Here is a 119,450-nt window from a genome sequence, read left to right on the forward strand (position 1 = left end):
GGAGCTGCTCTAAGGTCTTCCTGGAGCCTTCTCCAGTCTGAACAAGCCCCACTCTCTCAGCCTGTCCTGTTTTAAGACAAGTTTTGATCAGACTAAGACACAGCACAACCTACCCACTTCTGCAGTGTGTTGTGTCCTGCAGGCCTTACACAAACTCTCAACAAGCAAACTAATCCTAGAACTGGATGATCTGAGTGGTTTGGATGCCAACCCAAACCATTCTATGATCCTGTGATTCTAAACTGTGTTTCTGTTTGGGTGGTGGGGCTGGCTCATTCAAGCGTCACGAGTTAATGAGCTTCAGAGTACCTCTGTGAGGCAGGGAATTGCATTTTATTTTTATGTAGGGCATGAAGAGCAAAGATAACACACTCAAAAGCTTGCTACCAAGCTTTGGTGGGGACCATAGATGGATCCTGATGGTTACTTTCCTGCCGTTACCGGTAAACCATTCCTTAAAAATTTGTGGGTAAAAATAAAGGCTGGCAGCTTGTAACTGCAAAGTGACCTCCCAGCAATCCCTTCTCCTTGTGATCCCCCCAGGAACAGAGGTGCAGATCTAGCAGCTGGTCGTCACCTTTGACTGTTGCCTGTAATGTTTGACTAAAGCTGATTGAAATGGTTTCTGGCTGTCTTCAACAAAGCTTCACTTCCAGCCGCGGTATGTTCCTAGTGCACTTACACAGCTGGCAACAAACACCGCGCCTGCCTAACACCATTCCAGGAAAACTAGCAAACCTGCGTCCAAAACAGCAAAAGAGGGGGTTTTAATGGACAAATACCCCGTTTGACCAGCTGGATGCAGAGGCTCAGCAAAAGGCTCTTGCCTGTTACCATCACTATGTGAAGGGAGATGGTGGTGTTCTAGTTTACCAGGAAGAAGGGAAGCTACTGCTGGGACTTCTGCTTGGAGCGATGAGAAAATGAGTACTGTTTGGTTTGGCAACTAGTGGGGAGGGATTGGCACCGGGGTAGTCTGGTTTGGATTCATGCTTCTGTAGAACAGTGTATGACCAGTGCAATGACTCCCGTATCCAGGCTGGTTTATGCATGTTTAGCAGGTTTGATGTCTTTGCCCAGTTCAGAAGGGCCATGTCAGTATTGCTGCCAAGAACAGCACACACTATTCTATTTCCAAAACAATTTCACCCAAAGACTGCAATTTTAAACGTGACAGTTAGTGCTATTTCATGTTGTATGTTGGAACATCTTGTTCTTCCCCCTTCTGCCAAAACTGCATCTTCCCTGAAGGAGCAGGAGCCTGCATATGCGCTCCAGAGAGGCCATGCTTCGATGACAAGCCCAGCTCCCATCAGAAAAATGTGTCTGCTGGGTTACAACTGTTTCTCCACCATTCAAGTATCCCAAGGCTCTCTCTGCTTTCTGCAATAGTGGCTTTTCTGCTGTTTCAACTACTGGTTGCTCTTGTAGCTTGGCTGGGGGCTTTCATCCGTGCTCAGGAGAGCAGGAGGTTGCCCCTATTTCCTGGAGTCCCCCATACCAGGGTGCACAGCTCCTGCTCCTGTGGCCACCTCTCTTGCTGGAGAGCAGGAGTGTCTGGGCAGCAGGGGAATCACAGAATCACAGGATGGTTTGAGTTGGAACGGACCTTAAAGCTCATCCAATTCCAACCCCCTGCCAGGGGCAGGGACACCTTCACTAGACCAGGTTGCTCCAAGCCCCGTTTGACCTGACCTTGAACACTGCCAGGGATGGGGCAGCCACAGCTTCTCCAGGCAACCTGTGCCAGTGCCTCAGCACCCTCATAGTAAAGAATATCTTCCTAATGTCTAATTTAAATCTACTCACTTTTAGTTAAAGCTGTTCCCCCTTGTCCTGTCACTGTCTGTCTTTGTAAAAGGTAGCTCTCCAGATTTCTTGTCAGCTTCTTTACACAGTGGAAGGCTGCTCAAAGGTCTCCCCAGAGCTTTCCCTCCAGGCTGAGCAAGCCCAACTCGCAGCCTGTCTTCAGAGTAGAGGCGCTCCAACCCTCTGGTTATCTTCATAGTCTTCCTCTGGACCTGCTCAAGCAGGTCCATGTTCCTCTTGTGTTTGTGCCCCAGAGCTGGACGCAGTACTGCAGATGGGTTCTCACTAGAACAAAGCAGAGTGGGAGAATCACTGTTGGCCACTCTCCTTTTGACTGGGAGGTTACAGTTGGCTTTCTGGGCTGCAGGCACACACTGCTGGCTCATGCTGAGCTTCTCCCCAACCAACACATCAAAGTCCTTCTCCTCAGGGCTGCTCTCAATCCGTTTTCCACCCAGCCTGTGTTTGTGCTTGGGATTGCCCCGACCCACGTGCGGGACCTTGCACTTTGCGTTGTTGTACTTCATGAGGTTGGCGTTGGCCCGCCTCTCCAACCTGTCAAGGTCCCTCTGGAGGCATCCCTTCCCTCCAGCGTACCAACCGACCCACACAGCTTAGTGTCATCTGCAGACGTGCTCAGGGCACACTCAATCCCACCGCCCGTGCCGCTGACCAAGATGCTGGGCAGCGCCAGTCCCAATAAATAGAAAACGCGGACTCCGAAATGGAGCAGACGGGCTTTCCCCGGGACTGCCGTTCACGGCGCCACGAGCGGGGTGGTCCCTCCCCGTCCCCGTCCCCGCCTATGGCTCTGCCCGGCCATGGGGCGGGACGGGTTCACATGTGCGTGCGGCGGGGCCGCGGCTCAGTGCGCTCCGCGGGGTGCTCTGCTCCGCACCGCACAGCTCCGCGGGATGGGCCGGGGCGGCTGCGGGCCGCTTCCGGTCCTACGGCTGCTGCTGCCGCTGCTGCCGGTGCTGTGCGGGGCGGCGGGGCTGGGGCGCGGCTGCGCTCCCCGGCTGCTCCGCTTCTCCGGGCAGGTGTCAGAGAACAGCCCGGCAGGGACGCGGGTGCGGGGCTTGCGGGTGCCGCTGCGGCAGCTGCTGGGCCCCGGGGAGCCCGCCGGGGACTGGGCGCTGCAGGGCGGCGGAGCCTCCCGCTTCTTCCTGCAGCGGCGGGCGGGCGGCGGGCGGGGGCTGCTGCTGCTCCGCACGGCCGAGCGCCTGGACCGGGAGGCGCAGCCCGAGTACGCGCTCCGGCTGCGGCGGCGGGCGGGACGGTGCCCGCGGCAGGCGCTGCTGCGGGTCCGGATCCTGGACCGCAACGACCACCGGCCGCGCCTGCCGCCGGCGCGGCCGCGGGAGGTGGAGGAGCTGGCCCCGCTGCGCACGGAGGTGGCCCGGCTCCGCGCCTCCGACGGCGACGAAGGCGCCAACGCGCGTCTCACGTACGGGCCGTGGCCGCCGGGCGCCGGCAGCCGCCGGCTCTTCGTGGTGCCCCGCAGCGGGCAGGTGCTGACCGTGGGCTCGCTGCTGGGGCTGCGCCGCCTGCGCCTTTGCGTCGCGGCTCACGACCACGGCCGCCCGCGGCCGCTGCGCAGCCCCGCGCGGTGCCTGCGCCTCGCCGTGCGCGGCCGGCGGGCGGAGGGCGGCGGCGCGAAGCGGCGGGGGGCGCGTTCGCTGCCTCCGCCCGAGCGGCCGCCGGGACCCGGCTCTCGGCGCTACACGGCCCGGCTGCCCCTCGGGGCGCGGGTGGGCGACACCGTCTTCACCGTCCCGCCGAGCCGCGACCGCGCGGCGGGCGCCTGGTTCGAGCTGGCTTCGCCCGGCGCAACCCCCGTGGCGGTCGACAGGGCGTCGGGGCGGCTCTACCTGCGGCGGGAGCTGCGAGCCGGCGGCAGGGCGGAGGTGCTCGTCAAGGTGCACGGCGGCGGCGGAAGAGGTAGGGGAACCGGGCGGGGCGAGCCGCGCGGCGGGGATGTTACCGCATCTCCCCTGCGTGAAGACGGGTGGGGAAGGAGGATCCCCCCGCGGAAGGGGGACGCTGAGCGGGCATGGCCGTCCGCTTGTCACCCGAGGAGGCGCGGCGGCGGTGGGATGTGGGGAGCCGCGGCGGCTGCGGGAGCTGCCCCCAGGCTGGGCTGGGCGGCGTGGGGATGTGCCGGCTCTCCTCCGGTCCCACCTGCTGATATTCCGCCTCCTGACTTCAGAGGAGCGGGTGAAAACGTGGGTAATGGTGCTTTAGTTACGTTGTCTTGTAAGAATTCTTGTCGCAGCAGGTTTGTAGGACCAGGGAAATTTGCTCATGAGTTAACAAGCAGTTAAAATTTGTTGAAGAAGGAGGCACAGCACAACAGGCAGCTTGTCTTACCTCAGGGGGAGTTACCAGAGAGCCTCTTCTCCTTACTGTGGTCCTCCATGACCTGGTCAGGGAGAGGTGCCACTGCCCTAAGAGTGGGCGCTTACAGGTCTTCAGAGACAGCTCATGGTGCTTGGGCACCCCGCTGTGACTGGAATGATGCTGGAGGTCAGATACAGCATTGGCAAAGCCATGCGCAGGAAGGAAAAGAAGAGGTTGCAAAAGAGATGCCAATGAGTTTAGAACAAACAAAACCTAAGAGCTATGTGACTCTGGAATCCTAGGAGTTGGTGTATGCTTGATGCAAAGCCTCAATACTACAATAGCTTGTGTACCATACGTGGCTCTCCTAATGACACAGCCAAGAGAATGGCTGGACTTGTTAAACTTCTTACACCGTGTTAAGCCTGAAGTGCTTTACAGCTACAAGTGCCATCCGTTCCGTTTGTTACTTGTATCTTACTCAGAGCAGTTTTATTGTGCTTGTAGCTGTAGCTCAGGTCTCTGACAATGATACTGGTTATCATGCTGCTTCTTGGGGTTTCTTTGATTTTTTTCCTTATATGTTTGCAACTTCGCTACAGAGGGAATGTTTACAGGTTCCTGCAGATGGCTTTTACAGTCTAATGCTCAGGAAATGCGAAACAGAGCTGGGAGGAAAGCAAATGTGTGGAAGCATGCTGGGGGCTGTGATCTTTGTCACTGTGCACTGTGTGCAGTCTGAGAATCCCAGAACGGCCTGCTGAGAAACATATTCTCGCAGGAATGGGCTGTGTTGTACAAGTGAGGAACATTAAACATAATAAAACCGCCACACAGTATTTCTAGGTACCAACTTTAAACTCATCACCTGAGGTTGAAAGCAGAACTTCTCATTCAAGGTAAAGATGAAGATGGAAAGGTGATGTGTTGCTTGACCATCTTGCTTATTTATAATACAAGCAAATAACCTTGTGAGCAGTGTTGTCCAGATGATCAGTCTGTTGTCCTCTCCAGTCTGGTGCTGTACAGCATGTTTTTACCACTGCCTATGCACTGATAATGTATTGACAAGAGATGAGCCCCAGGGAGAAAGGAATTCGATGATCAAGTGGGACAAGGTCATTTAGACACGCCTTTAAACTACTTTGAAAATCAAAACCAGCTCATAACTTTGTACAGTAATGAGCTTGGGATCTTTTTCTGGCTGCTTACTTTACAGGAAGGTGATGAAATGGTGGGAAGCCTTGAGCATCCATTTTTTTAACTGAAGAAAACCAGTGAACAGTCTAAACCCAAACAGAATTCACTTTAGTCTGCTCCTCATTCCTCATCATGCCTCTTACTGAATATAATTAACAGTGGGGCACATAGTAATCAATATCGTGGAACATGTGCCAAACTTAATCTTCTCATTAACTGAAAAACAGAACTACTGGACCCTTATTAATTGCCATCTCTTATGTAAGTTTGTGATTGGAGGTTTCGCAGATGCTGCTTCTCCAGTGAAGTGTGTGTCTTCTTCTCGTGTTATTTTTCAAGAAAAGCAAAGCTTTTGTGGCACTTCAAACTAAAAAAGTATATATAGAAAAGAAGGAGGTTGGATAGTAACTTAGAGCGCTGTTTCTTGCAGCAGTAGTCCTAGGAAGACAAGGTATTAATGTGCATGGTTGAAATAATGAAATAAACTGAGTGTAGGATATGACAACCTCATGCATCTTACCTGTCACACAGTGGTACTCTCAGCAGTGATGTGTATGGGGCTGTGCCTGTTCTGTGGGGACACTGTAGCTGGTACTGTGAATATACAGTTCTTCTCCCATTGAATATACTTGATTCATTGACAGCGCATAGCAAAGGGGTTTGAACAACTTCTGTTGTCTTGTTTCCCTGCACAGGGCAGTTAACATCTTCCTTAGAAATCTGGCAGATTGCCTCCATGTCTGAAAGCTTTGCTGTTCTGGGTTCTGTATTAGTCTTGGGATTGGGACCTGGAGCTCAGACAAGAATCTTATGCAAAGATAAGATCACACACCTGCCATTTTCTCATCCAAATTTCATTTTTGGGACATTTTACGTTCTGGAAACACTGACCACACCATCAGAACAGCATGAGCCTGAGCATGGAAGGGCTGGGGGTGGTGGGGAAGGGTTGAAAGGCTGTAGCTGCCTTTCCCTTCCAAGCCTGCCTACAAGCACCTATGTAGGTTCTCATGCTTGTTACTGACTTACGCAGGGTGGGACATGTACAGTTGCAGGACTCAGAACAGTCCTTTCTGGTGCTGGCAATACATATTGGTGCCCACTGTAGGAGCTTTACGTTTAGGGCTTCATCTACCATGTTTCAGAAAGTGAAGGAACACAATTTCTTACCTCTGGTCTTTGATTCAAGCAGACCTTCAGCTCTGTTTTGTTATTTTTTTAATCTTAGAAGCCTGCCACAAAGGGCTTATACAGCACACACTGCGTTGGTTTGAAATAGTGGGACCTGCTCAGTGGTTTCCATGGTCCTGCACACACCAACACTGCAGGTACAGCCCACATGCTATTAAACTGAAAACATCCATAGTAGGAAGTCATTCACAGAATCACAGAATCCCAAGGGTTGGAAGGGACCTAAAAAGATCATCTAGTCCAACCCCCCTGCAAGAGCAGGGTAACCTACAGTACATCACACAGGAACTTGTCCAGGCGGGCCTTGAATATCTCCAGTGTAGGAGACTCCACAACCCCCCTGGACAACCTGTTCCAGTGCTCTGTCACTCTTACAGTAAAGAAGTTCTTCCTGATGTTAACGTGGAACTTCCTATGCTCCAGTTTACACCCATTGCCCCTTGTCCTATCACTGGATATCACTGAAAAAAGCCTAGCTCCATCATCCTGACACCCACCCTTTATTTCCATGATCTACAAAGGTTATTTTTCTTTAACAACAAGAGAGACTCAATAAAGCACAGCAAGACAAATCGCTTTTCCTCCTGCATGTTTGAAGTGCTCTGAAGAGTAAGCTTGAGGCCAGCAACCCTTAAATCTGGGATGCCTCAAGCTGTCACAGTGAGGTGAACTCCAGCAGTTACTTTGACTTAAATGAATAAAATGGTTGCAAGGCTGTTTAGTATTTTCATGTTTTGGAAGTGAGAGGGATCTCTCATCCCCTGTTCTCTTTCAAGTAGGATAAGAGCTACTTACCACTGTAATTGAATTCCAAGGAGATAGATCTTAAATCTGACTGGGGCAGCTGTAGTGTAACACTGTTCCTCGGCTGTAGTGTCTTCTGGTAGAATATGATCAGTATCGAACCCTTATGACTCACTGGAAGCAAACTGTATTTTAAAGAGGCATCTGCCAAGTCTGAAATTCCTGAAAATACAGTCCAGACTGCGCACAAAAAGTCGTTGGAAATGTGACGCTCCGGGACAGCCTTGGATGCAGCGATCACGAGATGGTCGAATTTGAGATCCCCAGGACAGTGAGAAGAGCGTGCAGCAAGCTCACTGCCCTGGACTTCAAGAGAGCAGACTGGCCTCTTCAGGAGCCTGCTTAGTAAGGTTCCATGGGATATAGCCCTGGAGGGCAGGGGGGCCTAAGACTGTTGGTTTATATTCAAGGATCACCTGCTGCAAGCTCAGGAGTGCTGCATCCCAACTAGAAGGAAGTGCAGCAGGAGGGCCAGGAGACCTCCTTGGATGGATAAGGAGCTGCTGAGGAAAATTCAAAGGAAAAAAGAGGGTTATAAAAAATGGAAGCAAGGACAGGCGGCCTGGGTAGAGTACAGGGATGTTGTCCGGGAAGCTAGGGACCAGGTTAGGAAGGCTAAGGCCCAGTTGGCTAAGGATGTTAAAGATAACAGGAAGGGATTCTACAGATACATAGCGAATAAAAGACTAGGGACAACATAGGCCCCCTGAGAACTGGCTACACAGGATTTGGAGAAGGCTGAGGTTCTGAATGACTTCTTTGCTCAGTCTTCACTGGCAAAGGTTCTGACCACACCACCCAAGTCTTAGAAGGTAGACGCAGGGAGTGTGAGAATGAAGACCTTGGGCCCACTGTAGGAGAGGATCTGGTTCAAGACCGTCTTAAGAACCTGAATGTGCACAAGTCCATGGGACTTGATGAAATCCATCTGCGGGTCCTGAAGGAGCTGGCAAATGAAGTTGCTAAGCCACTGGCCATCCTATTTGAAAAATCATGGCAGTCAGGTGAAGTTCCCGACGACTGGAAAAAGGGAAATATAACCCCCATTTTCAAGAAGGGGAAAATGGAAGACCGGGGAATTACAGACCAGTCAGTCTCACCTCTGTGCCTGGTAAAATCTTGGAGCACGTTCTCCTGGACAGCATGCTAAGGCACATGAAAAACAACAAGGTGCTTGGTGACAGCCAGCATGGCTTCACTAAGGGGAAATCCTGCCTGACCAATTTGGTGGCCTTCTATGATGGGGCTACAGAACTGATGGACAGGGGTAGAGCAGTTGATGTCATCTACCTGGACTTGTGCAAAGCGTTTGACACTGTCCCACACGACATCCTTCTCTCTAAATTGGAGAGACATCAATTTGATGGATGGACCCCTCGGTGGATAAAGAACTGGCTGGATGGCCGCACACAAAGAGTTGTGGTCAATGGCTCAATATCCGGCTGGAGACTGGTAACGAATGGTGTCCTTCAGGGATCGGTGTTGGGACCGCTCTTGTTTAACATTTTCATCGCTGACATGGACAGTGGGATTGAGTGCGCCCTCAGCAAGTTTGCCGATGACACCAAGCTGTGTGGTCCGGTTGATATGCTGGAGGGAAGGGATGCCATCCAGAGGGACCTTGACACGCCTGTGAGGTGGGCTGATGCCAACCTTATGAAGTTCAACCATGCCAAGTGCAAGGTCCTACACCTGGGTCGGAGCAATCCCAGGCACAGCTACAGGTTGGGCAGAGAAGAGATTCAGAGCAGGCCTGCAGAGAAGGACTTGGGGGTGCTGGTTGATGAGAGAATGAACATGAGCCGGCTTCAGTGTGTGCTCGCAGCCCAGAAAGCCAACCGTATCCTGGGCTGCATCAAAAGGAGCGTGACCAGCAGGTCAAAGGAGGTGATCCTGCTCCTCTGCTCTGCTCTTGTGAGACCTCACCTGGAGTATTGTGTGCAGTTCTGGTGTCCTCAACATAAAAAGGACATGGAACTGCTGGAACAAGTCCAGAGGAGGCCACGAGGATGATCAGGGGACTGGAGCACCTCCCGTATGAAGACAGGCTGAGGAAGTTGGGGCTTTTCAGCCTGGAGAAGAGAAGGCTGCGTGGAGACCTCATAGCAGCCTTCCAGTACCTGAAGGGGGCCTATAGGGATGCTGGGGAGGGACTCTTCATTAGGGACTGTAGTGACAGGACAAGGGGTAATGGGTTAAAGCTTAAACAGGGGAAGTTTAGATTGGATATAAGGAGGAAATTCTTTCCTGTTAGGGTGGTGAGGCACTGGAATCGGTTGCCGAGGGAGGTTGTGAGTGCTCCATCCCTGGCAGTGTTCAAGGCCAGGTTGGATGAAGCCTTGTGTTGGATGGTTTAGTGTGAGGTGTCCCTGCCTATGGCAGGGGGTTGGAACTAGATGATCTTGAGGTCCTTTCCAACCCTAACTATTCTATGATTCTGTGATATGATACCCCTGAGCACTGTATCCTGCTTTGGGAGTATTTGTGAGAAACCAAAGCTGTTGACAGAATTTTCACCCTCAGAATCTCTCGTCAGTGCTTGGGGTGGAGCTGAGCCATCAGTCCATGGCAGGGCAGTAGCTGTGGTAAAACTGCTCCCACGCAACTTCTCTTAAGAGATTCGGAAAAAAAAAATAATAAAATGTATGCTTTCATTTTGGAGGGGGCACCTGTGCTGTAAAGGCTCTCCCTGCTGCGAGAGCTCCTCCTCGCCCCACACTTCTCCCAGGAGGGTGTGCAGAGGTGTGGTGCAGAGGCCAGGTGCTTTATCCTGTTGATAGTCTTGTTTCAGAGGCTATAGTGCCTGATTATTTCCTTCCTTTCAGTGGATGATTTGTATTGACAAAATGGGTGAGCAGCAACGCCGCTGGGTGATGTTGCATTTTGATTTAGTGGGATGCTGTGGTTGTGTCAGTGGAACAAAATAAAACACTATTGATTTCAGAGGCTTGATCTGTTAATGCCTTTGCAGTTACGACAGTTGAAAAAACAATGCATTCCTGGCAAAACCCCATACTTTATCAAGACTGGTTTTGTTTCACTGACTTGTTTGAAGTGAATGAAATAATTTTCCACAGTATTTGATTGCCATGTGTCTGTAACACCTTAAAATCCCCGAGTTTCTCATGCCTGGTGTGTGTGTGCAGAGAGGAGCTACCAGAATGGAAAAATGCCTGTACTGAAAGTTCTGAATGATATGGCAAATAAGTGCTGTTTGACTGACCTCCTGTAAGTGTCCAGACAATGTTCAACACTTATTTTATGGGTGTGGGCTTGCTCTAAGATCTGATCTTCTCTTCCATTTACTCACTGCTAGAATTAGAGTTTTGATGTCTGATGCAGACAGCCTGGGCTGTTTGTCGGCATGCTTGCAGACTGCTTTGGTTTAAGTTTTGTTTACTGCCATGGAGAGAGCAGCCTCGAGCCTGAAAAGCTGAAATAAAAGCTGAGGAGCTGAAGGAGTGAGCCGGTTCTCAGTTGCAGAAAGACATTCCACCTGGTAGCTGAAGTTTAGTACCACCTGCTGCTTGTTCTACAGCCCCTCAGGTTTGGCCTCGTCCTATGTCTTTCCTTTCATGTGGTATTGGCTGTTTCTAGAGTGGCATTTACGCTTACCTTTAAGCAAAGAGCAAAGGAAAACGTAAGGACTAAAGGGTGTTTATGCTAGGAATTCCCTCAAGCTGCTGGGAACAAGTGACACGTGAACATGTAAGCCCCAGAAATCAATGAGATGCGAAAGCTGAAGGGCAGGGGGATTAATGTATGATGGAAAAGATTTAACAGTCTTGCTGGTACTGTGCCCCTGCCTAGAGGCAAGCTTTGCTATAACAAAGTAATTGCTGGCAGGTATTTGTCTAGTCAGGTCTTAAAGATCGCATTGATGGATGCTCTCTCACATCTCCAGACACTATCAAGTGCTCCATTATCCTTATAACTAAAAAATTCCTGAGGGATTCTCCCTCATCTCCCAACATCTAACACAAATATTTTCCTTGGGAATGAGAGTTTGCTCCTTTTTGCTTTGTGTGGTAGGAGCAGCTGACTGACTTCACACATCATTCCTGTGGCATCTTTTAGCACTGTCAGCACATCCCTAGCAATCTCCCGAAAATCTCCAGGTCTTTCCACGTTTCTTGACAGGCCACGTTTTGTGGTCGTGCTCTTTGCTCTTCTCTGGACACTTGCCAGCTGGACCACATCTTTCTTGAATTCAAGTCAGCAGAACTTCAGTTCATTGGCACAGGTTGCCTAGGGAGGGGGTGCAGCCCCTGTCCATGGAGGTATTCAAAAGGCATGTGGACATGGTCCTGAGCAACCAGCTCTAGGCAGCCCTGCTTGAGGAAGGACATGGTTCAGTGGTGGACTTGGCAGTGCTGGGTTTGTGATTGGACTAGTGGATCATAAAAGTCTTTTCCAACCTAAATGATTCTATGGTTCCATTTCAATGCACATTTCATAGAGGGAGAGGTGAAGTTTTTGTAAAAATCCAGAAAATTATCATTAATTTGAACACCACAAATATTTCCCCTGATGTGTCCTCAAGTCAGTGACATTTATTCCCTCATCTGGTTTTTTTAAAGCATAAAGCTTTGGTCTGGCTGACATTTGGTGGGTTTTACAATACTTAGCAGGATTAGTACCTTGTTATTAATTGATATTTAACACTTGGGTCACCTACTTGGCACAATATTAATGAATTAGTCATATAATTATAATTCTTTTAAATCATTCTCTAGGTCTCCCTAAATGGGAAAAATACTCAACTAGGTATTCATCTCTGCAGAAACTAAACCTTCCTGAATTAGACCAAAGAATGAACAAAAATATATTTAAATGCAGCATGTCCAGACATTTTCATTCTGTTACTTGGCCCTAGCTGGGTTAACCAAGTTAACTAGTGAACCCTAACTGGGTTAACTACAATGTGTGTTTCTCAGCCCTCCCTCTTGGTGACGGATAAAATACTGACCGCTGCAGCTGCTCTTGTGAGCCACCGGCTCATGCTGAGGGTTGTGCCTTGTGTTACACTGAGCAATACCGATAAAAATATTGTTAGAGGAGCATGTTTAACAAAGGTTCCCATGTATGTAATGTTGGTGCATTAGAAAACCAGAAACCAGGTAATCTATGAATTTCCTCCAGCTAAAGAAAGCATGTCTTAAATTATTTTAAATACTTTAAAAAACCCCACAACTCTTCAGTGAAGCCTTTTCCCTCCTGGGAATGATTAATTCTAGTACATTTGTCCAGCACATGTTTTTACTGTGGGCTAAGGCTGCTCGTAAATACATGGCTTGTGTGTTGGCAGATGTCTCCATCTGTGGGCAGTCTTACTTAGTAATGGGTTTGTCTGGAATTTTTAGCATACTTCTTGCCTTTGGTCCTGGTTTTGTCCATGTGCTGCTGTCCTCTTCCTGGGAATGCCCCTCCTGTATAATAGGTACACCTGGGTGGGTGTTTCTCTTGATGTGGCTCTCAACAGCCCTGCAGTTTGTGCTGTGCTTCCCCTGCCAGTACAGAGGCTTGCTCTCTCCCTTCAGCTGCTGGCTGAGCTGCCCTTTCCCTTGCCTCTCCTACAGAAGCAAAGACCAGGGCTTTGCCTGCGGAGGGTTCCATTTCAAAAGACAGTGTTTCACTCATCTAGGATGCAATCAGATGGACTGTTGGGGGCAAAAGGGGGAAGCATGTCTGCCTTTCGTTCAATATGCAGTGGTTTGAGAAAACTCGACAAATGAGTGTTGGAGCAGGAAGAATTTTAGGGAGTTTTGGTTTCTTAACTACTTCCACCAGTTTTTAAGAGAACTATTTTAATAAACCCTAAATCTGATTTGGTTAAACTGGCAACATTTATGCTGAATTTGTTGAAAATATAAAAGCCAAATTTCACCTGAGTCTGGATAAGTACACACTTAAAACTATGCCATGTGTAACTGACATTGTATTTAATATGCATAACTTATTGCAAGCTATTATTGAAAGCATTTTTAATTTGTTGTTAACTGGACTTAAAGCACAGTAAGCTGCCAAAGCCTGGGCCTGTGCTGAATTTTTGGTGCATGCAATAAGATGAATGTGATGGGCAATTCAGTTTGTTGATAGATACTCATGGAAAAGGTCTTAAACATTCCCAACTGAAGTTTGCGAGCAAGCTGTCTAGAAATCCATGCATCTTTCGCAGATAACGACTGGTACCTCTGCCATGTCACACTCCTTGCCCCAGAAGAGGAACTCCTGTCCTGGGGCATGTACCCATACCCCTACCTGGCACGTGTTGATCCAGATGCCCGGAAAGGCACTCTCATCTACCAGCTTGTCGCATATTACAGTAACAATGAAAACACCAGTGCTGGGATAACTTACACACTCATTGCAGGTAGGTCTGTTCTGAAAAAAGCATTCTCTTAAGTGGCGGATTTTTCTTAACAATTTCCCATTTTATAATTTCATTTGTAGATTTTCTCCCTTGGGGAACCCTTAAACATACAGCAGGAATAGCAAGTAGAAACTGGAACTGTTTCAAGTAAAGCAGTTATGTGGACAGGAAGCTTCATTGCTGCCACTTCCTTTGCTTTACTTCTATTTTCAAATCAATTGCAGCGTTACTGTTAGCTTAATGCTCCATTTTCCACCCATCCTTGTCTCTTTTACACTCCACTGGTCAACAGAGCACGATGTGAGTGAAAGACAAGGTACACAGTTGGGGAGGAGAAAAGAAGTGCATGCAAAGACATAGGTAGATGATTGGAGGATAGCATACCTTAAACTGGTGGAGATGCAAACATTCTTGCTGTGGGGCATTTTCAGACCAGCTTTGTGTATATATCAATAGGTGGTGAAGAACGATTCCAAGTGGATAAGGATACTGGCATCATCATGACGACTGGCTTGCCTTTGACATGGAACAAGGAGTACGTGGTTACTGTGGAAGCCACCGATGAGCACGGCAACAAAAGCCCCTATGCTTCCATTTCCATCCTGGCGGGCTCCCGACCTCCGCAGTTCACTAACATGTCCTACAGTGTGTTTGTCCCTGAAAATACTCCAGCAGGAGAGAAGTAAGTTCTACTCTGTTGGGTGAGCTCCCTCCCTGCAGGCTGAGAGGACCTCCACAGGGCACAGTAAAGTGATCTTTTGTGGTGCTGCTTCTCAGGGCTATGCATATGCGTTTGCTGTTACACTTTAAAAACAACATGTTTTCTAAAAGAAATCATGCCTTTTCTGGTGCTTGAGAGTCTCCAGTGTGACACACAGCATAGTCTGGGGTGTGCAGTTCTAATGAGACTATTTCTTTAATGCTCTTGGGGTTTTATTGCATTGCATCATGAGCGAAGCCAGCCAAAACCCTTGGCTGTGCATCTCCTGAAGCACTTCAGCTATAAATGAGAGTTTGAAAAATACTGTCTTTTCATTAACCAGATTTGGAGTTGTTTGTATCCCGTTTGACTTGCATTTAGATGTTCAGAAAGGCAGGTCATTGCCAGACTCTTGAGATAACAACGCTAGTGTGAAGTGCAAATAGATACAGCTAAATCTCCAAGGAGCTATGAAGACTGGCTTGGCTAAGCCACAGCTGGGAGATGCTGCTGAGCTGGCTCAGGTTTTATTGTCACTGTTCAGTTGCTTGTGAGCAGCATGGGCTTTTAAGGCACCAAGTAGCAGGTGGAGCAGCGCCTTTAAGAAGTAGGAAACCTCAAAATGAGCCAGTGAAGCAGGAAAAATTGCTGGAGATGTGCCACTTACTCCTTAAAAGAGACTGAATGAGGAGGAGGAGGAGGAGGAGGAGGAGAGAAACTTTTTTCCTTCCATGGAGCTTTCACTGGGATAGGCTTAAAGAGTTGTCCAAGACTAGTGTGAGACAGAGCTTCAAAACATAAGTCATGGTAGGGAGGCAGACATTCGTTTCATGTGCTGCCAGGGTGGACAGCAGGATCTGGAAAGGCTCTGTGCTTTTTGGGTTTCTCATCCATCTCCAAACCTGTTCCTTTTCTGAATACACAGCTTAAAAAAAAAATCAAAAGTATAGCGGCTCAGTTATCTCCATAACTGAAGCTAAACCAGTAACTGCTGCCAAGTATTTGGAAGGGTACAATAGGAAAGAAAAAGATGTCTTCATGTTAATGGGGGTTGAAACGGGTTGTTATCCCAGCCCTGCTACGTAAGGGGATCAGTTGGTGAGAGAAGGGAAGGTAGGTGGTGAGAGAAGGTGGGCTCCCTGTAGCCAGGGATTCCCAGTCCGAATACAAAGCTGAGACCAACACTGACAGAGAGTGAGCAATTCAGCTTTCCTCATCCTGAGGGGACAGCTCAGGAGACAGCTTTGTTGGTGTTGTTTTGAAGCAAAGAGTTGTTCTCTCGTTCTTTACAGAGTAGCAGTTGTTGAGGCTGTTTCTTTCCAGAGCCAGCCTCTTTCATACACTCTGCTGACAAACCCCAGCGGGCTCTTCAGGGTGAGGCAGGAGAGCGGAGAGCTTAGCCTGACCCATCCCGTGGATTTTGAGAGTGAGCACCACCTCTACCACCTCTTACTGAAAGCCATGGAAGCTGAGAGCACCCTCAGCAGCGTGACTGAGGTACGTGGATCCCTCCACTTCCTACCCGCTGCCTCTGCAACGTTTGATACTTGTCAGCAGGACACAGCCTAGGAAAGCTAGTGAAGATGCTCGGTAGAGGGGAGGCCTTATGGTACAGGCAGAAAGCTGGGCTCTGAGCTGGGTTCAGGTCTAGGCTCTGCAAAATACCTATGGTTATTCCTCTGGCTTTGTCTCCCGCCTGTTTGGAAATGGAGGCGATAACACTTCTCTGTGTTACAGGAGCAGTATGAGAAAAAGTATAGCATCAGAGGTGTAAGAATGGGGCAGCAGCAAAAGCGATGACTGCACAGGCAGTGTCCAGAATGAGGTGACCATTTTCCCAAGTGTAGAAACTAAAATCCCCTCACAGCATGTCCTTTTGTCTCAGGTCATGGTCCATATCACTGATAAAAACGACTGTTATCCTGAATTCCAGCACTCCATTTACAGCAGAGACAACATTCCTGAAACCATTCCTGTGGGCACATCTCTACTGCAAGGTGAGGACCATCCCAGTACTTTTTGTTTCAGCCTTGCCACTGACCCAGTGGCTGGCTCTTGTTACACACTCCTGTTCTTACTGTGAGGAAGTGCTGTCTCTTCCACAGAGGGCACTGCTCTGTAAGCTTTCCTGGAGGTCTGTGTAGATGGCTTTGTGGTAACCTGGAAGTAGAGTTGAGAGTATCTTCAGTGAATAGCACTGTGCTGTGCCCGGGGGAGGGATCCTGTAGTACCCAAGAGCAGTTAGGCAGCTAACAGACAGTGACTTAGGGGATTGACATAGCTTGTTTCCTTTAAATCTTGTGGCTGTCTTTTAACTCAGCTTGGTTACCTCTTAGTGTCCTGGAAGCAGCTCCAACTAATTTTTCTTAATGTGTTAAGAAAAATAAAGAAATCAGCTTTTTCAAAGGGGCAGCTGGTTTTGTCAAGTATTAATGCTGTATAATTGACTTACAAACTGTTAGAGGAAAAGCCTTTGGAAAGATCGTGAACTTTTATATTTATGATTATGGCTTTCCAGTCCTCATTCCAAGTTTGTTGTGTTTAATGTGGCCACATATCACTTGCTCATGAACCCTGAGTGCACAGATGACATTTTTAGAGGCTGGAATAGTATCCTGTTGAAAGATCAGAGCTGTTGGAAATGATTTTAAGCCACAAACTTCGAGGTCACTCTTGAAATACTGTGGTTGCACAACTAAGGAGTGAACTTGGATGATGCTGCATCTCTTGTCTCAGTCTTCAGAGTCCAGCAGACAAGGAACAGAAGCCTGTTCTCTAACCTGTTTTAAGAGTGTCAATTAAATGTCTTCAAACATGTCTTGAGATCTGACGTAGTCCGTTGTGATGTGATACATACCACAAGTGTGTTCTGCCTAAAACTGGGATAATGCTTACAGGCTCCCTGTCAGTATTCAAGCTGAAAGTAGGGGCAGGTACTGGGGTAGTAACAGGACCATGGGCTGAGACCTCAGCTGGCTGTTATGAACTGTGTGAGAATTTGGGAATGCCAAGGGAAGACTTAGTGCAAATATACATGTCCAAGTTGTGCCTTTTGAAGACAACAGTGTACATTTCCTCAGTCTGAAGCTGAACATGTGCAGTTTGCATGGTGATAAGAAGCTTGGCTTCCCTTGCATAGCCACAAGCTGATAAAAGGGCTGCAGGGACTGCTTTCTCTTACCACTTACCAAGAGAGCACAGAGCTTGCTGTAGTTCATTTTTTGGCCCTTGGAAAGAAACAAGTTGATCAGAATGAGCAATTCTAAAATTCTTAAGCATGTGAATTTCCTTAAAGAGATGCTTTTCTCTTGGAGACTTGTAAAGCTGATCAAAAGTCACCCAATTGTGGGGAAAAACGTATTCCTCATGTCCAAAGCAAGCAGAACGGCAGAATGGCAAAGCTGTGCAATTGCACCAAGTTTGGTTGTCTTGCCATGCAGGAAACATTTCAGGAGAAAAAGCCTTCTTAGAAAAGAAAATGTGAGAGGGGAGTATTGTGACAGTCAGTGGATGAACACTCACTTGGTATTGAAGGGCTGAGCAGCACCTGTAGTGGCTGCAAGGAAGCAGTATGTGCAGTCACCTGTACCCTGCACTGAATGAGTGCTGGGTCACTGACTTACTGCCAAAGAAAGTACCGTCTCAGGGAAAAGGGAAAATATAAAACAGCAGCTCTTACTCTGGCTGTAGCTCCTGAGGGGTGGGTTTGCAAACTCCCACAGGAAAAATGAATGCAAATTCATGACAGGCTTTGCCATTCTGTGGCTGACTGAGTTGCTATCAATGGCAGTGAAATAGACAGTGTGACATATGCCATTTGTTAAAACTGTGGATGATGTAAATGTAGGTTTTAGTTGTCAACCATTTTTATTTTAACACACTCGAAGTCTGGCTTGTGTCCTGTTTGCAGTGCTGAAGCGACACTAGCTGGGTTGATCTGTCTGCTTAGTCATTTTGGGCAGATTTATGCTCACTGCATGTGCTTTAAGTTGTCTGGTTGCAAACAAGCTATGATCTGAAAAGCAAGGAGGGGTGCTCTCAGCAGGGCTTAACATTCTCCTTCAGCTGCACCACCGTGCCAGAGGAGTGGTAGCTGGCAGCTTTGTACTAACATATGAGGGTTTTAGTTGGAGTTAGCTGACACTGAGCTAGCTCGGAGCATGGGCAGAGCCAGCACAGACCTGCTCGTGGTTGCTCTATGTTCCTTGGAATACCTTTTCAATGCAGATCGGTTTGCAAATGGAATCAGATGGAAGGGGAATGGAATCCCCAGTTGCTATTGGGAAGTAAGTCATTTTTTTGTCATGTACAAGCAAGTGTCATGCTCCCTGTTTGCCAGACAACATTTGGGGAAACAAAAAGAGTATAATCCTTAAGCACGTAAAATGTTTTTTGTTTTGGTACAGTGTCTCAGTAATGACTTTGTAGATTAAATTGAAACTTTTCAAATGAAATGTTTGTCACTTTCTGCATGTCTTTCTAAAAACAATACTTAACCACTAAATGAAACAGGCTTAAGTCACTTTCATTTCAATCTTTCTTGAGTTTTTAATGTATTTCATCTTTCAGTACAGCAAGAGGGTGATTAATTCTAAAGCCCTTGCTTTTGTAGTCTGTGACACAGCCAAACATTTATTCACAGCAGGATTTTGAGAGACGTTAACCAAGATGTTACAACCACCCTAAATGCCCTTTTAAACTAAGATTAACAACTTTCCACAGGCACTTGAGGTTTTTTGCAACTAAGCACAGCATTTCGTTGCACTTTTTCAAACCTTTCTCTTCCCCTTGCCGATTTTGAGTTCATATTCTGGTAGTGACGAGTTGTTGTTCCTTCATTTCATTTTTGGATGATGTTTTCTGCCAGGGTGCCTGTGCAACCACTGTTTGGCTTTCAAAAGGCTATGCGCTACCACAATGGCTGCATCTGTATCCTCCTAGTAGAATAAGGAGTTTGCTTAATACCAGCGTGGGTATGATGTGAAGCCTCATTGTTTGACTAGAAAAATGGCAGGGTAATTAAGGAGGAGAGCTCCTGCTCTTAAAGACCACTTTTGATGCTAGGCTGAGAGCTCCGGCTCTTTGTTCTGCTGATTCGCTGCTTCTGAGCAGATGGGACACCCAACATACTGAATAAAGGCTTGCTGGGGAGGAATGTTTAATCACTCTTTGTACCTTGAAGTGTCAGGTAATTAAAAAGTGCTTTAGCTGTAACATAGCTGGGAGCTAATTAAATTTGAACAGCATACCCTGAGAGAGTGAGGACACAGTTTATGACTGATAATGTTCTACAAACGTGCATATTGATTGCGTGGTAATTAGCAGTGTTGACTGCTATTTGTACAAAGCGTGTTGGGATTATGACTTTCTTGCAAACTTACCTTGCTGTGATCCCTTAGGCTGGGTTGGAGTAGGGGGAAGAATTGTTTTGGTTTTTTACTCACAGCCTTCTGCTAAGTTCCTAGACTCTTACCACAAAAATAAGGCTTTTATGGATAAAACAGACTTGGGTGATGTCTGCTCTCAAAAAAGGAAAAGAAAAGAGCATCTGAAGTTGACTTGGTAGGAAATAGCGTAACCAAACCTCTTCTGCAGCATGACTTGTTAAATGCGTTCTCTCATAGTGCTTGCAACAGACTGTGATTCTGGCTCCAACTCTGAGATCGCTTACTTCATCCAGAGCACTGATTTTTCCATCACACGACACGGGGTCATCAATTCTAACCAGAGGCTGAACTTTGAGCGAGCAAACCATATGTATGAGTTTGTGGTGATAGCTGTCGATAAAGGACATCCCCCTCGGACAGGGACAGCATCTGTGCGAATTCGGATGGCTAACGTGAATGACGAGCCTCCTGTGTTCTCCCAGTCCATGTAAGCCAGCTCGAATGCCTGCACTGGTTGTTAAAGATGCAGTTCATATGTGTAACCTTAGTAACACTTGGCTAGATGGTGACTTGTTGGTTTTTGCAACTATAAGTACCGATGAAATCAAAGGGTAATTTGTATGAAGAAAGGCTTTAGAAGTTGGCCTTTCATTTCTAGATGCATAAAAAGCTGCACTAATTTTGATACCAGCACATTGAATTTTTAGAGAGAGAATAGAACGAATGAAGGGCCTAACTCTATATGGAATGATTTTGACTGTGGTGACTTCTAGGTATTAAACTGATTGTCCATGTATATGACAAATAGATGGTAGTTAGCAAAGCATTAAACTTCATTTATCATCAGCAGATTGTATTATAAGACAATTTCATGAGGTCCTGGGTGTTTAAAATGTCTTATTTCCATTCCTGAATGAATACAATTTCTATTTTTTGGTACAAGTTTAAAGTATAATGTTAAGGTCCTTTCCAACCCTAGCTGTTCTATGATTTTATGATTCTATAAACATGTTTTAAATACAAAACATACATACATTTATTTTCAAAATTAAATACTTTCACATTCATCTCTCTGGTACTTTTGCATTCACTTTTACATTAATCTCTGCAGTATCTGATGCTTTCCATCAGTATACAGGGACACAAGAAATGCTGCATGACAGATACTAGTCCTTTTTCCCATCTTCAGGAGATAAGTGATCCTGGTTTGCATTGCAGTGCAGGACGGTGCATATTGATATCTTTCCAAAGATCCTTGGACATTACGTATACCAAAAAATGCAGGGTAGTCCTAAAATACGTACCCTGAACAAAGATGATCAAAGTATCATCTTAAACTGATTAAAGTTTCCATGATTGCATGCCCAAACCTTAAAAAATACATCCATCAGGACAGATTATAAATCCATTAGGAATGTATAACATGGTGGGGGTTATTCTGATACTGAATGTGCTGCCATTGCTCCCTTATGTCTATCAGCTACAGAACTTTCCTTTCGGAAGATGCTGGTCCCAGCACCTTAGTGGCTACTGTTCGGGCAAAGGATCCTGATGGAGATGGGCTGCTCTATCTGATTACAGGAGGCAATGAGGAGGGCAACTTTGAACTAGATAGTCAGAAAGGTAAGGAAAGAGGTTTTAGGACACAGTTATTTACTGTCTAATCTATATTGACTCTGCTTCACCTGTGCATCAAAAACCTTGAGAAAGCACCACATTTATATACGCCGCAAACGGAGATGAATCAGTGAGAATTAGCTCTTTGATATGATGGTGATTCTCTAATTATCAGCCGAAACTTGGGATCTTGGTCCAAGGACTTTGCAGTCTAAGATGACCAAGTCCTATGCTTTGCAACCGAAATACGAACTAAACCAGCAATACAGTGGCAGAGAAATGTGATGCTCACTTGATTTTGTTAGTTTGTTTGCACAGGAAAATGAAATGACGCTCTATGCTTCCAAATTTAGGTATCATTAAACTCCGCAGAAACCCACCTCCCAACCTGAAAGGGCCTCAATACACACTGAACATCACTGCGATAGATGACAATGCCTCGGGGGGACCCACCCGTCTCAGCAGTTTTGCTGAGGTTATTGTAGGAGTTAACGACATTAATAACAACAAGCCTGTCTTCAGAGAGGTAAGATGTCTTTCTGGGGATATTCTTTCCCATCTGTAATTGGGGTAACTCTCCTTGCTACTGGTAATTCCTGGTGGGCTGAAGGGACTGTGTGTGCAGAGCAGAATGAATCTGTAAGTGAACACATAGCCAGGTTTCTTCATTGTTAAGGTGTAAAGTCTTCATTCTCCTTTTTCCTTCCTCTCCCTGAAGGCTTGATTTCTTTGTGAGTATAAGCAACAGAAGTGATTTTCTTCTGAGTTCTTCTCAGGCATGCTGGAAAAACATTTTGACACTGTGCAGCAAATTCACATGTCTCTGTGTAATATATAGGGTTGGCTGTTTCGGTGTATTTCTAGTGCACTTACTACAGCGACAGCACCTGGGTTCTGGAGAATCAGCCTCCAGGCACATTTGTGCTACAGGTAGAAGCCTATGATGCAGACCTTGGTGTCAACGGAGAGCTGAAGTATGGGCTCATGCATCGAGATGGAGCTTCCCTGGTGTTCAGCATTGACCCAGACACAGGTCAGTAGCTTCCAGATTACTGAGATAACATGAAAATGCTGTTGTATTGTAATAAGAATGCTACTCTATCAGTGTGTCCATGTGGGCTCACGTTTTAACTGTGTAACTGCAGGCTTAGTTGTAACAGCATATAAAATAAACACTGGAAAAAGTTCAGAGTATATCGATAGCCATGCACATAGATTAAATTAAGATCATAGTGATTTAAGTGACAAATTAAGTAGGGAAGCAAACCCCAGGTCAATAGAAAGATAAAAACCTATTCTGTATCAGTTATCTTCCTACTGGGTCAAGTGTAGCTATATAAATGCGAAGCAGAAAGTGTGACTAACAGCTTGAGTTTGTTCTCTCCTTCAGTGTGTCCGTGGTTAATTTCTCATCCCATGCACAAATGGTAGGTCCAGTGTAGAGCGTACAGAGGCAAAGCCCTCCTACCAGAACAGGGCAGTGACAGACAGTCTTGGTGCATTTCAGAGGAAGAAGTTATATAAGTTGTTGATGTTTCTACAGCCAAAACAGTAAAATGGGATATTTGCATGTCCAGGACTGAGCAGGAGACTGGAAGGGGCTACAGTAGAGCAGCAGAATCCTGGTCCCTAGCATAGCAGAGACCTATAAGCCTGGAACTGGCCTCAACAGAAACAGTTTAAAGTTACCCATTCAGAAGAAAAGAGCTGAGATAGGGAGAGACTTAATAAAGAGGAAAAACTGAAGATTGGAGAAAATTGTTCTATTTATTAACTGAGCTATGTGATTCTACTCTATTTTAATCTGTTCTATGAGACAGCCTCCAGCTCCTGTAGTAGAGATTACTTTGGTCACATCACTTGTGCCTTCTGTGGTGTGACTCCTCCCAAAGTAATAATCAGCTGTCTTTGAAATAGTCAGTTACTTGGACTGTCACTGGGGTAAACCTAAGAGAGGCCTCTCGGTGAGGAGGAGAAAGGCCTGTGCTACATGAGTGAGATAGCAAAGTTATCAGACTGAAGCTCCTTATCAGGGCAGCAGAAAAGAAAGCTGTTGACTACTGGCAACAGGTGACATGTGAGGAGAGGAGAGACGGGAACTGGAGCTGGTCTTGTCCAAGACCTGCATTGCAGGGTTGGTGTGGACTGAGCCTGACAGTTGTGCTGCATGGTCAGAGGTTCCTGTTGTGCAGGAGATGTGCAGGTCCCTTTCTGCAGATTCGGTCCACAAAACAGGAGGTGTCTGTGTTCCCAGGAGTCATCACGACCATGCAGAGTTTTGACCGGGAGAAGCAGCGGGAACATACACTGTCTGTTACTGCTACCGACCAGGCACAGGAGCCGCTGATCGGCTTGTGCCAGATCACCGTCCTTATTGCTGATGTCAATGACAACGATCCCAAGTTTGAGAACAGTCGCTATCAGTGTGAGTGTTTCTTAACACCTGTCCCAGTGCCACAACATGAACCTGGTTAATAATTACTTGTAACAGTGGTCAGGTTTTTTAGGTGACCAGTCTTCCTTTGCTTCTCACTAAGCCGGTTATTGCTTAATCCATCATTAGTGGAAATATACAGAGTAGATTGGTCCTCTTTACCCATTGCAATACTCTTAGAAACACAGTATTCACTCCTACAAATGAGGCAGATTGTTCCCTTTATGACTTTTCCCTGCCTCATTTTTCTGCACACTGAATTTTTGTTTGATGTCTCAAAGCAAAACACATGACATCCTAACCGGGAATTCATCAGCCCTGACTAGAAGAGCAACTGTCGTCTGTGTCTCTTTAGCACAGCACGTCTGTTCAAATAAGCTGGAGTGGTGTGTATCTCTTGTCAAACAGCCTGAAATCCTTGGCTTCTAGCTTGCATTTGGCTGGGAGCCCTGATGCCTCCTGTAACTGGGCTGCTGAGCTAGCTTTTCCCATTTGCTCTGGTGCAATTCCCGTTTTATGCGCACATGGTGTGCTGTCAGTCTTCCATTTAATGCTTCTCCAATAGTATCCTGCACTTCCACACACCTGGGCCATCTACATTTGATGTCACCCACAAGTGACAAACATACTCCCTAGGTGCTGGATGAGAACAGGCCCTTTCTTGTGTAATTGCCTCAATATGGCAAAAAATAGTTGTTGATGCATGTGACAACAACTCCATTTTGGAGGTGTTTTGGCAGTTCTATGGCAATGTCATGTAGGGCAAAGAGTGACCAATGCCTTGTTAAAATGAAGGTGGCTCATAAGTAAATCATCCTTAGCATCATAGAGGCCAGTACTTAGCAGGATTCAAAAAGAAGCTGGGTGCTCCTATGGCAGGATTTTAACAGGAGGATAAGTAACCTGTTCAGAAATAGTCTAAATATACATCCACCCTTCAGAGTTATGCACAAGGACAGAAAAAAATTGTGTTTCACCTCTGTGTGAGTGTGACAAACTCCCAGCGCCAAATTGGTTAAAATGTTCAGGTTGGGAATAGCCATTTCTGCATTACTACTGGCAGTTTCTGCAAACCTGGCCAAAGCAGTGATCAGAAATCTGGTGGGAGTGATCTCATTGAAGAGGAATACATTTGGACAGAGAAGTCCTTAAGGTGAAGGTAATGTTTGTGCAGGGATGAACTTCTCTACCTTCAGAAATGTTCTTTGTGTGAAACTGCCCAGGATTAATTTTTTTCAGCCGTAGTGTAGCTGAGCAGTGATTTGGTGATTATGGGGACTCCGGCACGTCTGAGGAACAGGCAGATTTTCTTCTCTCTCAATGGACACAGGGTACCAGCAAAGATCTGAAGCAAAGGCAGCCCTTTGGGATGGGGAAATGGCAGATAATGAGGTCACTTTATGCACAGTACTTTCCCAGCATCTATGCATAAGCAATCAATGTTGGTACGTCACAGAATTAAAAATAGCTTCCTCTCTAACAAGATCAAATGCCATTAGTCATAGGTTTCTATTCTTCCTGGAAACTGCCGGTTCTTTATTCCTCTGCACTAGGACGTTGGTCAAATCCCTGATTTAAGCTATGCAGCTTGTCATCTGCCTGCAAAACACACATTAAAGAAATGTGCAACTGCATGCAGCAGGGATGTCATAGTAAGTGTTAAAGTTATGCCAACAGCAAGAGAAATACATAAAATGAAAGAGCATAGCCCTTCCAAGTAATTTTGTGGGGTTTCTTACAATGCAGTTTAACAGATTTTGACTATAAAAGCATAATTTTTCTTAAAAAAATGATATTTTACAGTGTTTCTTAGCAATAAATTCCATTTTCATCAATCTGTTTTAGTGTCAATGAATCTCTTCTGAGAGTAGCTTTTCTGACATCGCAGGGACATGAATCCTACACCAACTAAATATCCTGGGGATGAGGGAAGCTAATTAAAGCTCAAATTGTCATTCATGGAGCAAGCGGTTGTAGTGGTTGAAGGGTTTCACTGCCCTGCTGCCACAGCAGCAGGTACACCTAGGTATTGAGGGAGAAAACATGACCGCTCCAGTTCACAAACAATACACATTTCTGACTGTCCCACTTTAAAAATGCTAAAGGAGACATGTACAAGGAAGATCAAAGGTACAAAAGGGTTTCTGAGCAAGAAGTGATTAAATTGACTGGGTTGTCAAAACCTAACTGTGACAGCCTTCCCACTACCAGGGCTATTTCAATACACTGAGCTGACGGAGTCAGTGCATGGCAATGGCTCAAAAACACAATCAGGCAAGCACCCCTAGCTCCTTGGAGGAAGAATTGGTACTGGTTGCCTGAGGATGGAGGAAAGAGCAGGACCCAAGTCAGATCAGAGCAGTCTAAAGACTTTAGTGTGGAAGAGAGACAGGTATGCAACAGCTTTGTATGAAATTGTGCCTTGCAGAGAACAGGAGCGTAGGAAATGACTGCTCAACTTAAGTGAGTCTCTCTAGGACTACAGGCATAAAGACACAACATTTGCCTCAGGTGGATTGCTGGGAACAGGGAGTGAGAGGTAAGGAAATGCACATTTGTAAAATGATCGTTGCCCTTGCCCTGGGCAGCTTCTCCAAAACACTGGGGAATCTTCACTGACTGGAGTCTTCACGCTTTGCAATAACCTGCTGCCTCCCACTGGCGATGCTGCTGCCACCACTCACATTCAGGATTAATTCAGTTCACTCAGAATTCCTTTTGATGCCAGCCTGCTTTTATCAGTAGCCGAGCCCAGCAGCCTGGGCTGTGATCTGAAGCAGCAGGCACGCGAGCGGCTGTGGCATTTGCCATGCAGGGGCATGAGTGCTGCCAGCAGCATAGTCAGTAAACCTGCTTCACACAGCACAATTAACATCCCAAATGTCAGAGGAGAGGGAAGGGGAAGCTAAAAGAGGGTTATAGGCACTCTGTTAGTGACTCTGCCTCATTACAGACATGTTTAGTCTCTTGTGAAGGTGATTATGAGATTTTACATGAGTATTTCTATTATACACAGCCTGGTAAACCAGAACAAGACCTGATGACAATATCTTTGTCTTTTCGAAGACTTCCTCAGTGAAGACACTGCAGTGGGGACAAGCTTCCTCCGTGTTGCAGCTCATGACAGTGACCAAGGTGTGAATGCTGCTGTCACGTACTCAATGTTAGAAAATGAAGTGGAATACTTCCAGATCAACCCCAGCACAGGCTGGGTCTATGTGAACCGCCTGCTACCCCAGGTAACGCGAATCTGCTTGGAACAGAGCAACCTCCAACCCCTCACATCCATTGCAGAGGGTTAATTGTAACCTCTTGGTTTGTACAAAACCGTTTGCACAGAATGGTTTGCAAATATCCCCAATGTCCTTCATTTCATAGACAACACGCATTAGTAGCTATATTGTAGCAACAGACGGAGGGAACAGAAGCAGCGCTGTGGAACTGACGGTAACTGTCACTAACGCACTCAGCCAGCCACCCCGGTGGGAGCAGAGCAGATACGGGGTAACCATCCCTGAAAACACCATTCGTGACACCAAGATAGTGGTATGTTAAAAGTGCAATTACTTCCCTCCTTCTTCTTTTTGTTTCCGCTTCTCCCTCTGTTGTGGTCTCTGTATCAAAAGCACAAGGATGCCCACCCTGCAACCTTCCTGCATTGTGTTCTTTCCCGTGTACTCCGTTACTGTTTGTCGGAAGTACCTGATGCAGAATAGGTTGGCATTTCAGCTGGCAGCAGTTTCCCAGTGACTTCTTCCACTAGTGGCCATCAGGGGGTGCTCCTGCAGAAGCAAGATCCATGTCCTGCCTGTGTGGGAAATCCTGGAGTGTTCCCATCCCCTCACCCCTCCATCCTCAGTGGACCGTGCTGACTGTCTACATCTTTCCTACAGCTTTTCTTAGTTTAGTACTACAGCATGGCATTGCTGCAGTTTGCTTTGGGCTCTTCTAACCCAAAACAACTCCCTGTTAACCTGCGCAGACTTATTCTTCAAGGATAGTCTCTTCTGCAAACTGCCAGATAATCCCCACCTTCCTCCTCCTACATGTAATATCCAAGCACTTGCAAACAATTTAGGTTTGGTCTGTATCTTGCCTGATAAAATGTACAACTCAGTGAAGAAATGGTATTCTTTTGGATTGCTTTTGTTTTGGAAGGAGAGAGGAAGGATTTCCTTTAGCCAGTGATGCAGTTCTTGTTTGGCACATTTAATGGTAGGTAAATTTACTGTTGATTAAAGATCTGCATCAAACTTGAATGTTGTAAAATGTAACTCTGCTCCGTAAACTGTTTTTGTTTTTTCTGTTATCCAACTCATGCAGGCCTGTATGTTTTGGGGGAACACACATGCGTGTATGTTCTTGCCATCAAACTGAACATGTAACACTTGCAGCCCCTTGCTTCATAAACATATGTGGTGGCTCTTCTCTTCTTCAGACCATCAAAGCCACATCCCCTCTTGGTGATCCCAGAGTTACGTATAATCTGGAGGAGGGTCAAGTTCCAGAGACTAACATGCCAGTTCGTTTCTATCTGAAGCCAAACAGAGCTGATGGATCTGCTTCTCTTCTAGTCGCTGAACCACTTGACTTTGAGACAACTAAGTTTTTCACTCTGACAGTCCGGGCACAAAACGTAGCAATGACTCCTTTAGCTTCCTTTACCACTGTTTGCGTGAACATAACAGGTAAGCTTCGCTGTTAGAGCAGCTCATTCAGAACAATATTATTGTTTTTTTAGTATAACATCACAAATTAAGGTAACAGCCATGAAATGCCAAGCCACTTAAGAATACTTTGTGTGTTTCTATACTGCAAAAGGAAGTTGTGCAGTCATTAAAAAGGTCTATTAGAGATAATTTCTAACTATCAAATGTGAAAATGTGACAGTGCAAATATGGGCTGTCCAAATGTCTATGCAACATTAGTGTCTGCTTTTATAAATGTAATTGGAAATAATTTCTGTGGATAGAAAGAGAAATCTAGTAAATGGCCCCAAGCTATATTGAAAGAAGACTGGTATTACTGGAAATATTCCAGACTATAGAAAGAGAAACAGCCCAGATAGGTTGGCTTTGTGTTTGCTATCTCTTCAGGGGGTTTTGTTATATTCAGTATTTTCTATTGAACACTGAGATTAAAACTCTAGAAATGAAAATGCAAGGGTCCTTACAATAGGTGCAGTTTTCAAAAAATGGGTCCAACCCTCCTTATAGCAGGATCTTTTGTAATGCTCTGCTCCTGCAGAGTAAAACTATAAACCTGATTTTAATCCCTGCTTTTTGAAGCATTAGTGGCGTTACTTTTGATATGTAGGCATGTAGATGAAAATATGAATAAGTGAAGTCTCCAGCAAAAACATTTGTCTCACTTACTACCATTGAAATGAGAGACATAAGTGGTAATTTGAGTGGGGATCCAACTTCCCTACTTCACTTTATCACAGCATTGTCCTCTATTCCACAGTCCATTGATGCAAAACCGCTACAGGTTTGTAGAGGAAGAGTACTTCAAGTCAGGGTCTGAGCCTCATCATGGATTATGGACCCTGCCCCAAAAGATTTTTCCTGTGGTGCAGTTACTGGTAGCAGAATTTGGTAGAAACTCATTTTGGGTTTTTTAATCTTTAAGAGAGAAATAACTGCCAGAAAGTTTCATGCACAGAATTGTCCTTTATTTATGCACAAGCACACAGAAAAGGGAGTCTTTTAGAGCATCTTGTTTTCCTTACCTTGCTCAGTGAATTTGTAGAAACTTGACTTTAACAAGACGTTCTTTTCTATAAAATATGGAAAAACAGCCTGGTCAAAAGAAGTTTTCACAGACAGTGATGCATGTAAGAGAGAAAGAAAATTGGGATTTACAGGAGCCCTCACCCACAACTTTAAAAATACATGTTTAAGACACTGTTTGTGCAAATGGTTGTGTGTCAGAATCAATGGAGTTGTGTGGCAGTAGTAAAACTAAGTATGTGCTTATGGGTTTGTAGAATGAGGTATTAAGAACTTCGTCTGCTCTTCATTGAGACAGATGGATCTGAGGAACTGTCATCACAGCTCCTCTGTCTGGCATTGTGCCATGAGACAGGAAAGTGACTTTCTTAAAATGTGGCTGTTAAACTGTGAAAAGTGCAAAAAGATGTAGGGGACTGCAGCATTTCTGAGTTTAGTCCTCTTACAAAGAGGAACCTGGACTGAGTAGTCATGGGCTGAGCAGGAGGATGTGATCCCAGGGCAGTTTAAATGGATCCAAGTCAGTGCTACCATAGTTCTCCTGCCTGAACCTTGTGCTCACCTGTATTACAGCGCAGTTTTAGGGAGAAAATGTGTCAGAAACTGGCCCTTCAAAGCATGTCTGTAAAATGCCTCCTGACAGCTGTCAGGAAATTGGGAAAACCCAAATCAGAATTGCCTCTTACTATGAACCGTGTGAGTTCTTTCTCCAAGCAAATTTACAACTGTGGGGAAAAAAGAAGTAGTCTTCAAACATTTTCTTACCATGGTCCCTATCACTTCCTTTTGCAGATGTCAATGATAATGTTCCATTCTTTGTGTCTTCTAACTATGAGGTGTCTGTGCCAGAGGGAGCTGATGTTGGCACATCTGTGGTTCAGGTGTTAGCTACGGACTTGGATTCTGGCCTACATGGAGAGGTTTGACCTTACATCCAATCCTTTTTCTCCCAGTAGGTTTTAGTATTAGTGAGAGTACGCAGACAGCAGATGACAGGGTGATGAGCCACAAACACTTCGCACAGCACTTGTCAAGCAGTTGTCTAGCATATGCCCAATGTATGTAATATGGAATGCAGGCAGAGAAGATGCTGTTCACAATCTTGTGATCCTGCATCATAGCAGCTTATCCTAATCAGCAACGATGACAAAGAACTGATGCATGATTCTCAGGGTTGCTCCCACGACAAGGCATGTCAAGAGGTGGTTGCAGGACATGTTTCCAAATTCGTGTCACTTCAACATTCAAGTGACAGTGATTACGGTCAGTTAAACACAGCCACTTAAATATGGTCAATTAAATAACATTTCATTTCACCATCACTGGTCAAATGGTTGGCAAAACCAACATTTGACCGTCATTGTCATAATGACCCAACCCCAGGAAAAAGCTGTGTTACAAAGGAAACTGCTCATTTTCTGTGCATTTTCCTGAGCCTTTTCCAAAAATCCTACTAAGTTCTTTGTGGGGGAGCTCTGGCTAGCAGAGAACTCCTGTCTGTAACTGTTACTTTGCAACTTCTGAAGAGCAACCTGTGTGGTAGAAGTGCCTGGCGGTGCTCTGGGCATGACTTCAGGGTAGGGGTGGAAATGTGTTTTTTTCAGAAGAGGAAACCAGACCTTTGTTAAAGGGATAAATGTGGATATCTTTCATCAGCTTTCATCAATGGAGGTTTTCATTTGTTCAGTCCTGTTGAATAGGACCCAAACTCTGTTAGCCCTGGGTATTTTTTTGAGATCAGAAGCACAGTGGGTTGCTAGAAGCTGAGGAGACACCAGGGAAGATGTTATTCCATACATTCTCTGTCCTTCAGTTATTCGTGATCTTTCTTAACTGCTCTTACTGGCCACTGTTGGAGATTAGATACTGGGGTTGATGGGCTTTGTTATCACTAATACAGATGTTATTCTGCTTGAGAATTCTGTTTTTTATATCAAAAAGGGCAAAACACTTACAAAAATTATGTCCAGATGAATGGTCTTTCCTCAGAGTGTGGCTACTTTGCAGACAGACCCAGAAGGCCACTGGGGAAAGTCACAGCACTTGAATATATAAATGAAAGTGGAAAATGCAGCCACTTTTAACTATTTCATTTTTAGGTTCGCTACTTAATACTGAAAGATGCTAGTGAGGATTACCAGTTCTTCAGCATTGAGCCTGAGACAGGAATTATTTCCACCCATGCATCTTTTGACAGAGAGAAAAGAGCCTCTTACTTGATTGAAGTTCAGTCTCAGGACTCTTCAGAATCTGCCAGACCTGGTGTTCATGGACAGCCCAACACAGGTAAAAGTAGTAAGGAAGTATACATTGGGTAAAAGATATTAGAGATCGGGTTCCTTAACTCTTCTAGACTTAGGGGGTACGTGAGCTGCCTGGAATACAACAAGGTACTCCACCTCCGACATTTCCAGTCTGCATATTCCTCTTGAATTTCCTGTTTCCTTAGACACAGCCTACGTAAGGATTTTTGTCAGTGATGTGAATGACAATGCTCCAGCTTTTCCTCGGTCAGTGTATGAGGTCAGCATAGATGAGGACAGGGATGTTGGAAGTCCTGTCATGACAGCAACCGCATATGACGAAGATGAGGGTGAGTGGATCCTGCATGTCTTTCCAAGTCCTCCTAGTACTACTGTGCGTTGTGTTTAGGGCTACATCCTTCATTGGCAAACAAATCTCTGTATCCAGGAGATGATTAAGCATTTCAAGCATTTGTAAAAGTGAGGAAAGACGTTCTGGGCATATGAGAGATTTCCTTTTGTTAGGTCCTCAGGTTCACAGGGGAAAGCTAGAATCATAGAATCATAGAATGGTTTGGGTTGGAAAGAACCTTAAGATCATCGAGTTCCAACCCCCCTGCCATGGGCAGGGACACCTCACACTAAACCATGTCATGCAAATAAGTTAAGCTAACCTACAATCTCTCTGAGGCAGAAAGAAATCTCCTGGAGGCACAACCCTGCTGTAACTGACTCCTGAGCATGTGCTTGGTTTGTGCTGACTCCTGTGCTTTCCAGATCTCTGTGGGAGTCAGTTTTACATACTGCTATTGCAAGAAACCCAAACCTGTGTGCTTTTTTGTGAGTTAGTGGGTTGAATACGTTTGTGGAAGAATCTGACAACAGTGGAAGATGACATGGCCAGAAATAAAGGCAGGGAGAAGGGAGGAATAAGGCATGAGAAAAACCAAAAAGCTAGACCTTCTTTTTGAGCTCACACTTACATCAGCTCTGATGGTGTAAAACTGCCCCTGCAGTGTGGTGAGACCAGATGGGCTGAGCCAGTCCAAGAGCATGCACCACCAGTCATTTCCTGTCTTTGCTTCTCCGGTGCCTTTTTTGCTCCTTTCGTGAGCTGGTCCAGCTCAACCTGCTGGAGAAAAACAAACCCATTGAAAAAAAGAAGGCAAGCTGATGCAGTGGTGACAGAGCCCAAATGAGCACCAGAGGAACATGTTGCTGGGAGCAGGTAGGAGTTGACCATTTCTTTCAGTGGCCTGTGCCTCTTGGTGTCTACGTTGGGGAAGTAAAGAGGACATTTAAAACTGGCTGCTGCACTTGAGTGCATTGGGAGAAGCGACTAGCAAGTGATGCTCAAACTCACGCTGCAGCCAAGCTCTTCCAAGCACTAATGTTAGGCACAGCCTTTTCACTTTCTTGCCATCCATGTTGCTCTAGTCTTCTCATCCACAGCTGATTCACAACTTAAAATGCTGAACATTCTTTCTACTCCTAGCAGTTCACCTATTTCATTTGGGAAATTACTTTCTATCTTGAAATGCAATGTCATGGGGCTTTTTTTTTTCTCTTTTCAAACATGTAAGCATGGGGTTTTGCTCCTAAAGATTTTGCAGCAATCAAACAACTGCTGTTATACAGGTAAAATGTGCTTCCAAGTTGAATTCTTGCTCAAAATAAGACTTGTTATATTTTAGCACCATCCAGTGGTTAAAAAAATAAAGTTAAGGAATATTGGCATTTGAAATGAAAGGCTTAGGAAATATTGAGCAAAAATAGCTTCTAGTATTTTAATAGCACGTTATTTTACTATTGGCAAATGAATGCACAATAAATTGGAGACACACAATTCCTTCATTGTCAATAAAAAGGCTTATGTGACTGCAAATTATATTTCTATATCTAACTGCAGACCTAACACCCAATTTAGCATACACAGACCCTTCAGATTGCATACATGGACCATTCTGTTTGTGGCTGTGTCTGTGTTTTATCTCCCACACACACTGTAACAGTCTGGGCAAGTACGGTTTCTCTTGGATACATGTCCGCTATGTACAGCTGGACTGAGTATTCAAAGAGTGAACAGGCAGTGATCATTTGCTTTCTATTGTAGGTGCAAATGCCAAACTAAGGTATCAGATCACGTCAGGAAATGTGAAAGGAATTTTTGATGTGGACCCTGAGGTTGGAACTGTCTTCATTGCTCAGTCTCTGGATTATGAACAAGAACAACATCATGAGCTCCAGCTTGTAGCTTCTGATGGAAAATGGGAAAACCACACTCTTATCATCATCAATGTTGTCAATAAGAATGATGAAGCACCAGTCTTCACTCAGAATGAATACCAGGGCAGTGTCTTGGAGGAACTCACAAATCTGCCTGTGTTTGTTCTAAAGGTAAAGCAATATGCATAAAGCAGGGCAAAACCTGACTTTTCATTCAGCTCAATCCCATCCATTCATACAAATCCAAAAAGATAGTTTATTTATGGTCACTGAGCCCTGGTATTAGGATTTAGCTAGCAACATTCTATAAAGAAGAGAATAAAGAAAGCCTGGTTGAATTTACAGGGTGGACCTGCTTCCCTGACCAGCATAAATAATGGTCGGACTGGACGATCTCAAAGGTCTTTTCCAACCTAAATGATTTTATGATTCTAAATGTTGAAAAACGTGATAGCTTTCCTCTGCAAAGCAGAGTCAGCATATTTTGAGTAACGATATGTGGTTATCACCTGTACCTCATGCATGTAAGTTACAGACTTTTTGGCTACACTTATACTACCAAATAAACATTATCAGGGATTGTTCTTTGGCTCAGACTTGATCATCTTCATTATTTTGGTGTTAGAGCAGTCTCTGGCATGAGGACTGCTTTGTTGTCCCAGCTGTCAGTCTCCTAAACAATCCTTGGATGCAAATCGGGAGCTGGGAGTTCTCTCTGGCCTGTGCTGATAATAAGCTTGGCTGTAAGGGCACACTGGTTTTGAAGCTTTCTGTTCACTCAGAGAGAAACAGATGCTGTTTGCCTTTGTATTCCAGCACCAAAGAGTTTCACAAGAACTATTTGCACAGCAGATCAGTACTGATACTGATATCAGCAAGATACTTCCACTTGGTTCTTCTTGAAGCTATCTCATCTTTCCAAAATACACTGGGAAGTAGAATATAGTAATCTGTCTAAATGTCATTCTTTTTGTTTCTCCAGGCTATGCATGATGTTTATTGAAAGAGTACTTGACCTGAATGACTCAGACCAATAGATGTTTGCTGTTAAAATACACGCTCTTTATTTAGCCTGCACAATACCAACTGCCGTCAATAAAAGAACGGTAATTTCCTCTTTTCTTTTACATAAACGCTTACCTGCTTTGGCTTGTTCCAGGTTTCTGCAACAGACCCTGACCAAGTGGCTGATCAAAATGCCATTAACTATTCCCTGCATGGACAGGGAGCCAGCACCGAATTCAGCATCGATGAGAACACAGGCGAGATCAGCGCGAATAAAAGGTTAGACCGTGAGAAGCGATCAACGTGGCGCTTTCTTGTCCTTGCAACGGATGAGAGCGGAGAGGGACTGACTGGCTTTGCAGATGTGATCATTGAAGTGAGGGATGTGAATGACAATGCACCCCTCTTCCTCTGTGTGGTGGATGGTTGTTTCATGGGCCACATCCCTGAGGATTCTCCAGCAGACACTCCTGTCACAGAAATGACAGCAGTGGACCTTGATGACCCAAAGGCCGCTATGAATGCTGTGCTAACATACAGCATCATTCAGAATGTCCAAAATGAAATTAATCTGAACTTGTTCTCAATTGACTCAGTTAGTGGTACCATCTATACAGTGCTTGGGACACTAGATCGGGAGAAGGAAGACAGGTACCTACTTGTGGTTGAGGCCAGAGATGGAGGAGGGCTCACTGGGACAGGCACCGCCACTATTTTGGTGACCGATGTAAATGATCATGCTCCAGTCTTCCTTCAAAGGATCTACACAGCATTTGTCTCTGAGAATGCAAGTATTAACACTGAGGTGGCAGTGGTGTCTGCTGTGGATAGAGATGAGGGAGAAAATGCCATGGTGACATTCAGCATCCTTGATGGGGACAATGATCGCAAGTTCTCCATAGAAACAGATGAAGTGAACAACTGTGGGTTTATCAGGCTACGAAAGCAGATAGACTTTGAGAAGCCCCATGAGAGGGTGTTCAATTTGACTGTGAAAGCAGAGGACATGGATTTCTTCAGCATCGCTCACTGTGTGATCTATGTGGAGGACTCCAATGACCATGCTCCTGTCTTCTACCCCCAGTTCTATGAAGTAGCTGCACTGGGAGAAGATGCACCAGTTGGCACCAAAGTTGTTCAGGTTTCTGCTGTTGACTTGGATTCTGGCCTGAATGGAAAGTTTTCTTTTCACCTACTAAACAAGTCTGATCCAGGTGGCCAGTTCTCTGTGGCTAGTGATGGGTGGGTGATGGTTGCAGGACTACTGGATCATGAGATGGTGACACAGTACCAACTCATTGTCATTGCCACTGATATGGGGCAACCCCTTCTGACTGGCAGTGCCACTGTTTCAGTGACTCTGCAGGACATAAATGACAATGGGCCAGAGTTTGAGGCTCCTTATAATCCAGTGGTCTGGGAAAATACACCTGCTCCACAGGCTGTCCAAATGAACAAAACCTCTACATTGCTGTATGCTACAGACCGAGACACAGCTGCTAATGGAGCACCTTTCTCCTTTCACCTTCTCAGTGATTTCGATAGTCTGACTAACTTCAACTTGCAGGACTTCCACAATGGAAGTGCCTTGCTCACTGCGCTGTGTACCTTTGACAGGGAAGTGCACAAGGTGTTCTACCTGCCCATCCTGATCACGGACAGTGGAATCCCACCAATGAGCTCTACCAACACACTGACCGTGAATATCGGGGACCAAAATGACCACCCACATTCTGCTGGCTACATGGAGTGTCTCATTTACAGCTATGATGGTAAATTACTTCCTGATGCTTGCTTCCAAGTGTGACAGTAAGACCGAAGGAGCAGCTATGAGAGGCACAGGACTCTGTCCTACTCCACATAAGCTAAGATCTTAGAGATGCTATTGAAGTTTCCTTAAGCCCCACTTGAGAGCAGTGGGGGTTGGGGGTGGGGAACAGGACCGTGGGCCATTTGGTTTGTGGAAGAAACTGAGTCAACCTTCATGGAAGTGCATAGCTGGCTGCTATTCCATGCATGTTTATCAAATGAGTAATGGTCTCCGGTTTTCAGATGCAGTTTCAGATGCATTAACATTTCAGGGTGAAAAAAAAAACCCCAAAATTCATAATGTTGCTGACAAGTGATGAGTCTGCTGAGAACCTTCTTCCTCCTCCTTAAACCTTTTTCCTCCTTCAGACTGCAAGTCAGTTTTAGTGAATACACGTAAGCTGAACTTGTGTAAACTGCCTGAGACATTCATATAAGCCTTTTGCTAACAAATGCCCTTATCTGTGCATGTTCCCAAGTGTGAGAGAAGACATCTTTCCCTTCTTGCTTTGGCAATTAGCTAGCAGTTCTCTTGTGATCCAGTGTCCCCACATAATAAGCACAACATGAAGATAAACCGCACAGGTAAAAAGAGTTTGGGATGCTTGCAGCTATATATGCTCAGGTCATTCCTTCTTCTTCTACTCTGCTGCACGTCTTGTGGTTCAATAGCACATGAAATAGATTGTTGTGGGCACACTATAAACTATTTCTGTGTAGATGCTGTTGACATTTATTTGTACTGAAATGTTCTGCCTGTTGTGTGCTCACTCTCAAGTTCAGCTTATGGTAAAACTGAAACCAAGTCTGGTTGCTATTTGCTGAGAAACTCTGCTTGTAGCCTGAGTACTGTCCTTTCTTTAAGCTTAAATTAGCTACCTTCTTAAAGATTAAACTCATCTGTACTGTGAATTTCTGGGAGGGACTGTTCAAGTCTTCAGATATTTGGTTATTTAAAATCTTAAGGAGAGACTGTATGTTACATTTATATAATGTGGGAGTCAAGGGCATCCTGAACTGTTTCCTACAAAATATCCAATGAATGTTGCCGCAGTTGCCAGAGAGGTACAGTTTTCTCTCCTTTTTGCACGAAGCCCCTCAGTTGTCAGGGTTTATGCTGTTCCTTTTTACAAGGTGAAGTCCTGTATTTTTTCTCATCTTTGTGATCCTTGATTCTTTACTCAGTAGATCCATGAATTCAGATACCTGTGGGCCTTTCCTTCAGAAACAGCTTTTGTAAAACAGAAAAATACTCATTTGTGAGCCTTGTTGAGAGAATGCACAACTAGCAGAAAGCATGCTGCTTTTCATTTCATCCCAAAGTCTCATCGTCTACTAAAACCAAGCCTAGTTACTGTAGTTTGGACATTCTCTCTATCTTTCTGTCATTCCCTCCAAATTGCTATTGTTTTTTGCCCTTTAGAACCCAGTCAGTATTTTGGTTGTTTATTCTGCCAAACCCCAATTCATCTCTAAACCACTCTGTAAAATGCTGCAGTCAAAATAGTAAAAATTAATAATTCTGAATACCTCTTACATCTTTCCTCAAAGGTGGCTTTTCCTTTTTCCTTTCCACTGCTTTTCATTGCACTCACCAGTTGAATTAAATCTATGTAGCCATACAGGAAATACACAAGAAGTGACACATCATATGGTATTTGCAAACTGATGCACACCTTCTCTCGGGAACTATCACAACTGGTTTTTGTAGAGGTTTTTGACTTAAGACAAACCAGTGAAACTTGAATGGCCAACCTGTTTGTGTACTCATGAGAGTTCTGATTGTACCACTTACATGCTGTGTTGTTTTAGGTATCCTTCCCACAACAGTACTGGGCCAGGTCAGTGCCCCTGATGAAGATGATTGGGATCACAAAATCTACCAATTTGAAGGGAAAACATCAAGGTATTTGGAGAGAAAAATGGGAGTTGGGTGAAATGTATGGAAAACTTGTCCACACACAAAACCATAAAAAGTATTTAAAGCACCTTTTTTTTGAAAACAAGTGTGCAAAAACATTTTGTTGGTTAGAAGCTTGTGTGTAGCTCTACCGAAGTCCTTCTGAGTATGAGACTGCAGTAAATAATGCTGCATGCCAAACCCATCCACTTCCTATTTCCTGATGGCCTAGATCACTATTATAAATCCCTGTTCACAGTCATATCCATAATGAGTGTCAGAAAGCCACTACAGAAAAAATACCTACTAACTTCCATTCTTCTTCATCCAAGCTCCTGAAGAGCTGGTGTTTTCATGCCACCATTGGTTTTAAGACCTTATCTGTATTGGCTGTATTCACACCAAAGTGTCTGGATTATGAAGAGGGTTGAGATATACATGTGCCATTCTAAGGTTTTGACAGAGGTGTCACTCTCAGTGGGTGTATCTAAACTATGAGTTTGCACTGTTTGCGAAGTTCTGGCTGCAGTAGCCTGACTCTCCCCACGCAGTTAATATGACATAGAATCGGGAAGAAACTTTCGGGATATACTGGCGAAGAGTCATTAGGAGCCACCAGAACGCAATGTAAAAAGTTCTGATTTGCTCTGTCCCTTCATGAGGGAACACATCTGCATTCTCTGATAGCTTTCCCAAAATGAAGTGGATCAGAAAAAACGTCAGTAATGGTAATTACTACTTGGCTTTTGAACTTCTTTCAGCTTGTTCCATGGCTTAACTCTTATTACAGGTACTTTATCCTCAATGATAACTCAGGTTTGCTGACTATTAAAGAAGGAACCCCACCAGGAACATACAACATAAGAGTCAGAGTCATTGACGGAGTCTGGCCAGATGTTGTCTCAACTGTAAAAGTTGTAGTGAAGGAAATCAAGGATGATGCCCTCCATAATGCTGGTTCTATACGAATAAAAGGTAAGCAATATGAAATAAGTTAGCATCATAATACTGAAATCTACCTCTTTACTGTTACTGCTATGTTACTTAGAATTCTAATGCTCTTAGACATGGGCTGAGCATTTTCTAAGCAAGGGTTTGAAAATGCATCTTTGTTTGCATGGTCCTCTGAAACTGCATGTGAAGAATCATCTATGGAGAGAAAAGACAGCAAGAAATGCTTGTCAGAGAGACAAGCAAAACAGACAGATTTCTACACCAACTTTTTAACAAAACAGCAATTCATATAACAGAAAAAAATCTTTATTTGAACAAATGTCTGCCTGAAATTTCCCCAATTGTTTCAACCTCTGTGGAAAAAGAAAGTCTTTTTAAACATTTTTTGATTTAAAAGAATAATAAAAGAAAGGAAACTAAATAAGAGTCAAGAAGCTTCAGAACAAACCCGAAACAAAAAAAAGCTTCAAACCCTGAACAGAAAGCAGCATGGAAAATTTCAGAGTCTAAAAATGAAAATACTCCTGAATTTGTAGTTAAGTCTGTTTTCTGCAACCTAAATCTTTATTCTGTGGTGCTCCTCTCTTTTAGTGCTACAACAGTTGCAAGATATATGTTTGTCAGGCTTTTAACTTCTATTACAGGTATCACTCCAGAGGAGTTCATATCCCAATCCTCTGAAAAACAGAGCAAATACTACCAGATGAAGAAGCTCCTTGCAGAAATTATATCAGTCCAACTGGAAAACCTTCACATTTTCAGTGTATTAAACAGCCCAAGTCAAACCCCAGGGGTTGATGTTTGGTTTGCAGCTTATGGTCCACCTTATTACAAAGCAGAAAAGCTTAATGGCAATGTAGCAGCCTCCAGAGCATGGGTAAGTATTGATACTACATATGAAAACACAGCGCCTTCTCACCGTGTCTATTCAGATAATATCCATTGCCTAGTGCATAGTTAGAATGACTGAGGGGGTAGTGTCTGAGAAAAATGGATAGTTTTAATCAGTAAAGCCAAATAGTCCTTTAGCACTTGTATTACAAGTTTCAAATGTGAATGTTTTAAAAGCCAACCTATAAATACAAATTAAGTCACCCAAATATAATGAGCTTTTAGGAATGTGAACATATTTTTCCTATTGAAAAGACTGTAAAACTCTGTATGAAGTATGTATTTGGCTGTTGCCTTTCTACACGGTGTTTTAATGTTTCAGTTTTTAGTCCTTTACACAGCAGTGTCCTGCAGCTGAAACTCACAAACCAGTCAAAAGTTCCAACTTTCTGAGTGAAGAGAGCAAAGCAGTAAAACAACCACTCTCCTGAGTGGTTTCTCCAGTGGAAAACCAGGGTGGAAATGTGCATTGATGATTTAGTGAAGTTCCTGTCCCTCTTGCAAAAGATGTATTGATAAGAGTTAAATAACTCACTTTGTTGGCAATGTGTCTGTTGGTAAACAGAGGCTGAAATACAAGTTATGCTTAGGAGCAGTGCTGCATTACTAACTCACTAAACTAAACTAAACTAAAAATACAGTTCAGATGCTATGTAAATAATCCATCAGTGTAAATAAACCATCAGTGGTTAATATCAATTAGTTTTGGAGGAATATGATATTTTTGTCCTCTTAAGTGCTTGCTCAAGCTATGATAGACTTGTACCAAGGCTTTGTCCCTAACAGATGCCAGGGTGAACTGCCTTCGTCTGGATAGGGTGAGGTAGATGTTGGAAGGACAACACAGCAACAAGTTTTGAAAATAAATAAGGCTTGGTATTTTCATTGCTGTCATCTGTGAGTTTCCTTTCTGTGGAGAAGTCACATGAATGCAACTGATTGTTCTCCACAGCTGGAAAACATCCTGGATATAAATATCACCCAGATCAGCATTGATGAATGTGTGACTGCGAACTGCACTCATAGCAGCGGATGCATCAGCAAACATGAATGGAGTCATGTGCCAACAATAACCACAGCTGGAGGCATTTCACTGGTGTCTGTGACAGTCCTGAGTCATGCCCTGTGTGGCTGTGCAGCTCGGGAGAGCCCTCATCTCTCCTGCTCCTCATACCAGAAAAACCCTTGTCTCAATGGTGGCACTTGTGTGGATACTGATTTGGGCTACAGGTTGGTAAAGCTCTGTCTGGTGTGCAAACAAAATGCTTCCAGTTCAGCTGTAAGGAGGATGACTGGAAGCTTGAGGAGGCATCACTGCATATCTTCTCACTGTGGCAGATCTGAGCTTTGTTATACTTCATGTGTGGCTCTTGCAAACAAACCTCTGTTTTCAGGTAGATGCCCAGGTTTGTCAGTCTCTGGGAAAACTCTGGGAAGCAGAAACTCCCTGCTCTCCTGCCCATTTCTGATGCTCCTTTGGTTTCTCCCTCACCGGTTTTGTTATTGTTATGCTGTGATTAGTCTTTTCTACAGAATCCCCAGCATATTAAGGAAAGAACCCCAAGCACCTATTTTTGATAGTGTAAAGGAAATAAACCAGCAAGTAGCTTGCAATAAGAGTGGAGATGTCAAGATCTATGACTGTCCCAACTCTTCTCACTTTTTCTGGACTTTAGCTTCCCACAGCTTTCCTGGGGAGATTCCAGCTGGACAATTTTTCACAATGAGAACAATCAGCCATTAGAATAATCTCCCCAGGGAGGTGGTGGATTCCTCAATATTGGACACTTTTAAGATTCAGCTGGGCAGGGTGCTGGGCCATCTTGTCTAGACCGTGCTTTTGCCAGGAAAGGTTGGATGAGATAATCCTTGAGGTCCCTTCCAACCTGGTGTTCTGTGATTCCTCTGATTTCCCTGTAAACTTTATGAAGTCTTTAAACCAGCTGATAACTAAGCCTAGTTAAAAGTGGGTTTCTTTTTAATTCTTTTAAGAAGAGATTAGATGTTTTCATGTGTTTTGTAATGGCTCTGACATTTGTTCACAGAACATACTTGCACAGACGTATTATCATCTACAACTAAAGCTAAATTGTGTTTGTAAAACAGGTCAATAGGTAACATTTTTTGATGGGAGTTTTGCTAGTGCTTAACCCATGCTATGGTCTAAGCAACATAGGCTCCTATGTTTAAAGTGGAGTCTCCTACTGTGGGAAGAGCCTTTTGTGACTTCTGCTTGGATGGAGGATTTTTGCTTTTATTTTTCTTAATAGATGCAAATGTTCTGCAAATTTCCATGGACCAGACTGCCAGCAGACAAAACACAGCTTCAGAGGCCATGGTTATGCCTGGTTCCCTCCTCTTAAGCCTTGCTTTGAGAGCCGCATCTCTTTAGAGTTTATCACCGAAGTCGCTGATGGCCTTCTGTTGTACCACGGACCAGTGGCACAAGGGCAGCCTGGAGAACGGGAAGATTTCCTTGCTTTAGGTTAGCACCTTAGAGAGTATTTGTTCTTTGTGCTTGTGTGAAGGTGAGATTCTACTTACAGTTGATAGGGGTTTTTTTAAGTAAGGTTCAGTAATTTACTTATGGAGAATACGGAGAATGCAGAATAACTTGTCAGTATGCCCAATTTGTATCCTGTGTCACTGTGCTGGAAGTTGGACTTTTTAAGCTGTATAAAGAACTCCTCCAAATAAAATCTAACAGCAACAGTTGTTTCAACAGAGTTGGAGTGCGAACATGGTTAGTGCATACCAAATAAGAGTCTTTCCTTTGCAGAGCTTTCTGGTGGTGTCCCATTGCTGACTGTGAGCCACAGCTCTGGTGAGCTTTTCCTGCAGCTGTCACCAAAAGTTAATGTTGCGGATCGCCGCTGGCACAATATTAAAATTATAAATGATGGAAAGGCAAGTGTAAATATGGGCAATCCTTTGGAAGGAGGAACCTGGTTATTCCTTTCAAATCCTTTCTCCCTTCTGTAGAGCTCTTCTATCAACCAGTCTTTCACCACCTCTGCAATAGCAAGGGTTGAAGCTTGTCAGCTCAGATGTTCCCTTAGTCTTGAAGCAGTGAAGCAGAACAAGGTCTGGAGAAGTCAAATTGGATTTAGAAACTGGCCCTGCTATTCCCTTTGTTTAATGACCCTATCTATCTCACTTCAGAGCTGTGACAATCCAGGGGTTGGTTAAATGATTCCTGGATTGATGGGGTGAAATATCCTTAATTTCTCTGAGCAGGAAATCCCGCCCCACCAAGTGACTTTAGACATGCAGCACTAAGGAGATAGATACGCTTTTGTGTAGCGAGAACATCTTCCTGATATAACACTGGTGAAGCTAGGCTCCCTTTTCCTCTCCTGCATGAAACAAGGTGGGGGGCATGTCAGGATCTGGGCTGGGGAGCCTGGCAGACCATCTACTCTGCTAGATTGTCTTTCTGACTTCTAATCTGGCAGAAAAGTGCAAGAAAATCCCATCTTGCCTCTACTGTGTGAGTGATTTGGCATGGTCCTAGTAGAGTCAGGTCTTTCTTTTGTATGGCTCCTTAGTTATACACCATGCGCAATAGCCTTCCAGATTAGTATATGGAAGTGTTCTATTATCTTCATGGAGTTTCCTGCACCATCATTGCTAGTTACTATTCCCCTCATGCTAAGTGAAAGAAAATGTGTAATTAAAATGTATGCATGTCTCTGGATGCAGTTGTTTTAAATAATGTTTTTCTCTAGAAAGTGAAGCTGATTCTTGACCACTGCACAAATGTCTCCATTAGAGACAACAATAATGTTGTTAAGAAGATCTTCCCAAAGGATCTGTCTGCCTGTGAAGCCTCTGGAGAGATTGTGGGATATCAAAGGTAAAAAAACCCAACCAAACAAAAAACCCAAACAAACCCACCCAAAAAACCCCAACAACAAGAACTGGAAACATAATTACTCAAAAAAGCTAAGGAAAAAGCAGGGAGGAATCAGCCAAGTTGCTGAATTTTGCATGCCACTGGTTCTTTCTTTCTTTCCTTTCCCTTCAGCATGGGTAGGCTCTTCAGTGGCCGTCAGCCCCTGCAACTGGGGGGAGTTAAGAAGACTTTGCCTTACCACAGTTCACAAAGGCACTTCAGAGGGTTTGTTGGCTGCATACGCAACGTCATTGTCGATAGTAAGGTAGGGCTACTAAGAGCAGTTTTGGGTTTACTGCTGTTAACTGTAGACACCTGATGTGATGACACTGTTGGTCCTTTCCCAGGTCTATGATTTAGAGCACCCTGCAGAGTCCTTGAACAGCACTCCCGGCTGCGTCCTCACAGATGAAATGTGTCAGAGTGGTGGGACAGCCTCCTGTGGGGCCCACGGCAAGTGTGTTGGTGGTTGGGATTTCTTTCGCTGTGACTGTTCCCCAGGATATGCCGGACCAGCATGCGAAAAAGGTACTGCAAGTTCTAGGGAGAAATTCATGGTGAGGATCTGTGGGAACAGCAGCAAACATACTGCTTTAAAATTTGCCATGACTTTGAACTGAGTAGTGTCATAAGATCATGCAGTACTCTGGGAATGACTTAGACCAGCAGCAATGTAAGGATCCTTCTAATCCTTGCTGAATAAAGTTAATGTCACAGATGGGGGTCTTGTTGATACCTGTGTTATATTGCAGGAGAGGCGAGTGGTCAAATGGGTTGTTTTGTCCTTTTCATCACAGCATTTTATCTCTCAGTGATGAAAGATGAGACATGTTCATTGTGCCTTCTTCCTCTGATCATACTGATCACAAAATGTAGCCTAATGAACATGGTATTATTTGCCAGCTTGCAGTGGTTATCAGACTGATGAGGTTGCCAGCTCGGTATGTTCCCTCCATGAAACCCTCAAATTACCCTCAGACCCAATTTTCCATCTATAAAATTCTGATAATTGCGTTTGTGTCTGTCACTGGAATGAATTGAAGGTTGTGCAATGCCTCTAGACCACAGCAGTGGGTGCATGTGGGGACATAATATCAGGCTGGCTTCAGCAAATGTGTTACCCTGTACAAAAGCAGCATGAAGTATGTATCAGAGAACAAAAGCATGCAAGGATGGATAATTAAAACCTAAGAGACACAGTAAGAAAGTGCAGAATCTTAGCAGAATTCCAAACTTTAGGAAATAAATTCTTTAACTCCTTCTTTAACATGGCCCACACACAGCCATGCTCAGGTAAAGGCAGAGCGCACCCGAAGTTGGCTCTGTCTTCCCTATCTTAATACCTTCAGCACCGATTTCTGAAGCAGAAATTGGAAGTGAGTTACAGGCATTTACTGGGACTTAACCTGCCCTGTATCTGCCTTCTCCCTCTAGGTACAAGATACAAATTATGAGGTTAATCTAAAATTCTATAATAATCACCAGTTTCCTGTAACTTTGGGGGCTTTGTGTAGTGCTGGAAGAGAATTAGCACTTCAGTCCTGTGGTTTGAATGAGCTACAGGTGAGTATGTGCAGCAGTGAGCAGCTGGAAAGGAGCACATGCAAGATAGCATTGAATCAGTGTGTTGTAATTAATACACAGGACTGGTGGTGTATTACACATATTTCTTCAGCTCAACGCGCTCACTTTTCCTTCCTGTATATGGAACAATAATACCATATGCAGGCAGCCAGACCCTCTATTTCCTTCTCCATCTGCCACACAAGACGTAAAAAAATACTCAGCAGAAGCTCTCTCTGTCCAACAGGGTGGACAGAGAATTATAATAGACACATTCTAGGCCTGAAGCGTTCACTGTTTAAAGCATTTATGATAACCACATAAGTGGTTAATACAGTTCAGTTATTTGTATTAACATTTCACAGAGAGATGGTACTGGGTTATAAACATCTGCCTAGATTTAAGTTTTACTCTGTTTTGCATTATCTTGGGATGCTGGCTCACAAACCCGAGTGCTGTACTGGCTCTTACCCCACACCACTGTGGGACAAACCAAGTGCTCAGAAAGTAATTACTCAAAATCCCTAAGTCATATCCTAGTGTAATAGGAAAACTAAAATTGTTTCCAGCTCCTTCTAATATATTGGGCTGCAAAATGCTGGTGTTCAGCTGGTGTTTTATGAATGGCGGAGCCATGCTCACAGCAAGGAGCAGACAACTGGGGACAGTGTCCCAAGAAAACCTCCTGCTCATCAGCTAGAGTTTGTAGCTGCAGACATAGTGAACAAGAAAGAGCAGTGGGGTAAGAAGAATACTAGGAGGAGAATAAGCTAGAGGAGAAAAGAAAGCACACTTCAAGAAAGAAAAGAGAGGAGAAGGAGTGAGAGGAAAAAAAGAGTGCAGAAATTAAGTCTTTTGATCGTTTCATGTTTCATGTCCTGGGAACCAGATTAAATGCCCCAGGATGAGCTCGGCACTCTTTGGATTTCTACTTGTGTGACCTCAGATTAGCTGTTGATGCCCCAGTGGTCTTCCTGTCTAGTAACTAACTTGGACTATGTCTTTATTTGGTAAGAATAAACTTCTTTTTTCAACAAAGCTGTGCTCAGAACAAGCAGATCTAGGATTGCTGTCAGGTAGTGAGACTGAAACGGGTGCCTGCTGCATAGAGCACCAGGGTCTTGGTGGTTTAGTGGTTTTTGATTTTCACAGAAGTATGAAGTGCAACTTGATCAAACTCTGCTGGGTGACTCTCACATGGATTCCCCAGCTTAACATGAAGATAATTCATTTCAGTGCATTTTCCCTAGTTAAAACATGAAATACTGACATGTCTGTGACACACAGAATGTTAGAGACAGTATCTAATTCATAGAATCATAGAATAGTTAGGGTTGGAAAGAACCTCAAGATCATCTAGTTCCAACCCCCCTGCCATGGGCAGGGACACCTCACACTAAACCATCCCACACAAGGCTTCGTCCAACCTGGCCTTGAACACTGCCAGGGATGGAGCACTCACAACCTCCCTGGGCAACCCATTCCAGTGCCTCACCACCCTAACAGGAAAGAATTTCCTCCTTATATCCAATCTAAACTTCCCCTGTTTAAGTTTTAACCCATTACCCCTTGTCCTGTCACTACAGTCCCTGGTGAAGAGTCCCTCCCCAGCATCCCTATAGGCCCCCTTCAGGTACTGGAAGGCTGCTATGAGGTCTCCACGCAGCCTTCTCTTCTCCAGGCTGAACAGCCCCTTTCCTGCCTAAATTCTGTATCTCTGTTTTGTTCTTTTTGTCTTAGAAGTGTGAGGGATGTTTTCCATGATGCTTCATTACTTTGCCAAAGTTTCTTAAGAATTAAAATTCTCTCATTCAGAACTAGCTAATGCTCAAGCAGTAGAATTCTGAGGGAGCAGTAATTTCTGAGATTTTTCACTCTGTTTTCATGTGTGTTGTGCTTAGTTCTTCCCGAATGGGCTTTTGGAAGGGACAGTTGGATCCATTATGAGCCAAGAAGCATCCTCAGTACTCACAGCACTCAGATCCAGATGATGGTGCGCACCCGTATCTCCCACAGCACCCTTCTCAGCTTGACTTCTGCAAGTGGGAATGGATACATCCGACTGGAGGTGAGCAGTCCAAAAGTCAGCTGGGAAGACTTAGACGTAGACATCGGTAGGGAGAAAACTGATTAAAGGGTTCATGTGAGTTGTAAGAGTGGCCTGTAGATGAAAGAGCTGGTAATTCCTGGACCTACAGTTTTCTTATAGTAATTTATATCTGAGAATAAAGCACTTGAAAACAAGAGTGCTGTTTTCATTTTAAAAACTCAGGTTCATTTCTTTAGGCAGGACTGTGTAATAACATTTAGAAGTGCATTTCTGTTTCTAAAGGTCTTTATCATCTTCCTCTAGGTGGTTGAGGGTTTCTTTAATGTTAACGTCAGTTTAGGGGACAAGAATCACTCTCTAAGGATGAGGACATTACGTATAAACAATGGCCAGTGGGTTCTTCTGACCATGGAGCGCTACAACAATGAATTTACCCTGCGTGTTAACAGTGGTGGAGGAGATCAAGAAGTGACCTCTGTCTTGGGTACAAATAGGTGGTTTGAGATGGAGTGGGCAAGCATTGTGCTGGGAAACCGCCTTCCCAATCATTCAGAGAGCAATTTCCAAGGTAAGTGATATGATGGGTTCCTAAAATGAAGGAATTAAAGCCTTAAAGAGGCATCTTTGAGTGTATTGAAGAGTCTGAAACCCAAGTAAGAATTCCCGTGGAGGCTACTGTGCCCCTCTTCAACTAGGGAATTCACAGCCAATGTTCAGCTCTCTATTTGCCATTGTATCTGGTCCTAGTGAAGGTATCCTGCAGATATTAAAAAACAGCACTTCAGATTTTTATTTCCCATGCCAAAGGCTCCAAGCAGGGAAATCATGTTGTGATCTTCACTTCTTTTTGCCTCAAAAGGGTTTAAGGAACAGACACACCACCTCCTGGTAGGAGAAGAAGGATTTGCAAGGCAATTCATTTCCTGGAGTGGGGTGCTGGGACTTTGAGATTGTGGCTAAAGAAGACAGCTTTTTCCATTCTGTTTCTTCTCATTAAGCCCCACTTTTATGACTGTTTTTTAAATCTAGACTAATTTAGTGGAGCTGTTCTGGTTCCTAGCACAGTTCTGCTAATTCATTGCATTGGTACAGCCAAGCTGTTCTGGAGGAGTATTGTTGATCTGTAGATCAGCCAGAGCACATGAGCACATATCCTGTAGCTCTTCTTCTAAAATAGAACAGATAAGTAGTATAAGGATCTCTTCAAAAAATGTTTTACATTCTGTACAATGCTTTAAGGTCTCCTACATATGTGTTGGGGGCTAAGCTTGAGGTGGGGAAGTTGCTAACTTAATATATTTCTCTTTGATGCAGGTTGTATGCGTGATGTCCAGCTGAATGGTCTGCCACTGCTCGTGGAAGGCAAAAGCACACAGTTTGGCTTAATTCTGAGGCGGCAAGGTGTCACGATGGGATGCTATTCCAGTGCCTGCAGCAGCCAGCCCTGTTACAGCCCTTTCCTTTGTGTAGACCTGTGGAGAAAATATGAATGCCGGTACATTAAGCCTTTGTTTTTATCCAGGGGTAGCTGGGAAGTTCTTTCCTTCCACCTTGGTTCAGGCAACTTGCCTCTTAGCAGTAAAACTCCCTGCTGCTGCTGGCCAGAGAGGGGTGTCCTGAGGACAAATCATTCTCTCCATCTCATCTCCCATCATGAACCAAACTTGCCTTTACCTGCAAGTATGACATGGAACCTATTACTCCACCATTTTTATCATGTTGAGAAGATCACATGCCAATAAGAAAGAGAAATGTTCGTGTTTCTACTAGCTCACTATGTTACACTTTATATATAGTTCATACTCCCAATGTGGATTTTTGCTTTGCTTGAAAAGACTTTAATTATTTGCTTTAAAGAAATTGTAACAAGCTTTGCTCAACACAACATACAACTCCAGGTGCTTTGCTTGCCTAAAAGTGAAGAATGGGGTTGATTGAAGAACAGGGTGGATTGAAGAATGGGGTTGATTGAAGAATAGGGTTGTAAAGAAGTAACCTCAAGAATGTTAGGCTTTGTTAGCAACTATAGAGAAAAGGAAATTACTGAGATAAGCTTTGCCAGAACCACCTGGTGGTTATAGAATCATAGAATAGTTAGGGTTGGAAAGGACCTCAAGATCATCTAGTTCCAACCACCCTGCCATGGCAGGGACACCTCACACTAAACCATCCCACCCAAGGCTTCGTCCAACCTGGCCTTGAACACTGCCAGGGATAGAGCACTCACAACCTCCCTGGGCAACCCATTCCAGTGCCTCACCACCCTAACAGGAAAGAATTTCCTCCTTACATCCAATCTAAACTTCCCCTGTTTAAGTTTTAACCCATTACCCCTTGTCCTGTCACTACAGTCTCTGATGGAGAGTCCCTCCCCAGCATCCCTATAGGCCCCCTTCAGGTACTGGAAGGCTGCTATGAGGTCCCCATGCAGCCTTCTCCTCTCCAGGCTGAACAGCCCCAACTTCCTCAGCCTGTCTTCATACAGGAGGTGTCCAGTCCCCTGATCATCCTCGTGGCCCTCCTCTGGACTTGTTCCAGCAGTTCCATGTCCTTTTTATGTTGAGGACACCAGAACTGCACACAATACTCCAGGTGAGGTCTCACAAGAGCAGAGTAGAGGGGCAGGATCACCTCCTTCGACCTGCTGGTCACGCTCCTTTTAATGCAGCCCAGGATACAGTTGGCTTTCTGGGCTGCAAGCAGATATCAGATCATATGACTGATAAGACAATGATCCTAAAACAAAGTGATGAAGAAATAACCACCAGGGGTCCGAAAGCCCATTACCACATTTTTGTATGCATACATGAGGCATTCTCTAAAAATTATGATGTAATGTAGGTAATCTAATGAATATGTATGTTTAAGGACAATATAATCACAGCCTGGTTGATGCTTGGGAGAGACATGCTTGGAGGAGCGATCCCCCATGTCTCCCGGCGCCGCAATGAAGAATACCTGCTTGTCAACTTAAAATTTTGTTGGCGAGTTCCTGGAGATTTCTCTGAATCAAAAGATACCTTCTGCTTTTGTTGTTCAGGTGTCCAGCTGGGAAAGTAGAAATGACAGACAACCTTACAGGGCTCAGACACTGTACCTCATCACCTTGTGGATACTGGACCTGTAGGAATGGGGGTACCTGTGTAGCTCAATCCCAAGACAAGATTATCTGCCAGTGCCCCGAAGGTTACAAGGGACGATGGTGTGAAATTAGCCAGGTGAAGGCTGGAAGACCTGTAGGACTCAGCTCTGGCTCTATTCTGGCAATCAGCATGTGCCTCCTTGTCTTCCTAGGTAGGAAAGCAAGTACCTTTTTTGTTTCTTTTAAATCCTGTCCCTTGCTCCACTGAATCAGGTCTGCTTTACCCTTCGATGCTGTGATCAGTGTTTCACTTTTTCTGGAGATCACCACTTGAGAGTTTATTTGCAAATAGTAAAGACAGGCATCAGCACATCGAGTTTACTTGCTTTGGAGCCAGTTCAAGCAAATTTAGGACTTCTCCCCTCAGAATAACTTATTTTCAACCCTTCTTAAGTAAGAGCTTTCTATCCACATGTGCAAATCTGTGTGCAGCCACAGCCATCTGAAACTTCCACCTGCCCTGAGCCCTTACATTTGTAATAGATAGGGCCTACAGCAAATACCTGCTATTCACACATTAGGAAGGAAAGATCTTGCTCTATAAAGTTTATAATCTTAACAGGGAAGTCTCATTAAGAATGTAGGGCAGAAAGAAATGTTCACAGTGTGCCCAGTTTCAGGTGCACTTTGGCTGAAAAGTTAGTAACATGATAAAACTATTTTCGTATTGATAAACTGCATACACAGCATAGTAAAGACTCCATGATTATATTACACTTGTAACCTTCATTAAAACAGTGTTTTACTTACTTTGGGTGTCTTATTTACTCAGGATTGGTGAAAGGCCAGAGACTGGCCAAAATGCCTTCTATTTAAATGGATTCATTTAGGTAAGTAAAATACCCTTTTAATGAAGTTTATAATGCAATATACATAGATGATTCTTTATATTCCTGAATATAAGTTGTTTATTAACAATTATGCATTTCTTACCTTGGAATTTGGTTGTCAAATTAAGAGTCGATTTAATATCTCTGGAGTCATATAACTACTTGTTAATCATGCATCGTGCTTTGTCAAATGACATGTAACAAATATGTCATTTATTTCTTGCAGCACTCTTGGTCTCCTACACAGTGTGGAGCCAGTGGGGAAGTTCAGGGTTTCGGAAAGGAGGAATTTACCACATTCCTGAAGAGCGTGAAAGCTGGGAGGATGTTAGAGAAAATGTTTTCAATTATAATGAAGAAGGCGGTGGAGAACATGACCAGGTATGATGCAACTTCAATCCAGCCTTTGCAAGTGCAACCTCTCCTCACCTTCATTTCCCAGACCTTTTATTTGACTTATTGTCCTTATTCAATGGGTTTTGGGTTTGTTTTTTTTTTGTTTTTTTCCTTGAGTCCTCTTGAGTGGGAGACTTCTGTTGCAACCCAGTCTGTACCTTTCACAATGCTGGTCATCTCTGGCTACCTTTGAGGGGGCTGCTCTGGATGCAGGGTACTTGCTTTAGCTTAAGGCTATCGTTATGCAAAGGAATTTGGTATGATCTGAACGTAGCCCTTTGAACTAGGGCCTCTCTTTTCTTCAGTTTATAGAAAACACAGAATGCAGGTTTGTGTTGCACTGAGTTTTATTTCTGGAACCTGTTTGCTTTTGTGTTGTTTGTCTCTGATATTTGCATTCTTTTTTATCTTCCAGAATGCTTACAATATAGATAAACTGAAGAAACCTCTTCATACCATTCCCCACTTCTCTTTGAGGGCAGCTGCTTCACACTTCAGGATACACACTGGCCCAAAAAGAGACTCTCTCACAAAACATGCACATCAAAACCAGTCAACATCAGCTGTTATCAGCATCCCAGACCTCAAGGAATACATTTCTCAAATCATTTGGAATGCAGACAACAATCTACAAAGTCTTCCAGCTGACACTGTAAATGTTTACTGCTTAGAAGGGCAATGCTCTCTAGCAGGGAGCCTTAGTTCCTTAGATTCCAGCAGTGGGGATGAAGATCTAAATTATGATTGCCTCCAAGAGTGGGGGTCAAAGTTTGACAAGCTTAAAGAACTCTATAATGTCTCAAATGAACATTTGTAACTGGAGTTTAAGGAACTTGACATGTGCACACTACTTTCAAAAATGTCCTTTTTTATATGTAATGTACATCAAGTAACTTGATGCAAGTTTTTAGTTACAGCAGTATGATACACTCACTTTTCCCAGGAGTGATAATCTGAAAGGTCTTTTTATATGCACTGTACAAACCGTCACTTAACAGTAGAAGACTTTTAAAGCATGAATTTTCTTGAAAACTTTGGAATGTATGATTTCCATAGAATAGCATTATAACATAGCTTTTTACTTGTGAAGGTCAAAGTGGCTTACTAGAATTATCCTGGTTGCAAGAACCTGAATTACTTTCTCCCAAGTATTAATATGAATCCTATCAGGTGAGTAATGGTGGGTAAGGCCTATTTTTTCTAACTGCATTCATTTTAGACTGTGAAATAATTATTACAAATATTAAACAGAAAACATTTTAAATTCCTGGTTCTCTTGTCAGTTTTTGTGTTATCCTCCTGACCAGCCGTCTCCCTTGACAGCACACACGCCGCCCCCCTCGCTATTACAGGCTGCCCAACTGCATGAGCCTGAAAATATAAAATGGTAAAGTATTCGAGAAAATCAGACAGATGACTGAAACAGTTAAAAGCTTTTGCTATCATCCTGCTTCCTCCCCAGACATTGATGTCTTAGGAACAGAGATGTCTGAAAAGCTTAAGAACCAGCTCCTGGTTAGTTGCAGCTTACAGTTGCATAGGCAGACACGGACTAAGTAAATGTGGACAGAAGTTACTGCTGAGAAGAAGTAGCTGCTTCTGAGACTTCGTTGGAACCTGTCCTTCTTCATGGATTGTCTTTGCCTTTCCATAGGGCATTAAGGTGTGCATGGGCAGGAGGAGAACAAGGATTAGCCATTTTGGCCTAGCCTGAGCTGTTCTGGCCACTGGAAGCGCCCAGCTCTCAGCACTCCCTTCTCGCCTCCGGGCGCACAGGTGATGCTGCTACAGGGACACGGCGCACACGCTGGTGAGGAAGGCTGCGGCGGTGCCGGGGTGACGCGGGGAGCCAGCGCCCGCTCCCGGCGATCTCGGCAGCAGAGCAGGCTGCTCCTCCACCAGCGCTGCCGCCGGGGGTGTGAGCAGTGCCAAGGCGCAGCCCCCTAAAGCGGGGCTGAGCGGGGGGACCCCGCGCACCGCGCCACAGACGCCACGCCCCCTCCGCGCAGGACCGCCCCCAGAGAGGCACCGGCTCAGGGCTTGGGGGCGGAGCCATGGGCGGCCCCGCCCCTCGCCTGGCGCGGTGGGCGGGGCTGGCGGCCATCTTGGTGCCGTCGCTGCCTCCGTGGAGGGAGGTGCGACGTGCGCGGCTGCGGGTGCTGGCGGGGGTCTGCCGCGGCAGGCGGTGGCCATGAGCGCGGAAGCGGCGGACCGGGAGGCCGCCACCTCCAGCCGGCCCTGCACGCCGCCGCAGACCTCATGGTTCGAGTTCCTGCTGGAGGAGGCGCTGCTGGAGCAGCACCTGCAGAAGCCGTCTCCCGGTGCGTGCGGCGCGGCGCGGCGCGGCCCCGAGGGCAGCGCGGCCCCCTCCCTTCGGCGGGGGGGGGCGGCCCGTCCCGGGTCCGGGCCTCTGTCGGGCCCCGAGGAAGAAGTGTTCTCCCGTTTCCCTGCGGCCCCTTTGCCGCCGCTGCGGCCTGTCCCTCGGCTGCTGCCTCCGCGTTCCGGGGCCTGCTGCCGGCGTGGCGCCGCCACACACTCGCCTCCTGCGTCCCTCGCTCGCTCCGGCCCTCGGCTCTGGCTTCTCCCGGGAGGCGCCGCGGGGTCGGGCCCCCCGGCGTCGGTGAGGTCGTGGCTGACAAGCTTCCGCCCGAGAGGCAGACTGGGACGCGGCGGGGCCGCGGCGGGGTTACGGGAGGGGAGAAAAGAAGGAAGGAAGGAAGGTTGGCGGTGCAGAGGGTGTGCTGCCGTGGGGCTCGTACCCTGCGGTAGCGGGGAAGTCACGGTGCTGAGGGTGAGACGGGGCGCTAGGCCCAGCGGCGCCGCAGGCACGGCTGTGCAGCCTTAGGTAACGTAATCAAGAACGTCTTTTTCTTGGTTTACATTAACTTCCAGATTTAATAACTTGATTTCTCCACCTTTCCTGGATGGTAGATCACTTTTCCCTTTGCATATGTGGATTTCTTTGTGGAAATGTAAGTTTTTTATAATACGAAGTGCTGCTTGCAGAACTCATTGCAATTTGCAGCTGGTTTTCTCCCATTGAAGTATTGATAGTGCCAGGAACTAGAGATCTCCTAAAGGTTCAGTGCTGAAATTGCTCTGTCTTCTTAGGCCTGGAATAAATAAAAACCTAACCCGCTGTATTATAATAAAATGATTATATTTAAAAGTAGCAGATATTTTGATTATCATATGTGGAGTCATCATCTTCAGTACATGAATTCTACAGGCAGGTGAAGGAAACAAGATGACCTTCTATAGTATTGCTTCTACAGAAAGTAAATGTAAGCATAGTCAGGCAGTATCTTTGTGTTTAGATCTTACACTGCTGTTTTGCAATTAATAACGCAAGTTTTATGTTTCTCAAAGCTCAGTGAAAGTGTAGTAGTTGTGATTTGGTTTCAGTTTTTCAAAACAGATCAGAGGTACTAGAGAGACTGTCTTAGTGTGTTCTATGATCTGCAGTTGCAAGAGACGCGTTCACAAGTACCAGCAGTTGCTTGTAACTATTTTTTAAAATACCGAGGATAATTACAAGTAGGTATGATTTTAACAACAGTTAACTTGTGATTTCAAGAGGCAACATTTAGTTTCTGTAGATGCAAGTACTGAAACATAATACAAATTCATGAAAAGAAATGAGACTATGAGAATGTGGTTATCATGGTCAAGTAAATTTGAAGGTTAAATATGTGTTAATAGCCTGATTTGAGTCAGAATAAGCAAGATATCCTTTGGGATGAGAATTTGGTAGCTTATAATGTCAGCTGTATAAATGACAAGAAGATCTCTGTTGATAGCTGCAACACTAAATTAATTTCTAGGCTTACCCAAAGTCTGAAGTGTGGCTGTGTTTCTTTGCAGATCCACCACCTGTGCAGCTGATTGTCCAGTTCTTGGAACAGGCTTCAAAACCCTCCGTGAATGAACAGAACCAGGTCCAGCCACCACCTGATAACAAAAGAAATCGCATTTTAAAACTTCTTGCTCTTAAAGTTGCTGCTCATCTGAAGTGGGATTTGGATGTATTAGAGAAAAGGTACAAGATGTACATCTTCATAAGGAAATTACTGAAGTGGCCCGAGATCGTTATTTTATCAAAGGGAAATCTGTCTTCCTTTTCTCCTTGTCTTTCTTACATTAAGTCTTGGGTGTGACAACTGAAGTCAAGTTCAACTTCACCTGTGGGTTAGGAAAGGGTTTTGATGAAGGCAATGTCTGTGAGCAAACCAATACTCTTTCTAATTTAAAGAGGAAGAATAGTGGGTCACATTAAGATGTGCACATCTGAACTGCATAAAGATTAAATTACATTTTCATCAGTGACAATAAAAAAAAAAATCGTGTTGTTTCTCTTAAGTTAATGGAATGAGATGTCCTTGACTTTTACCTATGAAGTTCTTCTACTCCTGCCCTAAATAATTTTTTTGTCATCTTGTCAGATATGTCATATTTGTCTGCCTTAGTAAGGTGTTCTGGGGTGGGATTACTGCTTGCCAAAGTACCTTTGCAGGATACAGCACAACTGCAGAGAATGAACAGACAACTTTAGTGTGGTTAGTTGTGGAAATATTGTTTGGGCATATAATAGGGATTTTTTTTTTTTTTTATAGGTATATACTGTAGCTTTGAAAGCAGATGTGTACAAAAGGGTTGTTGTTTGGTTTTGCTGTTGTTTTGTGGTTTGTTTTTTTTTTAATGGCTGCTTCCCTTCTCCGAGAAGGAATTTATACTGACATTTATTCATGGTGTATTTTCTGTCAGTTGGTACCTTTGCTTCTTAAAATGCAGGTATAATCGTGATTCAGAAATCAGCCCTACTGCATGATCGTATTTGGCCGATTCTGGGTTTTGATAGGATTGTTTTGTCCATCTGTGGTGGGTTTTTCTGAGAACCAGTGTGAACCCATTTCAGCTACTAATTTAGCATCTCTGTGTAGAGTGTTCTGTTAGCTCATGAAACCTAAAATTGTTTTTTCATTAAGAAATATGCTTTTGTTTGTTAACTGATTATGCCTAAAGGTTCAGTCATTATAGTTTTAAAAGGTATAAAGTAACAGCTTGAGCCAAGCTTTTTTATAAAGCTTCTGTTGTTATCAACAGTTGAATGATGTTTTCATTGTGTGTGTTTCATTACCTTAGTTACTAAACTGTTCTTATCTCAACCCGTGGGAGTTGCATTCTTTTTGATTCTCCTCTCCGTCCCTCCAGGAGCAGGGGGAGGGCAAGAAGGGGGGGGGGGGTGAGTGGACGACCTGTGTGGATTGGTTTAAACCACGACACATTGGCAAGAGTAGAACAAGATTCCTGGATCTCGTATAGTAAGAACAGCATTTGTTAGTTTAAAATGAGAGCTTGATAGCAGACCTGGAGTCTGAAATAGCACAAGACCGAAATTTATTAAACAGGAATTCTGCCTTTAGTTGGTGCAAGTGTAGTTTCACTGGTTGTTTTCAAAACTGGCTGCAAAGATTGCAAATTTTTCAGAAGGTCAAAGGTACTTTGGCAGTAGCTGATCACTTCTAATTTCTGACAATGTCCAAATCAGGAATTGTGTTTCATTTGTGTTAAATTACACCTCAGAATCTTGGAGTATTGTAGTCCAGCCTGCTTGCCTTCTCATTTTATCAAGGAATGTTCTGTCCCAGCTAATGTATATTTTTCATAATTCAACTTACAGTGCTGTATTCCTAGTGTTCCTAGTCTTAACTTCAGTTTGCTAGTGGATGCTGTAGAAAGGGAAGTAAACCACAGTAGCACAGAGAAATGTTCCCTTTACATGTTTGAAGTTCTGTTCGCAATGGAAGTAGGATCTGGGACTGCTTCAAAAGGATTTCTAATAAGGATAGCTAATAAACTAGGATCTGCTCTTCTGGGTGACCAGATTATTCTGGGGATATGTCTGTGTGAACCAGGTGATGTAGTACTGCATATTATTAAATCAGCTGTCAGGGCAACCTTCCACTGGGGCTTAATTTGTGCTACTAATACTAGTAACTGCTTTACATACCTTATGTAGAGCACCATCTGACATGGAGCGTTTCATTATACTAAATGAAGATACTACACTTGCTTCCATGGGATGATTAGTAATAATATAATACTGAATAGTAGTGTGTATTATTTGAAGCATCCCAGAAGTAGGATGTTTGTATGAAATATCTTGTTCTCTTTTTCTTTCTTTTTTTTTTTTTCTTTAATAGCTTGTCAGTTCCTGTATTGAACATGCTACTGAATGAGCTTCTGTGTATCAGCAAAGTTCCTCCAGGAACTAAACATGTGGATGTAGACCTGGCTAGCTTACCCCCAACCACTGCAATGGCAATACTGCTCTACAACAGATGGTAAACTTCTTTAAGGCAATAATCTTAAAATCATGATACAACAAAGCAATGTTTTCTTCTATCGATGTACATTGAAGAAGAATTTCAAATGGTAATTTTGTGGTCTATACGTAGGTTATAATGAGGAGCTGAGTCTGAAAAGCTATTTTACGGCTGGTTTTGTTCCCTAAAATGTAGTCAAGGTTGTGGCTTGAGCTCTCGCCTTAGAGAGTGCTGTTTTTTAGCTGTTTATGGACGTAAGACCATTTCTTAAATACTAGATGTGCTCTTGAGGATATATTCTAATGGTATAATGTATCTGAAATGATAAACTGGTCTTTTTGAGATATGTAATCTGCTTATTATACTTTTTTGCTTACTTTTCTCCCCTGTGTAGGGCCATAAGAACCATCGTTCAAAGTAGCTTTCCTGTAAAGCAGGTGAAACCTGGTCCACCTCAGTTAAATGTGTAAGTTTCAGGTATAATTCATTTGGATTTTGTGTGTATTTTGTGTGTATTTTGAAATTTAATTTCTAAGTGGATTAAATCATGTTAGTAACATACAGTTGTTTAAAATGGCTAGTTTTAGCCCTGGAAAACTTAATTTATTTCAAGTGTATTATTTTCCTTTCAGACATGCTTGATACATATCAAATGTGCAGGTTTGCCTTATAATTGAGATCTTGACCTCTTCTTTCTATTGTCCAGGATGAACCAAATGCAGCAAGAAAAGGAACTAACTGACAATATTTTGAAAGTGGTGAGACTTTCTCCCTCCCCCTTATTTTTGCTTAAATTTACATGTAAATATGAATAGACTGGAAATTAACAGTCGCATCACAGTTTTGTTGAATTCAGTATATTTATATTTGGCACTTTCCATATTTGCTACATTTACAGACCCGTATGTTCCACATTTCTGTGTGGTCTCTGCACGGCATGTAGTATGGAGTATGTGTTGTGTGATTGAAGTATTCTTACATCAGCCCATCCTTAGCACCATATGAATTGAGCAAACCTTTGCAAAATCAGTGTGTGATTAGTTACTAATACCATACCGTGCTTAAGCTGCAAAATCATATGGCAGCAAAACTCAGCACTTACTGTTTCCCTTTGAAAGTAGCCTGGCTACTTTCATAAGCTTCCATAAGTCACCTAGCTCATTTTCCTGCACTTGGGATCAGTTAATGAATTTGTATTACACATCTTCTACAATTCTTTTATTTTTTCCTATTTTTTTTTTTTTTAAATAGCCAAGCATGAATGATGTTTGTTCTACCAGTTCATCAATATGTTTGAAAAAAAATGTTGCTGTTCATGTAGAAGCTGGTATTACTTCAGCTGTGAAATAGTAACGTAAGACTTGCAGTCTGGTTGTGGCATAACTTAATGTTTCAAAAATGAACAAAAAGATGGTAGATAAAATAGAAAAATAGTTTGTTTAAACTGGAAATAAGGGTTTGATCCTGTTTCTCTGAGTGCTTGAAACTGAAGCAGGAGCCATAAATTACTGTACAAGAAATACAGTCACAGATTCTACAAAGCAATAAAACAGGTATATAAGAACTTTCTTTTACTATCCCTTTACTGTACTGTTACATTCCTAGTGTTAATTTAATTTAAACCCAAAGCTAACCTCAAAACCAAAAAGTGTTTGTGTTTTGTTTTGTTTTTTTTTTTTTGATGCATTTGAACTATTACAGTTGAAAGAGCAGGCTGCTGATTCCATCCTGGTCCTGGAAGGAGCACTTAAATTAAACAAAGATCTTTACGTCCATACTATAAGAACTCTGGATTTGTTAGCCATGGAGCCTGGTATGGTGAATGGAGAAACTGAGAGTTCCACAGCTGGACTGAAAATCAGTGCAGAGGAGATACAGTGCCAGGTAGCTTATGTTCTATGCTAAAGTTTTCAATTCATACCTGTTTCTTTAGGGAAATTGTTATATATACTGAGCAACATATATACTGAACATTTTTGAGATAAACTGCAATATTTTTCTATTAATATTTCCCATGTTCTTTTTTAATACAATGATGTATTATTGACTTCATTTTTACATTACTAGAACCTCAATTTAGAACTTAGAATTTCAACACTGTAATTATTATTGCTTTCCCCAACTCCTCACTTCTCCTCTACCCCTCAGAGTAAGCCATTATATGATAAGGACAGCGTATTGCATTGTTGTAACAATTATATGGAGATCATTCTGTAATTCTGTAATGCCTGAGCAGAATTGCACACACTGGGATCACAGTTAAAGAAGCAGCAGTACGGTGGGGAAAGTTACGCAGTTTAGGTGTATTAGATAAAACTAGAAACAGTTTAAAGTACATATAATGTTTAAGTTGAAATATTTAATCTTGACTTAAAATGTCATCTCAGTTTCCAAAATAACGTGGTTTATGTCACTGCTGTTTGTAGGTTTGCTATGACTTGGGTGCAATCTATTTTCAACAAGGATCCACAAATGCAGCCGTTCATGAAAAAGCTAAAGAAATGTTTTTCAAAACAAAGGAGTTGATTGCAAAGGTACCAAGTGTTTTATTAGCACATGTTTCCAGCTCTTCTGAAAAACAAAAACCTTGCCTAAATTATTGGTTCCTTTTCAAGCAATTTAATAACTGTAAATGATGCACACAGTTTCTAAAGAAACTTCATGGGATTTGGACAACATTTTTTGTGGGTTTTTTCCACATTCCTTGGATGAAATCATATTAATCAGCTGCAATGTATTGCTGCTTTGTTCTATGTATTGCCTTACACAGTTGTTTTGATGCAAGAAATGCAATGACAACAGCTTTGGGGCTAATATTAACTGAACTGAACAGCACATTCTGTGTCCATTGTGGTATTTTGATTGTGGCGACGTGTTTTTTGAGGAAGGTAACCATACAGCACTTCCTATTCTTTTTTTATCTGACTAAATGACTGCTGCTGCTCAACCCAGGACACTCCCCTTGGAAATCAGATTCTTTGCTCTGACCTTCTAAAAATACAGTGTTTTAATTTATAATTAATTCCTTTTTGCTTATTTATATTCTAAAACCTGCAAAACTCAGAATTTTATTTAAATAGACAAAACATGGTCTAAGATGTAAAAAGTACATACAAAAGTATGCTTTTAAAAGAAGTCTGTATATGCACATTAGTTTGTTGTTTTGCTGTTACCTGGGAAACTGTGAGTTTCTGTTAATGTTTTCAAACTAAGCTTATGCTTCCTAGTACTTCAGCCACTAAGATTTGATTAACCCTTACTTTTCAGAATGGTTCATCATCACTTCATTTTACCATAGATGAAGAGCGGTTAGCTGGGTACTGTCAAGCATGTGGAGTTCTTACCTTGTCTTCTGATGATACGTCTCAACAGGCAACTCCTTATAGTCAAATCCATAAGTGTATGAAATCTGGCAGCTATCAGGTAGGATGCTTAAATATACCTACATGTATTTGAGGGTTTTATTATCATTCTATCTGGATTATTCCACCTGAACTGACAGGGATTTTAATAAATTTAAGTGTTCCAGTTAACCATTAACATAGCATATTAGAACACGTGTAGGAATATAGTTTGATACTTTTAGATTAAAATATCTTGAATTCCATTGAGATTCTCAAGTTTGTCTGATGTTTGGTTTTGGGAGCTTTGGGTGGTTTGGTTTGGGTTTTTCTTGGATTCTTTGATAGAGAACTTACGTCGTTTGGTCCCTTTCTGGTTGTTTAATGAGTTTTAGCATCACACATGGGTACAAGTTGCTTCTGTTAGTTTGATGATTTCTATCGGATAGAAAATTACTTTAACTGTGTCTTTTGCATTATGCATTGACTATTGCAACTGTGTTTGTGTTATAGGATATAGTGAATATATTCCTTGAAGATAATCTAACGTTCAGTTTACCTGTTCAGTTCAGGCAATCAGTGCTGAGAGAACTCTTCCAAAAATCTCAACAAGGGTGAGACATTAAATAATGATCTGTTCAGTGATGATGAAAAGCGGTTTTCATGAGTTATGTTTATCATAGAAAGTAGAGAAAATCTTCTAACAACAAATACAAGAAACTTGAGCCTTTATTTCTGTTACCAGTAGTCTTAAGTACATCTCCCAAATAGGGACCTATTTTGTAATGTTTCTAACTCTGATGTATATGGGGAAAAAAAAGAGAGAATTAACACTTAATTATACCACTTTACTGATCTTATTTATGTCACAATTGATCATATATATGTGTGTGTGTTTGTATATGAAGCTGGTCAGGTTAACCATACTAAGCAATAATACTGTAGGAGATACGTACTTTGTTGGGAATGCAGGCAGTTAACTGTGATTAGGAGCTTTGTGCACTGCTGAACTAGCCTAGGGCTTAATGAGTAGGATGGTACATTTACAATAAGCAAAAAATTACAATAAGCAGAGAGAACTAGGTACGTTACAAAGGTAGCTTGTGGATGGCTCCCAACTGAGAAGTGCTAAGCAAATGGCTGCATCCAAAATTCAACCTTCTCTGGAGCTTAGGCACTTGAATGGGGGCTATATGGAAAGCATCTCCATATAATCATGATGATAATTCTTCTCTGAAGAGAAGCTGCCTACAGGTTTTTCTGTTGAAGAAGTGAGAAGCCAGGTTTTACACATGTGAGGGGAAAAAAGGAAATATTGATGGTAACGTCCTCTTGTGTAAAACCTTAGTAGTGACTGAATTCAGTCTTCACATCAGCCAGAAAGGAGTCACATAAGGGTCTCCTGTGAGAGAATCTTGGAGGCTGTAGCTTAGCAGTGTCTAGGGGTGTTTTCATCTCTTGATACGGCTGATACAGAGCACCTTCAGGGATGAGCACTAGACAGAGATGAATGGAGGAGCATGACATTGCAATCTAATCAAGCCATGCAGAGAAGGATCAAGAGAAGGAAGCCATACGTTCTGGTTATTTGTCTTGATTTTTGTACAGTGATTGTGTATTCTGAGATGCACAAATATTCCTGAATTTTTTGGAAAGTCAGCTGTATTGTCAGTTCTGTTTGTCAGAGATGATCCGTGATCTTCAGTTTTGTGTTCATGCAGGAATGATGCTCTGGATGAAGTTTGCTTCAAAGTCTGCATGTGCAACACAGTCTGCGATGTATTGCAGGGTCGAACAGTTGATGTTCAGTTTTGTCAGCTGTTCCTGAAACCCAGCAAAGAGAAAATAGACTTCCTCCTTGAGGTAAACAAAATTACCTGAAATTAGAAGGGGAAACAGTATTTAGTATTATTGTTGCAAGGAATGCTCAGATTTCTGAAGCAGGGAGAAATACTTTGTACTAACTTCAAGAAAGTTGATTAAAGTTTGAGAAGTTACTTTACAATCACACTCTGTGATCAGTCTTGCATCTGCGTTTATAGCTCCATTTCCATTTCTCCATGTTGGAGACCATCTTTCCAGAGTTGACTTGTTGCTTCAGATTGGATTTGAAATTGCTTCTGTTCCTTGGCATCATTGAGTTAGAGACATTGTTGAATGTTTGTTTTTCAAGGAAGAAAGAAACAAATTCTCTTAAGACAGAACTTCAAAGCAAGTAAAAGCTGGCAATTTAATTCAGTTACCTAGTTATCTTTCAACTGCTGCTATTTTAACTATTAGTTCTAGTGAATCTCACAGATTTGCACTTAGAAATGTTGGTTCATTTTTAAACTTCTGTGACAGAACTTTGTTATATGTTTAATGATCTTATAAGGCTGACTGACACTGTGGCGCTCAGTATCAGCACACCTAAACATCAGAGGAATAGGCAAAAGGAGTGTGAATTGCATCTGATGAAAGATTATGGTTGTCTGGAACAGCCTGCCTGGTGCAGGCTCAAAGAAACTGATCCATCTATGATGGCTACAGTGTTTATCAGGTAACTTTGGTGCCTCACTTGAGAGAGGGAGTTACTGGCTGATACTAATTGTGAGTCAGAAAACTGGGTAGAAACACTGTGTGTGACTAATTGTAAGTGTTCTAAGGGGCTGCTTAGTTATTTTCTGCTTTCTTTCCCAGGTTTGTTCAAAATCATTAAACTTGGAAAATGCTTCTGAAGCGTTGAAGAGAAAAATGGCAGCATTTCTCAAGTATGTAGCAGTACTAAGATTACACTGCTTTCAAAGTGTGAATTCATGTTATGTAACACAATAAATTGAGAACTTACAACTGAAAAAGTAAGCAGCTTTTTCCTGCTTGCTCATGTATTAACTTTTTCATTTGTTTAGAAACTTGTGTTTGGGTTTGGAAGATCTTCAGCTTGTCTTCATGATTTCATCTCATGAGCTGTTCATGAAACTGCTGAAAGATGATGAACGGAAGCTCCTCATTGATCAAATGAGGAAGAGATCACCTCGAATCAATCTGTGCACAAAACCTGTGGCTTCTTTTTATGATATCCCAGGTATTTTTCACAGCATTTCCATTAACTTATATGCAGTCAGTGACCTGTTTCCATGCTTGAAGTTACTATGTGCAGGTCTGTTCTACGAAAAAGTTTGAGATAATGGTTCCAGAGAGAATACTTTACATTTTTAGTTGGTGAATGTCCTACTTGTTCAAGAAGATGACTGTTATTTGCTTGTATGTTGCTTGTATCTCAACTGAGTATAATAGATATGCACAAATGAATGTGTCATCATAGAATGATTTGGGTTGGAAGGCACCTTACAGATCCAGTTCCCTGTCATGGGAAGGGACACCTTCCCGGTTGTTCAAAACCCCATCCAACCAAGTGAGAGAGGTGTGGCACTTTGAGCTAAATCTGGCTGTTGTTACTGTTGCCAGAAAGGGCAAAGGCCTCTGGGCTTAGAGGAGTACTAATGCTTGTCTGACTGTTTGGTGAGCTGGCCCAGGAGTAATGTCCAGGTGAAGTTTTAAACGTACCAACGTGAAACAAACCTTTTCAGCCAGTTCATTTCCCAAGTACAGCTGTTGGGCTGTGCAGCTAAACAAGTCAAAGCTGACATAAGAGGTGCCTGTAGGTGACTGAAGCTGGAAAGAACTGTCTTTCCCTTGACTTAAGCCAGTTGTGAAAATACATATTTTCACTAAGGCTGTACAGGAACACTGCTGTGACAAGGGTAATGGAATACTCGGAGCTGCTGCTATGAGAAAAGGGGGCACTGCAAGTAGCCCTTTAGGTTGGGGGAGCTGGAAAGCTAGCACATGGTGTTTCTGGAAAGGCACAGAAGGATGTATGTGACCTTCAGAAGCATTGATGTATCTGCTGTTCTTAAACTGGTATGTTTAAATTCTTATATACTAAGGAATACAAGCATCTACGTTAAGAAGGAATGTGTTGGAGACCTGATTGCTTTTCTTATAGCTTCAGCAAGTGTCAATATTGGCCAGCTTGAACATCAGCTCATACTGTCAGTAGATCCTTGGAGGATTCGACAGATCTTAATTGAGTTGCATGGTATGACTTCAGAACGCCAATTCTGGACAATTTCAAATAAGGTAATTCATCTGCTCATAAGTGCAGCTGTAGGTCTGGCTAGGTGTCATGCTGCAATGAACAGTAAACATCTTGTCATAGATCCTCAGCATGGTTAATTTTTTTTCCCTTTTTCTGCATAATGGTGGTTTAATAAGAATGATGATACATGTGTACACTCTCGTTCTCTATGGAAAGTATTAAAGCAAAATGTATAACCTTTGTTTTAAGGAGTTACTGGCTGAATCATAGGGTTTCCTTGTGAGAAAACAGATTTCTGTAGCTTTTGCTTTCAGTGTTCTGACTAGTCAGCAATATTACTTTAAATATGTAAACTTTTAAACTGACATTAAAAGCTGGCAGCAGAAGAGAGGAAGAGATAAAATTATTATTTAATTTTTTTTTAAGTAAAGATTTCTTGTCTTTTTTTCCCCTCTCCCAGTTATTGCAGATTCAAAGTATGAGCAAAGTAGGGTAGCTAGTCTTCTTTATGGAACTTCCATCAGAGCAGTACATTACTTCTGATTAGATATAAAAATGAAGGACTTGGCACTTAGATGGCAATAATTGTAAGTGTTTGAGTTTTGTTTATAACATTGTGAGCAGTGATGTGAATTCTAAAACCTGTTTCTGTGCAAATGTCCTATGTATTTCTCTCCCAGTGGGAAGTACCAAATGTTTACGGCAATGTTATTTTAGGAATCAAAGACAGTCTGACTAGGGATTTGGTCTACATCCTTATGGCAAAGGGATTACACTGCTGTGCGATTAAGGTGAGCAAGTCATCTGAAGGTACTGGTGAGTGAGTTTGAGCAATTGAATTTCAGCAACACTGAAAATATGGAAAGCCCTTCTTGAGAGAAAGAATTGTAAAAGCGGGATGTGAGGGAGATGTAGTAACAAGTGCTGTGTGTCATGTAATGGTTTAATATTTCTGTCTCGAGAATTCCATCAGCAGACCAAGGATAGTGGCTTTCCAGTTAGTTGGGCTTGGAGATTATTTCATTCATATGAAGTTTTGATTATGGTGCACTAAATCATGTTGCATCTAAACCCAGTTTCACACGAGGAATTTATTGGAATGCTGGTTTATTTTCCTTGTAGTTGACAATACTGTAGTTTGCTAAACTACAAGATAAAAAAACCCACTGCACCCAGTATGCAATAGTTACGTCTGGTGTGTTTACTTCTTGTTTTCTTTGAAAAATCTGGAACTGTTAAGCTTAATAGCAAAGCCATAGGATTCATAAATTGAGAGCTGAACAGTGCATTAACTCTTAGTCTTCTCCTTTATGAATCCATTAGGAATCATTAATGCGTATCCTTCTCATTGCAGGATTTTGTCCATGCAAAACAGCTTTTTGCTGCTTGCTTGGAGCTTGTGACAGAGTTTTCTCCAAAACTCCGCCAAGTCATGTTGAATGAAATGCTACTTTTGGACATTTACACTCATGAAGCAGGACCTGGCGCTTCTGGAGAGCGTCCTCCTTCTGACCTTATAAGCAGAGTCCGAGGATATTTGGAAATGAGAGTTCCTGGTAAGTACATTGCTGTCATTTGTGGGACGCAATAAAGTACAAAGCTTGTGAGAAAGGAATAAAGAAAACACCTTTGTGGTAGGCTTACCATTTAGAAGTGTAATTGGAAAAGCAGTAGTGAAGTTTGACACTGGAAATGAGAACAGCAATGTCATGAAGCCCACATGCTGCTAAACACTGACTGGTTAGTGCCATTTAAAGAGCTTGAACAGGATAAAACATGGCTTCACGCTGAGGGATTAATGTTATGCTGTTGTAGTTAGAGGAAGCTGTTGTTGCTACTAGCTTTCAGAGGTGAGGTCTCTTGCAGGACTAAGTATCATGTTTTTCTGTGATAGCTATGGAACAGAAATATCTAATTTGGGGGAATGGGTTTTGCTTGTTTTCATATAACACTGTGTTTGTTAAATAATAAATAAAGCAAAGAACACCTTTTCTTCCAGATATTCCTCTTCGACAAGTTATAGCTGAAGAATGTGTTGCCTTCCTGTTAAACTGGTGTGAGAATGAGTATTTGACCATGCAAGTTCCATTACCTCTGGTTCAAACTAATCCTTATGTGAAGGTAAATAGTGCTCAAAGCCTTTTCAGGCTGTAATTTACTTTTTCCTGCTGGGGTCTTTTGTACTTTCAAAAGCATGTTCCCTTTTGTCTCTAGAGTGTTGGGTTTGTGGCTGTCATGACTTAGGTCTGGTGTAGGAGACAGCAGGGCTAAGCAGCAAGTGTGTTTGACAGGTCACTAAAGACTTGAAAGCTGTGCTGCAAGAGCGTATGAAACAAACTGCACCTTAGCCCTTGTTGGCTGCCAGCTGAGCTTGGTTCCATAAGCATCAGACATGTGTGGTTGTGATTGAAACTCTGTAGCACTTCTGTAAAGGACTCTCCTCCTACATGAATTCAGGCTGAGAGTTCTAGCTGAGGGGAATGAAAAGTGTATAGATCTCAGGCTTTGTATCTGGTTGTTGTTCTGTTTGTAAGACACTTGTTTTCCAGGGGCACTGTGATGGTTCTGTTTTCTAACCCAACACCAGTTTTGAATTTTTGGAGACATCCAAGCACTGCCTTTTTGGAAACTTTGCTTTCAAAATGGTTTTACAGGACTGTTTCTGCTTCAGAGTCTGGCAGTGAAGCTGAAAGCAGATCACGTTCCAGGACAGGTTCATTTTTGGCCTGCTCTGCTTATGAGTGGTATTTCCTAATTTCTGTCCTGAGCTTCAGTTTTTTTCTCTACAGCAGAGGGTGTCAGTATCAGTTCAGATTAATTATTAGAGACAGTCTTTATAAAACTGTATTTTACAGGGTTTAGGTTTTATGCTGTGTACTGTAGTAGAGTGTAAAGCTTGCTTTCTGGAACTTGTAATAATAAAATATACCCTAAGAAAACTAATAAAAGGAGAACTCCTTTGCTGTTTAATTCCAGTCTTCCAGGTTCCTCATGTCCTCTGCTGCAGGGTTTAGTCACACAGCTTTGTAGTTTGTAAACTAAAGTAATTGTTTAGCCATTTAAAATGCCTTTGCTGTAGTCAGTGTCCAGAGAAGCTGCGCTTACTGTATTTTCTCTCTTGCATCGTATAGCTGGGACAGTTGCTGGCTGCTACTTGCAAAGAACTTCCAGGTCCCAAAGAAAGCAGACGGACAGCTAAAGACCTTTGGGAAGTTGTGGTACAAATCTGCAGTGTATCTAACCAGCATAAACGGGGGAATGATGGCAGAGTGAGTTTGATAAAACACAGGGAGTCTACACTGGGCATTATGTACAGGTGTGTCTGCTTAAATTATTTTTGAAGATGGTTTGAACTGTATATTTGGCCCCCTGTTCCCTTCAGAAATCGTCTGGATTCCGCTGTCAGAATGGTGGCAGCAGCTAAAGGTCTCTACTGAGTAAACAGTCCACCCAATGGCAGTGTTGGATATTAGTGGCGATGTGTTGCCTTTCTTTTTCAGAGGGAGAGAAAAGGAGTGTGTGGGATTAAGGTCAAAATACAGACACTGAAGTGTATGTGTCTGTGCTCCATTATAACCAGTGTAGATCTTCTAATAAAGTCAGTAGCATCTAGAGGGCAGTTTAGCTGACCAACTGGAGGTGCTTTTCATTAACTGGAACTGTTCTGCAGGCTCCATTGACTGTAACTGTGTTCTGTTTTTGTACTTGCTATAAAGAAAAAGACGTGGACGGGCTGGAGAGGGTCCAGAGAAGGGCCACAGATGATCCAGGGGCTGAGAAAGCCTGCCTTATACAGAAAGGCTGGGAGAAAGAATTGGGTTTGTTCAGCCTCGAGAAAAGAAGGCTCAGTGGAGACATTTTATTACCATGTTCCTGTAGTTAAAGGGTGACTACAAAGAAGGTGGAGACTTCCTTTTTACAAGGAGTCAGTCACATGGAAAAGATGAGGGGTAATAGGTACAAGGTACTACTGAGGAGATTGCAGTTGGACACAAGAGGACAATTTCTCAGGATAAGAATAATCGGCCATTGGAATAATCTCCCCAGGGAAGTGGTAGATTACACTTTCTGGATTTATGTTTGTGATTTGGTTGGGCAGGATGATGGGCCATCTGGGGTCATGCTTTGCTAAGAAAGGATGGACAAGATGATCACTGAGGTCCCTTCCAACCTGGTGTTCTAGGATTCTGTGGTTAACTACTCTTATAACTGCATTAAACGCCTCCATAAACACCAGCATAGGTGTTTGTGGGTATCTTGAGGTTTCTGAATTTAAAGCTAAATGTTATTCAGTCTTGAAATGAAATTCTCATTCAGCTGAGCTCCTGGGAAGAGGGAAAGGATGAAACTATTCTTGACTGGAGTAATTTCACTGTCAGTTCCCTAACCTCTGCCAGTCTTAGCTTAACTGACTGATGGATTGATTCATTCAGGACTCTCTGATTTGTTCTCTCAGTAAATATTTTCAGCCTGTTCTTATGTTCAAGCGTAATTACGAGTTGCCTGTTATGGTAAATTCTGGGATGTATGATTATATCCAACAACTTTCCATGTTATAAACTTGGGAAAGATGCCCCTGTCAAACTATTGACTGTTTCTTTGCCTTTCTTAAGCTAATCAGGCTAATATGTACCCAAAGACCAGCTGCTTTTGCTTATCCTGCAGTGGGATGGGTGAGAGAGGGTATGTGCCTGCCGTAGGTTTCAGTTGTACTCTGGCAAGGAAAAGGAAGCAGTACAGGTGTACTCTGGGATGCTGAACCTCTTCTGACCCCTCTGATTCAAACAGTGAAGGGCAGTGACCCAGTTGTTACTATGGAAAAGAAGCAGTGAAACCTTTTCCAAGTAGGCTGTGCTTGTCTGGGTTGTTCTGTGGTGACAGTTCTGGTGTGGCATGATGAGGAAACTGGTGTGCATCATAAAAGATCACTGCACACCCTCTTCTGTAAGCCTGGAGGTCACTGTTGCAATCCTAGCTGGAAGAGTTACAGTACAGCTCAGTTGCTTTCCCTTTTGGAGTCAACGGTTAACTAACTACGAAGTGATTTTCTTGCCTTTTGTAGCTTGATGGAGTAGCACATACCTCTTCTGTAACCTCTTTTAAATGTAAGACTTGCTACTTGACTGTATTAGAAGTGAGTGACCTGCCTGAGTGTTTTCACTTGTGTACCCTGCTTTTGTGGACTTAGAGATGAAAGGCTGTTTTGGCAGGTGAAGAATTGGCTTTAAGGACCTAGTTTCCAGTGTATTAACTTTGCATGTATTCTTTGTTGCAGACAGTTACTTACATGGGGTTTTGTGTCTCTAATTTAGGAGTGAATTGCTGTCTTTCATCAAAAAGCTTCGGGTAAGTTATAGTGGTCTTGAGAATGTGTTTGCAACCAGAACTTCCTTCTGATAGAGCATTTTTCTGGACTTTTAAATTCCAGAAAGTCTGACGGCTCTATAGGTGTGTTGTATAGCTGAAGAACTCCTGGATTTGCTATAGCTATCATACAGCAGTGTTGCATAGCCTATGAAAAAATTACCCTGAGTTCTAACAGTGGAGATCTGTTACCATTAGGAATATATTTTATTGCAGCTGTCCCAAAGCATAGCATTCCTTTTGGATGCAGGAGGAGGCAGCTACGTGCATCATAAAGGCAGCAGAAGTAAGAGGAATAGAAATTGTTCATAGCTTGTGGGTTTGTAAGTGCTTAGACAGTTGTAGTGTACCTAGCTTGAGTTTAAGGCTAGGCAGTAGCCACAGAAACAACAGAAACGTGGAAAACCTGAGTGAAATTTATATTCAAGGTGTTATTTGGGAAAATGTGAATTAAAGACTTCCCGCAGAAGCTCTCTCGCAGTGCCCTTGTGTTGCAGGATTCCTAACAAAATACTGCCCTGTTTCAATGTAATGATGTCAGAACTTCTTACATAGCTTTAGAGCTTAGGGAAGAAACTAGAGTTTCGGTAGTTCATGGAAATACTATTTACCTTTTTTTCCCTTTACAGGAGCCATTGGTTTTAACCACAATATTGTCCCTGTTTGTCAAGCTTCATAATGTTCGGGTTAGTACATACCATAAACATCATCCTTGGCTTTCTGGAAAGGTTTCTCTTTGTAAATTCTCATATATCTTTCTTCTCTTAGGAAGACATTGTGAATGATATTGCAGCAGAGCACATTTCCATCTGGCCCTCCTCCATCCCCAAGTAAGATGATAATTAAAAATATAGGTTCCAAAGTATGTTTTTACATAGTTGGTTTGGTTTCAGTTGCTGTGTGTTAGTTACTGTGTGTGAGTGTGACTTCTGCCCTGTGAGGGCATCGCAGGTTGGTCTGATTGCAGGGAGGTTTTTGCTCCTGATTTTGTGATCCTGGTGGAGTGTGAGAATTGAGAAACTGAGGGTGGTTTTAGCTGTGTGCTTTACTGGGCTGTGTGTAGCTATGTGAACTGTATAATACTTGAATACAAAATAACTAACGTTTTTGAGGTGTGTTTGAATAATAGCCAAAGGGACGTGTAGTATATATTGATTTGTTCTGGTTGGACTGAACTGTATTTCTCCAGTGACATTTAAAGGCTCTGTGGGACTAGAACCTCATTGGTTCAGATTCTTTGTATGCAGTGGGAGAGGTGATTCCTGTGTGAGAGAGGAAGAGTGTAAAGTTTAGTGTGGTTAATCTGTCTTTACCTGGTCTGGTTGAATAGTCTTACTGTTTCTGGTATAGATTTCAGTGTGTATTGTAAGGTCAAGCAGAATAAAATTGTTCAGTGTTACCAGAATTTAGCAGTAGGGTGAGTAAAACCATGTTTTGAAAACTGGAAGTTCCACACCAACTTCGGGAACGGCTGCCCAAACAATGTACCAAACCATTCCCTCCTTCCTTTCCAAGCCTGTTCCATAGGTTTCCAGAGATCACTGTCTATGGCCTGTGGATGCTGTGATAAATTTATAGTGGTTTCAGGTGTTGTCTTCAAACTCCTTGAAACTGAGCAGATGTGTTTTTGCACAGAACCCTCTTGCAGTGTAAGCCGCAGGTAGAGTTCTGTTTTCTTAAGTCTGTGAAGGGTGTATTTGTTCTGTCAGATTTGCAGCAGTGAAATGAATCAACAGTAGTCTTCGCACTAAGTCTCCCTGGAGTTATTTTTGCTTGACACTTCATGCAAGGTGCTTTGGACTTAAACTAGATGGGAGATCAGATCAGTGTTTAAAAAGCAAACCGATCACTTAGGAATTATTTTTCTTGTTTTTTATCCTTTAGTCTCCAGTCAGTGGACTTTGAAGCTGTGGCTGTGACAGTGAAAGAGCTGGTGAGCTACGCACTGACCATCAACGCAAACAACCACTTCTGGTTAATTATTCAGGCAGATATTTATTTTGGTAAGTGAAACCGATGTCTATGTTTAGCATGTGTGAGGGGTGCTTTGCTGCTCCAGGACTTGTTGGATGTAACCTTCCTTAAATGTCCTCTTATGAAAAGAAGCTTGTGATAGACAAGTTTAGAATGCTCAGGTGCAGTAGTGTAGGTGAGTTTGGGAGGTTGTCTAAACCCACAGAGAGACTTGGCTTTCAGTGGACTTGCCTTTAGGGTAGGGGAAACTGTAAGCATCATCATTAACTTCAGTTTTTTAGGGCAGCTGGTCCTTGAGTGCTGTGATTACTGAAGCCTCTAATATTTGAGTCTTTTATGAAGTGAATAGAAAGTTGTGTAAGTAGGGGTTGCTTTTAAATGTGGAGATGGGCTTCACTGCAGCAGAAGCCAAGTGAGGTGGAAAGGATCTGTATTTGATATAGAGAAGTATTTAGGATTTGTAAACTAGGAAGCATGAGCTGATCTGGTGTTGCTTGTGATGGGAAGCTCTTTCCTGTCATTCTGTCCTCATCTGCCCCTTCTGCAGTCCTTGCTCCTCAGCAGGGAGCAGCCAGCAGACCTGGAACATAGAGTGTTTCAGATTCTGGGCACCATGACATGCACCCAGACTGCACCAGGGCAGCACTTGCCTGGGGAAATCTTGCCCCGATTATGTGATACTGGGCTTTGTTAAATTGTTCCCCACTCCAGAGTCAGTCCTTGGGGCTTACTTTGGAGTGTGAGTGAAGAGAGTGCAGAGGGGTAGATGCTGAAGAACGACCTTCCAGAGGATGGACAGACAAGCACAGTACTACCTGGTGCATGAGCTAGCAAAGGACATGGCCATAGACGTCCTCAAAGGTAGCTGGGCATTTCTTCCACTTAAATTATCAGTCAATACCACTCTAGGGAAACTTAGCATTTAAGCCAGACTGTTCTTTACTGGCAATAAAACAAGGTACGTTGCTGTGCCTCTGCCATATACTTGCTAGTGCTTTGGGCTGTAACAGGAGACAGGGCACATGTTCTGGATCAGTTCTTTTTTGGAGTGGAAGCATACCTGTGGTGTGCTGTAACCTGTACTGCAGAAATTGTGGCCTGTTTCTTCCAAAGGAGACAAATATCTAGAAGATGCTTTATAATCTTTGGGGTGGAGGAGTCTTAATCCAGTGTTTAGTGCTGTCACCTTATACATGGGAGAGTGATTCAGGGCTATAAACTGCCAGCATTTGCTGTTCATATGAACTGGAACAACCTCCCAGGAGTAGGATGATTCTGTAGGGAGCCTCAGAAGCTGGCACCCAAAAGAGCAGTGCTTGGAGCACACCTGTGTGTCAGGTCTGTGTGTCAGCAGCATGTGGACAAGCAGACTGCTCTCGCCACATGGCCCCTGCAGGCTGCTCTCATGTCAGCCCGGTGAGAACTTGCTGGGAATAAAACTAGCACAGAGCCATGAGGTGTGGTGACATGAGTGGGCCCTCTCACTGGCACCAGCTAAGCTCCCCCACTAGCACCTGTGTGCCTGGTTCGAGGAAGTCAAACTTCTTTACTCTCAGGTTGATGGATGTAAGACTCCGTACCTGAAGAACAGGCAGTAATTCTCAAAAGGCAGAACTTCTGTGCTGCTGGCTCTCTTCATAGTTAGGTTTTTTGTCCATCACTGTTTTACCACCTCCTGTGTGTTGGGGTTTTTAAACAGTGATATGGAAGTCACTTTCCCAGTGGAGTTCAGCAGGAAGGGAGATGTATCTGAGTCATTCCATAAACAATTGATAAGAGAACTAACTGCTGTGTTTAGAGATCTTATTTTGCTTTTTTCCCTTGCAGCAACGAATCAGTACTCAGCAGCCCTTCACTATTACCTCCAAGCAGGAGCTGTGTGCTCAGACTTCTTTAATAAGATGGTGCCACCAGATGTGTACACAGACCAGGTGAGCTAAAATGGGCTTTGGATGTACAAAAATCTCTTTTTTCTGGATGCAGTTGGCATCCTAATTCTGTGTAGAGCCAAAATGGCTCCCCAGGCCCACACTCTTGTAGCCTTGTAGTCAGATTTTATACTGCTGTGCAAGGAGGTCTGGAGGTGGGTGAGATTGTAACTTACCACTGCTGGAGCATGCTGGAGGTGCAGCACTGCACGCAGTGGATACCTGCCCACTTTGCACGTGGGTGTAACAAGTGGCTCCTCAGTTGTGAGTGGGCCATGAGTAAGAATCCCTTAATAACTGTGTGTATTGCGGGAGTCTTTGGTCCCGGCCACAGTGCGTTCAGTGGTGCCTTTCAGTCACTGTAACCTCTCTCCAGGTGTTTGGTTCATCAGGAAGCAGATGTGTTACTTGCAGGCTACATTTTGGTGGGCAATAGCAAGGAGCTGTCTGGACCCAGGGAAAGTAGTGATTTATGTGCCCTGTCCAACTGCTGCTCCCATCACGGTCCCGTTCATACAGCATGTGAGAGCTTCAGACCCTGGTCAGGGATCATCCTCATTGTTCACAGCCCTGTCCAAGCTGTGCCTCCCTTGTGCCAGGCTGCGGTGGTGCAGGAGTCCCAGCTGGGACAGTGTTCTGTCACACGTGCCAGTGTGTGCCTACCCTGGTGATGGTCCATTCCCCCATTCCATCAGGCCTTGGCAGTAGGCAGCAGGAGATTAAAGTAACACTTTTTAACAGGCCGCAGCTTGGTTCTTGCGCCAGAAACGCAGCACTCTCTGTACCACACACCATAACCCCATGAGGTCTCCTCGGGGATGAAAGCTCAGTCCACCAGTGGATGTGCTAGAACACAGGAGGTGGGGGGGGTAAGGATGTAGGCAGGCAGTTAGATGGTCCCCCGCATTTACAAAATATGAAATAAGTTGCTGTTTGTGTTCCAGTATTGGCGTTTCAAAATGTGTGTTCTGTTTCTAACCATTCTGTAGGTGATAAAGAGAATGATAAAGTGCTGCTCTTTACTCAACTGTCACACCCAGGTAGGAGGTGGAACATGGCAGTAAGTAAAATGTTGGTTTATATTTTGATGTTAACGGGGAGGAAAGTAAAATGGAATCCAGCTTTCCTTGTAAATGCAATCTGCACTATTAGTAGATGTTCTTACTGTTGCTGCTAGGACACTGAAAGGACTGAAATTAGTGAGTAAATAGGGATATACTTGGAAATGCTGTAATAGTAGAAAGAATCTGGAGCAGGGGCAGTACTACTGAGGGGTTCTGTGGGGATTTGGGGCATTGAAACCCACCCTGTCTCTCCTTACAGGTAGCTATTCTCTGCCAGTTCCTCAGAGAAGTAGACTACAAAACTGCATTTAAGGCACTGCAAGAGCAAAACAGGTGAATGTTACAACCAAGTTTATAGCGACATGTACAGGGGTTATGAGTCTGTTAGTAACCTGGCCTGTGTGCTCTTTCAGCCACGATGCCATGGATTCTTACTACGAATACATCTGGGATGTCACCATCTTGGAATATCTGACATGTATCCTTTCACTAGAATACCACCATCAGAGCTCACACAGGATGCTCATGGCTGGAAAAAGTGTCTTTTCTTGACTCACCCTCAGATCTCCACCACAAAAGAGGAGAGACAGACAAGCGGCAGATAGCAGTGAGTTCACAGGGGTGCTGGGGCGGAGTGGGGTTCATAGAACAGTTTGGGTTGAAAGGGACCTTAAAGATCGCCTCGTTCCAACCCCCTGCCATAGGCAGGGACATCTTCCACTAGATCAGGTTGCCTGGCCTTGACACTGCCAGGGATAGGGCAGCCATAGCGTCTCTTGGCCACCTAACCTAACCAAGGACTGCCATAGTCTGTCTTTACCTCCCTGAAACTGTCTTTGAAAAGAGTCACCACTTCCAATTTTTAGTATAATTCTTAGCGGAGCCTGGATGCTGATGGGAAGTGTGGGGTGGCATAGAAATAAATCTCCTATGGGGCACTAGTGCTGAACTGGCCCTGCAGTGCCACAATCTCACTGAGCGCTGCTGCTCACCCTGTCTCTTGTTCTTGCCAGATAAAAGCCATCGGCCAAACAGAGCTCAATGCCAGTAACCCTGAGGATGTCCTGCAGCTTGCTGCCCAGAGGAGGAAAAAGAAGTTTCTTCAAGCAATGGCAAAACTTTACTTCTAGGCTAATACTGGAAGGCCATGATACCATGGGTGGGAATGGAAAAAAAAAATCTGTCAAGACTTTTATTTTTAAAATTAATTTCAATTTTTATACAACATTTACAGTCTAGTATCTTTTTTTAGAAATAAATGAAATCTTATAATAAACCCCTTATTTTACAAACTGTACAGAAGGTAGGAAGCAACTTCAGCTGGTTCCACCGTGGCTTGTTTGTAGGAGGCATGCATTTCAAGTTTGCCGAGTTTGATGTGGATGGGGGCACCTGGTGCTCAATGTCCCCTAACCCAGCTCATTGGGTGTGGGGCACAGGGAGGAGCATTGTGCCAGAGGGAGGAGGACCAATACCCACCATTCCCAGTACTGTCCCTTCATCACAGAAGTGATTCAGAGGTAGTGAATATTCCAAGAACACAGTAGTTAATGCTGTTTACAAACACTGATAAAACACAGCACCACAGTTGTTTTAAAACACTGTTCCTAGAACATGAGTGGTCGTAGAGTACCAGCAGCTCACTTTTTCCCATACCCTCTCCAGTTATGTTTATTGTTGTAAAATGGAACTCCTTCCAGGACTGAACTTCTTCCAGTTGAGGTTACGTTTCTGCTTGTACTCTTACCTGAGGTCAGTGAAGCACCAGAACTGAGGTTTAGGGCAGCCCTAAGAGGCCCCCACAACTGGGTCACAGCCTGCTGTGGAGCTGGAGCCTGACAGAGGGTCACTATACTGCACTGCAAGGACAGAGTGGTGCCAGGGGAGGGAACTGCTCCCTAACACCCTGTCAGGCATTAAACTCTGACCTTAGCAAGAAAAGGAAGAAGAACAAGTCAAGACGAGGTAATATGTACAAGCTGTCACTAAGTTCTGCTGTATAAAGCAAGTCTGACATGTAAAGCTGAACAGACAAACTTTGCCATGCAGCCATTTTAAAAAAATTCTTAAAAATCATAAATTAGGAATGGTCAGAGTTGAACTAGGTTGTATGTTGGAAGGGAGCAATGCAGGCCTGGCTCCTGTGGTGGCACAGGGGCTACTGCTCTGCCTAACTCAAGTTTGTAGGACACTGGTCGCAATTTGCATCTGCTGCATCTCTTAGTGCTCAGGTCTCAAACAGCAGTAAGAGCGTGAGTCACCATTAGTGTGGTCTTGTTCTGAAGCACCAAATCCTGTTCTGTGTGTGATGGCTGTTCTCCACATTTCATTTCTTCTCTGTACTTTTGGGAGGGGTGATTATTCCTCCTGTTGACACAGGTGATAACTGACCTGGGGCAGTAGATGGTACTCCACTGTTTACTTCTTCCTGCACAGTGAGGGAGGAAGATGACAGTTAATACCTGTGACATGTCGTATACACTTGCTGCACTAGTACTCAGCAGTACTTCTCACACTGCTAGTAACATTCAAGTAGCCCAGATCTAGGATACTAAAAACCCCAAGGTGCTGTTATACAGTAAAGACTATCATCTCTTAAACACATCACCAGCACTTCAAATCTGTGTTTGTGGCCTGCAAGTGGTACAGTAAAACACATCTGGTTTATGGCATCACCACCCAGGAGCCAGAAGCAAGCACCTGGACACCGCTGACCACACTGGCTGCAGAACCAGGCCAGGCATGAGCAGAGAGGTGCCTGGCTGCAGAAGGGATGTGTAACCTACTCTCAACTGCCTGAACTGCGAGCCCACAAACAACCTACCAGCATGTCCAAGTAATTTGTGTGTGTTTGGATGTTATGTCGATCCTCTACTGCAACCTTCTTGAAGTTCTTCAGCTTCACAGGGGCTTTTTTTGCCACAGCCACAAAGGGAACCATCCATTCAACACACTCCGAAATGCTGTCCCAGTCTAAGCCTAGAGGGCACAATACAATTCTATATTTAGAATTCACAAAGGAGTTGCACAGTGTTCCAGTATGGCCATAAGTTTTAAAACAAATACTGCAGATAAAAATTGGAAACATCCTCCCACAAACTCCTACAACTTCCCTGTGCTCCTTACATACCAGTGTTGCAGCTGAGGATGGTGACCACATCACCATCACATCAGCAAAGCAGCACTGTGGCTTACAGGGAAGGCTCAAGTGCCTTCTCCACTTGAAGGCAAGATTCTGTGTTCAGGAAACACTACACTGCAGTTACAGTCTTTCATGGTTCTTTGGCAACACACCGGCACTGAGCTTAGTTCAGTGGTTTGGGGCTTTTTTTCCGCACTTTGTAAGGGACAGGCTGGTGGGATGAGCACAGAGGTTAACTGAACACTGCTGGCAGGCAGGGGTGGCTGCCTGTTACTTGCATGTGAGGAGAAAAAGTAACCAAATCACTTATAGCTAATGAGCCCCAAACTCACTGGAAGCAGTGAGCACCTCACAGAGCAGTGTCAACCCAAGAGCAAGAAGGATAAATCTGCTCCATTTCTTTAGTGAAGACCATGCTTCTGACAGCATTCCTTCTGAGTCTTTGTAACATCCGAAATAGTGATAGGAAGTGAAATTTGGGGTGGGGAAGATGGGACCCAACGTAGAACAGAACAAACTTTGTGTCTGTGTAGCTTTTGCTTGTTGGCAGCCTGGTAAACCAGTACACTCATAGTGACCTCAGGCACGTAGCAGCTTCCAGAATTCCCCACCTGACACAACCAAGCTTCACAAAGGCTTCTTACCTGAAGCTTTCTTAACAACTTCAACCGAGGTATAGTGGCAGAGTGCTGCAGCAGCAAGTGTTCTGTACTGGAAGTCCAAAGAATTCACATCCAGAATACACAGGTCTAAGAGCTGAGGAAATAGAGTGAGGAAGTAACAGTTACAAACTTCAACAAGATGATACTTCAGCATAACCCTGCCTCAGAAACTGCCCTGCACACTGCGGTCCTCCTACAGCCCCTGCTCTGGAATGTGGCTGATCTTTTTAGCATCTATTGCACCATCTAATTTAGTTTTGGCACCAATGGCAGCTAAAATGGTTTGCATAACTCTGCAAGACCCAGTCTGCACTTTCACCAGTCACGTACAAGACACTTGGCTTGCACAGACTGAAGCACACCTTTAAACTCTCAGGCACAGCTCCAGAAAGGTGTTTTCTCAAATGAAGGTACTACCCAGCAGCTCAGTGAGTTAGCCCAGTCTGCTCTTCAGGAACCTCCCTGAGGCTGGACACAACACATGCCCCTAAAAACTGGAGCACAGTAGCTTCAAACTAGTGTCTGCCTCAGAGACTGCCTCCTGGCAATGACACAACAACTGTTTATACCAGTACTGTCTGTTGCAGTGTTAACTGCCCACAGCCCCTGAGTTATCCCCCTCCTCTCAGAGCTGTTGCCACTGTTTACAGAATGCTGCACTGCACAGCCATTAAAAAGCAAGATGGATTTTTATTTTTCCAGTGTACAGGAAAGTATTTTAAGGGAGTATTGAGCAGGGAGACAAGCAACACACAGGTGCTTGTCCTCAAAACTGAGGATGAAGTTTGCTAGCAGAGTCAAACTTGCACATTACTTAACAAAGTAACAGGCAAGGTGAAACAACAGAAAGCATCCTGAATGGCTCTGGGGGTGCAGTATTCACTTCTGCTGCCGTCACTCCAAAAAGCATCTTCTGACACAGTTCACAACCTACCTGTGCTACCTGAATGAATTTTTCCTGAGAATACTGAGGTAGCAGCACTTTCGGAACATCCTTCAGAGCATCCACTTGAAGATAGAGGTTCAGCCAAGAGACGATTGTCACTGGACAGAGTTCCCATTTTAAAGCCTGTAAACATGAAACAGTTGTGCACCTTAAGCCATGCAAGGACAGTTTCATGCTCTAATCTCTTTTCCCACACCTCTCCTCCAAGTTTGCATAGCTTATTGCACAGATCCTCAAAAGACACTAGAGAGGATGCACAATTTCAAGTACAGGTACTCATTTTAGATGGCAGTCTCACTACCTTGTGACAAGGCTGTGTCACAACCAGCACTAACACATATTCCTACAATTGTGCACCTGGATCTTACGTTATCTTCCCCACTCAGAACTTGGGAAATCAAGAGTATTTCCCCAAGCCCTCAGTCTAACTGCCTGAACCTGCAGCTCTTACCTATTAAAGAAGAGCAAATGCATAAGGAGTGCTTACACTCTCCTTTCCAACACAAGGAGCACAGAGTAGTGTCAGTTCTTCACTTGGCTCTCCTAAAGGCCCCTGCTCCCAGACAGCAAAGGGCCTTGACAAGTGTAGCATATTCCAGTGACAGCCTTCTGGTCTGCCCCACGGCTTTCACACAAACAAGAGAAATCTGTCCTGTCCTAACAGACCAGGACTTCACCTCAGCCAAGGCTTTAGAGATCCACTGCAGACAGAATCATACAATCACAGAATGGTTTGGGCAGGAAAGGACCTTAAGATCATCTAGTTCCAACCCTCTGCCATGCAGTGAAGGTTTTGCAGAAACAAGGACATATAAAACATGTTCCTATTCTAAGCAAGTAATGTTAAAATACAAGGCTTGGCTGGACAGTCAGCCAGCAATTTAAAACAACAAAATTCTTACCTTTAACATAATAAGTTCCATTCTGACAATATCATCTTCACTGCAAGCACCATCAGTGACGTAAGCAAATTCCTGTATTTTAGGAGCGTAGATTTCCTTTAAAAGGAGGGAGAGGAAAGTGAAGGTCAGAGTGCCTTACAATGCTAGGAAAGCTTGAGAAGATGCTGGCAAATACTTTCCAGTCCATATTGACAGTAACATTTCTTATCATATGACAGAATGGTTTGGGTTGGAAAGGATACCAAAGCTCATCTAGTTCACCTGCCACAGGCAGGGACACCATCCACTAGACCTGGTTGCCCAAAGTCCCTTTAGGCACTGGAAGCTGCTCTAAGGTCTTCCCTGAGCCTTCTCTTCTCCAAGCTGAACAAGCCCAGCTCTCTCAGCCTGTCTTCTTTCACTAGAACAATGTTTTCTTTGTTACATGAGGTGACTTGAAAGTCACAGTACAAATTGATACTAAAACCAAGTAGGCTTATTATATGTTATCTGTGGTAAAACACAATAGATTTATTGCAACTCTTTTAGCTCTGGGGGAAATCAACGCTGATCAAGCAATTTTTTTTTTTTTTTTCCACACTGTTTTGTTTATACCACTTTTTACATCAAATGGAATGGCTGAGAAGATAAGCCATCCCAATCCTCCTACAGCACCCTGCTGTGTTAGAAATGGCTTGGTGGGACAAGTCAGATGCAATGTCAGTGCTCATGTAGTCACGTAGATTTATTATTTTAAAAAGGCTAGAAAAAGATGAGAGAAAAACCCCACAGCCACTGTGGCTGCAAAATCCATGGTGCAGGGGTGTGTTACTAAGAGACTTTGGCCACAGAACTGCTTCTCTACCAGTGAGCTCCACTAGCTGGTAGCCTGATGCCCCATGCACTTCCTTAGGATAGACAACTGCGTGTAGGGCACTACCTTGGCTTTAGGTCATGCTAGATCCAGGGGGTGCAAAGTATCGAAACTCAACATCCCAAGTTTTCCTTTCAGCCTATCCTGTCATTCACTATACACAAATGGCTCATAGATGTAGCGCACAACATAATGCATCATCACCATTGCATTCTAAAAGAGAGAAACTCCACTGAATGGGTTTACAGGGATATCAGCCTGATGCACAAGCAGTCTGGGACTTGGGCTCGGCTCTGTTCAAGTCCCACACCCATTCCTGAGGTTGTTTGCCAACTGCTGTATATTTGGAAAACAACAAAACAAAACAAAGCTACTCCAAGCACATTTGCATACCTTTCAAGTTTATGTAGTCTCTTTCCCTCCTGCTGAGGAAAGGGAGATTGACATATGCACAACGTAAGGAAAAGTTTCCCCTTCTGACCTTCAGTGTTGTATGCACACACCAAGTTCAAAAGATTCACAGAAGAAATAAACATGTTATCACTGTCTTTTTAGTTATTCCAAACTTAATATCCTACTCCTTGTAACAGAGCTTCTTACCTCAAGTTTGGAGGCAATGAATAATGAGGTAATTCCTATGAGCTGAAGCATGCTTTTGTTAATGTTCTTCTGTGTCAACATGAATCTATCAAAAAAGTCTTGAGCTAGGTAGAAGGTTTCCCTGTGGAGTGCATACACCTCACATACCTGCAACAATATAAAAAACAATCCAGTTTAATGTTAAAAAGCTCTTGTGTACACACACTGGAGTATTCAAGCCTTAATAGTAAAACACAGCATGCACAGCTTTTATCTTTTGCTCACCCAAGTTATCACCTACCCAGATGCGTTAGCATATAGTGGTTAGTATGGGACTGAAAAAAGTACTTCCTTTGCTCCCACTTGAACAGATTCTGTGATGCCCTAACATACTTCCAAATTATACTTTTTCCAACCTGACTAGCATCTACTTTTCCTAAAAGTGAGTACAAACAACTTTCCACTGAAAGAAGGTGGACTCATCGACAGAGGGAGAACAAAAGAACCCCACTCATGTGCTTGCTTAAGAATACTCTATGCTCACACCTCAATCTGAGTCACATCGCCCCCGTACTCCTCACAGGTCTATCCCAGGGCAGGACCACTAGAACACTTGAATTCCTTGGCTCTGCAGCAAATAACGCTGGAAGCTGCAAGCTCTGCCAGGCGCGCTGCTGGCAGCCCCTCAGGCACACCACAACCTCGCTAAGCAGGAACAGAACTGCAGGAATGGCCATCTGCTCCCTCCAGTTGCAAGGCTCCCCACAGAGAGAACTTCTAATACCCACATTGTATCAATGTGGTTCAGGTGCCAGTACAACAGAAGAGGAAAGGAAACTGCGAGGCCTGGAGATCCTCTGCAGGGGACTACTCTTTCCTCTGACCTCTAACTGTATTTGGGTGGGTTTGCCACAACTCCAGCTCCTCTGCAACTCTGTATCCCTTCCAAAACTAGAAACTAGTTAGATATCCATGAATTACTTATAATCTATGTATGGTCAACGGGAAAGACTATTGCAGAAATAGATCCCAAGAGCTTCATTATTTCACTTGGATACATAGTCAGAACAAACTCTCACTACTACTTATGTTAGGAAGTCCTAACATAAGGCTGAAAGCTCATTAGCAAATTAAAACCCTTCCTGACCATCAAAACTCAACTGGTTGGCAGTAATACCACAGCTCATTCTGTTAGGCCCAATCTAGTATTTGCCAATTGACGCACTACTCTGATACTAGTAACTGCTGCTCCAAACAAGATTTAGAACTAAAGACATACAGAGCAGGCCCACCCATTAATAAATGGCACAATTTCTATGAAAATCTGTTGCCCAAACATCATAAATCTTGCTCGTGTTTAATAGTATCTCAGTTATGATGTTACAGACAACAATGTTAGGAGTTACTGGAGAACTCTTCAAATTGGTGGGATTTTAGTCCACTGTGGCATAGAGAACCACTGAGCTGGGCAACAAGGCCCTTGTTGACATTTCTGTTTGGAAATTGCATGATTGTTTTCCTGAAAGTTTAAGGAAAAAAAAACAATTTAACAGAGGCATGTAAATCACACATTGGAGGAGGCAGTGAAGTACACAGCTGGAACAGTTTTTATATTTGTACTGTATTAAAAAACAAAGGACAGCAGGAGTGCCACTAACACCTATTTCCTTGGAGTACTTGATATGGAATTGGTAAACCTGTAAGATTCCTTCTGCTGATGGGCAAGGACTGCAGGAGTCAAATGTTACTTTTGGCAGTAGAGACTGAATACGCTCAATATAGAGTTCTTGGAAACCCCTCCAGAACATGGCTCTCTAGTTACAACACTAACATTCATTCTCAGAAACTGCCACAACTGAGAGCTTCCATTTTGCTTGACAACTGGAATAGTCTGAAGTAAACCAATTAGATCGGAATATGGATACGGTTTCTTTGTAACCCTTTTCAACCAAGAACCTGTTTGTATCAAGAAAACCCCAGTGTCAGCCACTTTGTTCTGCTCTCTGCATAGGACAGAATGAAAAATTCAGCAACAAGCCACAAAAGTGTCAGGGTCTGACATCTAAGAGCTCTTGACGTAGACAGGGCCAGGGTAATAACTCAAGTCCTCAATCCAAATGTAGTTGTCAAATGGCTTAGATACCATTTAAGATGTAAAGTTAGAGCTCCACAACTAATCTGCCTATGACAATTTTAATGCAGGTGCCTCAAAACTAGATTTCTCCCCTTCCTAGGAAGGAGCGTGGCAAGAGCAGAAAATTAAGTACTACTCCTTACTGCCCTGTGTGGAAGGTTCAGAGTCTGCTGCTAGGGAAGACTGGAATGTAGCTCATCAAGAGGACCAGTAACTTGTAACCGGTCTGCTGGAAACTAGGTTTAGCTTTTGTCATTACTGCACATTTTGCTATTAGATCTTTATGTAAAATCTGTGTTTTTATCTGCCTACTTCCCAGGCATAACACATAGCAAAGTAATTAAAAGAACACACCTCTAAGAGCCAGTCTAACAGTATTGATCTCATGTGAGGTTGCAAACTGGAATGTAGTGATGTGAAATGTTTGCAATGAGCATATTTGTTCTCCTTCTTCAGAATGTTGAGCCAGACGTCTTTGGAATTTCCCCAGCTACAGAATAAAATTACACAAAACATTGTTCAGTATATATATATATACACACCTTCACAAGAGGAGTACAAAACCATTATATATTGTTTATAGATATTCAGGAACAAAATCTCTGCCATTCTAAAAGAACCTCATGGCAATTATAAAACTGCAGGTATACTCTGAATGTGTTACATCACCACAACAGCAGCTTGTCAAAATCATCAGCAAGTCCAGTTGCACAGAATAGCCAACAAAACTGATCATGTGCATCCTGAAGTTACACATACAACCAGTTCCCTATTTTGCCTACTTACGGGTCTGTCCAGAGCACAAGGGACAAGCCAAACCCTCCCCCCCCTTAAGAAAAAACTTACCCCACTCCAAGTACAACAAAGCATACACAAAGCTGTCCAGTTTAGTTTGAGAAGAACATTTACAGATTGTGTTTAAAAGCCATCCCTTCCTTTCCTAGCCTACCTTGAGGCACAGAAACAGGCTACTGTGAGAAAAAATTAGTTCTTTATTGCTAACTTATTACTTATTAGCATTGAAGTCTACTTGGGAAGAAGATTTGTCTGTATGACTAATATGGCTTGGCTTTAATTTGCAATTATTGTTATTATGAATCGATGTGTGTTTTCTCAGATGTACTTCTCATCCCACAGTTACCAAAAGGGACAGCATGTTAATCAATGCAAAGCTGATTTCCTCCTGAAATTTTGGGGTTTGCATATTCACCTTTCCAAGCAGAAGCAGAGACAGAATAAACAGCCCTGATAACTGGTATCACCCACAAATTCTAACTGCATCAGTTCCACTCTGCTGCCACCATATGTTAAAAGCTGGAGAAGTACTTGCTTGTTTAATGCACAAGTTTCCCCATTTAAGAGGACAGGCACCAAGAAATGTATTATGATCTTCCTACAGCAGTTAGAAAAGCAGGAAAAGAGATGGGCGAGAGTAAATGATCCTCTCATTCAGCTAATTGGAAAGGATGGAGTTCAGCTTTACCAGATGCCTAGCGACAAGAGGGAGAACATCAAGCACTAAACTCCTTTCTTGGAGTTCTGCAACTGAACATATCTTGGGGATCCAGGAGTTTCCAACAACTTGCTAAAGCAGTGCATGAGATTTCCTCATCATCATTTTTGTTTAAGTTAAAAAAAACTCAAAACCTACTTTGTACTAAGTTTTCCAACATACTAAAAAATGTGATGTGCTAGGTACAGAGCAGAGCATGCTGCTCTTTGAAGCAGTGTTCAGCAGGCTTGGGAGTAATACTGAGAGAAAAAAACAGCTGAGTTTGAAACTCAGTGAAAGAGACTGCAAGAGACCTATTCGTTTGCACTGAGCCAAAACACCACCATGCTCCTCCCTGTTCTGATCGATTTTTGGCCAGAACATATAAAACCAAAGTGTATCTAGAAAGGTTCTCTTAGAATCATAGAATAGTTAGGGTTGGAAAGGACCTTAAGATCATCCAGTTCCAACCCCCCTGCCATAGGCAGGGACATCTCACACTAAACCATCCCACCCAAGGCTTCATCCAACCTGGCCTTGAACACCGCCAGGGATAGAGCATTCACAACGTCCTTGGGCAACCCATTTCAGTGCCTCACCACCGTTACAGTAAAGAGCTTCCTCTTTATATCAAGTCTAAACTTCCCCTGTTTAAGTTTTAACCCGTTACCCCTTGTCCTGTCACTACAGTCCCTGAAGAAAAGGCCCTCCCCAGCATCCTTGTAAGCCCTCTTCAGGTACTGGAAGGCTGCTATGAGGTCTCCATGCCGCCTTCTCTTCTCCAGGCTGAACAGCCCCAACTTTCTCAGCCATCTTCATATGGGAGGTGCTCCAGTCCCCTGATCATCCTCGTGGCCTCCTCTGGACTTGTTCCAGCAGTTCCATGTCCTTTTTATGTTGAGGACACCAGAACTGCACACAATACTCCAGGTGAGGTCTCACAAGAGCAGAGTAGAGGGGCAGGATCACCTCCTTCGACCTGCTGGTCACGCTCCTTTTGATGCAGCCCAGGATACGGTTGACTTTCTAGGCTGTGAGCGCACACTGAAGCCGGCTCATGTTCATTTTCTCATCGACCAACACCCCCAAGTCCTTCTCTGCAGGGCTGCTCTGAATCTCTTCTCTGACCAGCCTGTAGCTGTGCCTGGGATTGCTCCAATCCAGATGTAGGACCCTGCACTTGTCGTGGTTGAACTTCATAAGGTTGGCATCAGCCCACCTCACAAGCGTGTCAAGGTCCCTCTGGATGGCATCCCTTCCCTCTAGCGTATCAACCAAACTACAAAACTTGGTGTCATCGGAAAACTTACTCTTCAAGTAATACTTCACATTCTGCTTCTCATTCACCTCACAATTTTCCCTAAAGCATTGCAGTGAATTTAACAACCCTTTCACTAACCACCAAGCTGATACAAACTGCTGCCAGTGCACCCATCTCATAACTGAACAGCTAAGAAACTTACAAATGGAAAAATCTGATTCTGTGAGCCAATCTATTCCTCTCCAGAAGGGAAACTTCCTAAAACTGTGACTGCACTGAGCATCTACACTGCATTAGCAACCTACTGCCACAAGTTTATTTGCATATTCGTACATTTTTAAGTTCTTAAAGAAAAATTTGCTTCATATTTTTGCTCACTCAGTTAAGTTTAACTATCATGTGCCTCTTAACTACTCAAGAGTCCCTGGTATTAAGTTACAGAAATTATAAAAGGACAGCTCTAAAAGGCAAAAATTATATGTTTGGTGCCTTTATAAGATCATGGGGACAAAAAACTCCACAACGTGTCTTTTTTAGGACATCAAATTGTTTCTGAGATAGGAGACAAGTAGAAGTACAGGTTGAGTGCTGCTTACTGTTATATAAATACAATACAACAACAGATCTGCATCTGGTAAACTTACTTGAGTTCTGGCAGAGGTGATGGGTTTATGAAGAGGTTTCTGAACCGGTACTTTTTGAACCTGGAGAAGTCAGTGGTTGCTGACTCTTTGTGAGGCGTTTCAATAATTATGCAAGGTGAGATGCCTCCTGTTATCGTGGGCGGCCAACAACTCTGCAACATAAACAAGGTATCTTGTAAATGCTGATTTTACTCTGAGAGCAAGAAAGACAAGAGGTGAATTACAGTAACAACAATGCATGTAATATATTAAGTCTTTTTGGACCACGGCATCAATTCATGTACTGAAACCAAGGACAAAGAGAGCAAACGCAAACAGAGCCTTTTGTAGTCAAGATGGAACATGCATAAATAAATTTGATAAATTTGGGAAACTCAGCTTTGAGGAAGAAACTGTCTTCAGTTTATGAACCTGCAAGTAACCTACCCATTGCTTGAGCTGCTCAGTTACAGTACATAAGGCAAAGGCACTCATTGCTACTAAAACACAGGACATTAGTTTGCTGGTCCTATCTACTTATCTACTCAGAGGGAAAAGAAAGGAGGGTGGAGGTTTTACTGTCTCTCAGTGAAAATTCAGCAACTTATCTTCCAATTAAGCGCTCCAGAGAGGAGCCACCCATCTCAGCTCCAAAGCTAGATACCCACTGAGCAAGCAGCAGCTGTGAACTATCACTCAGCCAAATATGGGATGCAATGACTCAAAAGGAGAAGAGTGCAAAGTTGTTCACATAGAATGCTTCAGAGAAGGCATTCTAGATTACTTCAGTTAACTCTGTAGCTTGCTTCACTAATACTTATTTGGTTGTACATAACCCATACAAGGAAGGAGGTATCAAATGCATGGAGCACATTCAATGCTGTAATGGCTGACAGCCTTCAAAATGGTGACAGAGAGCCTTAATTATGCTCTGTGGAGTTACGGAGGGGGAATCCCACTCCCAAAGAATGGCAACACCTACCCCTGAACATAGAAGCTTTCCCTATATAGCTGTTCTGCAAGGTAAACGACACACAATTCCTTTAGTTTATCTAAACTTATTTGTAGCCAGACTAACAGTGAAGTTACATATTCCAGCAGAATTGATCTTAACAGCACACAGCTACCAAAAATAAAGAAAAAATAAAGAGGAGATCCTGCTCCTTTTCTCCTGTGATCCTCACTGCCCAAGTCCTTCCTTTGTTAGCTTTGATGATTGTGAGACCCTCTGCTGGGTTGATTCAGCTCACTAACCTGGCAGAACATTAACTTATTTTGCAGTGCCATATTAGCAAGTTGAACCTGCACACTGCTCCATTTAAGGAGAACCAAAAATGAAGCAGGACATAGGATGGAGTACATGGACAGTTATCAAGGAAGGAAAGACAGGGGATCAGGATTTCCCCTGTTCAGCAAAAGCCAAGTTGTGACACACAGTTTCACTCCAAGTATAGCTGATGTAGTTACACAGCATTTTTCCCCTACACAAAAGGTTGCAAAGGCAACTTCACAATCATAAGAGTTTTGCTTCATCATAGCCGTTAGTCTCATCTGCTTTACAAAAGGATAATTGCAAACAAAACTTGTTTGAAAAAGAAAGTTATTTTACTAAATAAATATTTTAGTGCCTCACTTGGTTTAGGAGTAGCCCATGTTAGTTAAAACAGATTCCTAAACTGATTTAAATAATCAGAAGAATGGCTAAATGAAAGAGGGCCTGAGTGGCTATGTGTCTTCTTCACTAAATGGTTGTGAAACCACACCTTAAGTTAAAACAAGTGCCATGATCTTGTTTAGACTTGCCTCTTAAGCCTCACTGCTCTGCATATGGAATTATTCTGAAATATCTGGGTTTATTCCTAACCTAACCTTAGTGGTTTCCAAATCAAAGGATGCTTTATCTGCAACAAAGCCATGCACAAAACTCAAAAACATATGAAAACATGCTAAGGTGCTGTGCTCCCATAGCTCTTAATATCTAAAAGCAGAAACTTCCCCTATTCAATGTTTTCTAGTGTGGAAAGACTTCATACCCACCAGCATAAACCATTTGGACCCCTCACTTATTTTGGACTGGTATTCAAGACAGCATTACCTTAATCTCATATTGATGTTTTTTAGCAATTTTCCCATCTTCTCTTTTCTTAATCTCCTGCTGGGAAAAGACACACATGTCAATTCATTGACAATGACCAGCATACCCATTCCTAAAGCTAAAGCAAACGGTTGCTACTTCTGCCCCACTTTCTAACTCAGCAAAGATTCTCCCGTCCAAACACACTGGAGAACTTTTCCAGTTGCCCAAACTGATCACCTCTGCTGTTCTCTTTTTTCTCGTCTGGAGATGTTCTAACGCCTGCAGTTCCTGCGGAGACTCTTCTTGACATGACAGTGGTAGCTGCTGCTGCTTGGCTTGCAAACGGCTACTACAAAGAGCAAAAAGACATAAGGAATTAAGAGAGCAGCAGTTGATAGATGAACACAGATAAGCTGGGTGTATTACAATGCTAACAGCTTACCTACGTCTTGACATCTTCTTTGGGTTGTAAGATCTCTACCTGTGGATCAAAGGAATAATGTAAGCCCAGTTAATATATCCTCCAGAAGTTAGGACCAACTTCTGTACTTTGTGTTGCAAGATTCATCACAAAGAGCAGCATGGTTTACACAACTGAAACAGAAGCACAACTAATTTACCGGTGTGAGGAAAGCCTAAGGTATATAATCACACGCAGCTCCATGTCCTGCTGGCGGTTTCACTGCTGAAGTGGGTTACACAGGGATGCCTACTATGCCATCAGCCAGTTTTGCTCGGGCGAGTTGGGCTTGTATGGCCCAGGCAGGGAGTGAGGGAGGGAAGCTGTGAAGGGTCATTTCCCACTCTAGAGAATGTGGAGGGATCCCTAGGACTACGGCTTCCAGGGCCCTTACACCCTGCACACTATAGCCACCGGGCACCCACTCACCCACCCCTGCCGGTGCAGCAGCTCTCCCGGGGGGGCGATTTCTCCGCGGGCCCCCCACACCTGCCGGGATGGGCCGTGCCGTGCCCGGCAGCCCGCGCTCCCGCCGCGCCGGTTCCGCGCCAATTTGCAGAGAGCGGGGAGGCGGCGGCCTGCGCCGCGCCGTGCAGAGCCGGGCCGGGGCCGCCTCGGCCAGCCCCGGGGCGCGGCGGGGGTCCGGCGGGGATGGGCGCACCGCCGCTGCCCGCGCTCGCTCTCCCTCCAGGAGGGGTCGAGCCGCCGCCTGCCCCTCTCCCGCCGCAGCCGCTGAGGGGACGCGTGAAGGGGCAAGACCGCGGCTCCCCCGCGCTCCCGCCTTGCTGCGAGCGAGGCTCCCTCCAAAACCTGAGGGGAAGTGGGGGGGGGGGGGGGGGCCGCCGAGACGGCACCCCGGTACTCGGCGACACCCTCCTCCGGAGGGGAACACCGCAGGGACCGGGGACCGCGATGGGGGTGCCCCCACCAGGCACTCTTCTCGCCAAGCTGCTGTACCGAGAGCTAGGGCCGAGGAGAGCCGGGACCCGCCGGGCCAGGGTGAGGACGGGAGGCGCGGGCCAGCAGTCGGGGTCAGCCCGCCAAGCGGCTCGGCCGGCTTCCCCGCCCCCACCGCTCCCGTCTCCCTCCAAAACCAGCATCCCGCGCTCCGCCACCCCCCACAGGGCTCTCCCGCCGCTGCGGGGTGGGGGGTGACGGGATGGAGGCGATGGCGGGCTCCCGCCGGCACCCCGGCCCGCCGCGCTGCCTCCCGCCGGCGTTGCCCGCCCAGGGCCGTCGCCCCTCACAGCGGCGATCACTACCCCGGGAGGGAGGGCACGACGGGGCCGGATGGTGCCGCGAGCGGACACCCACCCCCACGCTCTCCTCAGCTGCTCTCCTTCCAGAACGGTGAAGGGCGAGCAGCCCGCTCCCCTCACACCGGCACTGCCGGTGCCGGTGCCGGTACCGCCACCGCACCTTCCATCAGCACCACCGCAACCTCCACCACCATCCTTACCGTCGTTAACCACCGCTACCCCTATCATCACCCCCACTGCCACCACGGCCGGCGACCGTCCCGTCCCGTCCCGTCCCGTCCCGTCCCGTCCCGTCCCGTCCCGTCCGCTGCCCTAACACACCTTCCACTGCTACCGCCCAGGCCGCGCTGCTCAGCTGGCGCCGGCGCCAAGTCCCTATATACCGCGGCCGGGCCCGCGCTGCGCATGTGCAAGGGCGGCAGACAGCTCCCCCGCCCGCCGCCCTCGCCCCGCTCTCCCCAGCACCGCCCCTTCGCGGCGGTGCCGCCCCGGGCCAGGGCTGTTCCCTTCACAGCCCCCGTCGCCGTGAAGGGACACCCCGCGCCCCGACCCAGCTCCCTCGGCGGAAGCGCCCCAGGACAATGGCGGGCAGCCTCTGCAGGAGGGCTGTCACCGCTGCCGCCGCGCAGGGAGAGCCGCCCCGCTGCCCCTCGCCCCCCGCGGGACGCCCCCAGCACCGCCACCCCGCTCCGCTGCAGCGGGCCCGGGCTCCGCGCCGCGGGGGGAAGCTCCGCCGGCAGCCTCAGGCGCCCCGCACGCCGCCCGCCCCGGGGCGGGGCCGCCGCCCGTTCCAGCCAATGGGAGCGCGCGGCCCCGCGACAACGTGCAGCGGGCGGCGGAATGTAAACACGGCCCCGCCGCGCGCCCCGCCCCGCCCCGCTCCCGCCGCGGCCTGAGCGCCGGCCGGCTCCGCGCGCCGGTGGCAGCGCCGTCCTCCCTGCGGCACCAGCCCCCTGACCCACCCGCACCCCGTACATATAATACATGTGTACGTATATAAACCCACATTACCTCAAAAGCAAACAGGCCGGGTGCTTAGCACTGCTTTGAGCACACGCTTTTCTTTAGAACACCCATGTCAGGGCACAGGTCCTCACCTCAGCACCCAGCCCCTGCAGCCATTTTGCTGATGGCAAACTGGGTGCCTTCCCTCTCCCCTCTGGCAGCGCAGAGCACACGTGCTGCAAAGCAGCATGAAGAGAAGCCGCAGCTGCCTTCAGGTAAATCCACATCAGCTTTTTTTCACTTCTGCTTTTTCTTTTCCCAAGTGTAGCGCTATTAAGGAGTAAACATGAGTTTTACCTCCAAATATGTATTCTGGTAATTAAGCATGATAATCAGGTTTTGGTGCTCACCTTCTCATTTTCAAGTGCAAAAGAAAAGGCAGCACAGCCCACCAAACACAGATGTTACAGTAGGGTGGCTAACTGCAGTTTAACAGGTCACAAGTTGTGGGCAGCAAGGGCCATCTCTCAGCGGCGGGTGCTTACGGCACCTGACGGTCCAGGGACAACAATTCCTGCAAACTTCAAGTGAAACAGCATGCACAACGAACGGGCAAGATGGGCAATTGCAGCCACCTGGTCTTGTCTGCACTGCAAAATGCCCATTCCAGTTCTTACCATGAAGGAATCTGTTAGCTGTGGCTCAAAATGGGTGTAGAGAAACACCACAAATCACTGCCACTTCTAAAGAATCTCTGTCAACTCTATACTGCACCAGCTCATTTCAAGAGATCTAGCTAATGTCATAGTCCTGGATGCCTGAAGCAGACATGCAGGTAGCTCTGTTAGTTGATCTCCGTTGAAGTCCACCAGCAAGATACATCCTGCTCCCTGGAAGTGCATCTCCCACTACACTGACTGCAGGGAATGGGCAAACTTGACCTAAATCTAACTACGGGCCCTCAGGCCTAGTTGCTGAAGTTGAAACCCTGCCATAGCCAACTTATAAAAAGAATTGGAGCTTCACCAAGGGGCTAGCAAGGGTGAAGAGACAAAGTATCCTTTCCCCTAAAAACTCTCTAGCCTTCCCAGATGTTAAATTCTGGTTTGGTGGCAGCAGCACAGCAGTTTTGGTGCGTGAGGAATAAATTTTATGGCATGCTGTGAAAGGAGAATGCTGCAAAGGGAATACTAGCTAAAAATTGAATGGACCAGGTCTGCCATAATCAGGCCTCAGCACAAAGACTGTATGTATCCTGCTCATTTCACCACACCTTTTGATGTGAGCTGCTGCAGGTCGCGTGCCACCGTATTTGTGGTTTTGCCTCAGCAGTGGGAAACGCACCAGGTCCCACGGGCACACTCCTGCCAGCAGCTTCTCCCATAAATTTTCAGCAGTACAGAAAAACCCGCAGAAGCCAATGTGTAATAAAATCCTGCTGAAGACAATGAAATTATGATCTTAATGCAAGCGAATGAGCTGACCTTTTGATGTGGCAGTAACACTGAAGTGACTTAGTCCACACTGGGACACTTCCAAGTGAGCTAACACACAGTGCATCCCCTTTCATTATGTGCCTGCCTTCTTGGGGGGATGAGTGTAAAAGGGAGAAGATTTAAGCTTCTAAAAATGCACTACAACTGGTAAGCACTATTTGTGCTAGGATCTGGCAAGTCCTTTTAGATTAGTTTAGTGGCTTTCTTTTTTCTCTTTTATTCCACCACTACCCCCCACCCCCCCCCCCCCCCCAATTATCACTTCTAGATATGCTCCAGAGAAGGCGTGAACCCCATTGGAAAGGTGTGAATGACAGGGCATTCCTTACAAGCTTATAAAGCTAAGGTTGCTTTTCGTGGTTATCCTTTTATGGATCCTTTTGGAAGACCCCAGAATCTGTCAGAATCTACCTCTGAAGCTGTGAGGGTTGTCCAGTTACTGAGTGTGCTTCGTATTGTCCTTCTCCCAGAGCTTCCTAATCCATCTGGTTATTCCCAAAGAAAGGATCAGTATTCCATTATAAATGTTTGCACATAGCTCCACTGTGTTCCAGGCACAAAATAACATAGGATACTGCCCCCTGTATTCCTACCTTGTTGCAGTAAATATTTCACTATGGTCATTCACCTGTGCTGCTGCTAGGCTCTGTCCTTTTGAGCCACAACCACGTTGTCAAAGCTGTTCTATAACTAAGGGAAAGGCCTGCTACAGGACTCTGGTGTGGATGAACCCATTGTTTTTAAGAGAAGTTTTAAGCTTATTTATTGCAGAATGGCTCCAGCTCTATATCCCAAGACGAGTACCATTAAAGCTTTATACCCCTCCTAAAGGAAAATCCTTTGGTAGGAAGTTGCACCCTTCCCAAACTGTAATGGTTTTTAACATTGAACAGCATGGGATAACTTGAAACCCCAAGGATTCAAAACCCTTGTTGTCTATTAGAACCTATAATATTCTATTACCTTCCTGCTGTTGCATTTCAGAGACTTTTTCAAATAAGGCATAATCTAGTTTAAAATGCATTAAGGAATATTTTTAAGACCTGACAAGATTGACTTATTTTGTGTGTTGCTATTTTTTCTCTGATTTGGTGGAGACAGAGTCCATATTACGGTTATTAAGAATCTAATAGTTAAAATACAACACAGAGTGAACCTGTTGATCATAAGCATGTGAACATGTCTTTCTAAGCTCAATACCAACAAGAGAGAGCATGGGCAACAACCAGCTGTTGATGAGAAGCCTATATGACAATCAGATCAGGTTAAGACAACCAGTACTGAGAGCTATTTTTATAGCAAAAGAAGAAAACTCAAGTAGAGATCAGAAGTTAATTTCCAGAGCCAGACCTACAACAGCATAGTGTGATACAAGGATTTGCTCTTTGACTTGAATTTTTCAAGACATGCTTTTGAAGGGGAAGGGAGAAGCAAAAGGCATGAGAGTTACCAACCTTTTAAACCCATATTCAGAAGTAGATGCCATCACTTCCTAGCAAACCAGCCAATTGCATCCTTCTGGATCTTGTTAGAAGCCTTGCTTTTTCTTCTTTCTCAGCAGCAAGAAGTTTGGAATAAACATTTCTCATCCTGAAAGTCCTTTTACACGGAAGATGTTCTATCCATCTCTTGTCAGAAACCTATATCCTTTCTTGTACATTTAAACACCCACCTTCAACACCCCAAAGTGCAACACCTTTAAAGTACAATCCTTATGATTGATTTGCTGAACAAAGCCCAGTAAGGACAGGATCTCTGCAGTGGGAAGGAGCACCTGTAACTAATATCCAAGCACTTATCTATCTTCACCTACCACTGTGTTGTAGCTCCCATCTATAGCTCAAAGAAGTAACAAGATGCACCTTCCTCATGCTTTCTAGTGTTGCTTCTCCACTGGGCTGTAAAATGTGTCACCTTTTGGACCAGGAGATACATAGGTAGGGGAAAAGAAGGAATCTCCTTTCACAGGAAAGAGCCATGTAGGACACAAGTAGGACAATAATACAGTACTTTTTTTTAACCAAAACAGATTAACTTATCTTTACCATGACCTCCTAGGGTGGGCAGCATGGTAGAAGACACTTCTTCTCCCTGCTCCCAGGAAAAGCAAGTGACTGTAGAGAAAAACCCTCTTCTACCTGGCTCAGCCCTGGGCCTATGAGTGTATGCGGTTCCTCATTCAGGTGACTCACATCACCTCATCAAACCTACATTTGCTAGGCCCAGGGCTCAGAACTTTCTCTTCCAGGCACGCAAAGAGGTGAAAAGCATTTATGCTGATGCTGCAGCTTCTAAGAACTGTAGCAAAAACCTTTTCAACAGTTTTCTAATGCAACCTTTTCAACACCTTTCCAACACCTGTGGACTAAGACAACTCTCCATAGACCAAATCTTCTCTATGTTTAAAGCACATTATGGATCTCTCCAAAGGAAAAGGTTATATGCAAGAGATAAAAGCCCATATCCAAATGCCCACCACTAGTAAAGATGTGTGTCCTAATTCAGCTGTTTGGTGGTTTGTCACCAGCAAAATCTTCTCTCTCCTCCCTATTTAATACACATCTGTCTCCTATCCTCAGCCTCACACCACCAACAAAGAACTAGAGCTGAAATTCACTGCTGGGAGAAGACAAGGGGATATCTCTGCCCATGTCAGTCCCCCCTTTCTTAATCATGATCTTTAATCACCTTGCAAGAATTGACAGCTGCTGGCCTTTACCTACCTACCCCAAAAGCCCGAAGCCTCCCTCCTCTTTCTCACTTCTTTTTCCCTCTACTGATTCTCTGCAGAGCCCAGTTTCAGGAAATCTGTGATTCTTTCAGCACTCAGGCTGATTTTTAGGCATAATTATATTTCTTATTATATTGCCTGACTTGGTCATCTTGCTTGGAGACAATAATGTGTGCAATCCAGGACAAAGTACAGACTTACGGCACAGCCCATGTCTGCAAGCTGAGATGTGAATTCTGCTCCTGGCCACTAGCCTAGTTTTGTTAGTCTTATCTGGGTTTTCTCTTTTGGCTATTATTCTTTTTCTTTAGCTTGCCTGTGAAATTACAGTATATTTATCTGCCTTCTTAAGGTATTTGAGTGTTTCACCTATCAATCTGTCCACAAAACTTTGTTAAAGTCAAGAGACTTTAACTTCTGAAGTGTTAGTTAACAGCAGTAGCTCCAGGACAGTATTTTCATGAAGAAAAACCCTGGCTAGGAAATAAATTTTGTACACGTCCTGTTAAGCGTCAGTTCAGTCCCATTTATTCTAGACTGATCTATCATGACCACGTTATGGGAACAATGGTGCTACAGCAGCACCAGCCTGTTCTTTTGATGAGTCATATCTACATGTGTCAAAAGCCTGAATGCTGCTTGTAAGCATCACTCAGTAACGGAGGTGACAACATCTTGTGGTTATAAACAGGCACCAAAAGCAGTCAGTGAGACAAAGAAAGCAGGTACTGAGCAACTCAATGAGGAAACAGTGCCTCCATCAGTGCTAAGTATCAGAGAGAGCAGTAATTAATATGCTAGCTTCATCAGAGATGTACAACGATTTATATATACAGGAAAACTAGAATGTAAAGTGAGAACTGAAATCAATATGGTTACATTGATATGACCCTTTGCATGAATGTTTTCACTTTGGCACAAGGAAGTTTAAGAAACACTAGCTCATGATGTTTTGGAGAGTGTTCAACCTAAATTTAAAAAGCTGTGTTAAGTCTGATCTGAGCACCCCCAAGAGGAATGCTATCAGCACAGCTATGTTAGGTTATCTGTATGGGTATGATTGTACAGGCAAATGTTCTCCTGAAGAATATTGTACAGCTCTTGGCATAGACATGCTGCTTTGATAAATGTACAGGTCACACAATCTGCATCTGAAAGGGAAAGGTTGTACTCAGTGCTTGCTCTGGGAAGATGGATGCTTTGTTGCACAAATTCCTTTTCATCGCTGTCAGTTACATAGATCATTTTGTCACCTGGTTTGTTCCATGGGTGAGAATCGAGTCAGGGGCTACTTGCAACTGCTCAGCCCATACAAGTCCATGGGGCCCAGCAGCCTGCATCCAACATGCTGAGAGAGCTGGCTGATGTCCTTGCAAGGTCACCCTCTATTATCTTTGAAATGCCACAGAAACCAAGGAACCCTGATAACCAGAGGGGGGGAAAAAAAATCACATAGTTCCAGAAAAAGGCAAAAGAACAACCAGAAGGCCGCTGAGCCTATTTCATACATTTAAGTGAAATTCCTGACATTTCAGCTTGCACCCATTGTCTTTTGTCCTTTCGCTGGGCAGCACTATAGGAAGAGTCTGGCTCTGTGTTCTTTATCACCCTCGTCAGGTGTTTATACACCTTGACAAGATCCAGCCCCATCCCTGAGCCTTTTCTTCTCCAGCCTAAAAGGTCACAGCTCCCAGCCTCTCCCCATTATTTCAGTCTTCAATCAAATTACCATCTCCCCGGCCTCTTGCTGGATAGACTGCAGTATTTCCACATCTCTCTCATACTGGGGAGCTCAGCACTGGACACAGCATTCACATGTCTCAGCGACCCAGAGCAGAGGGGAAGGATCACCTCCCTCCACCTGCTGGCAACACTCTTCCTAATGCAGCCCATGAATCTTTTAGTATTCGAGGCCACAAGGGTGCACTGATGGCTCATGGTCTACTTGGTGTCCTCCAGGACCCCCAAGGCCTTTTTTGCCAGGGCACTTTCCAGCCAGTTTGCCTGGTACCTTGGTACCCTCCAGGTGCACAACTCCATATTTCCCTTTGCTGAACTCCCTGCAGTTCCTTTCAGCCCATTTCTGCAGTCTGTTAAAGTCCTTCTGAATGGCAGCACAGCCCCTTGGTATATAAAGAACTTCTACTACCTCCTGCAGTCTTGGTGATTGCACACTCTGCACCATGACCCAGGTCATAAATGAAGGTTTTTAACAGTGCAAGATCCAATATTGATAGGGTATACCAGAAGCAACTGGCCTTCAGCTAGGCTTTATGCCACTGATCAAAACCCTTTGAACACAGCAGTTCAGCCAGTTCTCAATGCACCTGCACACCATCTACTTACATGGTCTATAACTCATCAGTTTGGGGGATGCTATGGGGGATACTTGAAAGCCTTGCTTAAGTCAAGACAAACAACATCCGCTACTCTCCCCTCAATCACTGAGCCAGTCATCTAATTGTAGAAGGCTATCGCGCATGCTTTCCCCTGCATTAATCCATTCGGGCTACTCCTCATCACCTTCTTATTCACCCTTGGAAATGGTTTCCAGAACTATTTGCTCCATCACCTTCCCAGAGACCAAAGTGAAGCCAACTGTCTTTTAGTTCCCCCTCTTCTTCTTGTCCTTTGCAGATAGGAAGGACATTTGCTTTCTTCCACCCCTCAGGAATCCTGTTCATTGCTATAACCTTTAAGATAATTGAAAACAACTTCACAGTAACATCAACCAGCTCCTTCACCAGCCATGAATGTGTCCCATAGATCTGGGTATGTCCCACCTCTAAGCATTTAACTTAATCTTTCTTAACTAAGGGTTGATAGTCCTTGCTCTAGCCTTTCCCACTGGCCTCCTGGGCCTGCAATTCCCAAAGGCTGGTCTTACCAGTAGAGACCCAGGCAGACAAGACTGAGTACCTCAGCCTTCTCCCTGTCCCTTTGCCATGAGAACTCCTGCCCCATTTAGCAGCAGGCCCACATTTTCTCTGATCATCTTTTTGCAGCTGACATGCCTGGGGATTGCCTGTTGTCCTCCACACTCCCTGCCAGGTTCAGCTACAGACCGCTTGGAACTGGCTTCCCTAAACACATCCCTGAACATTTGCATAGGATGCTTATCTCCTCACAATCCCTGCCTCCACCTCTTGAACGTTAACATTTCTTGATGGCGCACAGCTGGAGGATGATAGACAATGAGTATGAGTTGAAACAACAGAATTTCAGGCAAGAGAAGCAAAAACCCTCCCCTTAGCACTTGCACACCTGAAGTGGCAATGTGTTTTTATCTGTTTACCTGCAGCACTTCTCCATGTGGATCAGGAAACACAGCAGCTGGCACAAGTGTGGAACACTACTTAAACATCATCGCTTTATCAGCAATGCACACTGCTTCTCTGAAAACTTCTGTGCTAGAGGCAAGCGTTCTCTAGCTTGTACCCATATAGTCAGTACTTGTATACTCAGTACTTGCACCTAGCACACCTGAACAAGATGCTCAGGCATTTGGGTTGATTGATGCGCAATATAAAAGAACAGACTGAATTTTTAATAGGCCATTTTTTATTGAGAGTTAAGATCATGTTTCCCACAATGTGCAGAATGCACTATGAAAACAAAATACAGAAGATCACTTTAGTAAATACACACAGGTTAAGCAATGCTACTTTTTGGCAAAGTGCTGTATCTTGTTTTTCAGCTTGTGTTATAACTATTAAAAATAAGAGCCAGACATTCTTCCATATCAAAAGAACTGCTACAAATAGAGAAGTGGCTCTGGAGAGAAGCTGCCATATATGCATAGACTGATGTACAGTATTAATCCTAACTGAAATGTCCCTTTTGAATCTTCAAGTTTGCTGTGTAGAAGGCACAGTTTAAAATGCAAATCTGTCTATTGACCAATACATACGAAAATACAGTTTCAGCAAGATTCATGAATATCAATCAATATAAGACAGTGCAAGGCCTCCACTTTTTACAAGAACACACACTTTAATACAAGTCAAAAAACCATAAGAAGCCACACAGCTTGCTATTAAAACAGAAAACCAAAACAAATCTATTTGCCCAATAGCTCCAGGCACAAAACAGGGCTAGATCAACATAAATACGTAAACCACATTAACAAAAAGCCATTGATGCAGTACTATCTCACACAATAATATGGTGTCTAATATTACAAATTGAGAAGCACAGCTTTGTGCAACAAAATAGTTTATATCCTGAAAGATATAGGTTTTCATCACCAGAAAGTCATCTAGTAATGTAGTATAAAAAGATCAGTATCTCCCAATTGTAGGAGCAGTCTAAAGTTGCACTTACTTGCCTACTGAGAAGAACAGTCCAAGGCTCTCACTGTAATGCCTGGGAGCCTTATACTCTCAACTCCCATCTCCCTGTCAAGAGTTAAAGGATTACTTAACTCCTAACACAGGGAGGTGGACACTCCATCTTCCTTCATTTCACTTTAAGAAAATTAAAGCTGAAGGAAAGTAGTTACTTTTATATAAAGAGAAAAAAATACAGGAAAGAGAGGAATTTTCCTGAGCTAGGAAGTTGGCAGTGAGAAGGAAGTTAAAACTGGGCAAAAAGCTGGAGTGATAAAAGCAGACAATCTGAGGCAAGTAAGAGTATTCATGAACAGATGAGAGACTGATGAAACTATAGCTATTTGCAAACCAGAGTGTTTGGACCACAAAAGAATTGCTGTATGGGCACAGGCACATACTGCTGAAAACACTAACAAAAATCCCTATTTTGGAAACTTATGATGTGACCAATTCTGTTTTCTTTCACTGTGTGTGTGAATTTAATGTATCTTAGAAAAAAAAGAAAATAGAGGAGACTAGTGTATCCAGGAAAGCACCTATTGCTTTTACACACTTAACTACTGTCAGCATCCCCTTGCAACAATCTTAACTAACACCAGTGAAGCAGCATATCTGCAGTGAAACAGAGGTTATAAAAGCTATTTCCTGTATACTAAGCATGTTCCACAACAATTCCAGCTGCAGAATGTGTAAGAGTACCCTTACATCAAGGTCAATTTCAAGTTGTTGGGGTTTGGCTTCAATGAATTTGAAGCATTTGGCTGAATCTAAAATACTTCATAGGTCTAGAACAATTCACATTATTGATCTGATTTTAAGGACTCCTCACATGACTCCTTATACTAGCTTTCGTATAAGGACTACTGGAAGACATTGTTGAATGTAATGTTAACACTTTAATGCCCTAGGCACTAAACACAAGTTAAAACCAGTAAGTCACATTAAGTACTGACAGAAAGGGGGATAAACCTACTGATACTTCCCCTCTTTTTTCAGGGCAGATTTCTGCTTCCTCACCTCCATAGGCATTTAGTCTACTTCCCAGATTGATCTATCAGGGCTCGGCATGCCACATGGCTGCTTTTAACAAAGAGTGTGTACTAAACAGGTGAACTTCGTGTTCTGGGTTTTTCAAGTGCCTGCCAACTTCCAAAACATGTTGTACAGTGTTCTTAAGAAAATTACTTGTTAGTTTTGAATGGCTTTTCTTTCCTGTTGCCCATGGAATTGCTATCCAGTTCTTCTGCCCCCAATGGGCTAAGGGAATAACACTGCCAGTCTATCTCCATTTTTATACACCCTGTTATCTCTGTGTTTAGTTCTCTAAGACTGTTTTTCAGCATCCTCTTATCCCTGCCACACACTGCCCTTCATTTCCAGTCACAATTAACTTGGACTTCATTTTGAGAGAGAGAAAGGGAGAAAATTTGAACTAATAAGACCTTCCTTCCAGCTGCTTTTGAGCTGCACTAAGTATGAGACAATTTAACAGCAATTAGCAGCTCAGAAATAGCTATCCATCAGCCTGACTTCTTTAAAGAGCAGTCAGCTACTGATGGGATTAAAAGAAGTTGGTACACCTTTTCCTCTAAGTAGACTAGATATTAAATGAAATGGGATAGGGGAAATACATCTTTTAAAGACAGAAAGAATAAGAGAAAGGGAATAAGAACCCAAACTGCACCAAGTAAAACCCAGTTCAGCTCTGTGTTGTGCATCTGCACTTAACCTATAGGCCCACTTTTCCTTCCACTCCACTGTGAGGTACTACATCTGTAACACCAGTGCCATACCCTACTGCAACAGTATTAGGGGGGGACATTTAACCCTTTCTGATACCCATATCAAGTACCCAACACACCTACACAGACTCCACTAACACAAGTAGGTACTAGGCAATTTACATTAGACGTCCTTCTTGTAACAGTTCAGCACAGCTACCCACTGGCAGCTATAGTATGCCTTTGTTAGAAAGTAATCATATATGCTGAATACAGACAGATACACAAGCTGTCAAGTTCTGGTCATTAAAGAATATATCTAACCTCAAATTTTCTAACTCCACTTTGATTAACATAAAATGTAACTGATTTCCATCTCAGTTAAGTGTCTTTAAAAGACCAACTAAGAACCCATCTATAGATCATAGTTTATAAAACAGCACACAAACTACCTTAGTGATAGGCTTCCAAGACACTGATATTTAACATCAATGTCCAGGACTTGCTGCAAGATGCTGCGATGTCTGGAAATTTAGGTATCATTTCAAAAGAATGCAACTCTAGTTACAGTTGTGTTGGAGGGATTGACAATCAGCTTCGGATTGACCACACTTACCTACGCATGGAAACAAGAGTAACCTAAAAAACAATTAGACCATAGATTAAAACCACAAAAGCCATCAGTAATTGAACTGACGCTGGCAAGGCTGGTGAACAAACAGTCCGTTGTGCTTGATTTGCCGAGAGTGGCAATCCCTGGTGAGGTTTTGGCGACGGAGACCATTTCTGTTGAGATAATGTCTTTCATTATGTTCTTTTATCCAGTGGCTAGGACGAAAGCTCTTGTTTTTTTCCAGAAAAGCTGAACGAGTAGCAAGAGCTGCGACGTAGCAGTGAACACGCTGCCCTGTTTCATTTTGGGCTTCCAGTCTAGAAACGTAACAAGCAGGTATCAGCCATTACTGAGGAGCATTGGAAAGACATGCAAACTATACAGGGCAGAACAGGGGCATCAACATCCAGCATTTCAAAGGAGCACTCTTATTCTACTGGACAGAGATTTGGGCTGAGGCGAGGTCAAGCCAGGAAAGCCACACTGGTAAGCAATGTGTAGTGCTTCCAACTCACTTTTTGTGAGAGGGCACCAATATAGCCTTTGGACTTCTGGTGTCCCATACCACTGAACCCTTCCTTCCCCACCCCACTTCCCTAAGCCCAGAATGCAACATCGATCAGAAATGTAAGGCAATGTGTGTCACACTGCTCCAGCTTTAGAAGACTTAGAGTTGCTCACTAGGCAAAGTTTGGTTTAAGAAAAGTCATCTTGAACATAAGTGGTTCAGCCTGAAAACAGAAGCACACCAATAAAAGCGTGTTTGGATTGCCAGCCACACAAATAAATCCAAACAATGTTTGTGCAGAGGAATGGGAAAGATAGACCAGTTGTGACACACACAGGAAATAACTCAGAATGATGGCTCTTCAACCAGCCCTTCAGATTTCATGAGCAGAAAGCCAGCAGTTTTGGCAAACCCTTCCTCCATCATGCACTAGTGAAAAACAAACCAGCAGCCTATGCAAGCAGGGACTGACATACTGAGAAAGGACTTCCCTACTTGACAGAACAATCACTGGTGTTTCCTGAAACTTCCCAAGAAAAGCTAAAGATAGCCTGGCAGTTTTAAAAAGCAAAGCAACTCTGAAGCCTGAGCTCCACACTGGTGTGAGACCAGTGGCACCAGAGCTGCTTGCCTTCTCTCTCCCCACCCAGGACACAGTGACTTGCTGTCAACTCGGTGCTGCTCAGAAAAGATGCCTACAAGACCAGAAGCTTGCTAAGGCATGAGCAAGAGGTCTCTTGGGAAGTCTGCTTGTCAGCTCTAGCATGCCTACTCTAGAGTTTCTTTTGGAAGAGCTGAACTTTCAATTATCATATGATGTCTCTGGTCTGCCAGGCCCATGGTACACCCTTATAGCCTTGCTCTTGAGGGGCTGCAGGTGCCTGGCAGAGAAGTGAGCTCTTCTGCTTCCCCAAATCCTACACTGGAGCTAAATACTCTGTCAGCTCTTCTATTCTATGATTTTAAACACTCAAATCCACTTGCTTTTGGCTCCTTAGGTAACTTGACATTAACTGAAGCCTACAGACTCCAGAAGAGCTGTGTGTGACACACTGGTTTTCTCCTATTCATTCACTGGATATTGTCCTAAATCTAACACTTGTAATATGAAGCAAGAAATGAGCAAATAACACAACACAAGTCAATTCACAATGCCTTGTAAGTACTTTCTATGCAGATTACACCAGTTTAACTTTGATCAGTGCTGGAAGTACAGCTCCAAGTGAAGCCTTTCTGGGGAGAGCTTAAAGAGCTAGGAAACCACACCAAACTTATTAGGATGGGAAAGATAGACCAGTTGTGACACACAGGAAATCATCCTTTATTTCCTAAGCATGCCCTTGCTGCATGTTATTAACTAGCAAAGAGCATCAGCTGCTAATACAAAGTGGTGTTGTTTGTTATGGAAAAACATGACTAACCTGAAGAACATGGGGGAGTTTATACAACATGCTTTTGCTTCGAAAGGAATTTCAAAGGAACAGATAGATTTCCTTCTTTTGTGGAGGAAAAACTTGCTGGTTGAAGATATTTAAACTTTTTGCCCTTTTATCAAATGCCCTCCCAGCACCAGTCTGCAAAGTAACACTCTTCTACTTGTCATCTTAAAGTGGAACTGGGATGGCAGAGGTCGTGTGAATTAGCTAAAAGGCCACATACTCTTCCAAAACATGGCATTTTGCTATCTTACTGGTTGCCTTTGGTAGCCAGGCACTAGTGAGCCCTGAGAGAACAGGCCTAATGAGCCTGTTACTGTACTGCTCCATCAATACTATCAAAATGTAATTTTAGAGGGGCTGTACCTAAAGCCAGACTGCTCCACATACGTTCACTGCTGCACAGCCGGCATCTATTTTCCTAGAAAGCACACAAGTCCTGCTAGTTGCACTACAGAGCCAGACCTCAACAAGACAAATTAAAGGCTTCAGACCCCATCCCAATTAATATTTAATTACTTTTTTCTACACTTAGCATTTTGGCTTGTTAAAGCAGATGTAGTTAGGCTTGATCAAGTAACATCATTTGGCACAAAGGTTAGTCCTAAAACCAGTATTGTTTTGGCAGACAAGGCTCTAGAGGAAGCAGCATTGCTAGCAGCCTGATCAAACAAAAAGCACTGTCCCAAAACAGTAGTACTTACTGTGCCAGTGTGCCTTAAGCAGCTTTTCTTGGCCCTACAATGTTAAATGGCCAACCATTAAACCACTAGAGACTTCAAAACAGCTTTTGAAACTTACTGCATTATCAGTGTAATTGATATTCCCAGTTTCTGTAGTTCTACCTCAGCTTTAGACTTAAGTCTTGTGCTGGTTCTGCCCCCAAAAATAACACATACAAAAGCCTAGATCCTCTGATGAAGCAACAGCACAGAATTCAGTGTGAAGAAACTTATCACACACCAGCTAAGTTCAGCACACCTTTAGCTTCCCCACATGTTAAAGCAGCTTGACTGTACTGTATAATGTAAGACAGCATTCTTCTCCAAAAGGATTTATACCACCATCCCCAGTTCAAGTCACTGAGAAGTCAGTATCCAACTCTGTGTGTTACTCTTCACTGCAAACTAGTGTCTTTCACTACGGTAAGCCTCACAGCCTACAGTGCCTTTGCAGATTCCTTCAGGCCCTCCTTTTAAAAGGTGCTGTGTACTCATAACTTTCCCCAGTTTAAGTTAAGCTTGACCCTTGATGCCTAACACCACAAACTGCCATCCCAAAATAACTGTACAAATCCCCATTCTAAGATGAATGGTATCAGCACTATACTTCAATACTATACATCAGCATGTCATCTCAAAGTCACCTGTTTCTTTGAAGTACGAACTTTAAATATAGCAAGGAGCTGATCAGAAAAGTCAACGGGCATCTACATACAGCAGCTCTAGCACTACACTCATTTTCTCCTGCAGAACAAAGCTTAGTATACTACAATTTATTTTTTAATTGTTTCTAAGGGTAAGCATCAGATGGGACAAAAAGTCAGTCTTTGTTATTAACCAGGAAATCATAAAACACCCAATTACTTCCAAATCAATGAACACATGGCCAAGTGTGGAGTCAAAGTAAAGAAATACTCTATTTGTATACATCTACGTATGCTGTACTTGTATAGCTGCATATACTGGACAGTTGACAGAAGGGAAGCAGTGCATGGCAAACATGCCTCTGCAATAACTCCCCGTGGCCAGATTTTTAGGACCAAAACAAGCACAGCTGCTTACCTCACTAAAAGCAGAAGTCTGCAGTATGCATTTTTACCTCAAGGGGGCAAGTTTTGTGGAGTATTTCAGTTTGCTTTGTTCCACAAGCAACCTGTAGGAAAACTTAATCCTGGCCTAATCTACCACTAGGTTGGAGAACAAACAAATCCCCAAACTAAACCAGACTCCCCTGTCAGGATAATTAAAGTCCTATTTTCCATCTCATGAGGGACTGTTACCTAAAGTTCTGAAAAATACACATAGTCAGGAAGAGCGCAAGGTGCTTCCAAATCTATGTGATGAGGTTTAACTGCCACCAGTTTCAACAGGACCAAGTACATTCTGACAGGGAATAATCAAGCTCCATAAATATTCCTTGCAGTGTTAAAAAGGCAAATCCAAAGGAATCCTGACACGGTCATCTTGTGTAACATTTTTCTAAGCAGGCAGGCAGCCCTGACCCTCCTACCCACCTTGTGTAGTATTCATGCTTTATTCACCTGCTTGGAAATAAGCTGGAAAATTCAGTATTAAGTGTCTAAGCTGATCAAGTAGAAACCAGATATTTTGAGCAACAGAGCTCCCTGACAAGTGAAGTTGGACATACCTGGGACTACCTGGGCTGTGAAACTGCTCCTCTCCACACCCAGTCTCATTAAGGCTGTGACAGGTATTGTGGACAGCATACACAGACATGCTGGGATGCTCGATCAGGAGGTTCTCCATTGGACTGGTTTCCACTTTGATAGTGGTCAATCCACCTGCAGTAAAACATGGGGGAGGGGTAATAAACCAGCTCTCCTCCATGGGACATGACTCGAATTGGATGAAGCAAGACTCGCTGGCCTCTGGAAAGTGTTCCAAGGGAGATGGTAAACAAGAGAAGGCAGGCGAGCCATCTGTGTCCACTGCTTCGGCGATGTCCGCTTCCTCCGCGGAGCAGTTAGTGCAAGTGTCTGCCATTAGTCAGTGCAGAGGAACCCACGGAGGTTGTTGACCGCAGGAGGTTGATAACAACGCAGTTGCATAGAGTCAGCAATGGGATACAGAAAAAACAAAGAAACAGAAACAAACCCCTATTAGCACATATACAAGTTTTTGTATTTTTAGAAGCCAGGGGAGGGGCAGAGGTTGCTGCCTGATAAGCCATGCCAGACATGCAACACAACTGTTATCAGCAAAGCAATACAATTGCATAATAAGTCAAATATATTTTATCTGTACAAGTGGTTCTGCTGAAGCCTGTCACGCTTCTAAAGCTGACATAATTTTTCTCATAAGTTTACATAACATGTTTTAGTACATTTGGTTGGAAGACACCCTACACTAACCCACACTCATTTTATGCAGGTAAAGTTTCTCCCAAGCTACTGGTGTCTTTATGAGGAAGTAAAAGAAGTAATAGCCAGAGCAGAACAAAGGCAGAGCTTACATTTGACAGACATCTTACCTATAAAGTCAACCAGAATCCACTCGTCATCTTCTTTCTCACTGAACTCTGGCTCTTGGCTGGACAGGCTATCAATCTCTCCCATGAGCATGTTATTTAACCTCTGGAACATTACTAAGGCAGGAACAAGACTTTGGCTGGTAGGTCTTTATATCCAAGGTTCAAGGCACAGCTCACACTGTACTAGCAGAGTGGCATAGACTTGAGATTAAAGTGCATAGATGCTTTATCAGCTTACGTACAGGACATACAGAGGCATGTCTGGTAAACAGTTTATGTGAAACCTGCAAAAAAACCCAACAATGACAAGGGTCTTAATGACAAAGCAACAGGGAACAAACTAAAAACCCTCTTAGTGCAGTCTGAGATACCAGTAAGCATTTTTGCCTAAGAGGAAGGCAGCTTCACTGGCATTCACCGTTCCCTCCCGAGATTCATACAGGAAAAGCCTAGGTCTGTCCTTGCAGCTGAGCACCTTCCTCTTGATTCTCCTCCCTGAGCAAAGGTCTGCTCAGGTTTCAGTTCCCATCTTCTGGTGTGGGAGGAGAGGACTCCATGCAATATGCTCACTGCACAGGTCCTCCCTCAGCTCCCTGCCTGTCTTCCTCACAGTCAGAGAGATGCAAAGGGCACCTGCTTTCTGCTCTAGACAATGCAGCTCCTCCGTTGACACAGCCTCACACCTTGTCCAGGGACTCCTGTGAGGGCTCCCAGAGGTGCCCAAGGCAGTGTTTCCTCTCTTCCATCTCACACAGTTCAAGGACACTGCCTAGAAGTCAGCACAGTAGGAAGGCATGTCCCACCTTCATTGAGTAGTGTACTGTTCAAAGTACACCACTCAGTTACCAGTGCAATCATTTTGACTGCAAGTGCCCAACTAGTCATGTATGGTAAGCCTAAATAACAAGGAAAAGTAACTCATATACTTAATTATCTGCATGTAATTAGTCACCGTAAGCCTGAACTCTACATATGGCAGTTAAGATGAAAAATCCCATTAGTACAAGAAACTGAATATTCAAGCATGCAGATTTGCATGCTTATAGCCTTTGAATATTTATGCGTGAGCCAATAAATAGAAGCTATTAAAGTAGCTGAAAAAGTAAACACTGTACATGAAAAATATTCACCGATTTAACTACAATTCCACTATAGCAATATTTGAATTATCACAGCATGTCAGAATTATTACACATTAAATACCTGCTTAATAATTAAATAGGGAAGAAGATACACATGCAAGAGGGCACGAATGTCTGCACTCAGAAAAGGAGAGTAAGATACATTATACTAGACAAACCCAGCTAAGATAGAACACAAAGAGTATTATTTAAGGCCAGTACACCCTGCTTCATCCTATAACTCTCAGGCCACACCAAAGGATCATTTTAACCTCCTACATCACGTTATCCCAGGACACCAGACCCCATTACCTACTTGTTCAATGCAAAGACAAGCACCTGCTCCACATAGTACTGCTCCTGTAGACATTTACAAGCTACCTCCTCATTCAAACAGCACAAAAGGATAAGGGTAGCATTTAGAGTAGTCTTCAGAAGCAATGTGGAAAGGTACAGTGTAACTCAGGAAGTTATGCACTCTAGCTCTTCAACAGGATAATACAAAACTAGGAACAACTGGCTCAGATGCAGTAGAGATTATAGGCTGCCTTTTCAGGACCACACTTGAACATGAGCCATCTGGGCTCTCTAAGACAGCCACAAGAAAGATCAGAAGTGTAAAGAAAAATGATAAAAGTTCAAAAAACAGGCACAAAAAAGAGAAGGAAAAATTGAACAGTCAATTATGTGAAGAAAGAGGCAAACATTTATTCCCTTCTTCTACATTCGCAGCAAGCAGAAGTGGCTTTTAGCTGCAGTGAAGTTCAATTTTCAGTGGTTACTAGCAGGAAACACTTTTAACCATTAAGGTTGCTAAGCCCTGGGTGGGTTACCCAAGGAAACACCAAATGCCCACAGTGTTACCAAGCATCTTCTTAAGAAGGCTTGAGAGCCTCAGTTACAGCCAGAACTTGCCATAAGGATAAGGATATGGACTCTAAGTAGAAGCTTAAAGCCTACAGCTTTCCAGTTATCTTCCACATCTATCCCTATCTCTCTTTTGGCACTATGCCCCAGAACAAAAAAGTTCAGCTTTTCTTTAGACTGACTAGCAAGCCATGGCATAACTGCTGACCAGTGCTGGCAATGCCTCTTAGGCCAAGGCTGGAAATCACCTTCAGGCAGAAGCTTCCTTTTTGTTTGTGCATAGAGTGGAGCAAGACAAGAGCTCACACTCCTATATTAAGGCTCCACAGGCATCATAACATGAAATAATTAACCTCTAACGAGTGAGAGACCGCTGTTCCTGTTCCACAATTCCCTATAGTGGAACTGTTCCTGAGAACATAAGCTAAACAAACCACAGCTTGAACCTTAAATGTCTTTCTGCAGATCACAAGCAGCTTGTCCAATCTCCTCCTTCCCCCACTCCAAGGAGGATCCGTACAACCCATCTGAATCATTTAGAAACTGGTTGATGTTCCCACATCCTTTTGGACAAGTGCCCTTAGCACTGCCACACTTGCATGCTATTGCACAAGCCAGATGAGGACCAAGCAGGAACGCTGCTACCAAGGGGAGGCAAACGAGGCAGAGGCCCAAAGAAAGGTACACTGGCTGTTAGACAGGAACGATCAGCTGCAAGAAAAGATGGGACCAGAAACGGCTGACTCAGCCACGGTCGGGATGAAAAGGGTGTTAGAGGTAACACATCCAATGCACGCCAATATAACGTTGCACTAAAAACCCCTCAAACCCACTTTTTTCTTTCTGCCCCAGCAGAGGAGATGGGGCGCATGCCAAGCAAGAAAGAAACGAAACGAAGACACTCCCCGAAGCCTCCGCTGCAGTTCCTGGCTGCCGGAGCCCGGTGCCTTCCCCACAGCCGGTTCATGCCGCCAGGAGGCTCCCACAAGCCACTTTCGGCGAAGTCAACGGGTCACCCGTCCGAGCTCCAGAGCCCAGCCCAGCCGCTGGGCGGGGGGACGAGATTACCGGCTCGGAAAACGGGAAAACGCTCCCGGCTTCGGCGCTACCAGAGAAGGGACAAGCCAGGACTGAAGCCGCGCAGACGGGAACCCCGCCGCTGCTGCCTTCCACCGCCTCTCCCGGGCGCTCAGACCACAGGACACCGCTACACCCCGCTGCGATAAGCCAGAACACCGGCACCGTGCCCGGCCTCGGCCTTAGCCGCAGCCCCGCAAAGCCAAACCCACCTGAACCGCGCCGCTCCAGCCTCCGCACCCACCCGCACCGCACGACCCGCGGAGCCCTTTGTTGTGAGAGCAGCGGCGCGCAGCTGACGGCCCGGCCGCGCTGGCCCCGCCCCTCCCCGCCCCTCCGCCAATCGGCGCCGCTGGCGGCTGTCGCTAACGCACGTGACGGGCGGGAAGGCACGCGGGGAGGCGTGGCCCCGCCCGCCCCGCCCGCCCCTCACCGCTACAGGCTCGGGAGCAGGGGAGCTAGTGTAGATAAACCACTTACAAACGCTGTAGTTAGACATGGAAATTAATTAGTAATTAAATAGGCACCATCTTGACTTATGGAGGGGGTTGAGCAGAAAGGGGTCTGCAAAGCTCATCCAGTTCTACCGCGCTGCCATGGGCACGGACACCTTCCACTAGACCAGGTTGCTCCAAGCCCCATCCAACCTGGCCTTGAACACTGCCACGGATGGGGCAGCCACAGCTTCTCTGGGCACCCTGTGCCAGTGCCTCAGCACCCTCACATTAAAGAACTTCTTTCTAATATCTAATGTACATCTGCCCTCTTCCAGTTTAAACCCATTACCCCCACGTCCTATCCCTACATAACCTTGTAAAAAGTTGCTCTCCAGATTTCAAGGCCCCCTTTGGGCACTGGAAGGTGCTCTAAGGTCTCCCCAGAGCCTTCTCCAGGCTGAACAACCCCAAATCTCCCTGTCTTCATAAGGAAGGTGTTGCAGCTCCTGTGATCATCCTTGTGGCCTCATCTGGACTCACTCCAACAGGTCCATGTCCTTCTTGTGTTGGCTCCCTAGAGCTGGACTCAGGACTGCAGGTCCAGTAGGCTGAAGCCTGTTAGCTGACCTGTAAAGATCCCAAGTCAGATGTCTGAAGCCCTATCATACTTGTGCCTTAGGTCACTTACCCCATCCACTCCCTGTTTTTCTTTAAGGAAAAGACAAGAGGCAATGAACAATGAACACAAATGCAGCGCTCTTTGGAATGATGAGCAGCTAATAAGGAAGGAATTTCCAGGCAGTGAAATTACAGTCCAGAAGAGCTGGTGTAGCCGTGCTGCACACCTTCAGTTGCTTAATATAACTCTGAATACATCAGAATGTTAATATTGTTGCTTCAGACTGCAGCAAATGCTGTTTGGGAAAATATCTGTGTCCTCTGGAAGATGCTGAAACAAGTGGGTGCTGTGGAGCCAAACAGCAGTTTACACACAACACATCTTAACAATTTAGGAATTTTCATGGTTTCAGTAGTGCTGAGTAACATGATTTGTAACAGGCAATAACATTTTCTACTAAAATACAAGGTGTACAGCCTGAATGTGTTGTAGCTGTGGGAGTCCAGATAAACTTCTTGACCTTTCATCCTCAGTGTTTAATAACATCTTCTTTTGTACACTTTTTTTCCCTCCCTTCTTGTAAGGACAAAGCTTTTCTATGTAAAACAAAATGGAGAAGGTACATTTTGGGAGAATGCTGCAAAGTGGCTTCCTATGGTTGGGAACAGGCTGTGTAACTCGGCTGACAAACTGCCCAGCTGGACAACTTGCAGTATTTTTGCAAAGCCTTTCAAATGTCTGGTATTTGGTGATACTTTTTTAGGCTGAGCTGACCCTTCCTGAATGATGAGATACATAACCGGCACTATCAGGGGCTGTAAACTGACTGAATGTCTGATTGAACTTTCAGTTTATAAGTTGAAGCAACTCATAAAAGAGCCTACAAAGTCTTTTTGATTTTCAGCGATAGTGGCTCCACGGCTGGAGGGGGCTGGGAGATGGCAGAGGCAGCACGTCTGCCAATTCAAGATAGGCGAGACAGAAAATTAAATGTACAGAATAAATGCCCCAAAGGATTTCTCTGTATTGCAGAATTACACTGTGTTAGAACGCATTAATTAAGGCGATACAAAGCAATTAGTGCAGACAAGAACTGTCATGTTTGGCAGCTGTGTTAGCTTGGGTCAACAACAACAACCAGTGTTAAACATAGTAGTCTTTGTTTATATTGACTGTTATATTAAGCACTACGTGTTAATCAATTAACATAATGTGCTTTTCCAGTGTAGGCAAGCCCTCAGAAGGCTCAGGTTGTATTTGAGTCACAGCCTCCTAATAAAGGTAAAAAGCCAGTCTTTATATTTTTTAAAGTCCCCTGAGAAGGAATTGAAGGGATAGAAGCTCTCCTCTTTCTGTGGCATTGATTTCTGTTGTGCCGTTGATTGCATTCCTCTTCATTTCATTTATCTTATGCCTTAATTCCCTGTCGTTACAAAATGGTGGAAACAATGGACTTGCTTACTTTTTCCTCCAAAACGCATCACTGTTGGCAGGAGAGGGGCAGATCTAAAAGCTGCTCCTCTACCCCTGGCAACCAGCGTGCTTTTGTTCCAGATCTGACAAGTACTTAGGCATATGAATGGTTTAAAATGAAATAAATTACATGTGTGGACTTAAATACCTGCTGACCAAGAGGGTGTTTCATCATGCACTCACTGAGGTCAACAACAAATTTTCTGGTGATTGCAGTGGTGCAGGTTGTGGCCTTAGCTGCTTTATCCAAGGTCTTTCAAATCAATTAGCCTTTCTATTGATTCTAACGGTTGTTACATCAGGCCCTCAGACAGCAAAAGAAATGCAGTCACTTCAGCCTGGGGCTTGCTGGACACCAAGGCTGACTCAGAGACTGGCCTTCCCTTGAGGATTTTGACTTTTAGATTTGTATTACAGGACAAAAAGAAGATGAAGAGATCTCTGGAGCAAGGGAACCATTTGTGTTTCCAACAATGTGTGCCCTTGCACGATTCTGAATTACTGGTAGGAGTTAGCAGAGAGTCTGTTGTACTGTGTGCTCAGTGGAGCTTTGCTCAGACTGCAAAAGTCTCCCTGTGCATCCAGAGTGCCCTGAGTGTCACAGGGATAGTAAGCCCCTGGGCAGCAGTCCTCTGTCATTTGAACTGTATTGATTTTTCAACATGCTACACATTAATGCAAGGCATGACCTATTGTCCGGGTTCCCACTGCGATGAAATACTACAGCAGCATTTAGCAGGCACAATGTATGTCTAGCCATGGAGTACAGAAACACTGACCTTCCTACAACAAGACCTGCGAGTTACAATGAGCACATTGAACTTATAACAAAGCACTGCCATGTGTTGTGCCTCTTGAAGAGGCCCTACTCCCCAGACATGCCTGTTTAAATGGTAGGTGAGAATGCAATCTTTGCACTAGAAACACTAAGTAGCATAGCACGAGGGAGAATGATGCCAAACAGAGCTTGCACAGACTGAAAAAATAATCTCCTAGTAAACTTTGGAGATCGATCCTCCAGACAAATATATATACAAATTTTTTCCAACCAATGTGTAGCAAACCACTTGCTATCACCCAGAGTGATTTACACGAACAAATCCACTGTTACCACTCAGCGTGAACCTGGCATATCTGTACAGGAACCTCCACACCATTCACCTTTTCTGATAAGTGTGTCATTGGTTTAAGGTCACTGAAACCCAAAGTTTCAGTTTCATGTTCAATTAAAACCTGATGTCCTGAACCTAACTGTGATGAAGACCAAGTCTGATGCCTTCTGCCCCATGGCTTCCATCGGGCTGTGGCAGAAAGCCCAGTGCTGCATGGTAAGAGATTCAACAAGACCACTGCTGTCAGGTAGGTCTTGGTCTGTCCTCCTCAATGCAATATGCAGAAATGGGTGTGTGTGTGTGTGTGTGTGTTATAATTTAAAAAATATCTGAAGTTTATGATTAACCACAATGAAACAGCTTTGGCTTTGGTTTGGTTTGGGTTTTTTTTCTCCTATGGAAAAGATACTAACTGCTGTTCGAAAGAGTCCAAGCTTTTCTGCCCAAATTTAGGTACAAACACTGGAAACCTGTTGTTTAAAGCACAAGCAGTCTCAACAGACCCAAGCTTAAAAAAGCACAGTCTCACATTTGTATCCTTGTACAAATGTCAGTCCCTTTTCTGAAGTGGACTAACTACATTTAAACATCAGTCTCAATGCAAACAGGCACTTCCTTTTCTGCTCTTCTTCCCCTCACTTCAGTTAGTGCAAAAGTTTCTGCAACATTGGCTTAAAGACACCAGATTGATTGTTCCTGCTGTGAGTCACAAGTTTCTAATGCTGTTTTCCCAAACAGCAAGTTAAGATTTTGAGTAAGAGAAGATCTTTCCAGACTTTTATGCAAAACAAGTGTTTGAGACCTGATGCTTTATTTCTAGAGCATGAGCTCAGCAAATTCAAGAATCCAATTTTGACATGACTAGGAGCCTCATGATTTGGCTGAGCGAGATCCAAGGAGGCAGACATTACTGGATATGATCCTCCAAACCAGGCTGAAAAAGTTGAGGGATTCGGTTTTCTGTGGAAGAACTATTATCTTAAAACATTCAACCTGTTGTCCTTTTCAGCAGAGTCCTTGTTAGAAAAAAACCCCCTCTTTTTCCTAGAAGCTGTCAAAATGCAATTCCTGCTTTTCATATTGTTCGAGAACAAAACCAGGTACAGCTCTGTCTTCAAATTGACACTGGCGAGAAGCCATTGTAAATCATAGCCAGATTAAAAAAATAATGGTAAGCTTTAACCACAGTTTGAGCTCTTTTCCTCCACTCTGTCAAAACATAAATCCTCTTGGAAGCCAGTAGAGATTTCTGTGTTCTGAACAACTCTGCTTTTTACCAGAGCACCTTCAGTGACAATACCTGGACCGTTAGCTTGGTCTGCAGTGTGTCGGGTGCCTCCACCCACAGTGCCAGCCAGGAGAGAGGCAGATGCCTCTTCTTGTGTTATTACATGAATGATTTTTCTCCTGAGCCCAGAGGCATTCATCAGACGTTTTCCATTGGGATTGTCTGTCCTCATCCATATTTGTCCCTTGTGCTAGAAAAAGTCCAGCATATTATCACTGCTCTTCCCTGAACCTGTCCTCTCCTTCTGCACCCGGTAATAAAAGACCCCATAGTACCTCTTGGTACAACCAAGAATCATGCTTTTCTGCTGTTTTCTTCTTTGCCCTGAGATTATAGAGGCTTTCCAAAGGCACATCTCCCACCTAAGACAGTTAAATGTTCGTATCATCCAAAGGAGAAATGACGTGTGATTTTTTGACTATGGAACTGAACATGCATTTGTTACATTTATGACATTCCTACACACTTTGGATGTTTAATGGGTTATTACCATGGTTCTTAACCCCTCATTTTTTTTGTTCTTTATTTCAGTGGTGATGTTAGCATGATGGGCACCCTACAAAGCATAGGCAAGTCTGCTTGATCAACTACTACAGGCTGAGTTTGGGAGGAACTTACCTTGGTGCCATAATTTATTTTCCAATGCTGGATTTATCTTTGTAATGACTGTCAGTTAATGTTCAGTGAAATAAGTGGAGTTTTCTGTCTGTAGCTTATCTGTGGTTTACCCCATGTGGGAATTACAGTGTGCAAGGCAGCTTCTTCCTTAAATTGTCAGCCCAAAGTGTGTTTTGTTGTGTGGCTAGCCATGCTTAAAACTCTTCCTTGAATTTTGCTGCACAACGGCAGAGTCAGCAGACAGAGTGTTCACATCTCTGAGGCATTTTTAGTCTCAGTTCTGCCACTGATTCATTTGCTTCCTCAAATAGTGAGCACTATCTTTGTTCTGTTGTGACGAGTTACAAAAGAACCAGCAACAGAACTTTAGCTCCAAGAAATATGAATCACATCATATGCTTGGATGTGCTTAGATTTCAGCTGCAAGACTCCATCCAATTGCAAATTACTATTATTTTTGAAAGGCCTCTTACTCTTTGCAGAGTACAAAGCCACACACCATGATTCTGTGTTCTTATTTTTTTAGCCATGGACGTTTCTTGCAAATACTGAGTCCAGCATTTCTCAGCATAACATATATCAGTCCCAATACATTAAAAAACACAGCCAAATACTTCCGAGGAGAAGATCAAACAATGTCTATAGCAGTGGAGACTGAGGTGATCAAGGTGGATAAAAAAGACATTCCTGTTGCGTTAGTAACAAAGCAAATCAATACTTCAAAATGGCCTTAGCTTGCATGTTCAACCCTAATTTTAGCATGGTATATATACAAGTATAGATGGGGTGTTTCTGTGTATTCCATAAATTAGTTATACAGTGTATTACAGTATCTATGTGTGTATATGTTCTTCATACATGGAGGAACTGACTTGGGATCCCAAG

General features: G+C 44.0%; 4 protein-coding genes across 9 annotated transcripts; 2 read left to right on the top strand and 2 right to left on the bottom strand.

Moving 5' to 3' along the window:
• The first annotated feature begins 13,572 nt into the window (after positions 1-13,572).
• On the top strand, positions 13,573-53,710 carry LOC136008828 (neural-cadherin-like). Its single transcript, XM_065668614.1, has 32 exons — positions 13,573-13,717; positions 14,174-14,399; positions 15,710-15,914; positions 16,303-16,414; positions 20,042-20,291; positions 21,285-21,427; positions 21,775-21,947; positions 22,286-22,454; positions 23,676-23,846; positions 26,922-27,094; positions 27,234-27,401; positions 28,294-28,543; positions 30,380-30,507; positions 31,687-31,873; positions 32,037-32,180; positions 33,944-34,227; positions 35,216-36,833; positions 38,683-38,776; positions 39,561-39,745; positions 40,369-40,601; positions 41,568-41,845; positions 42,886-43,100; positions 43,395-43,522; positions 44,344-44,471; positions 44,643-44,775; positions 44,858-45,038; positions 47,975-48,141; positions 48,427-48,691; positions 49,438-49,618; positions 51,164-51,417; positions 52,322-52,476; positions 52,907-53,710. The coding sequence occupies exons 1-32, from the start codon at positions 13,588-13,590 to the stop codon at positions 53,306-53,308; spliced, it is 7,530 nt and encodes a 2,509-aa protein (XP_065524686.1). The 5' UTR covers positions 13,573-13,587; the 3' UTR covers positions 53,309-53,710.
• An 872-nt stretch (positions 53,711-54,582) lies between these two features.
• Positions 54,583-77,796, top strand: INTS8 (integrator complex subunit 8). The gene is made up of 27 exons (XM_065668615.1): positions 54,583-54,812; positions 56,356-56,530; positions 58,695-58,835; positions 59,212-59,283; positions 59,524-59,575; positions 60,519-60,701; positions 61,244-61,351; positions 62,085-62,240; positions 62,672-62,772; positions 63,880-64,021; positions 64,838-64,908; positions 65,047-65,222; positions 66,147-66,280; positions 66,920-67,030; positions 67,594-67,795; positions 68,239-68,360; positions 69,371-69,555; positions 71,552-71,585; positions 72,233-72,289; positions 72,372-72,433; positions 73,488-73,606; positions 75,405-75,508; positions 76,495-76,545; positions 76,829-76,902; positions 76,983-77,047; positions 77,133-77,176; positions 77,583-77,796. Exons 1-27 carry the CDS (start codon positions 54,683-54,685, stop codon positions 77,697-77,699), a joined length of 2,988 nt encoding a protein of 995 aa, XP_065524687.1. The 5' UTR covers positions 54,583-54,682; the 3' UTR covers positions 77,700-77,796.
• Positions 77,797-78,227: 431 nt separating this feature from the next.
• Positions 78,228-96,877, bottom strand: CCNE2 (cyclin E2). 5 transcript variants are annotated; one of them, XM_065668618.1, is made up of 12 exons: positions 96,855-96,877; positions 91,683-91,721; positions 91,478-91,589; positions 91,259-91,318; positions 89,185-89,336; positions 86,142-86,277; positions 83,675-83,821; positions 82,222-82,317; positions 81,308-81,442; positions 80,356-80,467; positions 79,394-79,548; positions 78,228-78,997 (listed from the first exon to the last, which is right to left on the bottom strand). In XM_065668618.1, the coding sequence occupies exons 2-12, from the start codon at positions 91,694-91,696 to the stop codon at positions 78,896-78,898; spliced, it is 1,221 nt and encodes a 406-aa protein (XP_065524690.1). In that variant the 5' UTR covers positions 91,697-91,721; positions 96,855-96,877; the 3' UTR covers positions 78,228-78,895. The 5 variants fall into 5 exon arrangements, with proteins under 5 accessions (XP_065524690.1, XP_065524688.1, XP_065524693.1 ...); XM_065668616.1 differs by lacking the exon at positions 96,855-96,877 and adding an exon at positions 93,281-93,387; XM_065668621.1 differs by lacking the exon at positions 96,855-96,877 and adding an exon at positions 93,281-93,386 and having other exon boundaries at positions 91,259-91,315.
• A 4,797-nt stretch (positions 96,878-101,674) lies between these two features.
• On the bottom strand, positions 101,675-113,326 carry TP53INP1 (tumor protein p53 inducible nuclear protein 1). 2 transcript variants are annotated; one of them, XM_065668623.1, is made up of 5 exons: positions 113,231-113,326; positions 109,954-110,237; positions 109,111-109,459; positions 107,445-107,478; positions 105,012-105,113 (listed from the first exon to the last, which is right to left on the bottom strand). In XM_065668623.1, exons 2-5 carry the CDS (start codon positions 110,063-110,065, stop codon positions 105,096-105,098), a joined length of 513 nt encoding a protein of 170 aa, XP_065524695.1. In that variant the 5' UTR covers positions 110,066-110,237; positions 113,231-113,326; the 3' UTR covers positions 105,012-105,095. The 2 variants fall into 2 exon arrangements, with proteins under 2 accessions (XP_065524694.1, XP_065524695.1); XM_065668622.1 differs by lacking the exon at positions 107,445-107,478 and having other exon boundaries at positions 101,675-105,113.
• Positions 113,327-119,450: the final 6,124 nt, after the last annotated feature.

The sequence above is a fragment of the Lathamus discolor genome, chromosome 2, assembly GCF_037157495.1.
Source record: "Lathamus discolor isolate bLatDis1 chromosome 2, bLatDis1.hap1, whole genome shotgun sequence".
NCBI classification, from domain to species: Eukaryota; Metazoa; Chordata; class Aves; order Psittaciformes; family Psittacidae; genus Lathamus; species Lathamus discolor.

Excerpts from the sequence above, each read along its gene's own strand:
- LOC136008828 (XM_065668614.1), top strand. The coding sequence starts at position 13,588 with ATGTACCCATACCCCTACCTGGCACGTGTTGATCCAGATGCCCGGAAA. Across the intron at positions 21,948-22,285 it reads ACAAGCCTGTCTTCAGAGAG|TGCACTTACTACAGCGACAG; the intron begins GTAAGATGTCTT and ends GTGTATTTCTAG. Across the intron at positions 49,619-51,163 it reads TGGAGAAAATATGAATGCCG|GTGTCCAGCTGGGAAAGTAG; the intron begins GTACATTAAGCC and ends TTTGTTGTTCAG.
- INTS8 (XM_065668615.1), top strand. The coding sequence starts at position 54,683 with ATGAGCGCGGAAGCGGCGGACCGGGAGGCCGCCACCTCCAGCCGGCCC. Across the intron at positions 61,352-62,084 it reads CAAAGGAGTTGATTGCAAAG|AATGGTTCATCATCACTTCA; the intron begins GTACCAAGTGTT and ends CTTACTTTTCAG. Across the intron at positions 64,022-64,837 it reads AAATAGACTTCCTCCTTGAG|GTTTGTTCAAAATCATTAAA; the intron begins GTAAACAAAATT and ends TTTCTTTCCCAG.
- CCNE2 (XM_065668618.1), bottom strand. Across the intron at positions 82,318-83,674 it reads TCATTGCCTCCAAACTTGAG|GAAATCTACGCTCCTAAAAT; the intron begins GTAAGAAGCTCT and ends CTCCTTTTAAAG. Across the intron at positions 78,998-79,393 it reads CAAATTACTTGGACATGCTG|GAAGAAGTAAACAGTGGAGT; the intron begins GTAGGTTGTTTG and ends CTCACTGTGCAG.
- TP53INP1 (XM_065668622.1), bottom strand. The coding sequence starts at position 110,065 with ATGTTCCAGAGGTTAAATAACATGCTCATGGGAGAGATTGATAGCCTG. Across the intron at positions 109,460-109,953 it reads GATTCTGGTTGACTTTATAG|ACACTTGCACTAACTGCTCC; the intron begins GTAAGATGTCTG and ends GACTAATGGCAG. Across the intron at positions 105,114-109,110 it reads CACAGCCCAGGTAGTCCCAG|ACTGGAAGCCCAAAATGAAA; the intron begins GTATGTCCAACT and ends TTACGTTTCTAG.